The 112,093-nt window shown below is 38.2% G+C and overlaps 1 protein-coding gene across 1 annotated transcript; it reads right to left on the reverse strand.

Moving 5' to 3' along the window:
• Positions 1 to 25,910: 25,910 nt before the first annotated feature.
• Positions 25,911 to 87,921, reverse strand: LOC121874627 (valine--tRNA ligase-like). The gene is made up of 5 exons (XM_042378855.1): positions 87,695 to 87,921; positions 86,109 to 86,226; positions 67,734 to 67,900; positions 51,933 to 52,043; positions 25,911 to 26,287 (listed from the first exon to the last, which is right to left on the reverse strand). The coding sequence occupies exons 1-5, from the start codon at positions 87,881 to 87,883 to the stop codon at positions 26,177 to 26,179; spliced, it is 696 nt and encodes a 231-aa protein (XP_042234789.1). The 5' UTR covers positions 87,884 to 87,921; the 3' UTR covers positions 25,911 to 26,176.
• Between the last annotated feature and the right edge of the window lie 24,172 nt (positions 87,922 to 112,093).

Consider the following 112,093-nt stretch of genomic DNA (forward strand, 5'->3'; position numbering starts at 1 on the left):
TATATATATATATATATATATATATATATATATATATATATATATATATATATATATATATATATATATATATATATATATATATATATATATATATATATATATATATGTACTAGTCTGTACTCACCCCTGAAGATGTGAATTACAGGAGCTTTAGATGCTGAGGTACATATATATACTTCATAGTCCCATATAACCCGGACTTTGAACATATAATCAACGACCTCACCAGCAAGAATCGAACCCTCGATGAACAGAGCTTTTGTGTGAAATATAACAGAGTCTAGAACTGCTTTTAGTGTCGCCTGGCCTGGCGTGCAAAGCGTTCCTAGTCACCCAGTAGGTGGGGTTCGATTCCTTGCTGGTGGTCGTTGATTATATGTTCAAAATCCAGCGTGTTATGGACTAAAATGGTATATATATGTACCTCGCGTTCATCCAGCTGGATTGGGTAAAATGCTACTGACACCACATAGAGCGGGCAGTTTCCCAATGAGGTTCACAGCCATCAGCTCGATGAACAGGCTTTGTGTGAAATATAACGAGTCTAGAACTGCTTTTAGTGTCCTTGTGGCCTGCCGTAAGCGTTCCCTAGTACACCCAGTAGGTCGAGGTTCGATTCCTTGCTGGTGAGGTCGTTGATTATATGTTCAAAGTCGCGTGTTATATGGACTAAAAATAAAGTATATATATGTACCTCGCGTTTCATACCAGCTGGATTGGTGAAATGCTACTGACACACATAAGAAACGGGCAGTTTTCAATGAGGTTCGCGGCCATCAGCTCGATGAACAGGCTTTGTGTGAAATATACAGAGTCTAGAACTGCTTTTAGTGTCCTTGTGGCCCTAGCGATGGCGTTCCTAGTCACATCCAGTAGGTCGAGGTTGATTCCTTGCTGGTGAATTAGATTGATTTTATATATATATATATATATATATATATATATATATATATATATATATATATATATATATATATATATATATACATGACCCTGTTTAAGAACACCTCGGTTAACGTAATTTCGATTAACGAACTGCCTTCCATAAGATCTTCAATTGGTTGCGAAAAAAATTAATAACGAACTTCTTACGAACCGACCCTCAACATGTTTCGCTTACTGACGGGCAACCAGCTTTAGTATCAGTCCGCCAATACATTAATGCGGTTCTAGAGCCTAAATTCCTTACTATTTTTGTAAATATCAAAGTTTATACTATTCATAATTTTAAAGTTTAATATTCAATTTTTTAGTCATTTTAACAATTATTGAACAAAATAGAAATAAGTGACTAGTTTTAATGGCGGCATCCAGCCTCTTAACACAGCAAACAATCAGTCTCTCTGTTTTCACTGGAGTAACATCTTGCTTGAGACTCTCTTCAACTAAACGCTTTTTTCTGTGTTTCCAAGCAAATTATTGGTCATTTTGAAATATATTTTATATATTGACAATATATAATGCAGTACAGTGTTGATTAAAAATAATCTTGAATTAAACAGAGAGCTAAAATTTTATGGTGAAATGGCACCATGGGTGACTTCTCTTCCACCCCAATACCTTCTCTTCTTCCTTCTCCTCACCCATTCTAAATCCATCATCATCATCATCATCCAGGAGCCTTCTACATACACACCTCAAAGTAAGTGAACTTTCTACCATTTTGTTGAATTTAAAATTTTAGGTGAGCTGGAACCAATTACCCAAAAACCCATTGAAACAATGGTTTAGGTTAACGAACGTTTGATTCTGAGCGACCCAGCTAAGGCAGTTGAGTTAGATTAACGAGAATACTAACTATATATATATATATATATATATATATATATATATATATATATATTATATATATATATATATATATATATATATATATATATATATATATATATATATATATATATATATATATATATATATATATATATATATATATATATATATATATATATATATATATATATATATATATATATATATATATATATATATATATATATATATATATATATATATATATATATATATATATATATATATATATATATATATATATATATATATATATATATATATATATATATATATATATATATATATATATATATATATATGTATATGTGCTATATATATATATATATATATATATATACAGTTTACGCACTTTCAAAGCTGAACTTTCATAGCAGGATTTTTTCCCATATCTGGCAGTGAGTGTCGAGGAGCATATTTTAGATTTGCCCCTGCACACTGACTATTTAGCTCATAAAATTCATACAAATTACCAGGCAGAATATAATTTACATTGCTGGAATTCTTATAAATTGGTGATCATTTGAATATAAACATCATATATTTTGCTTTAAACTTACAATTTTTAGATAAAATTTTTCTCTAGGTAACTATATTTATCTTTTGTGCAAAATATATGACATTTATATTCAAAATATTCCTGGTCTTACAAGAATCCAGCAATGTCAATTATATTTTCTAACTTTAGTTTGAGGTTATCACATCTCCTTGGGGCCGGTTGGTGGTGTGGGGGAGAGGAGGAGGACCGACCGACCATCTGTTCAACTGGCTGTGTAGTGTGAGAGAGAGGAGTTGAGTCCATTATTTGAATGGACATTAACTTGGCGACATGTTCTCTATTTTCCAAGTATTAATTGTGTGCATGTACCATCATAAAATTAAGATGTTATTTTACTACAACATAGGTATGTGCCTTCAAAAGTGGAGTTTGGGGTCGGGCGGTTTCTATTGGAATTAATCCCATATGTTCTGTTGTTCATAACAGCGGATTTCATAGCAGGACCTCTGGAGTTCAATTGACCGCGTTAAAGTGAAATCCTTATATATATATATATATATATATATATACAGTCCTCCCCAATTAATGTAACCCGGAGGGTCCAGTAAAGTGGCAGCGTAAAAGTGAATAACATAACATATGGGATTAATGAAATAGATGGGCCGATCCCAAACTCCACAACACCAACTATGTTGTAGTAAAATATCTTAACTTTATGATGGTATGCAATATAATTAAAAGAAATATCAATAATATTAGGTTTTTAACATTTACATTAGTAGAAAAATATTGGCCCTCACCTGTGTCACTTGTATCAATTGTATCACTATCCACCACAGAGGCTTGCAGGGCTCTTGTCAAACTCCCCAAAGTCCATATAAGTCCATATCCTCACCATAATTATCACTATCACTGACTTGGGCCTGCTGTGGGTATGCTGAAGAACTGGTAATGTTCTGATGACTGGGCGACCTTATGCGCACCATGTTCGCGCTTGCTTACACAACATGGCGGATGCAGAGGTTTCGATCCAAAGGCGCGGCTCACCAGCCTCCGTAGGAAGGTTACACGACCGTGAATGTGAGCATCCTGGGTTCGGCAGGGCACCGCCAGAACGTGAATGTGGGACCGTTAATTGTATATATATATATATATATATATATATATATATATATATATATATATATATATATATATTCCTAGACTGTCTGATACAGAATAGGTAACACTTTTAAGTTCAGTATTTATAGAAAACCAACTAATGTGTGTTCATACATTCATTATTATTCTGCCCACCATAATAAAGTCAAACAGTCAGTATTTCAACAATGTTTTACGTGCCTTGAGAATTTGCAGTCCGAATTCAACGATTAGGAATACAAATATATATATAATATTGGCTCAAACCTTAATACCTAGATCTTTCATAGACAAATGCTTAAACATTACTAAGAAAACTTTTTATAGAACTGATCCCAAGCCCACCCATGACCATAAGAATATCTTAATATTACCATTTCACAAAAATTTCACACATTCCTGCACAGCTAAAAACCTGAACGCCAATGTGGCATTTAAAACTCATGCACTGTTAAACAAATGTTAATCAAGAACTCCCCAACAACACAATTGGTTGCATTTATAAAGTTCCTTGCAAAGAATGTAATATGTTTTACTTAGGCCAGACAGGTAAAGATCTTGCAACTAGAATTAAACAACACAAATACAGTGTTAGGACAGGCCAGGAATCCAATGCTCTGTTTGTTCATTTGAGGGATAACAAGCATTGCATTGACTGGGATAATGCCTCCTCAATATTACCATGTAATTCAATTGATAGTAGGAACATCATAGAATCTAGTCTTATTAAACATACCGAAGCATTCAACATGAATTTGAGAACGGCATGTACAAGCTGGACAATTTTGTAATTAAGAAGATTTGTGATCAGGTGAGAAGGCCGGGTCACTTGACCATCTGACCTGACCACCAACCGTTGTGTGCTATTTAAAGATTAGTAGGGTCATTACCTAATACCTGACCATGTGGACCTGGTCTCACCCTCCTCTGTATATATACACCTTGATTTGTATTACCTCTAGTCTGTACTCACCCCTGAAGATGTGAATTACACCTAAAGCGCATGGGAACTGTTTTCTTTCTTTCCTTGTGGTTATCAGCATATACCTAGATCACGCACCTACAGTGATTTACTTGCATATATATATATATATATATATATATATATATATATATATATATATATATATATATATATATATATATATATATATATATATATATATATATATATATATATATATATATATATCCTCGACACTTACGACGGGGTTAGGGACCCAAATCCAGGTCGTAAGTCCCATATTCGTGAAGACCACATAGATAAAAAAAAAAAAATTTTTTTTTTAAATAAATAATCTACAATGAAATACAGTACAGTAAAAGTAATGAATAATGAGGAATGGATACAGTACACTGAAAGTAATAAATAATAAGGAATGGTTACAGTGTGACTGAGCACTTACTTTAATGTAGTCAGCTGAATGCACATGGGGCCCCATAATTTTCTAATTATACATGGAGACCACATTAACTGGAAACGTTTCTGTATAGAAAATGCGCGTATTTGAAGGGGAAAAAAAAAAAAAAAATTAATAAAAATCTGAGAGTGTCGTAAGTCCCGACGGTCGTAGTCAAGCGTAGTCAGAAAGTTTTCTGTGTGTGTGTATATATATATATACACACACAGAATATAATATATATATATATATATATATATATATATATATATATATATATATATATATATATATATATATATATATATATATATATATATATATATATATATATATATATATATATTTACTTATTTATTTATATATACAGTATTACCCCGCTTTATGCGGTTTCACTTTCCGCGATTTCTCATTTACGCGGTGCCTCGCCAGAACCGAACTTTCACTTTCCGCGGTGCATCTACCAATATACGCGCAGTGTGTCTGGCTTGACTCGACCCTCCCGCCTGCTCCCGCTTGGGCAAGCCGTGCGGTAAGGTTGCGCAGTGCATGTCTCTGTTGCGTTATCAGTGACGTCATGACGTATCGGACTGTGATTGGCCATGCATCCTTACCTCCCTCCGCTGCTAGCTGTGATTGGTTTAAAGTAATATGACGTGTCCACCCGCGGGAGGGAGGGAGGAAAGACGACGCTTGACCTAACCGCGGCAGTTTCATCCCTCCAGGCCACACCGAGTATACATGCATCCATTGTTCTGTGAAATGGCTTCCGCCGGACCACCGCCACCAGAGAGAAACCTTTTCTTACCTGGACCCAGCCGCCCTAAGCCAAAGAAGATACGAAGTTCCCGAAGCTACGAAGTGAAATACCAGATAATTCAATTTTTGGAGAAAGGAACACGTCAAGCTGATCTCGCGCGCCAGCATGGAGTCAACAAATCTACGATTCGTACTATTAAGAAGGATGCAGCCAAGATCAAAGAGCACATGAGAATCACAAAGTCTGCAGGTGCTTCAATGATCAAGTATTGCCAGAACAAGGTGCTGCTAAAGGTTGAAAATTTGCTGGCGAGTTACTTGATTCGTCAGGCGCGACGCAACATGGCGGTGGATTCGCGATCCGTTCAAGAGTACGCACGTGAACTGTAAGCAGCAGTGTCATGTAAGATGGGAATTGCAGAGCCCAAACCCTTCAATGCTTCCTCTGGTTGGCTGCATAGGTTTAAGAAGCGAAACAATATCACCAACATCAACATTGGTGGTGAAGAAGCGAGTGCTGACCGTGTGGCGGCTAGAGATTTTCCTCCGTTCTTACGTGAGGTTATGGAGGAAGGGCAGTACACTGACGACCAGGTGTTCAACATGGACGAATCCGGCCTATTTTGGAAAAAGCTGCCTACCAAGACCTTTGTTGTCCAGTCTGCCAGCAAGATTCGGGGTCGGAAGTTGCAAAAGGAGCGCATCACCGTCCTCTTTGCCACCAATGCCTCCGGTACCTGTAAACCAAAGTTATCGGTGATTCACACAGCCCGCAAGCCGCACGCCTACAAGAACGTGGGCATGAGCAAGATCAATGTCCACTGGCTGACCGCACGCAAGGCGTGGATGTTCTCTGTGTGGTGGGATGTAATCCGAGACAATGTTCTTCAAACTCCAGAGCACGAGGAGTAGATATATTCCATAAGTAGTACAAGACTTGGCAGGATAACCAACCGGTACAAAACAGGGACAAGCACAAGGAACTCCTCGTCGTAACCAGGCCTGGGCTGATCCGAGAGAAGTTAGCTAGCTAGGCAGGGAGAGTTGCTAGACATTACTAGGACAATAACTGAGATCTTCTAGTTACTTGACAAGTGCAGTACAGACATAGTACATCGGGACATAGTAAGTAGACATAGACATTAGACATAAGCATAGATATCAGACATGCTATAATAATATATAGTAATACAGACATGTGAATAAATGGTACAATGAATGGTAACAGAGTCTTGCCGTCAGGCGTGTTCACATATCTTGGTATTTACATATCTTTACATCTCCCCCCCCCCTTTACGCTCGTAGTGCAATCTCGAGCAGCTACGGACTCATTTTACATGAGCCGGGGGGAGCAGCGAGGGACAATGGGAGGATCAACTGACGACCTTCGTTCCTGGTCTGGGCAAGGGGACACAGGGGACGGGGAGGAAGGTTCGTTACTAGAGGATGGCACTGGGCGGAGATGGCGTCTGTTTTGCCACCACACACGACCACTGGGGAGGCGGACTTGGTACGAACGGGACTCGCCACGGCCCATGACGACCCCGACCTTGTCCCAGCGGTGTGACGTCGGGTCCTGGATTCGTACTTGCTGGCCGACAGTCAACCTGGGAAGGGGGCGGGCGTGGGCGTCATAGTGGCGTGTCACTTGGGCCATCCGGGCAGCCTCACGGCGGTCACACTCGTCCGCCTTGATCTGCCATTCATCTAAGAAGGACTGGGGGTGGGCAGGCACACAAGTACGAAGGTGGCGGCCATACAACACCTGGGCAGGAGAGCGTCCGGCAGGGGTAGGGGTGTTACGGAGTTCCAGTAGGCCCCTGTCGAACTCCTCGCAGTCCAGGTTCCCCGTCGGTGCTGTCTTGAGGATGAGGTATTTTGCGGACTTCACCGCTGCCTCGGCGTGGCCATTCGCCTGCGGGTAATGAGGTGAGGTGACGATGTGGTGGACACCCCAGCGTTCGGCGAAGCTCTTGAACTCGTGGCTATTGAACGGGGGCCCAGCGTCTGTTCGGAGGCGGAGAGGCACTCCGACTTCCCGGAAGAAGCAACAGAACATCCAGATGACCCTGGAAGAGGTGGTGTCCCGATCACAGGGAACCACCACGGGCCATCCAGAGAGCCTGTCGGCGACCACCAGGAAAAACTTTCCAGCCACATGAAAGAAGTCGGCGGATACGGACTCAAAGGGCCGCTTCGGGAGGTCATTGCACAGGTACGGCTCTTGTTGCTGGCTGGGCTGGAGTTGCTGGCAAGGCTCACAGGCCTCCACCGTGCTCTTAATATCGGCGTCAATACCAGGCCAGAAGATGGTCTGACGGGCTCTGCGCCTGGTGGCTTCAACACCGCGGTGGCTGTCATGGAGGCGGGATAAGGTGCGCCAGCGGAGGGCAGCGGGAACGACGATCCTGGGGCCGTACAACACCAGCTCTCCGTCCGCATAGAGGCTATCCCTTAGCTTCCAGAAGGGGAGGGCGAAGGCATGAATATTGCAGCGGTTGGTGGGGAATCCAGCAGAGACGTAGTCGAGGAGTTGGACGTATGCCGGGTCTTGAGCGGCGGCGATGCGAAGCTTCTGGAGAGTCCTATCGTCTTCGGTGGAGGGCGTCGTCGTCGTCTTGTCAGCAAGAGAAATGGCTGTGTGTGTCACTAAAGACCGAACATGAGCCGCAGCCGTGGTACAGTCGACTTCATCTTCAGGTGTGGGGCGACTAACAGGGGCTCGGGAGAGGGCGTCTGGTATTCACAGAAGCTTACCGGCGCGCCACACAGCTGTAAAGACGTAGGGGGCGGTCTTCTCTTTGAGACGTTGGAGGCGAGGATTTTCAATGGCGTCCAACATGTAGTGATTGAGGATGGGTATGAGCGGGCGATGGTCCGTCATGAGGGTGAAATGCTCAAGGCCGAACAGGTAAAGGCGGCACTTGGCCATAGCCCAGGCGACTGCCAGCATCTCTAGTTCGATGGTGGCGTATCTGGTCTCCGTGTCGGTCAAAAACCTGGAGCCACACTGAACTAAGCGCAGTCTACCCTGGCCGTGATCTTGAAGGAGGGCATATCCGAGGCCGTATAGACGGGAGGCGTCGGTCTGGAGGACCACTGGTAAGGACGGGTCGAAGGGTGCCAAGACTGGTGGTGACAGCAACGCCTTCTTGACATTCCTGAATGCTAGGTCGTGGTCAGGAGTCCAGAGGAAAGAGCGCTTGGGGCTCATGAGGGGGAGTAGAGGTTGGGCTGATGTGGCGATTTTAGGGGAGAAGTCGGCCAGCTGATTTACCAGGCCCATAAACGAGCGAAGGTCGGTCAGGTTCGCTGGAGTAGGGAAGTCCCTGATGGCCCTGACCTTCTCCTCATCAGCTGAGATCCCCTCTGGCGAGATGTTGTAGCCGCAGTAGTTAACTTGGGAGGCGGCGACCACAAATTTATCTTTGTTCAGGGTGATACCATGGGCACGACATCTTGTGAGCATCAGATGAACTCGGTTCAAGTGGGCCGGGAGATCATCGTCGAAGAGCAGGATGTCATCTACGACCTTCACGCAGTTGGTGACACACTGCAGAGCCATATCCCCACGGAGGCAGTACGCATCCCCCGTTGCTGCGAAGCCCATGGGTCCGCGGCAGTGTTGGAAGCGGCTGTGGGGCGTGATGAATGTAGTGAGGTGGCGATCTTCTTCCGCCAGGTCGACTTGCCAGTACCCATGTAGTGCATCTGCCGTGGTAAAGAACTTTGCGGACGGGGTGACGCTGCGGACTGCTTGAATGGGCGTAGGCGATGGGTGGGCGGGACGGGAGACCTGCGAGTTGAGATGGGTGAGGTCCACTGTGATGCGAACACCTACAGGCTTGGGTGCCAAGACCATAGGGTGGCACCACTCGGAGGGCTCCTCACCGGCGTGTCTGATGATCCCCTGCTGCACCAGAGAATCGAGCTCCGCCTTCACCTTGTCCCGTAGGGCAAAGGGGATAGGTCTGGGTGTGTGGATGGCGAAAGGCGTCGCGCCAGGCTTGAGGTGGATTCTCATCGGGGGTCCTGTCATCTTCTTGAGTGGCGTCTTCTGGAGGTCGGACTTGGAGACAAGGACGTCACTGAACTGACGAAGAAAAAAGTCCCGGGCGGCAGCAGGTGTGGTTATGGCTGAAACAGGTATCTCTGCACACCTGTTGAGGTGTGTCACGGCGAGGATGGGCTTTGGGAACTCGGATGAGACGATGGCCAAGTCCTGACAATGGCCACATGACAAGAGAGGGATTTGGATGCCCTCATGGACGTGGAGTGTGGCAAGGCAAGACTTGGGACCGAGCTGTAATGTTGCCTTGAAGCAACCCAAAGCTGGAGACATCGGGGACCCGTCCGCTGTGAGCACGTCTTTCATGGCTGTGGGTGACAGGATACTCCTGGGAATGTTGAGGGCGTCCAGGTGTGTTGGTCCAATTACCGTGATGTCCGCGCCCGTGTCAGGTATCATCAGGAGGTTGGAAGAGTTGGCACCGTAGGACAGACGAACATTGACGGGCTTGGGGGACCTGTCACTCGAGGCATCATCCACGTGTCGGCATCCTTTGTTGTTCTTGGGAGACGGTGGTGTGGACGTTCTGTCGGGCTGTGAAGAGACATTTTGACCTGGAGATGGACGCTTCTTAGTGGACTTGCAACACTTGGCGAAGTGTCCTTGCTTGTTGCAGGCGTTGCATGAGTCCTTGTTGGCAGGACATCGAGTTGTGCGGGGCCAATGGCCTCGAAACCCGCAGTTTCGACATTTACTATCAGCCGCAGGGTACTTTCCTGGACCGTGCTGGCGCTGACAGTTTCTGCAGGATTTGGGAGAAGAAACTGGCGACTGTGACGGGGGCTGAGGAGAGGACGCCGTCTGCATCTGGCGTTGATTCCCCTTGTAGGTGGAGACGGTGTAAACTTGAGACGGCGATGAGTGTATAGCTGAGGCAGCCTCTCTTGTGGCCTCATACGACCTGCAACGGGTGACGAAGTCGGTGAGGGAAGAGACGGCGTCGAGGGTGAGGAGTTTCTGAAGCAGGTCATCGTCACGTACACCCATCAGCAAGATCATCTTGAGCTGGATCTCAGCACAGGTTACAGGATCGCCTGTACATAGGTCCACCTCGGCTGCTAGGTCCTTAAGTCGTGCGTAGAAGTCTGAGAATGATTCCCCAGAAGCTTGTTTGCAGGATAGCAGTTCCCTACGACGCAAAGCTTCATTGCGGAGGCCTCGGAAATGACTCTGCAAGGCGTTTAAAACCTCTGTCACTGACATGGGGGAGTCAGGGGGAATGGCTAGCGTGTGCTCTAGGAGGCGTTGAACATCGAGGGAAATGCACGATCTTAATTGGATGAGTTGTTTATGAAGGGGCATTCGGTTGAGGTCAGACATGACAGCAGTCTTTGAAACGACGTCGCCATTGACGGTATACTTGATATGTTGCAGCAGATTGGAGAAGTGGGGGGCTGGGAACTGAAGACTTGCTGTGCAGGGGTGTACTCGAGACAGCAGGTAATGGAGGAGGCACGGAGAGGTCGACAAGAGTTGAGACTGGAGCAGGTGGTTGAGAAGGCACTGAGGCATACCCAAGAGGGATAGGTGACGTGTGAGGAGGCGTTGTCTGAAGAGTAGATGGAGAGGCTGAAGCTGGCGAATTGGTTGTGGCAGCTGGTGAAGTAGTCCTCGTTGCCAGCAATTCAAATAGTTCCAGGAGTTTGCGGTTATCAGCTTGGTGTTGTTGTTGGAGTTGAAGACGGTAAGCTGATTCCTCTGACTGTCTTGACAATCCCTCTTGACGTCGTTTTTCCTCCTCTAATTGACGTCTTTGGGCTTTCTTCTCTTGGGAAACTTGTAGAAAGTAAATTAACTGACATATATCCTGGCTCCCATCCTTTGAATTCGGCGCGCCCGGCGTGTGAGGCGTCGTCTTCCTCATAATCCTCATTTGAATTCCCCAGCAAATCGTCGTAGTCAGACATCTCGTGTTTGGTATGGTTGAGATGGGAAAGACAAGGAGAATAAGGTGAAGTGCTATGTTTTCATCAATGTACTTGTCTAAGTGTAGGAAGTGGCGGGCAAGTAAAAGAGTTTTGACTGTAATATTTGTAAAGTTGAGTGGAGGAGGCTGGTGGCGGTGTTACTGGGCTCTGTATTCCTCCGCGCGCCCGGGCGAGATGTCGGTGATGACTCAGTCGAGGAGAGCAGTGGCTTGCGGGCCGGCGTAAACGGAGGATCTATGCCTGAAGTACTCTCTTGAAAACTGGGCTAAAAGGGTCTCTGCTACCTGTAGGGCCCCAGAAACATAGCAAAACAGACATGAAAGGCACTGAACTTCACTTAGGGCACTTCACAAGGTCACAAAGCACTTTAAATACCAGGGGCACTGCAGAATACATCTTCTGGGTGGAAAACAGAGGAGGAGCGGGGAAACAGACGAGGCCGGCTCTTGCAACTTGTAAACTGTCGTGTTGGAGCTACTCACACTGCGCCACGTGGTGGGATGTAATCCGAGACAAGGTTCTTCAAACGCCAGAGCACGAGCAGTAGATATATTCCATAAGTAGTACAAGACTTGGCAGGATAACCAACCGGTACAAAACAGGGACAAGCACAAGGAACTCCTCTTCGTAACCAGGCCTGGGCTGATCTGAGAGAAGTTAGCTAGCTCGGCAGGGAGAGTTGCTAGACATTACTAGGACAATAACTGAGATCTTCTAGTTACTTGACAAGCGCGGTACAGACATAGTACATCGGGATATAGTAAGTAGACATAGGCATTAGACATAAGCATAGATATCAGACATGTTATAATAATATATAGTAATACAGACATGTGAATAAATGGTACAATGAATGGTAACAGAGTCGTGCCGTCAGGCATGTTCACATATTTTGGTATTTACATATCTATACACTCTGCTCTGTCACTCTCCTGGTTTGATGACTGTTTCATTCCCGACGTGAAGAAATTCTGCGAGCAACAAAATGTTCCATTCAAGATTTTGTTGCTCCTTGACAACGCACCAGGACACTCGCCCCTACTTATGGATCGTCACCCCAACATAAAAGTGGTCTTCCTTCCTCCCAACACTACGTCATTAATCCAGCCCATGGACCAGGAGTTGATCTGCAATGTGAAAGCTGCATACTCGGCAAAGAAATTCAAGCTCCTGAACGACTGTACCAACACCAAGGATGAGTTGCGTAAGCTGGGTGACACCGATAGCGAGAGCAAAAGCGACGAGGACAAGGAACAAGAGGTGGTGACTCAAGAGGTTCTCGTCAGACAGTTTTGGAAAAAATTTAATGTCAAACAAGCTGTAGACTTCTTGGTGGAGGCATGGGATCAGCTGTCTATAGCTACGATTCGTCACGCATGGAGGCATGTGTTGCATGGTATACCAGGTGAGAGGCGGAGTCAACCTGTGACTGGTGAGGTTCAGTCTGTGACAGTGGCATTGGACCTTGCAAGAGAAGCTGCGCACAGTATTACAGCTGAAGGTTTCTCCAAGACCACCAACGGAGACATCCTGGAGGTGATCAGAGATCCTGAAATGACTGCCGACGAGATGTTGGAAGATGATAACGTCAGTGAAGAGGAAGGTTGTGCGTCAATCCCAGAAGAACACAAATTAACGCATAGTAATATTAAGGGTGCCATCGAGTGTGCAGAGAAATTAAAGCTCTTCCTTTCCAACGACCCTGACGATGACCGCTATGAATTCTTCCATACCCGGCAGGTGCAGGCTATGGAGCCGTACATCAAGGTGTATCAAGACAACATCAACACTAGCTGTCAAAAAAGCATTACCGAGTTCTTCGCCCGCAACCCACCACAGCCAGCCAGAGCCAGTGATAGTGACAGTGAAAGTGACTTTGAGGGATTTATCAGGGAGGCCCTGACAACTATAACTGATAGTGATGGTGATTCACCTAGTAATGGTGATTCACCTGAGGGCCAGTAATCTGCCCTCTGCCTCGGAACCAGCCTCCACCCGCGTATGCCGACCCATCTCTTCTACTAATGTAAGTGGTACATCCAACCCTTAGTTTTCCTAACCTAACCTTTATTTTTCCTAACTTAACCTTTATTTTTCCTAACCTAACCTCTTCTATATTAATTGTGTGTGCATACCATCATAAAGTTAAGATAATATTTTTACTACAACATAGTTTTGTGTCGTCAAAAAGTGGAGTTTGGGGGTCGGGCCAGTCTCTATTTCAATTAATCCTATATGTTCTGTTGTTCACTTTACGCGGATTTCACTTTCCGAAGTACCCTGTGGGTTCAATTGACCGCGTAAATCGGGGTACTAATGTATACATATATATATACATATATATATATATACACATATATATATACACATATATATATATATATATGTATATATATTTATATGTATATATATATATATATATATATATATATATATATATATATATATATATATATATATATATATATATATATATATATATATATATATATATACACACACCCAGCATCTCTGACTTCATTTACTCACGCGGACTTACGACTGTCGACTTTCTTACGACCGCCCTGGCAGATATAGAAAAAAAAAAAAAAAAATTTAAATGACACACGCATTTTCTATACCGAAATGCTCTTACACGAAGTTCCATGTATAATTAGAAAATTATGGGATTCTATGTATCTTAGCTGACTACATTAAAGCAGCCATGCTCAGTCACACTGTATCCATTCCTTATTATTTATTACTTACTGTACTGTATCCATTCATCATTATTCATTACTTTACTGTAATTGCATTTGATTGTAGATTTGATAAAAAAAATTTTTTTTTTTTTTATCTATAAATGGACTTGGTTTAGAATCATGCCGACTTACGACCTGATTTATTCCTAACCCTGTCAAAAGTCGGGGTCTGTGTATGTATATATATATATATATATATATATATATATATATATATATATATATATATATATATATATATATATATATATATATATATATATATATATATATATATATATATATATATATATATATATATATATATATATATAAATATAAATATATATATATATATATATTAGGGTATCATATAGTTTGAATCATGTGATATCTTCAGATTTGAAAAGTTTTTCATTTTGCTAGGTAAATTTTTAGCAGAATCTTATAGCAAGAGAATTCGTGTTCCCACCCTTTTTACCAACACCACTAATAAACTTTATTTAAAGTAAAAGTAAATGTATCAGGTTAATTATTAGGATGAAAATGATCCAGAATAGTAAGCAGATATCTTGACACATTTATTAAATTTAATATTCCTTTAGAAAACAAATCATCAAATACAAAAGCCGGTTTACTACTTCACGACCGGGGTGTTGCTGCACCATAGAAGAACATCATCTTTCTTCTTCTGTTTCTGCCTCATCCTCCCTGCTGACCACCTGAGCTGGGATGTAGCCTTCCCTCTCTCTCCTGGCTGTACGTGACTGCTGGCCTCGCTCACTTGCTGTACACAGCGGCTCCTCACTCTGGGTGTCTGAGGGCCAAAAAGCAAGGGTTTGTCATGGGGTTGTCCAGGAAAGCTCTGACTTGAACGTGGTGAGGCTGCAGGTAAGAGGGGCTCCTGCCAGCCTGGATTTATCAGATCTATGAGATCAGTGAGGTCTTGGCACCTAATTGACTTCAGGAGTCTTCCTGACCTGAAGAATAAATCTCAACTGATTAAGTCCTTCCAGATATCCTCTCATAAATCTCATATCCAAAGATCTTTTTTGGCTGCCACTCTTCTCTCCTCCTCATCCCTTACTGCAGAGCATTGTCTGCAGGAACTGCCTCACGGGATGAGCATACCTGGAAGATCTCCTCACAGTCTGCTCCACAATCTGAACCTTCCTTGGCTGACTCCTCAGGAGCTCAAGCTGGAAGGGCAATACCTCCGGGACAACCCGGAGGAAACGATGGCTTGACCTTGGTGTTAGACCAATTTGGTAAGTAGACACTCACGCGATGAATTGGACAATAAGTCTCAGGTTGTGAAGCTGGTTCCCTTTCCAGTTTACCCCCATGATGGCGTATTTAAATTCTGCAGAACCTGGCATGGGTTGTGAGGCCACCCTAGAATGTGAGACTGGACCTATCTGCAGGTAAGCAAGTCCTATCAGGTATGACCCCAGTTTTGATGGCACCACACAAATCATGCCAACCATAGTACTGGTCAGTACTCAGGTAAAATCAACTGACAGTATGTGCAAACTCAACGAGTGGGAGGGCCAACTGCGATTTTTTCAGCTCGGATTTATTTCTATCAGTGGCAAGTCAACATCTTGCCAAGAGGCCAGACATCCTGTTGTTTGAAAGAGTCTTGCCATCTAGCTCCTGGATCGAATGTCTGGTGGCAGCTCGTTGGTGTGGAGGTCACAAAACAATCCAGACAGCTTCCTCCCCAATCTTCGCTCCTATCCACTGTATGACCCCCCTTGCCACCCTGTGTTCGTGTTGGTGCTGTCCCTCCAGCCTGCAGGGGTCTGGTCTCACGTTCACCTCTCTCTGGGCAATTCTGTCTGTTATCTGCCACTGTATCTCAGCTGGTTTCCTGATGTCATCTTTCTCTGGAGTGAAATGCCACAAATACTTCCCTCCTGAAGTTCACTGCAGCAGGAGTAGTGTTCTCCTTCACCTGGCGAGGAATTTCTTGTCCAAGAATCCTCAACTTTCATGAACACTTTAGTGTCATCCCTTCTCCCATCAAGAACAAATAATTGATTCCATTTCTCTTATCCCCTTATCAAGCTCCTCTTCTAGGTTACTGACAAGTTTCTCCTGAGAGCTCTCCTTGCTTTGTTATGATCTATCACCAGGTGAACATCATCGGGTGTTATCAAACCACAAATCAATCCAGGCAGCTGTTGCTATCTCTGCAGTTTCTCTACCAGAGACCAGTGTGGGGTGTATGGGCTTTGTGTTAGGCTATGCTCCAGGATATCTTTCCTATTTCGAATCTTATGCCTGGAAGGTTTGGGATCATTATTTTCTGGATTAGGGACAAAGTCACCATTCTCCTGGTGCCTCGGATCAGCCATGGAAGTCATTAAACTCTGAATCAGCTTGACTCCACTCATCGGCCTTTTTACCTCACCCTGGGCCTTCTCAAGTCTCTTTTCCTCGGCAACTCTTCTCTCTTCTGTCTCTCTGTGGCAGCCTCCTGTCTCTTAGACTCGGAACTCCATCTTGGCAAAATCATGAGAGCCCCTATACTACAGTCTTCTCTCTCTGCTTTGACAAATGCCAGTTCGTCCACAGGAATCTTCAGTTCCGCTTACCAAATACAAGTTAGGCACGCACAAGTAATTATGTCCAAATAACTGGTCAGTTGTACGGGAAAAGCTGTCCTTAACTTCTGCAAGTTTTCCTCTCCCAAGAGGGTATCTCTTGCCTTTTCCCAACTAGCTAGCAGTCTCTCACTAATCTTCTTCTGACTTGTTACTTGACTGGAAGCTTGATTTAGGCGTTAGCCAGGGGTGTACTATGCCAAGACAGCTTTGGTCATATCACTGGCAATGTCTTTGTTTGTGTAAAGTTCTTTGGTTCTTTTTGCACTGATTTGCCTGATTAAAACACTACCGTATCAAGCATCTCTCAATGTAGAGCAACTCTGACTTCAGGAGCTCTCTCCCCAGACCCAAGATAGTGACTGAGAGATGGCTGGATTTTTTGGTTCCTATTCTGACACAAGCAGCCATAAAATATTATCAACTTATAAATGCATCAAATCACAAAACAGAAAAAAAAATATTGTTAAAGTTGGGTTGTTAAGAATGAAGTCAGAAAGCAATGTTCCACTATTTAATTCATAATGCACTAAATACGCTGTACGTTGAATTTTCGATAAATTTCACGCTAAAAATTTACACCTAACAAAATATTAAAACTGAAATTATTTCTGTTATATACTAAAATCTACCAAAAAAGTGATGAGCCCATTAGTTTTAGCTGATCTTCCCTCTACATGACACCTAATATATATATATATATATATATATATATATATATATATATATATATATATATATATATATATATATATATATATATATATATATATATATATATATATATATATATATATATATATATATATATATATATATATATATATATATATATATATATATATATATATATATATATATATATATATATATATATATATATATATATATATATATATATATATATATATATATATATATATATATATATATATATATATATATATATATATATATATATTATAATTTCAATTTAACAATTGAACCCAGAGGGTCCTGCTATGAAATACATAAGTGAACAACAGAACATATGGGATTAATTCCAATAGAACCGCCCGAACCCCAAACTCCACTTTTTGAAGGCACATACTTATGTTGTAGTAAAATAACATCTTAATTTTATGATGTACATGCACACAATTAATACTTAAGAGAAATAGAGAAATACAGTCGCCAAGTTAATGTCCATTCAAATAATGGACTCAACTTCCTCTCACACTACACCGCTGGCTCTTCCTCTCTGAGAAATTTTGGGGAAACCACTAAATTTTAATAAATAATACCTCAAACTAAAGTTAGATAATACAATTGAATTGCTGGATTCCTTGTAAGATCAGGAATATTTTGAATATAAATGTCATATATTTTGCAAAAAGATAACATAGTTACCTAGAGAAAATTTCTTATCTAAAATTGTATGTTTAATGCAAAATATAGATGTTTATATTCAAAATGATCACCAAATTATAAGAATTCCAGCAATGTAAATTATATTCTGACCGAATTTGTATGAATTTATGAGCTAAAACAAATATCTTCAGTTAATAAAAAAAATTTTTCAGGACACTATCTGTCAATCAGCATTCCCACTCCCCTCTTCCAACCGCGCGGTCAGTCCCAACCTCCCAACCCCCACCATTCCCTTCCAGAGTTTTTAACATTTAGTATTAAATGATACCTCAGATATAAATGTCATATATTTGCACAAAAGATAACATAGTTACCTAAGAAAATTTATCTAAAAATTGTAATGTTTAATGCAAAATATATGATGTTTATATTCAAAATAATCACCAAATTATAAGAATTCCAGCAATGTAAATTATATTCTGACCGGTAATTTGTATGAATTTTATGAGCTAAAACAAATATCTTCAGTTAATAAAAAAAAAAAAAAATTCTTTTCACTGGGTAACAGATGGTCGGTCGGTCCCTCCTCCCACCCCCCACCAACCGTCCCATGAGTGGTGATAACCACTAAATTTTAATAAATAATACCAAACTAAAGTAGATATAATTGACATTGCTGGATTCCTAAGACCAGGAATATTTTGAATAAATGTCATATATTTTTCACAAAAGATAACATAGTTACCTAGAGAAAAATTTTATCTAAAATTGTATGTCTAATGCAAAATATATGATGTTTATATTCAAAATGATCACCAAATTATAAAATTCCAGCAATGTAAATTATAATATTCTGGCAGGCAATTATGATGAATTTTATGAGCTAAAACAGGCAGTCAGGCAGGGTGGCGGTGGGCAAATCTAAAATATGCTCGGCCGACAATTACAGCGATAGGAAAAAAAATCGTTAAGTGAAAGTTCACTCAGGCACCGCATATATGATAAAACGCAGCGAAACCCGCTAGCGGGTAATACTGTATGTATATATATATATATATATATATATATATATATATATATATATATATATATATATATATATATATATATATATATATATATATATCATCTTAATTTTATGATGGTATGCACACACAATTAATATTTAAGAGAAATACAGTCACCGGTTAATGTCCATTCAAATAATGGACTCAACTCTCCCCCCTCTTCCCATGCTCGCTGGCTCCTCCCTCTGAGAAATGTTTGGGTGAAAACAGAAAGCTTACATTTTTAGGAATAAATAATACCTCAGACTAAAGTCAGGATTATATAATTGACATTGATGGATTCCTTGCAAGACCAGGAATATTTTGAATATAAATGTCATATATTTTCCACAAAAGATAAAATGTTGTCTCTTTCTAATCAAAATTCTTACATTAGATCTACAATTTGTATGTCTAATGCAAATTCCATGATATTTATATTTAAAGTAATCACAATCTTATAAGAATTCCAGCAATGTAAATTATATTCTGGCCAGGTAATTTGTGTGAATTTTATGAGCTAAAATAAATATCTTCAGTAAATAAACAAATTATACTTCACCCAGACACCTATCTGTCAATCAAAATACCCCCCTCCGCTCCCCTATTCCCATGCTCGCTGGGTCCCTCCCTCCCTACCAGAGAAATGTTTGGGTGAAAACACTAGGCTTACATTTTAGTTATAAATAACCCTCAGACTAAAGTTAGGATAATATAATTGACATTGCTGGGTTCCTTGAGGACCAGGAATATTTGAATATAGCGATCATATATTTGCACAAAAAATTTTTTTGGCTCTTTCTAATCAAAATGCTTACATTAGATCTAAAATTTGTATGTCTAATGCAAAATCTATGATGTTTATATTCAAAATGATCATCAAATTGTAAGAATTCCAGCAATGTAAATTATATTCTGGCGGGTAATTTAGAATTTATAAATAAAACAAATATCTTCAGTTAATAAAAAAAAAAATATTCTTCACGACACTGTCAATCAAAGTACCCCACCTTGCCTTCTCTCCTCTTCCAACCCAGATGGTCAGTCGGTCCTCCCTCCCCCACCCCCCACCAACCCTCCCTACCAGATAAATGTTTGGGAGAAACCAGAATATTTACCTTTTAGCAATAAATAATACCTCAGACTAAAGTTAGGATAATATAATTGACATTGCTGGATTTCTTGCAAGACCAGGAATATTTTGAATATACACTTCATATATTTTGCACAAAAGATAACATATTTGCTCTAGAAAACAAAATACTTACATTAGATCTAAAATTTGTATGTCTAATGCAAAATGGAAGCCTGAACACCAGTTAACGTAATTCGATTCTCGAACTAAGGATCTTCAATTAGCTTAACGAAAAATTTAAGCTTAACGAACTTCTACGAACCGACCTCAACATGTTTTACGCTTGCACTGACCCGGCAACCAGCTTTAGTATCAGTCCGCCAATACATTAATCGGTTCTAAGGCTTAAATTCGGGCTTAAATTCCTTTACTATTTTGTAAATATCAAAAGTTTATACTATTCAAAAAATTTTAAAAGTTTAATATTCAATTTTTTAGTCATTTTAACAATTATTAGACATAATTGAAGGTAAAAGTGACTAGTTTAATCTTGTGACATCCAACCTCTTAACACAGCAAACAGGCGTCAGTCTCTCTCTGTTTTCACTGGAGGTAACATCTTGCTTGAGACTCTCTTCAACTTCGCGCTTTTTTTTCTGTGTTTCCAAGCAAATTATTGGTCATTGAAAATTATTTTACATATTGACAATATATAGTCTGATGCAGTATACTTTAAAGAAAATATTATTCTTTATTTACAGCTAGTTTAACTTTTAGAAAAATACGTGTTGCATTGTTTAGCAGATCAGCATGGGGCCTAGAGATCAAGAAAAGTGATTTCAATCAAATAAAGCAGGAAATAATAAAAACACGAACAAGGTATTAAATCCGTCGCTATGCAAAGAATATGGCATGTAAACATCAGCACAATATGCGACAATTCTTCACTGCTCTAAATTTAAGGGAAGTGAACGTGAGAACAAATCTACAAAGTGTTTAAAGTGAATCCTAATCGTAGAAACTGAGAGGTTACTTATCATCTGGATTAAGGAAAACAGATGAAAAGGTGATTCAGTTTCTGGTGATTTCATTTGTGAAGAAAGAGCCAAGGGGAGATTTATGAACACATTTAAAACCAGATCAACCCCCTGTGGTTCTTCAGGAACAGAATTTGAAGATTACAGACTGTAAAGGCTAGTTCGAAAAAATTTAAAAGAAAAAAGTGACATTTTAAGTGTTGTTAGGCATGGTGAAGCTGCTAGTGCTGATAAAGAAGGGGCAACCAAAGTTTTTAATTAATTTAAAAAACTGATGGAAGAAGAAAATTATCTTCCACAGCAAGTGTTCAATGTTAATGAAACTGGACTGTTCTGGAAAAAAGATGCCCAAAAGAACATTCATCACCAAGGATGGAAAGCCTCTTTACCTGGGCATAAACCCGCGAACCGTCTCCTCTGTTGGCAATTGCCAATGCTTCAGGGGATTTCCGACTGAAGCCTATCTTCTGTCTACCACTCTGAAAACCCCAGGGTGTTCAGAAAGCAACAGAAAGTGGTAAGAACAATGGCAGGTTTGTGGAGATCAACCGTAGGCATGGGTGACAAGACAGTTCTTTAATGAATGGGCTGTTGATGTGTTTTGCCCCTCTGTCAAGAAATACCTAACCACCAATAAGCTTCCTTTGAGCTCTTCTCCTCATGGATAATATGCAAGTCATACCCTGACCTTACCCAGAAATTTGGTATAAATTTGACTTTGTGAAAGTGTTGTTTTTTGCCTCCAAACACTACATCCTCATACAATAATGGACCAGAATGTGATGAGCAACTTCAAGAGATTGTACATAAGAAGAAAAATGTTTAGGAGAAGTGTCATCAGGCAACTTCCATTGATCCTGAACTAACACTGAAACAGTTCTGGAAGACACAATTCAACGTCCTGGGAGAACATAAAACAGTTGTGTCATCATGGCAAAGTCTCCAATAGAACCCTCAATTCTTCATGGAAAGCACTGCTTATTGCATCAGTAGTCCATGATTTTGAGGATTTGAGGATGACTTACAGAGTTGAATGAGGAGATTGTGTCCATTGGTCAGTCATTGGGTCTTAAGAAGTGGAGGAGAAGGATGTGGAAGAGCTTGTGATGTCTCATGAGGAGAACTTTCTCCTAATGACTTGAAGGAACTGGATGAGGTGTACGGGTAGGGGCTGACAGTGGTGAGAGGAAATTGAAAGTGATGACCATATGTCAGCTAAACAGTTGAAAGTGCGGTACACTGGGAAGTTCAGGGGAACTGGCTAGCTTACCCAAGTGGAAAAAAACTGAACCCAACTTTGTGTCATGTTGAGGACTCAGTGGTCTCCTTCTTTAAACATAAGTTAATGGTGAAGGAGAGATGCCCCACAGACCTAATTGACACTTTCTTCAGTAAAGGCAGAGGGAACAAGATGCTAGCCCTCAGCCTTACCACTTCAAGGAGAGGATGTTCATGTGGTGGAGAATCTGTCAGTCAGAGGTTCCTGACATTTTCATGGAAGGTGACTCACCTTCAAGAAGCAGTAAATGCTTCTCCTCCACCTCCACTTCCTTCTCTTCTCCTTCCTCCCTGCACCTCCCACTTCAAATGCATGTCACCATCATCCAGGAGCCTTCTCATACACCTCAAAGTAAGTAATTTTCCGCCATTTTGTTGAAGTTAAGTACTGGAAGAGCTGGAACCAGTGCAAAACCCATTGAAACAATGGTTTCGGTTAACGAACGTTTCGGTTAACGAACGACCTTTTGGAACGGATTGAGTTCGTTAACCGAGGGGCCACTGTATTCAAAATGATCATCAAATTGTAAGAATTCCAGCAACGTAAATTATATTCTGGCCGGATAATTTGTATGAATTTTATGAGCTAAATAAAAAAATTATACTTCACCCGCGTATATGAGTAGATGCACCGCGTAAAATGGGAATTCCGGTTCTGGCAGGGTACCGCGTAAATGTAGAAACGCGTAAAGTGAAACCACGTAAAGCAAGGATTCACTGTATATATATAAATAATAATAATAATAAATTTTAATTTCCTGATCTGTTGACTGGTAAGGTTATAATATACTCATGGAGAGACCTAATCATACAAGAATTAATAGACAGAACAGAGAGCCAGGCATGAAGGATGAGGTACTATGGAGAAAGACAGTCTGTCAACATGGAAAAGACCTTTACCTTTGACCCATGTGACCATAGCCCATGAACCCACTTGGTCTTACCCAATCTTAATTAATTCCCAAGTGACCCACTGTCACATAGTAGCTAACGCATACCGCGTCAAACTTGGCCCATAAACTTACACAGGTTAAAATGTTTATATTGTTGACTATGTATACAGTACTGTACTTATTTTGCTGTTACATTTTCGTAGGTACTTACTCTTAGGTGATGAAACAGTAATGAATTGTGTGTGAGGATTATTCTTTTAATAAATATTGTTTTACTCACCATAAATTGGCTGCATCTACCTGAACTGCAAGCCACATTTTATAAATACCATTTCTCAATTACTCTGCAGGCTGCATGAAGACATGCAGCCCATGGGCCATCTATGCCTGCTTTGCATTATCAAAATAAATAGTGAAGAACTTTAGTGATTCTTTGGGTGTCCATCTGCCAGCCAATGATGCTTTGCTACAAACTGACCCTTAGCTAGGCCTTAGTTGCAAGCTTTGAGCAATAAAATAATTTTTTTAACCCTTCCTCACTTAACGAGGTCAAAATTCGGCTTGACTCACTGGGAAGGAAAAAAACTGGGGATCAGGTGGCCTGAGAGATGGCATGTTGCCATTGCTGCATGTAATGAAACTATAAAAGGTGTGGAAAATCCTTACAATATTCTAATGTGACTTGGAAGTATAGAAAATATAAATATAAAACTATGAAATAAGAAAAATGAAAAGCATAGGTATATATGTGTATGAAGTGAACGTGTGTGGAGGCAATGGGCTGTAACTGCAGTGTCGACTCGCCACCCAGGCACGCTCTTTCTCCCTAATGCGACATCACAGCAGACACATTGCGCAGTGCGGCAGTAGTTGAACTGTGTAATGTCACCCAGAAGATGGTTTGAGTGTGGACGGAACTATTTTTTGTACATAAAATATATGTTACTGTATTTATTGATATACTATGTATCAATTTTATTGTTTATCATAGCAATTATTGTTAATTTTTGACTTATGCAATTGAAATTTGTTTGAATTAAGTTACCCTTATGCTCACTAAATCATTTAATTCTGCACCATATCTTTTATATAGAAGTTTGGAATTAATAAATCAATCATTTAACTTCAAAACTGTTTATAACATAATTTTATTTTTATTAGTTGGGAGTACTGTACTCAGTGTTTACCACCCTGCCATTTGAACCTGTTGTTCGCCATCCGTGCTTTGCTGTTACCCTTTATTTAGTGATATTTAGATTGTTAGGTTTTCTGGGCGCAATCCCATTGTTGAACGAGGAATATTTACACAGGGGGTCCCTGACTTACGAACACTCGCCGATACGAACGGGATTAAACTAGAAATTTACAGTATTTTATTCAAGCGATGAATTATTTTTTACTTTCATTTACAATATTTTGTCATTATTTCTTCTTTTCTCTTAAATTAAGTGATTTTAGATGTATATAAGGACTTAGGCTATGATATACAGTCAGTTCTGCTATAACGCGATAGTTGTGTTCTTGTAAAATATCGTGTTATAGAAAATCGCGTAATAGAAATAACAGGGCTTATGGAGAAAATAGGGTTAGGTGCAGATTACTCGAAATCGAAAAAAATTAGTAGTTAACCTAACACAAAGGATAGCACAGTCTAAATAAGTGTTACATTCATATCTAATAATGAAATCATACAGTAAATGTAACACTTTACCTTGAAAAAATATGAATATAACTTGATGGGGGAGAAGGGTGATTTTGAGGTTGATAACATCGAGCTTCTCTTCAAGTGTTATATCCTTTCTTTTATGATCATCACCGGAATGCGATCACAAGAACGCTTCTTGGAGATATTTTTCTTTACCATATTCACAGTTAATACCACAAGATTGGAGAAATAGTAAGCAAAAATCGCGTTACAGCAAACAAGCGTTCGCGTTATACAAATATTGTTCCTCTATTCATAAATTGCGTTCGAGCCAATTCGCGTTGTCAAAACACGCGTTATAGCAGAACTCACTGTAGTGAGATTTAAAACATTGTTCTTTAAGTACAGTAAGCACATAGCATGTGTTCCAACTTATGTAGAAATCTGACTTATGGTATAAATGTCCTAAGGAACGGAACCCATTCGTAACCTGGGGACCCCTGTACGAGTATACTTCTTGATATGATAAATAACTTCATTTAACAGATAAGACACTCTACTCAAAAATTCACCATTACTTCATACCTATAAATCTGCCACTTTTAGTACACTCCAAAGAGATCAAGGGAAAAAAAAAGGATCCCATAAATTTTTACTCAGATAATCTCTACACATTTTTATTAAATATTGAAAAATATACACCACACACTGGAAATTGGAAACTTTACATCCTTGATTACTGAGAAAGAAAAGTGAAAACAACAGAAACAAAGCTTCCATGGTTTTATAAATCATAGATAAACATTAGTATATAAAACCTAGATAAACATTATTTGGTCAAACAACTGATAAATTTTACCAACTTTCATGAGTACTATTGCAATAATATTTCAAATCAATATAATATGAGCTTTCACTCAGTCTCCATGGCTTCTAGTTGTTTTATAGCATCCTTACTCTGCTCTAATTCAGCTAGTAAGTCCAACTTCTTGGTGTCATTTCTAGCACGAACATCTTCTGGTACCTGCAAAAATGATATCCCTTAGTGTATTTGCTGTATTGACTATTACAATGAATGACAGGTGATAATAGGAAAATGTGTTTGCCCTTGATTCATGCTGGGATAAACTTACACACTACAGTAAACCCTTTCAATACCAGACTATCTCATACAAGCCTTGTCCATTAGTGTGAGAGTTTCCTTTTCCCCCATTCAGAGCCATCAAAAAGCACTTCATATAAGGTATTGAAGGTTGTACACTACAGTATATAGAAATTCAACTTACCTTACCTTAGAACTTGCACTTCTTTCTTTATGCTACCTGGCATAAAGATGGCAATGTAATACCGAAAATTTTGAATATATGGGGGGGGGGGAGATAACACTGCTTATATGAACTGTTTAAAGAAAAGAATTTTTTTAAAATGTTTTTACTGCACTTCAACAACTAAGGTCTGTACAGTATGTGTATAACAAGATAATTAAAAGAATTTTATTAACAATAAAAAAATAAGAAACAGAACTCTCTGGGTTGAAAATAAGACCCAAGTCTGGTTATCAACAACTGTTTTCACCAAGATGATTGTTATTTGCTGTACTGTATACAGTAAAAGTCCAAAAATCCGGATGCCAGAAATCTGGACCACCCGAGAATCTGGACTTTTCGAAAACTTTAAAACTTTTTAAATTTAGCGGGCTTTTGTGGGTTACGTGAATGAATGGCGTTCCTTTAAAAAAATTAATTTACATAATTCTAATAATAAAAGTAATTGTAAATTATAGGTAGCTAATTTTGTTAGTTTTGTAATTAGCTTGTCCTCAAATGTAAAATTTGTGGCACTATAAATCTTTTGTGTGTATGTGTGCATGCCTGAACGCCACAGCGACAACAAGCAACCACGCAATCGCCACTTTAAAACAAGCAATCAAACTGTGACAACGTATGTAATTTTGAGTCCTACTCTTTTCATTTACAGAGTACAAGCCCATAATAATGGCTCCTGAAGTAGATGAACTTCGTTGTGTGAAGAGAAAGAAGAACACATTGAAATTGAGTGACAAACTTGAAATAATTAAGAAACTAGAACGTGATGTGAGCAATACTGATCTAATGGAAACATATGACATTGGAAAGTCTTCAATTTATGATATAAAAAAGGCAAAGAATAAAATTCTAGAATTCACAGCTTCTTCTGAGCCTTACAATAAAATTGCTGAAAGAAAAAGTTTACATTGGCCCAAATTATAAAATCTTGCTAAAGCGTTGCATAAATGGTTTTTGTTAAAACGATCAGAAGGTATGGCAATTTATGGGCTGATGCTTATTGCCAAAGCAAAGTCTTTTAAGGAGCAAATAAACATTGAATCAGAGTGAGCATTTAGCGATGGCTGGCTCAGGAATTTCAAGACTCATCATGGTATTAGACAGTTTGTTTACATTTTTGTCAAGTGTTGACTTTATTTTTCTTTAAAACTGCTCGTTTTGATAAATGAAGCATGCTTTACTTGCTTATGAATAAACTCTCAAAATGTACCTGTTCATCTCTTCTTTATTCCTCCTTAAATTTGAATTTTAAAAGTACTGCCTGAGAATCCGGAAAATCCGAAAATCCGGACCGACCCAATCCCCAAGCAGTCCGGATTTTTGGACTTCTACTGTAGTGTTATATGTAAGTAGCCACAGAATTTGTCTATGAATAAAGAGAAAACAGTACACTGTGCAGTACTATAAAGATAAAATAAGAACAAATAAGTAGGGGTATATTGTATGTGGAAAACGAGCGTATATCTGGGAGCTACAAGCAGAGGGGATGGGTTGGGGGGGACCGTGGGTGGGTGGCCCCCCTCTCTCCCCCAAGATCCATTTAACATGCCTTTATGCAATTTTGCCATAACTCTCATATAATTAAGGTTCATTTGGTGCCAGGGTGGAAACTATTATCTTAAAAGAATCACATTTCCTGAAAACAAAGGCCAAACTGTTTGGCTCAGACAGCTGATAGTCTTAGCTGCTTACCACAATGTCTATCTTCAACATTAAGTAATTAGTACAGTTCAGTTGTGTATTCATTATCACTTAATAAATACTATTGTAGTGTATAGTCTCTCCTCGACTTATGACAGGGTTCCGTCCCGACGACCAGGTTGTAAGTCAAATTGGTCGTAAGTCGAAAAGGTGAAAATAATACATATAAATTCTAAAATCGGTGTCTCTTTTTCTTCTCAGCACCACGAGAACTCTCACTTTTATGCTTACCAGCCATTTTAAAAGGAATTACAAAAGAAAATTTTGTCAGTACACAGCGCGAACACTAACGTCGGTACTAGGAAATACGTACATGCAATTTGAAAAATATTTTATACGATCACGGCGGTCATATGTCTGGGTTGTCGTAAGTCAAGGAGTAACTGTATTTATCATGACTTAATAAATACCATTGTTGTGTATTTATCACCACTAAATAAATACTTATGTAGTGTATTTATCATCACTTAATAAGAAATATTGTAGTGTACACTTCAATTAACCATGCTTGAACGATGATGCCTGGGTGAGCATCAAGTCACCCAGAAGGGTTGACAGTGCTGAGCTGCTACCATAGAATTCCATTGGCTAACGTCGTTCACCATTACTCTAGCGAGATGTATTAGGTTGAGAATTCCACCCCGAATGGTTCTCATTTAACCCATACTTAGGATACAAGGTTCATCCCAACATTACTCTAGATTGCTTGTAAGACCAGAAGGATCACTAAGACTAGCAGCCTCGCTAAAGTTCTTCTGGAAAAGCTGAACCCGCTACTGAGGACATGACCAAAATAGAGTTATGAAGAGAAAAACTTAACTCTGGCCTTCATGTTGAGAGTAATCAAAAAACCCAGGCCGGAAGCCTGAAAAGTTTCGTGAACGAACATAAGAAGAGGGAGAGGGATGGCCACATATATCATGGTATTCAGTACTTGCACGTGTATAATTGGAGAGAGAAAAAAAAAAAAAAAAACCGCGTTAAGTGAATAACAGAACATATGGGATTAATTCCAATAGAACCCAGCCCGACCCCCAAACTCCACTTTTTGAGGACAAATAACTATGTTGTAGTAAAAATTCTATCTTAACTTTATGGTGGCATGAAAAACAAGTACAGTATTACCCCGCTTAACGCGCTTTCACTTAACGCGTTTTCGCATATACGCGGTGCCTTGCCAAAGCTGAACTTTCACTTAACGCGGCATTTTTCATCATATACACGGTGAGTGTCCGGCTCGAGAGCTATTTTTAGATTCGCACCACCCCCCCACCCGCCACCCTGCCTGACTGCCTGTTTTAGCTCATAAAATTCATACAAATTACCCAGCCAGAATATAATTTACATTGCTGGAATTCTTATAATTTGGTGATCATTTTGAATATAAACAACATATATTTTGCATTAAACATACAATTTTTAGATAAAAATTGTTCTCTAGGTAATTATGTTATCTTTTGTCCAAAATATATGACATTTATATTCAAAATATTCCTGGTCTTACAAGGAATCCAGCAATGTCAATTATATTATCCTAACTTTAATCTGAGGTATTATTTAATACTAAATGTTAAAAACTCTTGAATGGAGGATTGGTGGGGGGTGGGGGGAGGGTTGGGACTGACCACGCGGTTGGAAGAGGGGGGGAAAGCAAGGTGGGGTACTTTGATTGACAGATAGTGTCGTGAAGAATATTTTTTTTTTTTTATTAACTGAAGATATTTGTTTTAGCTCATAAAATTCATACAAATTATCCGGCCAGAATATAATTTACATTGCTGGAATTCTTACAATTTGCTGATCATTTTAAATATAAACATCATAGATTTTGCATTAGACATACAAATTTTAGATGTAAAGTTTAATCTGAGTAAATATGTTATCTTTTGTGAAAAATATATGACATTTATATTCAAAATATTCCTGGTCTTACAAGGAATCCAGCAATGTCAATTATATTATCCTAACTTTAGTTTGAGGAATTATTTATTACTATACCTGGTTTTCCCCCAAAAATTTCTCAGAGGGAAGAGCCAGTGAGTGTAGTGTGAGAAGAGGGGGAGGGAGTTGAGTCCATTATTTGAATGGACATTAACTTGGCGACTGTATTTCTCTATTTCTCTTAAGTATTAATTGTGTGCATGTACCATCATAAAATTAAGATGTTATTTTTACTACAACATAGTTATTTGTCGTCAAAAAGTGGAGTTTGGGGGTCGGGCTGGGTTCTATTGGAATTAATCCCATATGTTCTGTTATTCACTTAACGCGGTTTTCACTTAACGCGGGACCCTCTGGGTTCAATTGACCGCGTTAAGTGGGGTACAACTGTAATATAGAAGAGGTTAGGTTAGGAAAGATAAAGGTTAACATAGGAAAAATAAAGAATAGGTTAAAAAACGAAAATTTTTGAGGAACACTCACGGTAGTAGAAGAGATGGGTCGGCATACGGGGATGGAGGCTGGTTCCGAGGCAGAGGGCAGATTACTGCCCCTCAGGTGAATCACCATTACTAGGTGAATCACCATTACTAGGTGAATCAATATCACTGTCACTTACAGTTGTTATGGCTTCCCTGACAAATCCCTCAAAATCAACTTCACTATCACTGGCTTGGGCTGGCTGTGGTGGGTTGCGGGCGAAGAACTCGGTTATGCTTTGCTGACGGCTGGCTTTGATGTTGTCATGATACACCGTGATGTACGGCTCCATAGCCTGCACCAGTCGGGTATGGAAGACGTCATGGCGTTCATCGTCAGTGTCGCGGGAAACGATGGACTTAATTTTTTCTGTTAACTCTATGAGACACTTAATATCACTATGACTTAAACTAGGTTCTTCGGAGAATGACGCACCTTCTTCCTCCTCTTCACTGGCGGGTTCTTCTTCCAACATCTCGTCGGCAGTTTTGGTTTAGTGCCGCTGGGTCCAGGTAAGGAAAGGTTTCTCTCTGGGGGTGGTGGTCCGGCGGAAGCCATTTTACGGAACAATGGATGCGCGTTAACCCGGCGTGGCCTTGAGGGATGAAACTGCCGCGGCTAGGTCAAGCGTCGTCTCTCCTCCCTCCCTCCCTCCCCGGGGTAGTCACGTCATAATACTTTAAGCCAATTACAGCTAGCAGCAGAGGGGGGTAGGGCTGCATGGCCAATCACAGTCCGAGACGTCATATGACGTCAGTGATAACGCAACAAAGACACACACTGCGCAACCTTACCGCGCCGCTTACCCAAGCGGAGGGAGGAGGAGGGAGAGGCAGGCAGGCAGGCGGGCGGGTGGGTGGCGCGTGGGCAAAATCTAAAAATAGCATCCGAGCCGGACACTCACCGCAAGAGAAAAACCCGCTATAAAAGCCAGCTAAGGGCGCACCGCGAAGAAGGTAAAACGCCAATGAAAGCGCCGCTAAGCGGGTAAAACTGTATATATGCAAGTAATCACCGTAAAGATCCAGAGTATGTTGATAATCATAGCAAAGAAGATTACGCCAGACCATTCACCCTGAAGATGTGAATTACACGAAAGCGCGGAACTCTGTGTTTTCTTCTTTGTGGTTATCAGCATATATATATATATATATATATATCCAGAAATTTCAGAGTAATTTCAAATGCCCCGCCATGAGTGATACTGAGCGTTCAAGGTCATCTGAGGGGAGGGAGCGCTGCCTGCTCGTAGCGAGAGACTGCGGAACTCGGCCTATATGATATTAAATGTAATTTACCGAATTAATAATGATGCGATTCATGAAGTTAAGGGACTATTATTGAATTTGAAATTATTATAGATCGTTTAGCAGTCTGAATAATGTTACGGGTGTCCCAAGGAGTTATTAGTTAGGCGGTAAATATATCACGTAGACCTAAGCTAACGCCTTGAGGAGACGCGACGCTGGCTAGGCCCAGTCCCGGAGAGCATTCACACAGACAAGACGTTCCGCGCGTCCATCAGAAATAGTCACGTGGCCTAGTCACCTGTGCTGCGCTATTGCAGTATAACAAGTAAGTCTCATTCGATCTCAGACAGGGTTAGATAGGGCAGTGATAAAGTAAACTAGAGCTAACAGTGAGTTCATTTCAGGGTTTCCGTCAGAACCCACGGAGTTGATTGGAGTTGACCGGAGTTGATTGGAGTTGACCGGAGTTGACTGCGAGAGATTGACTGCCGTTGATGATTGAGGGTGGCGATTGTCGCCATTGGACCGATCAGTGTAGGCCTGTCACTGTTTAGCGGGGTAGCAAAGGATCTCTTGAGTGAACGAGTGCTCCCGACAACTAAAACGACACGGGACCAGCATCGGCAGTGGGTGATCAGTTCTTACCACTCCGGTGCACAACACCACGTGTCCCGAGCAGCTAGTGAAACCCTCTTGCTAACGGGAAGCTAAAGTTTCTCTCAACTGCACAAGGTCTGATTGGCTCACTCTCGTCCTGCCCATGGACGCACTGGGAGTACACTGAGGCTATCTGAGTATATTAATGGTCACACACTGAGACCGTGAGTCTAGGACTCTAGGAGATACCTAGAGGAACATTTTATCTTCATTATTACGGGTGTAGTTAACACCACTCCTCAGACTGATATTATCTTGACGTGTGTAGTTAATATTTCTTAAATAATTTTGATAATATTGTTTTGAATGTTTGTGCCATTAAGTGGAACCAGAGTGATACTGTGATTGATTCTTTTAATGCATCTGATTGTTCTTCATAATTCTGATCTCAGGTATAACCTTGTTCCCCAGAGTAGTGGTTAAGTTAGGTTAGGAAGTGTGCATCTGTTGGGGTGCTATAATTTTGTTGAGTGCCCTTAAGGCCTATTCATTGTAGAGTATTTAATTTCTCAAATTTTATTACCATTTCCTCAGTGACTGATACTATCTTGTTGAGTGTCCTTAAGGCCTATTCATTGTAGAGTATTTAATTTCTTAAATTTTATTACCATTCCTCAGTGACTGATATTATTTTGTTGAAGACCCTTAAGGCCTATTCATTGTGGAGTATTTAATTTCTTATTTTTTAGTACCATTTCCTAAGTGACTGATATTATTTTGTGAAAGCCTTAAGGCCTGTTCATGTGGGCGAGCAACATTTCTTAATACTTCAAATTTATTGTTGCCTGTGTTTCTAATAATTTCTATGTCATGTATAACTTTTATTCCCCAGAGTAGTGTTTAAAGTTTAAGTTAAGAGGTGCGCATATTGGTGTACCATTATTTGATTGTGTTTGTAGTGTTGGAGGGAATATAAGTGTCTAAATTTTACAGTGTGTCTCATTCATCCCAGTCACAGACGCTATCCTTCCACGGGTCACGGACAGTTCATTTTGTGTAGTAGATTTAAGTGTTCTTGTGCTGGTTCGGGATTTTTCTCAAAGGGGCGCTTCCACTGCCTTTACCATCTATTAAATTTTAATAAACCCCAAGTCAAGTGAGAAATTAAAGTCCAGCAAATTCCGACCGGTTACATATATATATATATATATATATATACATATATATATATATATATATATATATATATATATATATATATATATATATATATATATATATATATATATATATATATATATATACAGTAAAAGTCCAAAAATCCGGATGCCAGGAATCCGGACCACCCGAGAATCCGGACTTTTCGAAAACTCAAACTTTTTAAATTTAGCGGGGGCTTTTGTGGGTTATGTGAATGAATGGAGTTGCTTTTAAAAATTAATTTACATAATTCTAATAGTAAAAGTAATTGTAAATTATAGGTAGCTAATTTTGTTAGTTTTGTAATTAGCTTGAACTGAAATATAAAATTTGAGGCACTATAAATCTTTTCTGTGTATGTGTGCATGCGTGAATGCCACAGCTGCACAGCGACAACAAACGACCACACGATCGCCACTTTAAACAAGCAATCAAACTGTGACAACGTATGTAATTTTGAGTCCTACTCTTTCCATGTACAGAGTACAAGCCCATAATAATGGCCCCTAAACTAGATAAACTTTGTTGTGTGAAGAGAAAGAAGAACACATTGAAATTGAGTGACAAACTTGAAATAATTAAGAAACTAGAATGTAATGTGAGCAATGCTGTTCTAATGGAAACATACAACATTGGAAAGTCTACAATTTATGATATAAAAAAGGCAAAGAATAAAATTCTAGAATTCACAGCTTCTTCTGAGCCTTACATTAAAATTGCTGAAAGAAAAAGTTTACATTGGCCCAAATTAGAAAATCTTGATAAAGTGTTGCACGAATGGTTTTTGTTAAAACGATCAGAAGGTATGGCAATTTCTGGGCCGATACTTATTGCCAAAGCAAAGTCTTTTAAGGAGCAAATGAACATTGAATCAGAGTGCGCATTTAGTGATGGATGGCTTAGGAATTTCAAGACTCGTCATGGTATTAGACAGTTTGTTTACATTTTTGTAAAGTGTTGACTTAATATTTCTTTAAAACTGCTCGTTTTGATAAATGAAGCATGCTTTATTTGCTAATGAATAAACTATCAAAATGTACCTGTTCATCTCTTCTTTATTCCTCCTTAAATTTTAATTTTAAAAGTACAGTTGTACCCCACTTAACGCGGTCAATTGAACCCAGAGGGTCCCGCGTTAAGTGAAAACCGTGTTAAGTGAATAACAGAACATATGGGATTAATTCCAATAGAACCCAGCCCGACCCCCAAACTCCACTTTTTGACGACAAATAACTATGTTGTAGTAAAAATAACATCTTAATTTTATGATGGTACATGCACACAATTAATACTTAAGAGAAATAGAGAAATACAGTCGCCAAGTTAATGTCCATTCAAATAATGGACTCAACTCCCTCCCCCTCTTCTCACACTACACTCACTGGCTCTTCCCTCTGAGAAATTTTTGGGGGAAAACCAGGTATAGTAATAAATAATTCCTCAAACTAAAGTTAGGATAATATAATTGACATTGCTGGATTCCTTGTAAGACCAGGAATATTTTGAATATAAATGTCATATATTTTTCACAAAAGATAACATATTTACTCAGAATAAACTTTACATCTAAAATTTGTATGTCTAATGCAAAATCTATGATGTTTATATTAAAAATGATCAGCAAATTGTAAGAATTCCAGCAATGTAAATTATATTCTGGCCGGATAATTTGTATGAATTTTATGAGCTAAAACAAATATCTTCAGTTAATAAAAAAAAAAAAATATTCTTCGACACTATCTGTCAATCAAAGTACCCCACCTTGCCTTCCCCCCCTCTTCCAACCGCGTGGTCAGTCCCAACCCTCCCCCCACCCCCCACCAATCCTCCATTCAAGAGTTTTTAACATTTAGTATTAAATAATACCTCAGATTAAAGTTAGGATAATATAATTGACATTGCTGGATTCCTTGTAAGACCAGGAATATTTTGAATATAAATGTCATATATTTTGGACAAAAGATAACATAATTACCTAGAGAACAATTTTTATCTAAAAATTGTATGTTTAATGCAAAATATATGTTGTTTATATTCAAAATGATCACCAAATTATAAGAATTCCAGCAATGTAAATTATATTCTGACCGGGTAATTTGTATGAATTTTATGAGCTAAAACAAATATCTTCAGTTAATAAAAAAAAAAATAATTCTTCACGGGTAACAGATGGTCGGTCGGTCGGTCCCTCCCTCCCCCCCACCCCCCACCAACCGTCCCAAGGAGATGTGTGGGATAACCACTAAATTTTAATAAATAATACCTCAAACTAAAGTTAGGATAATATAATTGACATTGCTGGATTCCTTGTAAGAACAGGAATATTTTGAATATAAATGTCATATATTTTGGACAAAAGATAACATAATTACCTAGAGAACAATTTTTATCTAAAAATTGTATGTTTAATGCAAAATATATGTTGTTTATATTCAAAATGATCACCAAATTATAAGAATTCCAGCAATGTAAATTATATTCTGGCTGGGTAATTTGTATGAATTTTATGAGCTAAAACAGGCAGTCAGGCAGAATTGGCGGAGTGGTCGCCCGAATCTAAAAATAGCTCTCGAGCGGACACTCACCGCTAATATGATGATGAAAAAATGCGCGTTAAGTGAAGATTCAGCTTTGGCAAGGCACAAAAAGCGTATATCTTGACAACGTTAAAGTGAAAGCGTTAATGAGGCCAATACTGTACTGCTTGCTGAAAATCAGGAAAAATCGAAAAATCAGGACCAAACCCAATCCCCAAAGCAGTCGGTTTATAGATTCTACAATATATATATATATATATATATATATATATATATATATATATATATATATATATATATATATATATATATATATATATATATATATATATATATATATATATATATATACACACAATCGCCAGTTAATATCCGACGAACAACGTCCATGCCAGCCGTCCGTAGCCCCCCAAAAGTAGCGCCTGCTGGGCCACCTCCGGCCCCCTACTTGAGAACATGATGATCCTCCCCGTACTGGTCAGATATTATGTGTTAAGAATATGCTTCCTTAGAAGCTTTTAAGCATTTGCCTGAGGTGAAATGTTAACCTTACATCAAAGGATAAAATCTTTCACCTACAATTGACAATAACACCCACATTGCTGTAATCAGATATGTCTAATTGCCTCAACGTTGCAACCCCAGTTGCAGTGAAATTTAATTTCAAATTCTGTGGCATTACTAAAAATAGTAAAGTTTTGCAAATTGCACTCTAAGATTAAGAGAGAAAAGCGGAGGAGGACTCAGGCGTCCTGATGATGTGAGAGAGAAAAGCGGACTCGTGTGACGGGGACCAAATAAAAAGCATAGCTCGTGTTTTGTGGACTACAGTGATAGCGTATCCTTTTTTCATCACTGCTTAATAAACCTAGCCATGCCTGTATGTGTTTATGATGTTACCAGAAACATTATATATATATTTAATGGGTATAAATGGTTGTATGCAAATGGGAAGTTTGGGGTTGGAGTCTTGGGTGCCTGGAACCAATAGAATAAATCCAAGTTCTATACTTCCGTTATCGTGAGGTCCCAATTAGGCGTATTAAGCAAGGATGACTATATATACTTGTGACACTGGCCAGTTAGCTTCTGGTGTTATGGTACAGGGTACCAAGTGACAGCACTAGGATCCGCTTCACTCTATCAAGGAATAAGCAATTAAAATTTAAATTGAAAAAAAAACAAAAAACATTGAATAAATTATCTTACAAGAATCCCTCAATGTAAGTTATATTCTTGGAGTCGTTTTGGGTGGAAAATTATAAAGAAGAGCTTAGTCCTTAATGTGTGATAAAGAGAGAAACACGCGAGGCAGGCCTTCAGCGCCAACTTTAATAAAATCTTATCTCCAAATAAATAAACAAACAAGCATGACCTTCTGTCACCTCACCTCCACGCCCCTCCCCTCCTCCCACCACCCTCGTGTTCAAGATAAAGATTGAAGTGATTTCTTTATATTTTTATTTTATATAATATCTCAGACTAAGTTACGATAATATAATTGCAAATCCTTTAAGGGCCAGAATTAATTTGAATATAAGCGTCATATATTTTGTCAAGATATAAAAAATGTAGTACATTAGTGTACAGTACTATGGTACATTTTATAAAAAAAGTTTTCAACGCTGTATTTTTTGGAGATTTACATAAATTTCTTCATTTATTTCACCCATTTACATTCCACACCATACTAAAGCGTAAAATAAATTAGTGCAAAGCTGGACTGCATGTACTAATTTGATTCTGATACTAAAAGTATTATGTCTAGTATGAATTATGTTTATATTCAAATAAATCAGCATCTTACAAGAATCAGCAATGTTGAATTATATTCTCCTAGGTCATATCACTGGCATTTTAAAATGAGAGAAAGCTTAAATAGGACATTAAATAAACACTGAACACCTTCCTCAAACTTATCACCTCAACCCCCTAGCCCCTGCGTTGGGTGGCAGGCAAATCAGTCCCCCAGCCAGCCGGCTTTTGAGCAGTTTTTATCTTATATAATATCTCAGACTAAAGTTAGGGGTATAATTTACATTTACTGGAATCATACAGAACCAGCCAATAATTTGAATATAAATGTCTTATATTTATTAAGAGATAAAATTTTGTGCATTGAGTGTGCAATACTGTAATACATTTTTATAAAAAGTTTTTCAGCACCATATTTTTTGGTGAATTTACATAGATTTCTTAGTGCAAAGCTGGGAATGCACATGTACTAGTTGATTACAGTACTAAAATTGTTTTGTCTAGAGCAAATTATAGCATGTTATATTCAAATTAATCAGTATGTTACAAGAATCCCAGCAATGTTAATTATTTTCACCCAGGTCATTTTCACTATTTTTTATAAGAAAGCTTAGTCACCTAAGAACTGATAAATATACATCTTTTGCGTTAGACCTGGGCCTGTGCCAACTGTCCAAAGCGTCACTACCTCCCTCCCCGCCCCCTCGCACCCTCTCTCTCCCCACTATCTGCCCGGCGTTGCTGGAATCCTTATAAAACAGTGAATAATTTTAATATAAACGTCATGTATTTTTGCACAAGAGATAAATTAATCACCTGTATCATATTACACAGTAATCTGAAAACCGATTTAGAGTGAAAATGTATATACTGCGTATATAGTATTCCACCACATACACATTTGGTTAATGTCGCGTTTCCAACAATATATCTAGGACGTTAACGGCATGACTGTATGTATATATATATATATACAGTAATTACCCGCTTACGCGTCAATTGAACCCACAGGGTACGCGTTAAGAACAACAGAACATATGGGATTAATTCAATAGAGACTGGCCCGACCCCCAAACTCCCTTTTTGACTGACACACAACTATGTTGTAGTAAAAATTTTATCTTAACTTTATGATGGTATGCACACACAATTAATAATTAAGAGAAATATCAATAATATTAGGTTTTTTAACACTTGCATTAGTAGAAAAAGATGGCGCTGCGGATGGGGGGTTGGTTCGGCAGAGGCAGATTATTGGCCCTCACCTGTATCCTTGTATCACTATCCACCACAGGGCTTGCAGGGCCTCTTTGTCAAACCTCAAAGGCCATATAAGTCCATATCCTCACTATAATTATCACTATCACTGACTTGGGCCGGCTGTGGGTGGGTGGCGGGTGAAGAACCGGTAATTTTTGATGACTGGGCGACCTTGTGCGCATCGTACTTGCCGCTTTCCGAATATGATGAAAAATTCGATTAAATGAAAGTTCAGCTCTGGCGAGGCACGCATTATATGATAAAACAGCGTTAAGTGAAACCCGGCGTTAGGCGGATAATACTGTTGTGTATGTATATATATATATATGTATATATGGTATATATATATATAAATAAATGTGGAATTGTTATCTAGGTATATGTTGATAACCGCAAGGAAAAGAAACATGAAAGCACTTGGGGAACTTGTGAATATATATATATATATATATATATATATATATATATATATATATATATATATATATATATATATATATATACATATACAGATCACATTACACTCTGATTATGCCTCCTTACTTGAGTCAATAGGACCAGGGTCGTGTTAAGTGATCCAGCTAAGTGAACAACAGAACATATGGGATTAATTCAATAAAAACCAGCCCGACCCCCAAACTCCCACTTTTGAAGACACATAACTATGTTGTAGTAAAAATAACATCTTAATTTTATGATGGTACATGCACACAATTAATACTTAAGAGAAATAAATACAGTCGCCAAGTTAATGTCCATTCAATAATGGACTCAACTCCCTCCCCTCTTCTCACACTACACTGCTGGCTCTTCCCTCTCTGAGAAATTTTGGGGAAAACCACTAAATTTTAATAAATAATACCTCAAACTAAAGTTAGGATAATACAATTGACATTGCTGGATTCTTGTAAGACCAGGATATTTTGAATATAAATGTCATATATTTTGCACAAAAGATAACATATTTACTAGAAAACATTTTATCTAAAATTTGTATGTCTAATGCAAAATATATGATGTTTATATTCAAAATGATCATCAAATTATAAGAATTCCAGCAATGTAAATTATATTCTGACGGGTAATTTGTATGAATTTTATGAGCAAAACAAATATCTTCAGTTAATAAAAAAAATATTCTTACAGGGTAACTGATGGTCGGTGCTCTCCCTCACCCCCACCAACCGTCCCAAGGAGATGTGTGGAAAACCACTAAATTTTAATAAAAAATACCTCAAACTAAAGTTAGGATAATATAATTGACATTGCTGGATTCCTTGTAAGACCAAGGAATATTTTGAATATAAATGTCATATATTTTGCCAAAAGATAACATATTTACTAGAGAAAACATTTTATCTAAAATTTGTATGTCTAATGCAAAATATATGATGTTTATATTCAAAATAATCCTCAAATTATAAGAATTCCAGCAATGTAAATTATATTCTGCGCAATTTGTATGAATTTTATGAGTTAAAACAGGCAGTCAGGCAGGGTGGCGGGTAGGGCAAATCTAAAATAAGCGTCTCGAGCGGACACTCACACGTATATGTGGAAAAAATCCGTGTTAAGTGAAAGTTCAGCTCTGGCGAAGGCACGTATATATGCATAGTTAGAATAATACTGTATATATATATATATATATATATATATATATATATATATATATATATATATATATATATATATATATATATATATATATATATATATATATATATATATATATATATATATATATATATATATATATATATATATATATATATATATATATATATATATATATATATATATATATATATATATATATATATATATATATATATATACACAGTAGTACCCGCTTGATCAGCATCAAACACAGGGTGCCGTGTTATGAAAAAACCGGCTAAGTGAACAACAGAACATGGATTAATTCAATAGAAACTGGCCCGACCCCCAAACTCCACTTTTTTCGACACAATACTATGTTCTGAGTAAAAATAACATCTTAATTTTATGATGGTACATGCACACAATTAATACTTAAGAGAAATGAGAAATACAGTCCTGAAGTTAATGTCCATTCAAATAATGTCAACCCACTCCCCTCTTTCTCACTACACTGCTGGCTCTTCCCTCTATGAAAATTTGGGGGAAAACCACTAAATTTTAATAAATAATACCTCAAACTAAAGTTAGGATAATAGCCTACAACTGACATTGCTGATTCATTGAAGAGAATATTTTGAATATAAATGTCATATATTTTGCACAAAAGATATATACCTCAGAGTAAACATTATATCTAAAATTTGTATGTCGAATGCAAAATGCGTGTTTATATTCAAAATGATCAAAATTGTAAGAACAGCAATGTAAATTATATTCTGGCGGGTAATTTATGAATTTTATGAGTTAAAACAGGCAGTCAGGCAAAGTGGTAATTGGGAGCGAATCTAAAAAATAACTTTGAGCGGACACTCACAGCGTATCATTAGAAAAAACCAGATTGGTAAGTTAAACCTGGCGAGGCACCTGAATCTTGGTAAAAACAGCGCTAAAACCGCGTTAAGCAGGTATACTATATATGTATATATATATACAGTCAACCCTCACTTTACGCGGTTAATGTAACTCACAGGGTACCGCGGAAAGTGAGAAACGCGTAAAGTGAATAACATAACATATGGGATTAAATGAAATAGAGACCAGCTGACCCCCAAACTCCACTTTTTCCAACACAATACCTATGTTCTAGTAAAAATAACATCTTAATTTTATGATGGTACATGCACACAATTAATACTTAAGAGAAATAGAGAAATACAGTCGCCAAGTTAATGTCCATTCAAATAATGGACTCAACTCCCTCCCCCTCTTCTCACACTACACTGCTGGCTCTTCCCTCTGAGAAATTTTGGGGGGAAAACCAGGTATAGTAATAAATAATACCTCAAACTAAAGTTAGGATAATATAATTGACATTGCTGGATTCCTTGTAAGACCAGGAATATTTTGAATATAAATGTCATATATTTTTCACAAAAGATAACATATTTACTCAGATTAAACATTTTATCTAAAATTTGTATGTCTAATGCAAAATATATGATGTTTATATTCAAAATGATCACCAAATTGTAAGAATTCCAGCAATGTAAATTATATTCTGGCCGGGTAATTTGTATGAATTTTATGAGCTAAAACAAAAATCTTCAGTTAATAAAAAAAAAATATTCTTCACGACACTATCTGTCAATCAAAGTACCCCACCTTGCCTCCCCCCTCTTCCAACCGTGCGGTCAGTCCCAACCCTCCCCCCCACCCCCCACCAATCCTCCCTTCAAGAGAAAGAGTGGGTGAAAAAAATAAATTTTAACATTTTGTATTAAATAATACCTCAGATTAAAGTTAGGATTATATAATTGACATTGCTGGATTCCTTGTAAGACCAGGAATATTTTGAATATAAACGTCATATATTTTGCACAAGAGATAAAATACTTACTCAGAGTGAACATTTTATCAAAAATTTTTATGTCTAATGCAAAATATATGATGTTTATATTCAAAATGATCATCAAATTGTAAGAATTCCAGCAATGTAAATTATATTCTGGCCGGGTAATTTGTATGAATTTTATGAGCTAAAATAAAAATCTTCAGTTAATAAAAAAAAAATATTCTTCACACGGTAACAGATGGTCGGTCGCCGGTCCCTCCCTCCCTCCCTCCCCCCCACCCCCCACCAACGTCCCTACTAGATAAATGTGTGGGAATACCAGACTGTTTACCTTTTTAGTAATAAATAATAAATCAGACTAAAGTTAGGATAATATAATTGACATTGCTGGATTCCTTGTAAGACCAGGAATATTTTGAATATAAATATCATATATTTTGCACAAAAGATAACATATTTACTCAAGAGTAAACATTATATCTAAAATTTGTATGTCTAATGCAAAATCTATGATGTTTATATTCAAAATGATCATCAAATTGTAAGAATTCCAGCAATGTAAATTATATTCTGGCCGGATAATTTGTATGAATTTTATGAGCTAAATTAAAAAAAATTATACTTCACCGTGTAAAGGGGTACACCCACCGCGGAATGTGAGCATCCTGGGTTCTGGCAGGGCACCGCGTAAACGTGGAAACGCGGAATGTGGGACCGCGTAAAGTGAGGGTTGTATGTATGTGTATATATATATATATATATATATATATATATATATATATATATATATATATATATATATATATATATATATATATATATATATATATATATATATATATATATATATATATACTGTATATATATACTCATTTCTACATTTACGTGGTATCCTGCCAGAACAAGAATTCCCACTTTACGCACTGCATCTACTCATATACGCTGGTGAAGTATAATTTTTTTATTTAGTTCATAAAATTCATACAAATTACCCGGCCAAATTATAACTTCCATTGCTGGAATTCTTACAATATGATGATCATTTTGAATATAAACATAACAGATTTTGCATTAGACACAAATTTTAGATCTAATGTAAGAATGTTGTTTACTCAGAGCAAATATGTTATCTTTTGTGCAAAATATACGACTTGTATATTCAAAATATTCCTGGTCTTGCAAGGAATCCAGCAATGTTAATTATATTATCCTAAATTTAGTCTGAGGTATTATTTATTACAAAAAATATAAATATGCTGTTTTAACCCAAACATTTCTCTAGTAGGGAGGGAGGGACCCAGCAAGCGTGGGAAGAAGGGGGGGGGAGCCGTAGGTGGGGTATTTTGATTGACAGATAGTGTTTGGGTGAAGGATATTTTTTTTATTTACTGAAGATAATTCTTTTAGCTCATAAAACTCATACAAGTTACCCGCCAGAATATAATTTACATTGCTGGAATTCTTGCAATATGATGATCATTTTGAATATAAACATCATAGATTTTGCATTAGACATAGAAATTTTAGATCTAATGTAAGAATTTTGTTTACTGTAAGAATTTTGTTTACTCAGAGCAAATATGTTAGCATAATGTTATCTATTTGGTGCAAGGAAAAGTTTGAGGTATTATTTCTTACTATACCTTAAAACCTAGTGTTTTCACCCAAATATTTCTCAGAGAGGGAGGAGCCAGCAAGCGTGGGAAGAGGAGGGGGGGGGTGGGGGGGGGGAGTTGAGTCCATTATTTAAATGGACATTAACCTGGGACTGTATTTCTCTTAAATATTAATTGTGTGTGCATACCATCATAAAATTAAGATGTTATTTTTACTACAACATAGGTATTGTGTCGGAAAAAGTGGAGTTTGGGAGTCGGCCCAGTCTCTATTTCAATTAATCCAATATGTTCTGTTATTCCATTTACTCGTTTCTCGTTTTACGCGGACCTCTGCGGGTTCAATTGACTGCGTATATCGGGGTATTACTGTACAGTAGAGGAGGGCGAGATCAAGTCCACAATGGTCCGGTCATTAGGTAGTGACCCTACTAATCTTCAAAAGCACTGCAGCAGTTGGTAGTCAGGTCAGAGGGTGAGAAGGTTGGGTCAGCTTACCCTCTGACCTGACTACCGACTGCTGCAGTGCTTTTGAAGATTAGTAGGGTCTCTACCTAGTGACCGGACCATTGTGGACTTGATCTCGCCCTCCTCTACTGTATATATAAGCCTTGTTATGTATTTCTCCTTAGTCTGTACTCACCCCTGAAGATGTGATTTACACGAAAGCGCTTGGAAACTTCGTGTTTTCTTTTTTCCTTGTGGTTATCAGCATATACCTGGATCACGCGCACCTACAGTGAGCTTACATGTGGCTCAATGACCGACCCTCCGCCGACGATGGACATAGGGGATTCCCTTTGTCTCCCTGCCCCGTTGCGCCTTCGTCATCTCGCCTTTCCTCGGGACTTGCCTCTGAGCACACAGACAACCTGGTTCTTCCGTCACTGCTCTCCACTTCGCCTCCACCGAGGTCCTACAGCCGTAATAGTCACCACACAAATGGACGAGACGGTACGCCTGCTCACTCAGGTGGGCTTTCCTGCTCCCCGGGGGGAGGTGATGCTGAAGTTCACCACCATCACCCCAGAAACTCGTCGTAACAAGGTAATGGTTTGCCACGTACCCTGGGAGATCCCTATCGATGATCTTCGCCCTCTTCACCCACAACTACTGGACATGGAATGCAGCATCAACCTGGTCTCCAAATGTCCATCCAATTCACAACTGTCCTCTCGACCGATTTATCGGAACCCCAAAAATCTGTGGTCGTTGCCAAGCGTGGAAACGCCGCACCTGGGAGTGCACGAGGATGGTCGCCTGCGGTTTCTGTGCAGGTCCTCACGACACAGTGGAATGCAAATCGAAAATTCAGAACAAAATCCCAGTTATTCCACGGTGTGTCAATTGCCATGGCAGTCACCACACCTGGAATGCCAATTGCCCAAAGCGTCTCTGGGACTCGCCCGGGGAAAACTTACGTTGTACCACTGCCCTCGTCTCTGACGAAGCCCCTGTCAACCAAACCTCACTCCTTCCTATCCACCACCGCCTCTTCCATCCACCAAGGATTTCCCATTGATCTCCTCTCCTCTACCATCACCCCGACCACCCTTCCTTTCTCCCCTCCCTCCCTCTCCCTACCGTTCTTGGAACAAGGTCGTTGCCGGCCCTGCCACAGTCACCACCACCTCCTGCCCACCTGGACCCCAGCTGTCCTTCACCAGCACCACCACCTCTTGCTCACCTGAGCCCTCACCTTTCCTCCCCGTCACCACCACCTCCTGCCCACCCGAACCTCCGCTGTCTCCCACCAGCACCACCACCTCTTGCTCACCTGAACCCTCACTGTCCCTCTCCATCGCTACTACCACCACCACCTGCCCAGTCGGGCCCTCGGCAATCCTCGCCGCCACCTCCAGCTCCTGCACAGGTACACCAAGTTGGTTCTATGGAAACAATCACTCTCCGTCTGGATCGCCACTCCAAGCAAATCAACCTTCTCTCTGCCCAACTCGACTCGTTTGTGAAAAAAATTTCGACATTGCAGAGGCAACAACAACTCATTCTGGACACCCTGACCCAACAGGGGCGCACTTTGCAAGCCCTGGTGACCCGCCTCCTTCCATCTCCCGAGATGGAGGATCCATCCCTCGCTCTCCCACTCCTCCCTCTCCATTTTTCTCAATAGAATTTGGTACCTCCCCCAGATCCCTGTCTAGCCCCACTGACTCATCTCACACCGGAGGCCGTTCCCTCCTCTTCTTACAATGGAACATCCAGGGACTTAGACCTCGCCCAGTTTGTGCTCTCCCATCATTTAGATGTTGCTCTACTTCAGGAAACCATCACAGATGATGTTACTCCACTCCGCCTCTCTGGCTATACTGTTTACACCCTGCCTCGGTACCGTGGGCAGGCTCGTGGCCTCCTCACCCTTGTGCGTAACACCATTCCATCTGTTTGTCTCCCTTCACCTGATTCACATGGACCCCCGTCTGAATTACTTTCTGTCTCCCTTACTCTTGGTGACCGGACCCTTCGTGTAGTCAATGTTCATTTCAAGAGCAATTCTCTGGACCCCCAGGTTCTTCATGACCTCCATGATGGGGTTCCCACTATTGTTTTTGGCAACTTTAATGCCTGCCATCCCACTCTTACTCCGGATCATCCCACGCCATGTACCCTAAACGGATCACATCTCTCACAGTTTCTTAATGGGGATGATGATTTTCGCTTTCTTTGTCCTAACAATCCTACTCGTCTCCCCCATAGTTTCCTTGATGTTGGCTTACTATTGAACGGTCATACCTCCTTTCATCCTACCATCTGCACCGAGCCTGCTCTGTATAGTGACCATCTTGCGGTTACTACCCATCTCAGGCTCTCCTTCTCTGCCTCGACATCAGCTCCTTATCGATCCCCTCGCCTTCGTCTCACACAAGATGCTGTTCCTTCCTTTGCCCAATACCTTTCTACCTGGGCGGATTCCTATTTTGTCCCCCAGTCCCTTGACTCTTACAGTGCTGATTTTGTTGATGCCGTGTATGACTCTGTCAATCGCGCTACCCCTCCACGCCCTCCCCGTCACCCCAGAAGTGCCACCAACTACTGGTATCGTATCCCTGCCATGAGACATCTCCGGCAGGTAACCCGTGATCTCCACTCTGCCATACGGAGGTCTCGCTCTCCAGAGGACTGGGAAGACTTAAAAAATTGGTGCTCCTTTGCAACTCAGGAGCATCGTTGGATTCGTGAGGCGGACTGGCTATCTTTCACGGGGTCTCTATCGTTCCAGTTGTCACCCTCTTATGTATGGAATCCGATTAATGCTATACGGGGTACTCGACGGAGGCCTCCTCCCCACCCTGACCCCACCTCCCTTGCCTGCTCTTTAATGGAGGACTGGGCACGAGCTTCCTCCCCTGAGGCACTTCCAGATCCAATACAGGAGGCAGTGCAGGCTCGCATCGATGCGTCTGAGCCTGTTGTTCGTGCTGCTCTTACCTCCCCTGCCCCCACTCATCATCCCATCACACAGTTCGAGCTTGACAGTGCTCGTCGCTCTAGAAAAAGACACCTCTCCTGGGGATGATCAGATAACCTACTCTGTCCTCAACGCCTGTACTAATATTCCTAACAGCCCCTTGCTTGCTCTCTACAATATGTCTTATGAACATGGGGTTCTCCTGTCTAACTGGAAAAATGCCACTATTATCCCCATCCATAAGCCGGGAGATCCTGGGAAATATCGACACATTAGTCTTACCTCCTGTGTTTGCAAGATGATGGAGAGGATACTCCATCGTCGCCTTCTTCACACCATAGGCGGCTTCCACAACTCCCTCAATGGTTTCATACAACATTGCAGCACAGCACACTCCATTGCTTCCTTTTATTGCAACCAGACTACCAGTGTCTCCGTCTTCCTTGATATCAAGGGAGCCTTTGATACGGCTCATACTGCCCTCAGTTCAGCTGAACTTGAGCGGCTAGGGGTTAAAGGTTGACTTCTTCAATGGATCGCCTCTTACCTCACTGGACGTCAGGCCCGGGTTCGCATTGAAGGCTCTATATCTCCTGATCATGAAATGAGCCTCGGCACCCCTCAAGGTGGAGTCTTGAGTCCCACCTTGTTTAGCACTCTCATGCACTCCATTGCACCTCTCCCGTGGCCGACAGAAGTTGTCCACTCAGGATATGCCGACGATGTCCTCCTCCAAGCCCCAGACTACCTCAGCATACAGGTGTCCAGAGTGTGATTCACTTGGTTTCCTTCTTTCAACTGCGAAAACAAAAGCCATGTGGCACGGTCGTGTTGTACCTCCACCCCTTCTCTTATCAGGAACGCCCTTGGACTGGGTTAATGAGACAAAATACCTGGGTGTGTATGTAACTCGCACACGTTGTCAAATCCCTGAAGTCAGCTATCTTCAAGACATATGCTTTCGGGGTCTTGCTCCTCTCTCTACCATGTGCAGGGGTTCCCTTGGTGCCACCATCCCTGTACTTCTCACCATGTACAAGTCCTTTGTCCGTTCCTGTGTTGACTATGCCGCTCTTGCCCTCGTCAACATTAGTCGGACTGCTGTCAACCGTCTCGAAGTTATCCAGAGGAAAGCTGCTCGTATCATCCTTGGGGCTCTTCAGTGGACACGCTCTACTTCCCTATATACCGAACTTGGTCTTTCCCCCTTACAGGATCGTGTCCAGGAATTATACCTAAAAACTACCGTTTCCATTCTACGGGATCCTCGGGGCAACTATGTCCAAGCCAACTTGACTCTTGCTGTCCGAGGCCGACCTCCATCTAGAAGACAGTGGCGAGGGTCACTCATCCGAGCCCTTCAGGAATACGACCTCCTGCCTGATATTGTTGTCACCCCTGCTGTTGGTTCGTCTCCTTCTCCCTGGCTGGATTTTCAACCTGAAGTGATTGCCCTTGGTGAACCGCTCCCAAAATCCCACATGAACCCTGTTATTCTCTGCAAATACCACCTCTCCAGGATCGCCCACTGGTCCCCAGGTAGGGTCGTCCTCTACACTAATGGTTCTGTTGACCCCGCTACCGGTCGGGCAGGGGGCTGGTGTCTACATCTCCCGTCCTGATGCCCCTGAGCCTATCAAACTGTCTCTCAGAGTTTCTGACAGGGCATCCTCCACTCAGGCTGAACTAATAGCCCTCCTTGCTGCCCTTCTCGCTGAGGAAGCAGATGATTTTTGCCCCTTCCTTGTCTGCTGCGATTCCAGGTCTGCTCTCGACGGGATCGCATTTGGATCAGGGGAAAATAAGGACCTCATCCTCCGAATACGAGGGTTAACATCCACACTTGAGGATGCAGGCCGTCCTGTGACATTCCTATGGATACCCAGTCATGTCGGTATCTTGGGGAATGAGGCAGCAAATGGCCTTGCCAAGACTGGCTGCAACAAGGCCACACCTGACTATGATGTTCCTCGAACACTTTTACAGCTTAGGACCTAAATTCGCCGCAAACAGAGAGAAGCTAGGGAAGCAACCATCCCCCTGGACTCCCCGCCCACCTGGTATGATGTCCTCTGTAAACTTCCTGACCTCTTGTATGTCTATGGGAAAGGGTTGCGGAAAAGGGACGTGATTGCTGCCCGTATCATCATTGGGTATGACTTTGCTTGGGAGATTGGTATCCCCGCATCCCTTGAGCAACGCTCTTGCGCATTATGCAGAAGACCCGACATCCGCACCCTTATCCACCACCTACTAAGATGTCCCCACACACAACGCTTCCGTGACGCCTGCTGGACCACCACCCCCTGACGGAGACACGATGATCCTCCCCATACTGGCCAGATACTATGTAAATAACATTGATTATGTGTTAAAGGAATATCCTTCCTTCCTTAGGCTTTAGTAAGCCCCTTTATAATATTTATACTGTATATACTTGTCACACTTGCCAGATGCTTCTGGCGTTATTGTACAGGGGTACCTAGTAGCAGCACTAGGATCCTGCTTCCTCTATCAAAGAATAAACAATTGAAATTGAAAATGAAATTGATTCTGGGACCCTTCAAGATACACACCATGAATCCAAAACTGGTCTTTCAAAGCACTTAGCTATATAAAGTGAAAAATATAACAGAAGGAAGCCCTTAAATAAGAAGAATAAACACTGTCTTGTCATTGTTCAACCAGTCTCTTATCTCCTTGTGTGCCAGGGTCATCCACTTCACTCTTCTGCCTGGCTGGGCAGGTGCTGGAGACTCAACAGCAGTAGGTGGGGTAGCCATGGTAGCTGCAGCAGTCAAAAACACCTAAAAAATACAGGAAAAAGCAAGCCCCAGTAGTGCCTTGAGGAAAGGAGGACTGGGACTGACCTCTGCGTCGTTGGTGATGTCACAGCCAGGAAGTGACATCCTTGTCTCTTATTGGTTGGTAGTGGTCACTCAGCCAATCAACAGCCAGCTCTTCTGCTCACTACCTCTCATCCTCCCTCACTCACTCACTTGGCCATGCCACACGGAAATTTACGCCTGTGTACTTGGGACCCCTGTGTACTTTGGAATTTGGATTGCATGGCATTGATGCGAGTAGTTGGGTTCCGCGCGTTTAAAATCCGCGTACTTGGGGGGAGCACTGTACAGTAATTATAAACAGACCCAGGCAGAAACTTCACAGCATTACCCAAGTGGTCTTGCCACCCATGAGGGTTGCTAAGCCCACCCGGGCAGAGGTCATCGACCCACAACGGGGCCTATGGTGCAATAAAATAAGAGTAAAAAGAAATTAAAAATAGAAAAGAAAAAGAATATATTAAGCTACACCATGAAGATGCCAGAAAACCATCTTTTTGAAGTAAGACAGGTTGCATGAGTATGGAAACACAGAAGAAGGCAAAGCATTCCACAGTTTGGTTGTGAGAGGAAAGAAGGATGTACTATAATGTGACTGACATCCACAGAGAAATGGTGGGCACAGCGGGCAATACGAGTGTTACGAGCCCACGGCCTTACCAGCGGTATACAGGATGCCAGATCCACCTAACACTATCTGTTAAAGTACAGTACCTGTAAAAGAGAGACAGTGAAGCAACATTGCAGCGAAGAGAAAGAGAAGAAAGATTATCAACTAAAGTCAATAAGATGAAATGCCTTTGATTCCACCCTATCTAATAGTTGGACAGAAGACGAGCCACCCTATATATGAGAGCAGTACTCCAAGTTGGGAATAATTTTCTAAGCAAATTTAAATTCCGGCTATCAGAGATTTCCGGGTTTGAGGGATTCCGGCTAACGGAGATACAGTATTACTGTATCACCTGAGCAAACCCTGATTTACTTTCAGCCCAACACTTCTTTCACTCCCACATCTCTTTGTTTGTGTATTCCTTATATTCATCCCACATGCTGTTCTCAAGCATGTCACTTCTATCACTCTTAATTTACTCCTTCTTTTACATGCAGAGTTCATGAACCATATTATAATGTTGGGTAAATACTTCCCAGTACAAACCCCTTATTTTACCTCTAATTGTTGAAAACAAGACCATGAGTTCTTTGCAGTTTTTGGTGACCAACACAAGAAATACTTTTTGTACATTTCCCAGGAACTGCTAAAGATGAGTAAAGTTTTGTACCTTATCATAACTTGGTTTTGCCATTTCACTCTCAAGAGTTTTCAGTCTATCTTCTGCATCTGCAATCCTCTTTTGAATTTTTTCTTGACATTTGCCTAAGTTCACCAGACCCTGAAATAAAAGTAATAATTATCAGTAATTATACTAACCTTCATATCTTGGAATTATGAATACAGTTTAAATATACACTGATGAACGTCAAGAATATTACATCTTACACTTCCAACATGGCCATAAAAAAGACAGTGTTCAAAAGCAGGGTTATATGAGAGATTAATGATGGCATCATCTGCAACAGTTAGAAGTTTTTGGCTAATAAGACAACTAAAAGAAAAGAATAGTTAAAGAGAAATGACAAGATTAATTGTTTTTAATATATAAATAGCACAGGGAGATATCAGACCAGTGTTGTCAAATCTATCCACAATGGTAAACCCGTCAAATAATAAATATATTTGAAAAAAGACATTTGGAATTGCTGGAGGTTGTAGTACAGGAAAGCCTTTGATAATGACTGTTCTACTAACGACGATTCTTATTTAAGACCCTGATTAATTTAGGACCCAATTCAATTCACGCCATTATTTTCTTCATATTTACGACGAAAATAGAATAGAAAAAATTTCATATACAGTGGAGTCTGCATTTACGCGGCTTCTGTTTACGCGGTGCCTTGCCAGAATGAAATGCTTTAATTACGCGGTAAATTTGATCACTTACGTGGGTGAAGTATAATTTGTTTACTGTATTTTCTGAAGATATTTGCTTTAGCTCATAAAATTCATACAAATTACCCGGCCAGAATATAATTTACATTGCTGAAATTCTTATAAGATTGTGATTATTTTAAATATAAACATCATGGAATTTGCATTAGACATACAAATTTTAGATCTAATGTAAGAATTTTGATTAGAAAGAGCAAAAATTTTATCTTTTGTGCAAAATATATGACGTTTATATTCAAAATATTCCTGGTCTTGAAAGGAATCCAGCAATGTCAATTATGTTATCCTAACTTTAGTCTGAGGTATTATTTATTACTAAAAATGTAAGCCTACTGTTTTCACCCAAACATTTCTCAGAGAGGGAGGAGCCAGCAAGCGTGGGAAGAATGGGGAGGAGGAGTTGAGTCCATTATTTGAATGGACATTAACCGGGCGACTGTATTTCTCTTAAATATTGTGTGCATACCATCATAAAATTAGAATGTTATTTTTACTACAACGTACGTATCGTCGGAAAAAGTGGAGTTTGGGGGTCGGCCCAGTCTCTATTTTAATTAATCCCATATATTGTTATTTCATTTACTCGTTTCTCGTTTTACACGGTTCTCCACGGGTTCAATTGACAGCGTAAATGCAGACTCCACTGTACAGTAGAATGTTGATATAACACGAGATACGTTCCAAGAGAGGTTGCTTTAAACCGAATTCGCACTAAATCAGAGTGTTGTTTCAATGGAATAATTTAGTTTGGTACTTGAGAGAAACACAAAATACTAAAAAGACTGACAGTCTACCCAGATGCACCTCAGCCCATCTCCTAGAATAAACAAAATATTGTTTTTTGTAGTATTATGTTAAAAGAAACACTCATAAATTAGCACAGCTAAAATTAGGGGATGTGAAATGGTTTGTTTACTGGCTGGGAAGATGGGGGGAGGGGAGGGGAGGTGATATGTTTGACAGATGATGCCAAGGTTTAGTGCTTTTTTATTTAACTGTCCTTATGAGTGACTAAGTTTTTCTCCTATAAAATGTCACTGAACTGACCTGGGAGAATATAATTAACATTGCTGGAAATCTTATAATATAGTAATTAGTTTGAATATATACATGCTATAGTTCGCATTAGACATACAAATTTTAGTTTTTATTATTTTTATTACAAAGGGCTAAAATTTTTATCTCGTACAAAATATATGACGTATACAGTATTACCCCGCTTTACACGGTTTCACTTTCCGCGATTTCTCATTTACGCGGTACCTTGCCAGAACCGGACTTTCACTTTCCGTGGTGCATCTACTCATATATGAGCGGTGAAGTATAATTTTTATTTTATTTTTTTATATTTTTTTTATTTAGCTCATAAAATTCATACAAATTACCCTGCCAGAATATAATTTACATTGTTGGAATTCTTACAATATGATGATCATTTTGAATATAAACATCATGGATTTTGCATTAGACATACAAATTTTAGATCTAATGTAATAATTTGGTTTACACAAAGCAAATATTTTATCGTTTGTGCAAAATATATAAAGTTTACATTCAAAATATTCCCTGACCTGCAAGGAATCCAGAAATGTCAATTATATTATCCTAACTTTAGCCTGAGGTATTATTTATTACAAAAAGTTAAAATTTAGTTTTTTCACCCAAACATTTCTCTGGTAGGGAGGGAAGGTGGGGGGGGAGGGTTGGGACCGACCGACCCAGCTGGTGTGAGTGTGAGGTGGGGGGGAGGCAAGCTGGGATACTTTGATTGACAGATAGTGTCGTGAAGAATATTTTTTTTTATTACCTGAAGATATTTGTTTTAGCTCATAAAATTCATACAAATTACTCGGCCAGAATATAATTTACATTGCTGGAATTCTTACACTATGATGATCATTTTGAATATAAACATCATGGATTTTGCATTAGACATACAAATTATAGATCTAATGTAATAATTTGGTTTACACAAAGGGAATATTTTATCTTTTGTGCAAAATATATGAAGTTTACATTCAAAATATTCCCTGACCTGCAAGGAATCCAGAAATGTCAATTATATTATCCTAACTTTAGTCTGAGGTATTATTTATTACCAAACGTTAAAATCTAGTGTTTTCACCCAAACATTTCTCACAGAGGTAGGAGCTAGTGAGCTGGGAAGAGGGGGGGAGGGGAGATTTGAGTCCATTATTTGAATGGACATTAACCTGGCGACTGTATTTCTGTTAAATATTAATTGTGTGAGCATACCATCATAAAATTTAGATGTTATTTTTACTACAACATAGGTATTGTGTCGGAAAAAGTGGAGTTTGGCGGTCGGGCCAGTCTCTATTGGAATTAATCCCATATGTTCTCTTGTTCACTTTACACGGTTTTCACTTTCCGCGGTACCCTGTGTGTTCAAGTGACCGCTTAAATCGGGGTACTACTGATATTCAAATTATCCGCTGTCTTGCAAGGACTCTAGCAATGTATATAATATTCTCCTAAGTTTAGTCTGTGATATTATATAAGATAAAAACTGTAAGCCTATAACCACCCAACCCTGGCTGGGAAGATGGGGGGAGGGTGAAGGAGGGAGGTGACAGTGGCACGTTTAACAGTTGGGGCCGAAGGTCTAGTGAAGTATTTATTTGTTTATTTATTTCCTTTAGATTTTTTTTTTTTTTATAAAATGTAACAAAAGTGACCGGGGAGAATATAATTTACATTGCTGGAATTCTTATAAGATAGTGATTAATTTGAATATAATGATGCTACAGTTTGCACTAGACAAAAATTTTAGTAATGATTTAGTACATTATTATGAGTACAGTCGGCCCTTAACATTCGCGGGGGTTAGGTAACAGAGATACCCGTGAATGTTAAAAATCCGTGTAATATTGCTGCCCCCCCCCCCAAAAAAAAATCCCTGGCACCCCATGTCCTTATTTACCATATATACCTGTGTGTAGTTCGAGTTTTTAAGACTAAATTATTTGGCAAAAATTGGGGGTCGACCTCTAAACGGGTAATAGTTTCGTTAGGTTGAAAAATATTTACCAGTAACTACCAGTAAACAATGGAAACGATGCACCAACACACCACCAGCTGTGAGTGTCGGTACAGATGCCAGGGCAGATCTCTTGCGAGCCCAAAGTAGCCAAATCCATGGTATGGTAGCACAGGACGATGAAAACAAAGTATTCATTTATTAAAGTTAATTTATAGATACTGGACATAAATTTTTGTTCATTACATTTGAAACATCAATCTTTGTTAATTAAATTTGAAACAAGAGAAAACTATGATACTGGATTTTCATTAAAATATTACATCACAAGTATATTTTACCTTAACTGTGACTGAATGAATATATTCTCGGAAATAAATATGGAAATGTAATATTTTTGCTGGAATGACGTACATATTATAGTGGGAAGTGGGATAAAATCATGACGAAAGACTTTCGCTTTCTTTCGTTGTTCAAAATATTTTACCATAATCGCTTTTCGAATGGTTTTCAGTTAAAAAACTGTTGTACTCGTACTGTATTACAATAATATTCTATCCTATCATTAGCCTTATAATCCCACAACTGAAAACCATTCGAAAAGCGATTGCGGTAACATCTTTTGAACGAAAGAAAGCGAAAGTCATTGCTTTCGTCACTTTCCACTGTAATACGTACATCATTTCAGGAAAAATATTACATTTCCATGTTCTCAGAAATAAATGGTAGTTTTGTTGAAACGTAATGTACAGTATTTAACATTAAAATGCAAAAATAGCTATAAAAACAATTAATACACCCGTAATGTACTGGCTGGCATCTCCACTCGTCCCTGCTCCCGCCAGTCACCTCCTCCCCGCTCTATCCCTCCGCCTCCTCCACATCGTCACTACTGTTGTATTACAATAATATTCTATCCTAATTGACTTGAATAAATACTACGATACCATATTTCTGAATATTTTCATTAAAATCCATCCAAATCATTTTCCTTGCCATCGTCTGCAGCACCAAACAGCTTCTCCCAGTCCTCTCCTTGAACAGGGCTAGAGGGTACGTGTTTTTCGAATCGTTTTCAATTAAAAAAATGTTACATCACACGTATATTTTACCTAAACTGCGCGTGAATGAATATATTCTTGGAAATAAATAGTAATTTTGCTGAAACGTGATGTATTTCAATGTAAAATAGGATAAAATACATGACGAAAACAAAAGACTTCACTTAACCTTCCAATGTTCAAGAGATGTTACTCGTTTTTTTAATAGTTTTCGGTTAAAATACTGTTATATTACAATGATATTATATTCATACTGTGCTTGATATACTACATTCACAGAAATTAAATATTTTTGCTGAAATGACGTAAGTATTACAGTGGAATGTGGGACAAAATCGTGACGAAAACAATGACTTTCGCTTTCTTTCGTTCAAAAGATGTTACCGTAATCGCTTTTCGAATGGTTTTCAGTTAAAACACCGTTGCATCACAAGTGAATTAGGATAGCATATTATTGTAATACAACAGTTTTTTAACTGAAAACCATTTGAAAAGCGATTACGGTAACATCTTTTGAGCGAAAGAAAGCGAGTCATTGCTTTCGTCACTTTCCACTGTAATACGTACGTCATTTCAGCAAAATATTACATTTCCATATTCTCAGAAATAAATAGTACTTTTGCTGAAACGTGATGTATTTCAATGTAAATTAGAATAAAATACATGACGAAAACAAGAGAATTTACCTAACCTTCCAATGTTCAAGAGATGTTACTCGTTTTTTCAGTAGTTTTCGGTTAAAATACTCTTATATTAGTGATATTCTATTCATACTGTGTTTGATATAATACATTCACGGAAATGTAATATTTTTGTAACTACAATGCTGATGTCAACACAAGTGTGGTTACAGCGAGACTGACTGAGTGAGGGAGAGCTATGGGTGTGTGTGTGTGAGGTTGCGGGAGCGGGCGGTGTCCCGTGTTGGGTGCCGCGCGCGAGTTGAATGGCGCGCGATTTGAATGTACTTCAATTACTTCAATGTACAGAATATTCCTCTGGCGGGGCAATCCGCGTATTTGCGAATCCGTGAATGCTAAACCCGCGTATGTGAAGGGCCGACTGTACATGTACAGTACAGCTTTGCCCTTAGGACAGTGTAGCGTGCCCAGAGAAACATTAGGCGCGAATTTTAAAATATGATGCGTCAGATTGACTCGCGCAAAATAGGAAAGATTCACTTTAAATTAAAACATTGTCCTTAATTGTGGGTGTTGCTTTAAATCAATAATCTTAAATTGAATCGCTTTAAATCAACGTTCTACTGTAAACAATAACTAAATCCCAATATGTATTATAAAAATAAAATAAATAATACACGCCTTGCGCACGGAGGCTGCCGGGCTTGTGAGTGGTGGTGCCAGCATCACTAGTGTAAATAGTCGCAGCTAGCGGGCCCTTTGTTTTCATGCATTTGAACAGGAAAAGGTGAAAAACTTTCTCTGATTTCTTACGGCCTTTTTGCGTCCCTATTCAACAAGAGTAAGAGAGCAAGGGATGGTAGTGCTGGTTCAAAAGCTAAGAGAAAGTATATAAGCTTATCCAAAAAACTAGATGTGTTAAAATGATATGAAAAAGGTGAGAGGTCTGTGGATATTATATGGAGCAAGCAATGAACATATTTTCTGAAGTTGATCCATTAACAGAACGAAGCATTAAAATGAACAGGGACATTAAAAAAGCAAATGACCTCTATATAACGATGTATAATGAGAAAAGAAAGCAGCTGTGCTAGGTTCTTTCGACAGCTTTATTATTTGAAGGCCTAAAACATCAACTTTAGCTACACCATCAAGTTAAGCATCATAAGCAGCTTCAACAACAACTTCAGGTTCAGTAACAGTTTCAGCAACAGCTTTATGGAAAGCTACAGTTTCAGCCAGAGTTGAACCTGATGACTTCGTCATCTGAGTAAAAACTCACACATCATCATTGGCTGTCCTTATGTTTTAGACTTTACCACCACTGGTGAGTAGAATTTTTGTTTTACATTCATAATTATTATTTAAAACATATATGAATGCTAATAAGTGTTGCTTTCATATTCTTATGTAGAGAAATGACGATATGTTTTCACATGTACACAATTACATACGTTGGCATTCCCAATCAGTCTTGCTTTTTTTTCTTTACCTTTAGTGGTTAGCTACTTCTAGTGTACCATTTATTATCATTAAATAACAATACTTAAAACATACATACAGGTATTCATTTTTTTTACATTAAGTTCACTACGGCTACAACCTGGGTCATATTTTCATCAGTTTGTTATGTAGAACCATCTTACCCACGAAAACAATGCCAAATCGTCTCATCTTGTGTGTTTTAATATTCTACGTATTATTAATGAATTACATTGTTTATTTCGTATATATAAACATTAATTCAATCAAATACATATTCAGTAATAAACAATTATGAATCTTTTGTAGATATTCTTAATAAGATAAATGACACTCTGTTTCCTTGAGTGTGCACATGTACATTGGTGTTCCTCTAACAGTGTCTCACCTTTTTCTTTACCATCAGTGGTTACTTCCACTGTAAATTAAATAAGATTAATTAAAACGTACATATTTTATACATAAATTTTACAACAACAACAACCAGTCTTATTTTCTTCAGTTTCAGGTGGATAACTGACATTATATGTGTAAACACCGACAACAACAATGCCGTCTCTTATCCTCTTGTGTGTTTTAATAATCTACAGAGTATTAATGAATTGTATTGTTCATTTCACATATATAAAGATTAATTCAATCAATTACATATTCAGTAATAAACAATAGTGAATCTTTTGTACATATTCTTAATAAAATAAATGACACTTTGTTTCCTTGAATGCACACATATATGCTGGCGTTCCTAATACATCTCGCCTTTTTTCTTTGCCATTAGTGGTTAGTTACTTCTATTGTTCCATTTATTAACATTAAATAACATTACCTAAAGCATATACAGTCGGCCCTTCACATACGCGGGTTTAGCATGCACGGATTCGCAAATACGTGGATTGCCCCGCCGGAGGAATATTCTGTACATTGAAGTAATTGAAGTACAGTATTACCCCGCCTAACGCGGTTTCACTTAACACGTTTTATCATATACGCGGTGCCTCGCCAGAGCTGAACTTTCACTTAACACGGATTTTTTCCACATATACGCGGTGAGTGTCCGGCTCGAGACGCTATTTTTAGATTTGCCCCACCCTGCCTGACTGCCTGTTTTAGCTCATAAAAATCATACAAATTACCCGGCCAGAATATATTTTACATTGCTGGAATTCTTATAATTTGGTGATCATTTTGAATATAAACATCATATTTTTGCATTAGACATACAAATTTTAGATAAAAATTTTTCTCAAATTAACTATGTTATCTTTTGTGCAAAATATATGACATTTATATTCAAAATATTCCTGGTCTTACAAGGAATCCAGCAATGTCAATTATATTATCCTAACTTTAGTTTGAGGTATTATTTATTAAAATTTAGTGGTTATCCCACACATCTCCTTGGGACGGTTGGTGGGGGGTGGGGGGGAGGGAGGGACCGACCGACCATCTGTTACCCTGTGAAGAATTATTTTTTTTTTTATTAACTGAAGATATTTGTTTTAGCTCATAAAATTCATACAAATTACCCGGTCTGAATATAATTTACATTGCTGGAATTCTTATAATTTGATGATCATTTTGAATATAAACATCATATTTTTGCATTAGACATACAAATTTTAGATAAAAATTTTTCTCAAATTAACTATGTTATCTTTTGTGCAAAATATATGACATTTATATTCAAAATATTCCTGGTCTTACAAGGAATCCAGCAATGTCAATTATATTATCCTAACTTTAATCTGAGGTATTATTTAATACTAAATGTTAAAAACCCTGGAAGGGAGGATTGGTGGGGGGTGGGGGGGAGGGTTGGGACTGACCGCGGTTGGAAGAGGGGGGGAGGCAAGGTGGGGTACTTTGATTGACAGATAGTGTTGTGAAGATTATTTTTTTTTTTATTAACTGAAGATATTTGTTTTAGCTCATAAAATTCATACAAATTACCCGGTCAGAATATAATTTACATTGCTGGAATTCTTATAATTTGGTGATCATTTTGAATATAAACATCATATATTTTTCATTAAACATACAAATTTTAGATAAAATTTTTTCTCTAGGTAACTATGTTATCTTTTGTGCAAAATATATGACATTTATATTCAAAATATTCCTGGTCTTACAAGGAATCCAGCAATGTCAATTGTATTATCCTAACTTTAGTTTGAGGTATTATTTATTAAAATTTAGTGGTTTTCCCCCAAAAATTTCTCTGAGAGGGAAGAGCCAGCGAGTGTAGTGTGAGAGAGGGAGGGAGTTGAGTCCATTATTTGAATGGACATTAACTTGGCGACTGTATTTCTCTTAAGTATTAATTGTGTGCATGTACCATCATAAAATTAAGATGTTATTTTTACTACAACATAGGTATGTGCCTTCAAAAAGTGGAGTTTGGGGGTCGGGCCGGTTTCTATTGGAATTAATCCCATATGTTCTGTTGTTCACTTAACGCGGGACCCTCTGGGTTCAATTGACCGCGTTAAGTGGGGTACAACTGTACAGTAGAAGTCCAAAAATCCGGACTGCTTGGGGATTGGGTAGGTCCGGATTTTCGGATTTTCCGGATTCTCAGGCAGTACTTTTAAAATTCAAATTTAAAGAGGAATAAAGAAGATATGAACAGGTACATTTTGATAGTTTATTCACTAGCAAATATAGCATGCCTCATTTATCAAAATGAGCAGTTTTAAAAAAAAGCTGTGAATTCTAGAATTTTATTCTTTGCCTTTTTTATATCATAATTTGTAGACTTTCCAATGTCGTATGTTTCCATTAGAACAGTATTGCTCACACCACGTTCTAGTTTCTTAATTATTTCAAGTTTGTCACTCAATTTCAATGTGCTCTTCTTTCTCTTCACACAACGAAGTTTATCTACTTTATGTTGTCACAGTTTGATTGCTCGTTTTAAAGTGGCGACCACGTGGTCGCTGTGCATCTGTGGCGCTCATGCATGAGCACATACCCACAAAACCCTGCTAAAAAAAAAAAAAAAAGTTTGAGTTTTCGAAAAGTCTGGATTCTCGGGTGGTCCGGATTTCTGGCATCCGGATTTTTGGACCTTTACTGTACATTCAAATCGCGCGCCATTCAACTCGCGCGCGGCACCGAACACGGGACACCGCCCGCTCCCGCAACCTCACACACACGCATAGTTCTCCCTCACTCAGTCAGTCTCGCTGTAACCACGCTTGTGTTGACATCTGCATTGCAGTTGCAAAAATATTACATTTCCGTGAATGTATTATATCAGCACAGTATGAATAGAATATCACTAATATAAGAGTATTTTAACTGAAAACTACTAAAAAAACGAGTAACATATCTTGAACATCGGAAGGCTAGGTAAAGTCTTTTGTTTTCATGTAGTTTATCCTAATTTACATTGAAATGCATTACGTTTCAGCAAAACTACTATTTATTTCTGAGAATATGGAAATGTAATATTTTGCTGAAATGACGTACGTATTACAGTGGAAAGTGACGAAAGCAATGACTCGCTTTCTTTCGTTCAAAAGATGTTACCGTAATCGCTTTTCGAATGGTTTTCAGTTAAAAAACTGTTGTATTACAATAATATTCTATCCTAATTCACTTGTGATGCAACAGTTTTTTTAACTGAAAACCATTCGAAAAGCGATTACGGTAACATCTTTTGAACGAAAGAAAGCGAAAGTCATTGTTTTCGTCACTTTCCACTGTAATACGTACGTCATTTCAGGAAAAATATTACATTTCCGTGAATGTAGTATATCAAGCACAGTATGAATATAATATCATTGTAATATAACAGTATTTTAACCGAAAACTATTAAAAAAACGAGTAACATCTCTTGAACATTGGAAGGTTAGCTAAAGTCTTTTGTTTTCGTCATGTATTTTATCCTATTTTACATTGAAATACATCATGTTTCAGCAAAACTACTATTTATTTCTGAGAATATATTCATTCAGGCACAGTTTAGGTAAAATATACATGTGCTGTAACATTTTTTTAATTGAAAACGATTAAAAAAACGCGTACCCTCTAGCCCTGTTCAAGGAGAAGACTGGGAGGAGCTGTTTGGTGCTTAAGACGATGACAAGGAAAATGATTTTGATGGATTTTAATGAAAATATTCAGAAAGACCCTGGCACTGTCAAGGAAAGTGGCTGCTGAAGGCTTCCGGGACATGGCAGAGGACGAGATTAGGGAGCTAATTGAAGAGCACGACACTGAGCTGACCGAGGAGGATCTACAGGAGTTAGTAGACTCAGGCAAGGAAGAGGAAGCGAAAGGGAAAGAGGATGAGGAAGAGCACCAAGAAATAACGTTGGAGAAGTTGGGGGAGATGACCAGGAAGATTGAGGCACTGAAAAACCTGGCCTATAGTATGGACCCCTCCGTGGTGCGTGCCCTGAAATTCATGCGAGGGATGGATGACGTTTTCGCTCCATACAAAAACATCATGGAAGAAATGAAAGAAAGAGACAACTCCCCATCACCATGTTCTTTGATCACCGAAGGAGAGATTTAACACCATCAATCACTGGCGACAGTGAGGAAGCAGCTGAATCCAGAGTCGCCCCCACTTCACCACCTGTTATGGAATTGAGTGACGATGAGCCCGATGACCCCCGCCCTGTCGCCGAGGAGAGGTACGGTACAGTAAAGTGAAATTCTTATCTCTTTTTTTTTAATAGCTTTTCTTGCCATGTTTATTGTTTGTAAAAATGCACAGCACAGTACAGTTCAGTACAAGTACTGTACATAGGAAGTGGAGGTGCAGTTATTCACAAAACATTTGTGTTTGTTGTCGGCAGTAGTGACGGTGCGGAGGGAGCGAGTTGGGAGGAGTGGTGAGGTGACCTTGGACGCAGGAGCAGGGACGAGTGGAGATGCCAGCCAGTATATTTCGGGTGTATTAATTGTTTTTATAGCTATTTTTGCATTTTAATATTAAATACTGTACATTACGTTTCAACAAAACTGCCATTTATTTCTGAGAACATAGAAATGTAATATTTTTGCTGAAATGATGTACGTATTACAGTGGAACGTGGGATAAAATTGTGACGAAGGCAATGACTCTTCTCTTTTTTTCGTTCAAAAGATGTTGCCATAATCGCTTTTCGAATGGTTTTCAGTTGTGGGATTATAAGGCTAATGATAGGATAGAATATTATTGTAATACAGTACGAGTACAGTACAACAGTTTTTTAACTGAAAACCATTCGAAAACCGATTACGGTAAAATCTTTTGAACAACGAAAGAAAGCGAAAGTCATTGTTTTCATAATTTTATCCCACTTTCCACTGTACAGTAATATGTACGTCATTTCAGCCAAAATATTACATTTCCATATTTATTTCTGAGAATATATTCATTCAGTCACAGTTAAGGTAAAATATACTTGTGATGTAATATTTTAATGAAAATACGGTATCGTAGTTTTCTTTTGTATCAAATTTAATTAACAAAGATTGATGTTTCAAATGTAATGAACAAAAATTTATGCACAGTATCTGTAAATAAAATTTAACAAATGAATACTTTGTTTTACATCGTCCTGTGTATACCATACCATGCATTTGGCTACTTTGGGCTAGCTATGATGACGCAAAAGATCTGTCTTGGCGACTATACCGACACTCACAGCTGGTGGTGCGTCGGTGCGTCGTTTCCATTGTTTACTGGTAGTTACTGGTAAATATTTTTCAACCTAATGAAACTATTACCCTTTTAGAGGTCGACCCCCAATTTTTTGCAAAATAATTTGGTCTTAAAAACTCGAACTACACACAGGTATATACGGTAAATAAGGACATGGGGGGGCCCAGGGATTTTTTAAGGGGGGGGGGGCAGCAATAGTACACGGATTTTTAACATTCACGGGTATCTCTGTTACCTAACCCCCGCGTATGTTAAGGGCCAACTGTATATTACTTTTTTACATTTATTTTACTACAGCTACAACCAGGGTCTTATTTTCTTTATTTTCGTATGTAGAACCATCGTCTCAGACTCCCGGGTGTAAACACTAAAGAAAACAATGGCATCCCATCTCCTCTTGTGTGACCATATTATTATTAATTTATATTGTATAAGGTGCATTCATACACATTATTTAAAGAAAATAGTTTGCAATTTTCATTAATTTTATTGCTTGGGAGAAAAGAGGGTAAAAAGCCACACAAAAGATATGAAAAGGTCACACTTGGGAATGCATCTCATTATTATTGCTGTATTTTAATGGCAATTAATGATTCACGATACGATGATTCACCTTATATTGCAATATTGGAGGACACATAACTGTCGTTACTCGAGGCTTTACTGTATATAGGAAAAACACTGTAATGAGTATACAGTAAATAAATTTTGGTTCTGCAAGTTGGAATATTGAAAGAAAAGATAAGTGCCCTCCTGCAGTAGATGTTCTTCCAAGCCAATTGCAGGAGGGGGGGGGGGTGTAAGATGATGGCACTATCACTTTTAGTATGCTAGAATAGTGACTAGAAGTATCTATCCAGTAGGGATATGAATGTGGAAACTGTAGGAATCTGAAATAGCTACAGTAGATCAGGTTATGAAAGCAGAGAGCATGTATCATTATATGAGAGAAACAAAACATGTGAGAATAAACAGAGAGGAAAGTGAGGATTCTGAGGTAAAAGTAAGGGTCTGTCTTGGGCCCCCTTCTTTTTATCATGGTGCTAGTAAGTAATATTATGGGACTTTAGGATGGGTCTGCCCTAGAAGTTGTTGTATGCTGAGGATTTAATGCTCATAGCAGGTGGTATTGAATAGGCAGTGAAGAAATTTAAGAAATAAAAGTTTCAATAGTCAAAGAGCCTGAGAGAGTGCGGCAAAAATAAAAGCGCTGACTATTAGTGTGGGTGAGGGGCCCATGGTGGAAAATAAAAATTGGCCATGTGCCATCTGCAAAAAAGGTGTTGGCAGCAGCTCAGTAAAGTGCAATGTGGGTGAAAGGTGGATATACAAGAGATGCAGTGGAGTAGATTGCAGACTGCAGGGTGTTGCTGACTTTAACTATTCTGTATGTGCAAGGCTGGAGAAAATCAACATTGGGGATATGTTCCTGTACTGTATCAATGAGCTCTGTTACCTGGGTGACATGATCAGCGTCAAAGCTTGCTCAGTTGCAAGAGTCAGAAGTGGCTCGAGAAAGTTTAGGGAGTTGCTGCTTTTATTGATGGCATAAGGAATTTCCCTCCTAGTGAAAGGAGGAATGTAAATGGTTGGCCAGAGAAGCGTGATGTTGTCTAGCAGTGAGAGACGGTTGTTAAAGAGGATGAAATAAGTAAGCTTAAGTGAGCAAAAATGAGATTGACAAGGTGGGTGTATAATGTGACACTGAATGGTTTGGGTATGTGGAGAGAATGGATGAGATTAATTGGGTCAAGAGGTGCATGAGCCTAAATATGGAGAGACGAGAGCCAGGGACAAGCCAAGAATGACATGGGGAGTGGTTGTACAAAATGATATAAAAACTAAGAGACTGCAGGAGACTGCAGCATAGAGAGCTGCCATCACTTAATAGTAGCTAACCCATACAAACGTGGAAAGTGGCCATAAATCGATGACGATGATGATGAAGTAAACACTGACATTGATTTTTTTTTACCCAATTTAACTAAACCTCTTCAATGTCTTCTCACAACATGTGCAATTTTTGTATTACATGTAATGTTGGATACAAGTGCAAAATTACCATTGACTTTTGACTCTGATCTTAAGAGGTCAGTGGAGTGAGGTGGCTGAGATTAGATTGGTCACTAGAAAAGGATGATAAGTGTGGAAATTTTGTAGCAATCAGTTAATAAATTATAGATCAACTCAAGTTCAGTAGGGTTGGGATATATCGAGACTTTATATAACGATTTTTTTTTATATCGCGGCTACCAAAATTATTGAAATTTTCCTATATATAGCGATAATTATTTTTACTTCGTGAGGGAAATCAGGCAGGAAATACTTCACATGTACGGCCATGACAAACAAATGTGTTATTTGCTCACCAGAGGAGCCACCGTGGCTGCTCACTCACGCATTCAAGCTCGCCCGCTCAGACTTTCTGAGTGAGTGGCAAGAAAGAAGCCGACTCTGCTGCAGATTACGACTTCTAAGGTGAGTGTAAATGGGTTACTAGTGACCTGAAAAGTGAAGTGAAGATAATAGAAAGCTTAATGAAAAAGATTTAAAACTGTAACTAATATTTTTGGTGTTCATTTATGTAGGTGTGGGATTGTCAAGTGAGGGTGGCAGTGTGGCGTCCGCTGCCGAGTCTGGTGTTCCCGGGATGGTGCGTCAGCTGCTGAATCTAGTGTTTCTGAGTCTGGTGTTCATTGATATTGAAACAGTCTGTTGTTCCCGAGTCTAGTGTTCATTGGTGCTTTAGTTAGTAAGAAAATGAACTCGTAAAGCCAAGTTTAGTCACTTTTATTGGCCTCCAGAACCTAATCCTATTTTCCCCATTGATTACATGTAATTATATATCGCGATTTAGTATAGAGTGAACATCGTTGGACCCTATCTTGTGATATATCCCGACCCTACTGTGTAGGTAATCTTCATTGATTAACAATTGCTGACATATGTCTGACAATAACAATCATTGAACTTAATTTGTACTGTCATACTAAGATATGGAAAGGACACCAAAATAAAGTATTGACAAGATTAGGCAGATAAAACAATTGTTGCCCTTTCATAATTGTACTGGCAAAGAAGATATAATATTTATCAAATATAGATTCATACATAAATTAAACAAATTTGTTATAGGATGCATTATATATCACATAAATTAAACAAATTTGTTATAGTATGCATTATATATCACATAAATTTTCACATGAATAACAAATAATCCCTCACCTGCAGCTTCATCCAAGCCACAGTATCAGCATTAACAGGGGTTGGGACAGAGCCTTTTGGATTCTCTGTAGACACTTTGATGTTTGAGGCAATTGATAAAGTGGCAATATCTTGTATGAGAGACTCAAGGGTGGCCCTAGTGTCGGCACTTTCTGACTGAAGGGTCACTGTAAATAGTAATAACATATTAAAAAAAAAAAAAAAATAAATAAATCATAGAGATCACATATACTGTAATTCTGCCCATCATCAAAGACTCTGGAATACAGGTTAACCTCTATTAGAAATGGGGATAGGTTCATTTTAACAATTATTTAACATAATTGAAGTACAGGGAAACTAGTTTTTAGCATGCCAAACAGCCACTCAACACACCAAACAGGCGTCAGTCTCTGTCTCTTTTCAGTGGAGGTAACATCTTGCTTCAGACTCTCTTCAACATAAACTATTTTTTCCATTTTTACAGTGAAAGTATTGGTCATTTGGAATTTATTTTACATATTGATGATATATAGCGCAGTGCAGTGTTGATTTAAAGAAAATATTCTTTATCTACAGCAATTAAACTTAAAATTTTAGTGTTGAAATTGTTTTTGAATCCAGCATGGGTCCCAAGAAATCCAGAAAAGCGATTTCAATCCAGGTGAAACAGGAAATTATTAAGAAACATGAAGAAGGCATTAGAACAAATATGCTAAGCAAAGAGTATGGCATGTCGACATTAACTGTGTCGACAATTCTTTCACAGAAAGACAAGTTCAAGGAGTGAAAGTGAGAGACAAATCTACCAGAGTGTTTAAAGGTAGATCCCTAATACCAGAAACAGAGAGGTTACTTCTCATTTGGATTAGGGAAAAACAAATGAAAGGTGATTCAGTTTCGACCGAATTTAATTGTGAAAGAGCCAGGGAGATTTACGAACATCTAAAGGCAGATCAACCTGGTTCTTCAGGCACAGAGTTTGAAGAGTTTAGGGCCAGCAAAGGCTGGTTCGAAAAATTTAAGAAAAGAAGTGACATTTTTAGTGTTGTTAGGCATGGTGAGACTGCCAGTGCTAATAAGGAAGCAACAGCAAAATTTTTTGTAAAATGCTTCTCCTCCACCCCCACTTCCTTCTCTTCTCTCTTCTCCTCCACCTCCCACTTCAAATTCACATCAGCATCATCATCCAGGAGCCTTCTACATACACACCTCACAGTAAGTGTACTTTACTACCTTTTTTGTTGACTTTATGCAATTTTCGGTGAGCTGGAACAAATTACCCAAAAACCCATTGAAACAATGGTTTTGGTTAACGAATTTTTCGGTTAACGAGCAACCTTCTGGATCGAATTGTGCTCGTTAACTGAGGGACCACTTTGTGTGAATATATATATATATATATATATATATATATATATATATATATATATATATATATATATATATATATATATATATATATATATATATATATACAGTTTACCCCGCTTAACCGCTTTCACTTAACGTTGCTGTGATATACGCGTGCCTTGCCAAAGCTGAACTTTCATAACGCGGGTTTTTTCCACATATACGCGTGTGAATCTCCGAGACGCTATTTTATTTAGTTCCACCACCCTGCCTGACTGCCTGTTTTAGCTCATAAAATTCATACAAATTACCAGGCCAGAATATAATTTACATTGCTGGAATTCTTATAATTTGGTGATCATTTTGAACATAAACATCATATATTTTGCTTAAACTTACAATTTTTAGATAAAATTTTTCTCTAGGTAACTATGGTATCTTTTTGTCCAAAATATATGACATTTATATTCAAAATATTCCTGGTCTTACAAGGAATCAGCAATAATGATTATATTATCCTAACTTTAGTTTGAGGTATTATTTATTAAAATTTAGTGGTTATCCCACACATCTCCTTGGGACGGTTGGTGGGGGGTGGGGAGGGAGACCAACCGACCATCTGTTACCGCGTGAAAGAATTATTATTTTTTTATTAACTGAAGATATTTGTTTTAGCCTTAAAATTCATACAAATTACCCGGTCAGAATATAATTTACATTGTTGAATTCTTATAATTTGGTGATCTTTTGAATATAAACATCACATATTTTGCTTTAAACTTACAATTTTTAGATAAAAATTTTTCTAAGTAACTATGGTATCTTTTGTCCAAAATATATGACATTTATTCAAAATATTCCTGGTCTTACAAGAACCAGCAATGTCAATTATATTATCCTAACTTTAATCTGAGGTATTATTTAATACTAAATGTTAAAACTCTGGAAGGAGGATTGGTGGGGGGTGGGGGAGGGTTGGACTGACCGCGTTGGAAGAGGGGAGGCAAGGTGGGGTACTTTGATTGACAGATAGTGTCGAAGATTATTTTTTTTATTAACTGAAGATATTTGTTTTAGCTCATAAAATTCATACAAATTACCCGGTCAGAATATAATTTACATTGCTGAATTCTTATAATTTGGATCATTTTGAATATAAACATCATATATTTTTTAAACTTACAATTTTAGATAAAAATTTTTCTCTAGGTAACTATGTTATCTATTGTCCAAAATATATGACATTTATATTCAAAATATTCCTGGTCTTAAGGCGAATCCAGCAATGTCAATTATATTTTCCTAACTTAGTTTGAGGTTATCCCACACATCTCCTTGGGACCGTTGGTGGGGGTGGGGGGAGAGGGACCCAACCGACCATCTGTTAGCCGGCTTGTAGTGTGAGAGGGAGGAGTTGAGTCCATTATTTGAATGGACATTAACTTATGCATCAGAGCTTATTTCTTCTAAGTATTAAGTGTGTAAGTACCATATAAAATTAGATGTTATTTTACTACAACATAGGTATGTGCCTTCAAAAAGGGAGTTTGGGGGTCGGGCCGGTTTCTATTGGAATTAATCCCATATGTTCTGTTGTTCACTTAACGCGATTTCACTTAACGCGACCCTCTGGGTTCAATTGACTAAGTATGGGTATAACTGTATATATATATATATATATATATATATATATATATATATATATATATATATATATATATATATATATATGTGTGTGTGTGTGTGTGTGTATGTACAGAGAACCCTCGCTTACGCGGTCAATTGAACCCACGGAGGCCCGGGTAGTGAGAACCGTAAAGTGAACAACATAACATATGGGATTAATTGAAATAGAGACCGGCCGAATTCCCAAACCCACTTTTCCAACACAATACCTATGTTGTAGTAAAATAACATATTAATTTTATGATGGTACACGACACAATTAATATTTAAGAGAATTACAGTCGCCAACTTAATGTCCATTCAAATAATGGACTCAATTTCCCTCTTCCCAGCTCACTGGCTCCTACCTCTGTGAGAAATGTTGGGTGAAAACACTAGATTTTAACGTATAGTAATAAATAATACCTCAGACTAAAGTTAGGATAATATATGGATTCCTTGCAGGTCAGGAATATTTTGAATGTAAACTCATATATTCTGCACAAAAGATAAAATATTTGCTTTGTGTAAACCAAATTATTACATTAGATCTAAATTTTTATGTCTAATGCAAAACCATGATGTTTATATTCAAAATGATCATCATATTGTAAGAATTCCAGTAATATAAATTATATTCTGGCAGGGTAATTTGTATGAATTTTATGAGCTAAACAAAAATAATATACTCACTTCAAGCGCATATGAGTAGATGCAATCAAGAAATGAAATTCGGTTCTGGCTAGGTAACATTAAAATGTAGAACGCAGAAAGTGAAACCGGCGAATCAGGCATTAGTGTATGTATGTATATATATATATATATATATATATATATATATATATATATATATATATATATATATATATATATATATATATATATATATATATATATATATATATATATATATATATATATATATATATATATATATATATATATGTATGTATGTATGTATGTATGTATGTATGTATGCATAATAATAATAATAATAATTATAATAATAATAATAATAATTAACGGTTTATTGAAAGAGCTAAGTCAGAAGGCTGAAAATATACAGTTACATATTTGGGGAATGTATGTATGTATGTATGTATGTATGTATGTATGTATGTATGTATGTATGTATATATGTATATATATATATATATATATATATATATATATATGTATATATATATATATGTATATATATATATATATATATATATATATATATATATATATATATGTAATATATATATATATATATTAATATATATATATATATATTATTATTATATATATATAATATATTATATATATATATATATATTATATATATATATATATATATATATATATATATATATATATATGTATATATATATATATATATATATATATATATATATATATATATATATATATATATATATATATATATATATATATATATATATATATATATATATATATATATATATATATATATATATATATAGTATTTCCCCGCTACGGTTTCACTTTCTATTTCTCATTTACGTACCGCCAGAACCGACTTTCACTTTCCACGTGCATCTACTTATATAAGCTGGTGAAGTATAATTTGTTTTTATTTAGCCTATAAAATTCATACAAATTACTCCAGCTAGAATATATTTACATTGCTGGAATTTAATAAGGATGATCATTTTGAATATAAACATCAAGGATTTTGCATTAGACAATAATTTAGATTCAGTAATAATTTATTTACAAAAGCAAATATTTTATCGCTTAGGTAAAAATATATGAAGTTTACATTCAAATATTCCCTGACCTGCAAGGAATCCAGAAATGTCAATACTATATTATCCTAATCCTTTAGTCTGAGTTAGTTATCAGTATCTTGGGTTTATAAGACTGAATTTGAACATTAAAAAATTCCGCCCAAAGTTAGGGGTCGTCTAATCACCAGGTATAAAATTTACCTCTTAAATATTGTGGTTTAGTGTGTGAAGAGATGATGGAAAGATCAGAAGCCACTCACAAGGTCCTACCAATAATTATTTTTCGTACTGAAACTTACGCTTATGCTGGATTCAAATTAAGATTACCGTATACAGTCAACCTCACTTTACGTCCCACATTCACAAGTTTCATCGCCATGCTGGTGCCTGCCAGAACCCAGGATGCTTCACATTCATGTGGTGTACCCTGCAGGTGAAGATAATTTTATATAGCCTATAAAATTCATACAATTATCTGCCGGAAGTCATAATTCTACATTGCTGGAATTCTACAATGAAGGATTTATTTGAATATAAACATCAAGTAGATTTGCATTAGACATAACAAATTTAGATATAATGTTTACTCTTGAGTAAATATGTTATCTTGTGCAAAATGTATGATATTTATATTCAAAATATTCCTGGTCTTTCAAGGAATCCAGCAATGTCAATTATATTATCCTAACTTCAGTCTGATTTATTTATTGCTAAAAAGATAAAGTCTGGTATTCCCACACATTTATCTAGTAGGGACGTTGGTAAGGGGGGAGGGAGGGAGGGAGGGACCGCGACCTAATCATCCAGCCACTGTGAAGAATATTTTTTTTTATTAACTGAAGATTTTCTTTATTTACTCATAAAATTATGACAAATTACCTGTCCAGAATATAATTTACATTGCTGGAATTTTACAATTGATGATCATTTTGAATATAAACACTGTTTTGTAATAGACATAAAATTTTAGATAAAAATGTTCACTTGAGTAAGTAGGTTATGTTATCTTTCAGTGCAAAATATATGATGTTTATATTCAAAATATTCCGGTCTTACAAGGAATCCAGCAATGTCAATTATATTATCCTAACTTTAATCTGAGGTATTATTTAATACAAATGTTGTAATTTATTTTTTCACCCACTCCTTTCTCTCTTGAAGGGAGGATTGGGGGGTGGGGGTGGTTGGGATTGACCGCGCGTTAAGAGGGGGGGAGGCAAGGTGGGGTACTTGATTGACAGATAGTGTCGTGAAGAATATTTTTTTTTTTAACTGAAAGATATTTGTTTTAGCTCATAAAATCTAAGGCCAGCCTTACCGGCCAGAATATATTTACATTGCTGGAATTTTACACTTATATTTTTGAATATAAACAAACATCATATATTTTGCATTAGACATAAATTTTAGATAAAATGTTTAATCTGAGTAAATATAAAGCCTTTTAGAAAATATATGACATTTATATTAAAATATTCCTGGTCTTTACAAGGAATCCGGTGCTAATGTCAATTATATCCTAACTTTAGTTTGAGGTATTATTACTAAAAAAGGTAAATATTCTGGTTTTCCACCACATCTGGTAAGGAAGGACCGACCAAAATTCATCTGTTACCGCAGGAAGAATATTTTTTTTTTATTAACTGAAGATATTTGTTTTAGCTCATAAAATTCATACAATTACCAGGTCAGAATACAATTTACATTGATGAATTCCCTACAATATGATGATTTATTTTGAATATAAACATCATAGATTCTTGCATAAGACATACAAATTTTAGATATATTTACTCTGTGTAAATATAGTTATTTTTGTGCAAAAAATATATGACATTTATATTCAAAATATTCCCTGGTCTTACAAGGAATCCAGCAATGTCAATTATATTATCCTAACTTCTTAATCTGAGGTATTATTTAATACTAAATGTTAAAATTTAGTTTTTCAATGCTAAATACCTCTTGAAGGGAGGATTGGTGGAGGGTGGGGGGTTGGGACTGACCGACCACCTGGCATGGTTGGAAGAGGGGGGAGGCAAGGTGGGGTACTTTGATTGACAGATAGTTTAGTGAAGAATATTTTTTTTATTAACTGAAGATATTTGTTTTAGCTCATAAAATTCATACAAATTACTGCCAGAATATAATTTACATTGCTGGAATTCTACAAATTGGTGATCATTTTGAATATAAACATCATAGATTTTGCATTAGACATACAAATTCTAGATATAGTGTTTACTCTGAGTAAATATGTTATCTTTTGTGTATGACATTTATATTCAAAATATTCCTGTCTTCAAAGGAATCCAGCAATGTCAATTGTATTATCCTAACTTTAGTTTGAGGTATTATTTATTAAAATTTAGTGGTTTTCCCCAAAATTTCTCAAAAGGAAGAGCCAGTGAGTGTAGTTTGAGAAGAGGGAGTTGAGTCCATTATTTGAATGGACATTAACTTCAAACTGTATTTCTCTATTTCTCTTAAGTATTAATTGTGTGCATGTACCATCATAAAATTAAGATGTTATTTTTACTAGAACATAGGTATTGTGTCAGAAAAAGTAGAGTTTGGGGGTCCGGCCAGTCTCTATTGGAATTAATCCCATATGTTCTGTTGTTCACTTAATGCGGTGCTATTTAAAGATTAGTAGGATCATTACCTAATACCTGACCATTGTGGACCTGATCTCACCCTCCTCTGTATATATACACCTTGTTTTGTACTTCTCCTTAGTCTGTACTCACTCCTGAAGATGTGAATTACAAAAAGCAGGAGCAAGTATTTTTCTTCTTCCTTGTAGTTATCAGCATATACACAGAACCTACAGTGATTTGCATATATATACACACACATATATATATATATATATATATATATATATATATATATATATATATACTTGAACACCTGGGATTACTGTAATTTAGATTAACGAACTGCCTTCACCATGAGTCATTTCAAATTGGTTAAAAAAATTTAGCTCTTAACATACGAACCGACCTCAACATCATTACAGACACAGCCAGGCAACCAGCTTAGTATCAGTCCGCCAATACATTAATCGGTTCTAGGGCTTAAATTCCTTACTATTTTAGTAAATATCAAAGAAGTTTATACTATTTAATAATTTTAAAAGTTTAATATTCAATTTTTAATATTTAACATTAATAAATTGAAGTAAAAGTGACTAGTTTAATACGTGGCATCAGCCTCTTAATTAAATTCCTTACTATTTTAGTAAATATCAAGAAGTTTATACTATTCAATAATTTTAAAAGTTTAATATTCAATTTTTTAGTCATTTTAACAATTATTGAGCAAAATTGAAGGTAAAGTGACTAGTTTAATGCGCGGCATCCAGCCTCTTAACACAGCAAACAGGCGTCAGTCTCTCTCTGTTTTCACTGGAGGTAACATCTTGCTTGAGACTCTCTTCAACTAAACACTTTTTTTCTGTGTTTCCAAGCAAATTATTGGCCATTTTGAAAATTATTTTACATATTGACAATATATAGTGCAGTGCAGTGTTATTTTAAAGAAAATATTCTTTAATTACAGCTAGTTTAACTTTGAAAAATACGTGTTGCCATTGTTTGAATCCAGCATGGGGCCTAAGAGATCAAGAAAAGCGATTTCAATCCAAATAAAGCAGGAAATAATAAAAAAACACGAACAAGGTATTAAATCAAATGCGCTATGCAAAGAATATGGCATGTCGGCATCAACTGTGTCGACAATTCTTGCACAAAAAGACAAATTTAAGGAAGTGAACGTGAGAGACAAATCTACAAGAGTGTTTAAAAGTAGATCCCTAATCGTATAAACTGAGAGGTTACTTATCATCTGGATAAGGGAAAAACAGATGAAAGGTGATTCAGTTTCTGGTGATTTCATTTGTGAAAGAGCCAGGGAGATTTATGAACATTTAAAGGCAGATCAACCTGGTTCTTCAGGAACAGAATTTGAAGATTTTCCGGCTAGCAAAGGCTGGTTTGAAAAATTTAAGAAAAGAAGTGACATTTTAAGTGTTGTTAGGCATGGTGAAGCTGCTAGTGCTGATAACGAAGGGGCAGCAAAGTTTTTAGTTGAATTTAAAAAACTGATGGAAGAAGAAAATTATCTTCCACAGCAAGTGTTCAATGTGGACGAAACTGGGCTGTTCTGGAAAAAGATGCCCAAAAGAACATTCATCACCAAAGATGAAGCCTCTTTACCTGGGCATAAACCCATGAAAGACCGTCTCACTCTACTGCTTGGTGCCAATGCTTCAGGGGATTTCCGACTGAAGCCTATGCTTGTCTACCACTCTGAAAACCCCAGGGTGTTCAAGCAACAGAAAGTGGTAAGAACAATGCTTGGAGTTTATTGGAAGTCCAACCGTAAGGCATGGGTGACAAGACAGTTCTTTAATGAATGGGCTGTTGATGTGTTTTGCCCCTCTGTCAAGAGCTACCTAACCACCAATAAACTTCCTTTAAAGGCTCTTCTCCTCATGGATAATGCTCCTGGTCATGACCCTGACCTTGCCAGCAATTTGGAGTATCAATTTGACTTTGTGAAAGTGTTGTTTTTGCCTCCAAACACTACATCACTCATACAGCCAATGGACCAGAATGTAATCAGCAACTTCAAGAAGTTGTACATGAAGAAAATGTTTAGGAGGTGTCATCAGGCAACTTCCACTGATCCTGAACTAACACTGAAACAGTTCTGGAAGACACAATTCAACGTCCTGGAGGCTGTAAAATTGATTGTGTCATCATGGCAAGAAGTCTCCAATAGAACCCTCAATTCTTCATGGAAAGCACTGTGGCCATCAGTAGTCCATGATTTTGAGGGATTTGAGGATGACACAGAGTTGGACCAGGAGATTGTGTCCATTGGTCAGTCATTGGGCCTTGAAGTGGAGGAGAAGGATGTGGAAGAGCTTGTGATGTCTCATGAGGAGGAACTTACTCCTGATGACTTGAAGGAACTGGATGAGATGTTACGGGTAGAGGCTGACAGTGGTGAGGAGGAAATTGAAAGTGATGACCATATGTCAGCTAAACAGTTGAAAGATGTGATTTACCACTGGGAGAAGTTCAGGGAACTGGCTTCAAAGCACCCAGAAGTGGAAAAAACTGAACTAACTTTGTGTCATGTTGAGGACTCAGTGGTCTCCTTCTTTAAACATAAGTTAATGGTGAGGAGGACAGATGCCCCACAGACCACAATTGACACTTTCATCAGTAAAAGGCAGAGGGAACAAGATGCTAGCCCTCAGCCTTCCACTTCAAGAAGGAGAGAGGATGTTCATGGTGGAGAATCTGTCAGTCCAGAGGTTCCTGACATTTTCATGGAAGGTGACTCACCTTCCAAGAAGCAGTAAAATGCTTCTCCTCCACCTCCACTTCCTTCTCTTCTCCCTTCTCCTCCTGCACCTCCCACTTCAAATGCACATCATCACCATCACCCAGGAGCCTTCTACATACACACCTCAAAGTAAGTAAATTTTTCCGCCATTTTTGTTGAAGTTAGGAAATTTTCGGTGAGCTGGAACCAATTACCCAAAAACCCATTGAAACAATGGTTTCGGTTAACGAACGTTTCGGTTAACGAACGACCTTCTGGAACGGATTGAGTTCGTTAATGGAGGGGCCACTGTATATATATTTATATTTGTGTAATAAATGTATGTAGTAAGTACGTAATCTTTTTCACTCAAATCCTAATGAAACACCACAATTAGAATACGGTGGTAGCTGTTGTATAAACAGTCGGAACACAGTCCCACCACCGAGACGAGGGAACACTCCCACCACCGATCGTCTCATGCGAAGCAAGCGTATAAATTAAAGAAAATACTTGCAGTGTGGTTAATATGTTACAGTATATTATAAATAAATAAACAAATAAATCGGTAAATCCATTTCAAGTAAATGGAAAAATTTTACTCGACACCGACATTAGTTCCAGTTACCGGTAAATAGCAGACTCTTAAGTGACGTCACTAGTGTTTACACTACACCAGCGGGTAACATTTGATGACATTACTTGAAGTGAATTGGCCTTATTTTAAAAAACCAAGGATGGTTGGTAAATGTCAGTGGGTAAATGTCACATTGGGGTACCGGTCTTATACAGCGAATAGAGCTCAAAAGCTACTTTTTAAATGGAAATTTGGGGGGTGGGGGGCCGTCTTATGCACCCTGCCGCCTTATAGGCCGAGATATACGGTATTTATTACTAAAAATGTAAATACAGTTTTACCCCGCCTAACGCGGTTTCACTTAACGCGTTTTCGCATATACGCGGTGCCTTGCCAAAGCTGAACTTTCACTTAACGCGGATTTTTTCCACATATACGCGGTGAGTGTCCGAGACGCTATTTTTAGCTCATAAAATTCATACAAATTACCAGGCCAGAATTTAATTTACATTGCTGGAATTCTTATAATTTGGTGATCATTTTGAATATAAACATCATATATTTTGCTTTAAACTTACAATTTTTAGATAAAAATTTTTCTCTAGGTAACTATGGTATCTTTTGTGCAAAATATATGACATTTATATTCAAAATATTCCTGGTCTTACAAGGAATCCAGCAATGTCAATTATATTATCCTAACTTTAGTTTGAGGTATTATTTATTAAAATTTAGTGGTTATCCCACACATCTCCTTGGGACGGTTGGTGGGGGGTGGGGGGGAGGGAGGGACCAACCGACCATCTGTTACCCTGTGAAGAATTATTATTTTTTTTTATTAACTGAAGATATTTGTTTTAGCTCATAAAATTCATACAAATTACCCGGTCAGAATATAATTTACATTGCTGGAATTCTTATAATTTGGTGATCATTTTGAATATAAACATCATAGATTTTGCTTTAAACTTACAATTTTTAGATAAAAATTTTTCTCTAGGTAACTATGGTATCTTTTGTGCAAAATATATGACATTTATATTCAAAATATTCCTGGTCTTACAAGGAATCCAGCAATGTCAATTATATTATCCTAACTTTAATCTGAGGTATTATTTAATACTAAATGTTAAAAACTCTGGAAGGGAGGATTGGTGGGGGGTGGGGGGGAGGGTTGGGACTGACCGCGCGGTTGGAAGAGGGGGGGAGGCAAGGTGGGGTACTTTGATTGACAGATAGTGTCGTGAAGATTTTTTTTTTTTATTAACTGAAGATATTTGTTTTAGCTCATAAAATTCATACAAATTACCCGGTCAGAATATAATTTACATTGCTGGAATTCTTATAATTTGGTGATCATTTTGAATATAAACATCATATATTTTGCTTTAAACTTACAATTTTTAGATAAAAATTTTTCTCTAGGTAACTATGTTATCTTTTGTGCAAAATATATGACATTTATATTCAAAATATTCCTGGTCTTACAAGGAATCCAGCAATGTCAATTATATTTTCCTAACTTTAGTTTGAGGTTATCCCACACATCTCCTTGGGACGGTTGGTGGGGGGTGGGGGGGGGAGGGAGGGACCGACCGACCATCTGTTAGCCGGCTGTGTAGTGTGAGAGGGGGAGGGAGTTGAGTCCATTATTTGAATGGACATTAACTTGGCGACTGTATTTCTCTATTTCTCTTAAGTATTAATTGTGTGCATGTACCATCATAAAATTAAGATGTTATTTTTACTACAACATAGGTATGTGCCTTCAAAAAGTGGAGTTTGGGGGTCGGGCCGGTTTCTATTGGAATTAATCCCATATGTTCTGTTGTTCACTTAACGCGGATTTCACTTAACTGGGACCCTCTGGGTTCAATTGACCTCGTTAAGTGGGGTAAACTAACTATACTGTTTTCTCCCAAACATTACTCTGGTAGGGAGGGAAGGTGGGGGTAGGGAGGGAGGAGGGAGGGAGGGAGGGAGGGAGGGAGGAGGAGGAGGAGGAGGGAGGGAGGGAGGGAGGGAGGGAGGGAGGGTATTTTGATTGACAGATAGTGTCCTTGAAGAATATTTTTTGTTTATTTACTGAAGATATTTGTTTTAGCTCATAAAATTCATACAAATTACCCGGCCAGAATATAATTTACATTGCTGGAATTCTTTCAATATGATGATCATTTTGAATATAAACATCATGGATTTTGCATTAGATATACAAATTTTAGATGTAATGTAATAATTTGGTTTACACAAAGCAAATATTTTATCCTTTGTGCAGAATATATGAAGTTTACATTCAAAATATTACCTGACCTGCAAGGAATCCAGAAATGATAATTATATTATCCTAACTTTAGTCTGAGGTATTATTTATTTCTATACATTAAAATCTAGTGTTTTCACCCAAACATTTCTCAGAGAGGTAGGAGCCAGTGAGCTGGGAAGAGGGGGGAGGGAGTCGAGTCCATTATTTGAATGGACATTAACCTGGCGAATGTATTTCTCTTAAATATTAATTGTGTGTGCATACCATTATAAAATTAAGATGTTATTTTTACTACAACATAGGTATTGTGTCGGAAAAAGTGGAGTTTGGGGGTCGGGCCAGTCTCTATTGGAATTAATCTCATATGTTCTGTTGTTCACTTTACGCGGTTTTCACTTTCCGCGATACCCCGTGGGTTCAATTGACCGCGTAAATCAGGGTACTACTGTGTATATATACATATATATATACAGTCGGCCCTTAACATTCGCGGGGGTTAGGTAACAGAGATACCCGTGAATGTTAAAAATCCGTGTACTATTGCTGCCCTCCCCCCCCTAAAAAATCCCTGGCCCCCCATGTCCTTATTTACCGTATATACCAGTGTGTAGTTCGAGTTTTTAAGACCAAATTATTTGGCAAAAATTGGGGGTCGACCTCTAAACGGGTAATAGTTTCATTAGGTTGAAAAATATTTACCAGTAACTACCAGTAAACAATGGAAACGATGCACCAACACACCACCAGCTGTGAGTGTCGGTACAGTTGCCAGGGCAGATCTCTTGCGAGCCCAAAGTAGCCAAATCCATGGTATGGCAGCACAGGACGATGTAAAACAAAGTATTCATTTATTAAAGTTAATTTATAGATACTGGACATAAATTTTTGTTCATTTCATTTGAAACATCAATCTTTGTTAATTAAATTTGAAACAAGAGAAAACTACGATACTGGATTTTCATTAAAATATTACATCATTACATCACAAGTATATTTTACCTTAACTGTGACTGAATGAATATATTCTCGGAAATAAATATGGAAATGTAATATTTTTGCTGGAATGACGTACATATTATAGTGGGAAGTGGGATAAAATCATGACGAAAGACTTTCACTTTCTTTCGTTGTTCAAAATATTTTACCATAATCGCTTTTCGAATGGTTTTCAGTTAAAAAACTGTTGTACTCGTACTGTATTACAATAATATTCTATCCTATCATTAGCCTTATAATCCCACAACTGAACACCATTCGAAAAGCGATTACGGTAACATCTTTTGAACGAAAGAAAGTGAAAGTCATTGCTTTCGCCACTTTCCACTGTAATACGTACATCATTTCAGCAAAAATAATACATTTCCATGTTCTCAGAAATAAATGGTAGCTTTGTTGAAACGTAATGTACAGTATTTAACATTAAAATGCAAAAATAGCTATAAAAACAATTAATACACCCGTAATGTACTGGCTGGCATCTCCACTCGTCCCTGCTCCCGCCAGTCACCTCCTTCCCGCTCTATCCCTCCGCCTCCTCCACATCGTCACTACTGTTGTATTACAATAATATTCTATCCTAATTGACTTGAATAAATACTACGATACCATATTTCTGAATATTTTCATTAAAATCCATCCAAATCATTTTCCTTACCATCGTCTGCAGCACCAAACAGCTTCTCCCAGTCTTCTCCTTGAACAGGGCTAGAGGGTAACACTTTACTTGATGGGGGAGAAGGGTGATTTTGAGGTTGATAAAATCGAGCTTCTCTTCAAGTGTTATATCCTTTCTTTTACGATCATCACCGGGAATTCCATCACCAGAACGCTTCTTGTTGATATTCTTCTTTACTATATTCACAGTTAATATACCACAAAATTGGAGAAAGAGTAAGCAAAAATCGCGTTATAGCAAACAAGCGTTCGCGTTATACAAATATCGTTCCTAATTCATAAATCGCGTTAGAGCAAATTCGCGTTATCAAAACACGCGTTATAGCAGAACTCACTGTACAGTAGTTTCATAACCAGGTAAATGAACTGAACATTAGAAAATACTGTGACATTGACATATATAACACTGTTGTGATCTTTTCCTAATATCATACTGTATTACTGGGTACTACATAAAAGACTTGCACATCCTTTTACTTCACAAACTCATTATTAATTAGTTTTACCAAATCAATGTTCCAATATTAATCTTACATGTTCAGAATGTAAAGGTTGCTGGATGCTAACACAGGCTATAATAGTCTGTATCAAAACTACCTACAGTACAGTAGTACCCCGATTTACGCCTGTCAATTGAACCCACAGGGTACCGCGGAAAGTGAAAACCGTGTAAAGTGAACAAGAGAACATATGGGATTAATTCCAATAGAGACTGGCCCGACCCCCAAACTCCACTTTTTCCGACACAATACCTGTTGTAGTAAAAATAACATCTAAATTTTATGAAGGTATGCTCACTAGCTCCTACCTCTCTGATTGATGATTGGGTGAAAACTCTAGATTTTAACGTTTAGTAATAAATAATACCTCAGACTAAAGTTAGGATAATATAATTGACATTTCTGGATTCCTTGCAGGTCAGGGAATATTTTGAATGTAAACTTCATATATTTTGCACAAAAGATAAAATATTTGCTTTGTGTAAACCAAATTATTACTTTAGATCTAAAATTTGTATGTCTAATGCAAAATCCATGATGTTTATATTCAAAATGATCGTCATATTGTAAGAATTCCAGCAATGGAAATTATATTCTGGTTGAGTAATTTGTATGAATTTTATGAGCTAAAACAAATATCTTGTTAATAAAAAAAAAATATTCTTCACGACACTATCTGTCAATCAAAGTACCCCACCTTGCCTCCCCCCCTCCTCACACTCACGCCAGCTGGGTCGGTCGGTCCCAACCCTCCCCCCCACCTTCCCTCCCTACCAGATAAATGTGTGGGTGAAAAAACTAGATTTTAACGTTTAGTAATAAATAATACCTCAGACTAAAGTTAGGATAATATAATTGACATTTCTGGAGTCCTTGCAGGTCAGGGAATATTTTGAATGTAAACTTCATATATTTTGCACAAACGATAAAATATTTGCTTTGTGTAAACCAAATTATTACTTTAGATCTAAATTTTGTATGTCTAATGCAAAATCCATGATGTTTAAATTCAAAATGATCATCATATTGTAAGAATTCCAGCAATGTAAATTATATTCTAGCCGGGTAATTTGTTTGAATTTTATGAGCTTAAACATATATCTTCAGTAAATAAACAAAGAAATATTCTTCAAGGACACTATCTGTCAATCAAAATACTCCGCCCTAGCTGGGTGGTCCCTCCCTCCCTACCAGAGAAGCGATTGGGAGAAAATAGTATATTTACATTTTTAGGAACAAATAATAACTCAGACTAAAGTTAGGATAATATAATTGACATTTCTGGATTCCTTGCAGGTCAGGGAATATTTTGAATGTAAACTTCATATATTCTGCACAAAGGATAAAATATTTGCTTTGTGTAAACCAAATTATTACATTAGATCTAAAATTTGTATGTCGAATGCAAAATCCATGATGTTTATATTCAAAATGATCATCATATTGTAAGAATTCCAGCAATGTAAATTATATTCTGGCCAGGTAATTTGTATGAATTTTATGAGCTAAATAAAAAAAAAAAAAAAAATTATACTTCACTGCGTATATGAGTAGATGCACCGCGGAAAGTGAAAGTCTGGTTCTGGCTAGGTACCGCGGAAATGAGAAATCGCGGAAAGTGAAACCGTGTAAAGCGGGGTAATACTGTATATCATAATACAGGTTGTACCTCTCTAGTCCGGCAACCTCGGGACCTGACCGGTGCCGGACCATGGAAATTCACCCTTTTCCTGGATAGATAATGACTTGTGCTTATGCCTGGAAGCACTAGCACCACTTTCTCTGCGTCATGGTCTCTTTGAAGACATATTGAAGGGTTAAATGTCGTATAGTAGCTTCTCAAATTTTGCGAGTTTTTAATTCTTAATGTATTTTATTGGAACACACAAAAAAATAAATAAATAAAAATTTTGACGGCGGAAACTTGAATTTCGACGGGCTTGAACGGCCCGCCAACGTGCAGACGACGTGCATAATCGTGTAAACAGCGTCATTTCTCTTATGTACAAAAGATTCATTATTGTTTATTACTGAATGTCTTTTTTATTGAATTAATGTTTATGTGTGCAAAATGAGCAATACAATTCATTAATAATACGTAGAAAATTAAAACACATGAGGAAATGACACAGCATTGTTTTCGTTGATTACAAAACCAGTGACTGACTGGTTCTACATATAAAACTGAAGAAAATAAGACCTTGGTTGTAGCTGTAGTAAAATTAATATGGTTGTTTTAAGTAATGTTATTTAATGTTAATAAATGGAACAATAGAAGTAGCTAACGATAATGGTAAAGAAAAAGAGAGATCGCATATGTAAGTGCGCATGCGCACACGTGAAAACATATCGTCATTACTTTACATAAGAATATGAAAGCAACACTTATTTACTGTTCATATATATTTTAATTAATGTTTCTGAATTTGTTTTTATTGAATTAATGTACGTGTGTGCAAAATTAACAATACAATTTATTAATAATACGTGGAATATTAGAGGAGACGAGACCGCTGCCGGCATTGTTTATGTTAAAGCTTACGAAACCAGTGACTGATTGGTTCTACATATAAAACTGAAGAAAATAAGACCCTGAGTTTCGCTGTAGTAAAATTAATTTAAAAAATGAATATGGTTGCTTGAAGTACCTGTAATGTTATTTAATGTTAATAAATGGAACAATATACTGTAAGTAGCTAACCATTAATGGTAAAAAAAAAAAGTGAGACTGCTCGTATGTAAGTGCGCACATGTGAAAATATATCATCATTACTCTACATAAGAATATGAAAGCAACACTTATTTACTGCTCATATATATTGAAGGGTTAAATGTTGTACTCTGTATAGACAAGCAAAGAGAGAGAGCAGCCGAACTGCCGGATGTAAACAAACCTTAATTTCCCGCGGCTTTTTTTTTTTTAAGGGGATTAGCCCACCCGGGCATAGGTCACTGACCCACATTGGGGCCTGAGGGGCAAAAATTTAATACTCCTGTAATAATAATAATAATTCAAAAAAAAAAAAAAAAAAAAAAGCTGCCTATCTACCTATTGGACAAACTAAAATCGTTCCGGACCACAGAATGCCAGACTAGAGAGGTACAACCTGTATACCAATTCCATATTGACAGTACAATTTTCATTCTCAAATATGTACAACCAATTTGTTTTTACTGAAATTAACTATCCAGTTTTCTATCTTCCACAAATGATAATTTCTCAATATTCTAAGTTTCTAAAAGACATTAAATGAAACAACTTACAATCAATTTTGACTTTGTGGGGAATGTCATACTTGGCCTTGGCTGACCTCACCTCACTGATCACCTTCTGGCCAAACTTGAACTTCTCATCAACTTCCTCATCTAGGAACACATCATACTGAAAGGAGAGCACAGTGTGTATAATAAAGTAGTCCCTTGCCAATGATGGGGGTTGCTCTCTTAGGATTCTCCCACAATTGGCAAAACCATGGATGGCAGGGGCTCAGTCTAATGGGAAATAAGGGGTTTGAGGAAGTGACCCCTGAGAGACATATCTAAAGGTTTATAATGTTCTTATAAAAGCTTAAAATAAGTACTGTGAGCATGCTAAACTTAAGTTTTTTATTATACCATATAAAAATACAACATGCCCTTCAAATTTGCGGATATTTAATTCGTGGACCTCGAATATTCGTGGATGACACCCTGGATGTACCCAAGAATGTCTGAGGGTAGTTTTAAAGTTGCTGGCATTTTTGCAGCCAGGACAGGGGAGCCATTCATTTGAGAGACAATAATTTACTTTACCTGTATTGTTTGTGTGTGTGTGTAGGCACACACACACACACAAAACACATACAAATAAGTAATAATGGGAAAATCCTCTCACAAATAATCAGAAACAAATGTATTAAAAACGTGAGTCTACCATGAAGTAAATTGCGTGCTTTGTTACTAATAACAAAGCACGGAGTGGACTTGAGGGTAGACTCACAAAATTTTAATACATTTGTTTCTGATTGTATATTTACAATACAGGTAAAAGAAATAATTGTCTTAAGGGAAAACACATAAAGGGAATACAGGTATACAAATTGCCACTCTGGGAGCAGCAGTACTGCAACATTCTTTGTAAGTAATTAATAAATCTGCATCATTTATACAGCCTGTATTTCATTTAATCATTTAATTTACATCAAATATTTGTTTAAGTTTCTAGCAGCCATGGTGTTTTAAAGATACTGGGATGTGTATAGCTAGTGGGTCAGAGGTATATTGCTTAATTATTATATATGACAAACTAAACCACCTGTGGTCCTGACAGTTTGGGATAAAAGAGGTCCAGCTGAATATAAAGCATCATCCTCAGCACTTACATCAATAAAATTATCATCCCAGATTTAATTTTCAGAGTTACCAGGTGCAGAAGGACATTCAAATATTGAAACACACAAGCACATAAGTTTCCTCACTTGTTTGCTCCCTCCCTCCTTTGCTCACTCACTCTGTCTCTCTCTCTCTTCAATACATGCTACCCTCAAAAATGAGCCAGTTCAATTCAAGGCTTGGAGTTACACTTTTTACATTAAGAGCATCTATGCACACTCGGGTAAAGTGGAGAATGTGGTAATGTCCCACTAATGGGTATTTTAATGCTGGAATGGCAGAGGGTTGCTTCTGCATCCTTGTAACCTATAGTCAGTATTCAGACCCTCAGTATAATGAATCAAACTTAATTTTAATTATCATGAATTAATCATAACTATGGCAAATGAGGATCCAATGTGGGTCATCTAATGAAGCCCAACTAAATATTTAAAGGGAAATTATTAATAAGCATTGTTCTAAAGACAAATGAAACCTACCTCTTCAGGCTCTGGATATGGTGTGACACATATTGATGGTGGCTGATTGGTCGTACGTGGCGGGAGACGCTGGAACAACTCCTCAGACAGGTAAGGCATGAAGGGGGAAATTAGGGTTAAACCCACATACAAGGCAATGTACAAAACATTGCGACTCACTGCTTTTTCTTCTTCATTGTCTGAATACATTACAGGTTTTAGGCACTCCTGAAATAAAATGGAAAATATAATAATAGATTAATTCCACACTTCTATAGGTTGCATTTCATATAAAAACTCTTTAATACACAGATTCCCCTGGACTGAGACCATACTGGATTTTCAAGAAGTGCCAGTTTATTGAATGTTGCTCAAATTGCCAATTTTGACACCCTCTTAATTTGAACTCGATCTTTCCTATAAAACTAACATTTACATATTTCCAGGCAGTCCCGAGGTTACAAACGAGTTCCATTCCTATGGACACCTTACTGTATGTCGAAAATGTACTTAAGTCGAATCACATAGCGTATTTACAGAACAATGTTTAAAACCCCAAGTCCTTATATGCAATTAAAATTACTTAATTTAAGAGAAAAGAAATACATTACACAATACAGTAAATTAAAGTAAAAATTAAGTCATCAGGTAAATAAAATACTGTACAGGTGTACCTCGATAACAGACACATATGGAGACAGAAAAAAATCGTTGGTTAGTGAATCAATGATAATTATCAAAGCATTTAATCCCATCAGAATATAACAAATTCAGGGGGTTAGGGACTGGCCACCCTACAAAAATTCCCAACTACCCTTGATACATCTCAGTTGTCCATACTGACAAGCAAGAAAATGTACCAGACATACACCGTTGAATAAATTCATGATAAATATCACTAATTATTGTACGGTAACTACAGTGAACTCTCGAAGATACAGACTAAAAGGGGGACCACCTGTCCGAATCTTCAAGCAAATGTACTAAATACATAAAAACAATAAATAATGATATAAAAAACACCTGACTACTGGGGTTAGTTATACACACTTTTACCCGTGAAAAAGCCATAATTTTGAACAACGTATTACTGTACAGTAATACAGTGGTCCCTCGGTTAACAAACACAATTCGTTCCAGAAGGTCGTTCGTTAACCGAAAATTTCGTAAACCGAAACCATTGCTTCAATGGGATTTTGGGTAATTGGTTCCAGCTCACCGAAAATTACATACAAAGTACAAATAAATGCAGTAAAGTACACTTACTTTGAGGTGTGTATGTAGAAGGCTCCTGGTTGTTGATGATGATGATGATGATGATGATGGGAATTAGAAGTGCGGGTGGAGGAGAAGAGAAGGAAGTGGTGGTGGAAGAGAAATCACCCCATGCTTCATGCCGTCATTTCACCCATAAAATTTTAAGTTCACTTGGTGTAATTCAAGATTATTTTCTTTAAATCAACACTGCACTACACTATATATTGTCAATATGTAAAATAAATTTCAGAATGACCAATAATTGTACTGTAAAAACGTAAAAATAGTTTAAGTTCATGAGAGGCAACAAGCAAGATGTTACCTCCACTGACCAGAGATACAAACTGATGCCTGTTGGGTGAGTTGAGTGGCTGATTGGCGTATCAAAAACAAGTTCCCTGTACTGCAATTATGTTAAATATGTGTTAAAATGACTAAAAATTTTATATAAAACTTGGAAAATTATTGAATAGTACAACCTTCTTGATATATACTCAAATTTTAACGAATTTAAGCCCTAAAACCGATTACTGTATTGGCGAACTAATATTCCAGCTGGTGAACAAACGAAAACACGTTGACACAATTTCGTAAAAATTTCGTTAACCAAATTTTTTTTCATTAACCAAATTTAATTTTCTTATGGAAAGTAATTTGTTAACTGAAATTTCGTTAACCGAGGCATTCGTTAACCGAGGGATCACTGTATGTCCATTAGCCGGAATCCCTCAAACCCGGAACTCTGATAGCTGGAATTAGAATTTTCTCGGAAAATCGTTCCCAAAGCGGGAATTTTCTGGAAAATTCCGGCTTTGGGAACGATTTTCCGAAGAACACATTTTCTGGAAAATTCTGATAAAATTTTCCCGATACCCGGAAAATTCTGGGGACGGGGGGAGTTTTTTCTGGGTTTGAGAGACGAAAATCAGGCGGATTTTCTGGAAATTCCAAGAAGAATTTTCCGGTATCCGGAAAATTCTGGAAAATTCCGGGGATGAGAATATTTTTCTGGGTTTGAAATATGATGTAGTGGGCAATTTCTGGAACTTCTGAGGATTTTTCCCGTCACCCGGAAAATTTCAGGAATGAGGGATTTTTTCCGGCTTTGAGAGAGTCGTCTCGTTACCTGGAAGTCTCTTATTCCCGGAAGTGCTCTACACCAACTGTTCCAGCTAATGGAGATATCACTGTACTCACTTTGTACTCAAATGTACTACACTAAAGGACAAAAATTTTTATCTCTTGTGCAAACTATGTGATGTCTATACTCAAATTCTTCATTATCTTGCAAGGATTCCAGCAATGCAAGTTATATCTGCTAAGTTTAGTCTGTGACATTTTATAAGATAAAAACTTTTAAGCCTTCACCCTGTTTTGGGAATGCTTCTGAGCCCAGAACACCCAAACGTTTTGTCTGAATCTTCCGGATTTACCGAGTCCGGATCTTCAAGGGTTTACTGTACAGTAAGTCCTCGTTTAACATTGCCCCCGACAAAGTTGTTTCGTTATAACATCGCTACGCTTTAGATACCCATGATTCCGACAACGTCCCGACTGATTCGTTATAACGTCGTCACGGACTACTTTATATGGTGCATCGCTTTCTCCCATCTTGGCGTGCTACGCTCTCCCGTGGAGCGCCACAGCGTCCCCAGTCTTTGTTAGGCTTCCACAGCGTACGTGTGTGTTAAAGTGTTTTTGCTCTAATTACTGTACAGGTACTGTAACCATTCGAAATGGCTTTCAAGCGCCCATTAAGTGTTAGTGATGCTAGTGTTGTAAAGAAGTAATGCAAGACCATTAGCCTTGCTTCGAAAATGGAGGTTTTAAACCCTCCAGGTCTCAGTGACTCGCCACCCTCCTCCTCTCCACTACCCACCACACACTCACTCCACCTCCGCCCATCAATGAGCACGATACAAAATGATTTAATTTATTTATCTTTTTGGATGTATAATATATACTATTTTCTATAAAAATCCCATTGAATTTATGTACAGCTCCTCCCCGACTTACGACGGGGTTAGGGACCCAAATCCAGGTCGTAAGTCGAAAATGCTTAAATAATACATAGAAAATCTAAAATGGGTGTCTCTTTTTCTTCTCAGCACCACAAAACTCTCCCTTTTAAGCTTGCCAGGCACTTTAAAGTGAATTACAAACGAAAATTTTCTCTGTGTACTGGCGTTGGGACTCGAAAATACGTAATTTGACAAAATTTTGGTACGACTGAGGCAGATCGTAAGTGCGAGTGGTTATAAGTTGAGTAGGTCATAAGTCGGGGTGGAGCTGTATATGTAATGTATTTTATGGGGCAAAGGGAGGCTGGGGAATGTATCTACCTTATTGTATCTATTTCTTATGGGGAAAATTGATTCCGTTAATGTTGTTTCTGTTAAAGTTGTGTTTCTCAAGAACGTAACTGCGACGTTAAGTGAGGACTTACTGTATTGTGTTCAGCTGTGTTGAACATTGAGTCAGCATTCATCCCCAAAGCTGGGAGAACATGTTGGCCGGGGTAAAAATTACTGGATGAATGGTGTAGGGTTGTCAGGGTCCTCAAACCCAATGAATGCAGGTGGAGACTTTGGCAGAGGGGCTGACTGATGCTTTTTCTTCATAAAAAAATGACCAGACGACAGAAATTGATTGTTGAGGCTCATCTGGCCGAGACTTAATGATAGGCTTCAAGAAATCCGTGACCTTGGCCTGCTTTGCCTGTTCTTTCTTCTGACGGTGAAGCTCCTTGTAGCAGTTGGACAAATCCTCGAGGCCATTCCTAAACTTGAAACTACAGTCACCATCAGGGTCAAGGTCAAAAACAGTCTAGCTCGTGGTCCTATGCTTCCTGCACTTTCTTCTGCTCCTCCAGCTCCAGCAGGTCCTCACTGCTGAGCTCCTCCTCATTAGAGACAAGGAGCTCAGTGATGTCCTCTCTTCTGTGACCCCATCGAAGCCAGCTTGCTGGGCCAGAGAGACAATTGTCTTGGTGACCTCAGGGACATCTGGTTCATGGTTGAAGCCCCTGAAGCTAGGAACAGCCTCAGGCCAAGGCCGTCGCTACACACCATTCATCATAGCAGGTGACAATTCCTACCAGGACTGTGCGAAGTTGTCAAGGTCTTTCTTGATGTTGTAGGCTTTTCAGACATCTCTTACAGACAACCCACCACTGTCTGTTTCTGTCACCACCTGCACTATCACACCTTGATCAAGGGGCTGCAGCAGCACAGTGGTGTTCGGTGGTAAAACATCACCTTGATGTTGTCAAACCAGTCAACCATAGTGGCAAGGGGCATTGTACTATACAGTGAACGGTGAAATATATTTATACAGTATAGTACAGTTAACCCTCACTTTACGCGGTTAATGTAACCCGGAGGGTACCGCGGAAAGCGAGAAACGCATAAAGTGAATAACATAACATATGGGATTAATTGAAATGGAGTCCAGGCCGATCCCCAAACTCCACTTTTTGACGACACATAACTATGTTGTAGTAAAAATAACATCTTAATTTTATGATGGTACATGCACACAATTAATACTTAAGAGAAATAGAGAAATACAGTCGCCAAGTTAATGTCCATTCAAATAATGGACACGACTCCCTCCCCTCTTCTCACACTACACTGCTGGCTCTTCCCTCTGAGAAATTTTGGGGGGAAAACCAGGTATAGTAATAAATAATACCTCAAACTAAAGTTAGGATAATATAATTGACATTGCTGGATTCCTTGTAAGACCAGGAATATTTTGAATATAAATGTCATATATTTTTCACAAAAGATAACATATTTACTCAGATTAAACATTACATCTAAAATTTGTATGTCTAATGCAAAATCTATGATGTTTATATTCAAAATGATCATCAAATTGTAAGAATTCCAGCAATGTAAATTATATTCTGGCCGGGTAATTTGTATGAATTTTATGAGCTAAAACAAATATCTTCAGTAAATAAAAAAAAAAAATATTCTTCACGACACTATCTGTCAATCAAAGTACCCCACCTTGCCTCCCCCCCTCTTCCAACGGCACGGTCAGTCCCAACCCTCCCCCCCACCCCCCACTACTCCTCCCTTCAAGAGATGTTGGGTGAAAAAATTAGATTTTAACATTTTGTATTAAATAATACCTCAGATTAAAGTTAGGATAATATAATTCACATTGCTGGATTCCTTGTAAGACCAGGAATATTTTGAATATAAACGTCATATATTTTGCACAAAAGATAACATACTTACTCAGATTAAACATTTTATCTAAAAATTTTGTCTAATGCAAAATATATGATGTTTATATTCAAAATGATCATCAAATTGTAAGAATTCCAGCAATGTAAATTATATTCTGACCGGGTAATTTGTATGAATTTTATGAGCTAAAATAAAAATCTTCAGTTAATAAAAAAAAAAAAAAAATTCTTCACACGGTAACAGATGGTTGGTCGCCGGTCCCTCCCTCCCTCCCCCCACCAACGTCCCTACTAGATAAATGTGTGGGAATACCAGACTGTTTACCTTTTAAGTAATAAATAATAAATCAGACTAAAGTTAGGATAATATAATTGACATTGCTGGATTCCTTGTAAGACCAGGAATATTTTGAATATAAATATCATATATTTTGCACAAAAGATAACATATTTACTCAAGAGTAAACATTATATCTAAAATTTGTATGTCTAATGCAAAATCTATAATGTTTATATTCAAAATGATCATCAAATTGTAAGAATTCCAGCAATGTAAATTATATTCTGGCCGGATAATTTGTATGAATTTTATGAGCTAAATTAAAAAAAATTATACTTCACCCGTGTAAAGGGGTACACCCACCGCGGAATGTGAGCATCCTGGGTTCTGGCAGGGCACCGCGTAAACGTGGAAACGCGGAATGTGGGACCGCGTAAAGTGAGGGTTGACTGTATATATAATCATAGAAGATGGTGATAATCAACCAGGCATTAGGTATGGGCTTCCAATAGACTGGAAGGCTAGATTTGTGAATGTTTTTCAGAGTCTTGGGATTTTCTGAATGATACACGAGGAGCGGCTTGAGTTTAATATCCCCCTCAGCATTGCCCAGAAGAGGCAGAGTAAGCCTGTCCCCAGCAGCCTTGAAGCCTGGAGTTGTTTTCTCTTCATGGGACAAATAAGTTCTCGAACGACCCATTACCCAGAACAATTGGTGTGGAGTACTTCCAGGTATTAGAGATTTCCGAATAACTAGACGACTTTCTCAAAAGCAGAAATATTCCTTTCCCCCGGAATCTTTTCTGGTTATTGGGAAAAGTTTCCAAGCGGCTAAACTGCATATCTTGTACAGACAGACACTAGCCCACTGTAGTAGGCAATTGTTTATTGTAGTAGGCCCATAAGAGAAACAAAATTCAACTTAGGCTTTATTCTACAAGAATTCAAACATCCTGCAACAAAAATATATGAAACAAATATTAACATAAGCAGATAAATAGACATCAACAAAATGAAACAAAACAGGTACAATATCATCACAACAGAGTAGAAAAATATACAGGGTACCTATGTATATATAACATTCACCCTCTTCCAAAATATTATGATAAATGGGATTATTTACTGAATTATCAACAGCCGGATCATCGCTTTGGTGGTTTATCTTTGTATCTGGACACACCTCGGCTGTAGTATCACCATTATAAGAATCCTGATTATAAAGCACACCATCACAAGAATCATTCACTGCATGCTGAAAATCTCCATAGGGAGCCAGGTCCCGCAGTGAAATGGTATTTTCTTTTTCATCACGGATACGAATAAGGACAAAAGAAGGATTAGTATCCAGGAGATCCACTTCTTCAACTAAAGGATCATACTTAGTTTGACGAACATGGCAACATAGCAAGACAGGACCAGGACAAGACAACCATGAAGGAATTGATGAACCAGTCATGGATCGGCGTTGAAAATTAAAAAGGCGCTCATGAGGCGTAGTGTTAGTAACGGTCGAAAGCAATGAGTGTATTGAATGAAGCACATCCTGTAGAACAACTTCCCATCTAGACATAGGAAGATCCTCGATTTAAGTGCCAACGAAATAGTCTTCCATATCACTCTATTCAAATGCTCGCACTGGCTATTTCCTTGAGTATTACAGTGGTTCCTCGGTTAACGAGCGCCTCGGTTAACGAGATTTCAGTTAACGAGTTACCTTCCATAAGATTCTTAACTTCGGTTAACGAGCAATCCCTCGATTTATGAGTTTCTTACGAGCCGACCTCAACATGTTTTAGCTTGCATTTGGCGATCCACCAGCTGTAGTATTTGTCCGCCAATACAGTAATCGGTTCTAGGGCTTAAATTCCTTACCCTTTTAGTAAATATCAAGAAGCTTATACTATTCAATCATTTTAAAAGTTTAATATTAAATTTTTTAGTCATTTTAACAATTATTGAACATAATTGAAGGTAGGGTCACTAGTTTGTGGCACACCATCCAGCCTGCCAACACAGCATACAGGCATCAGTCTTTGTGTCTTTTCAGTGGAGGTAACATCTTGCTTGAGACTCTCTTCAACTAAATGCTTTTTTTCTGTGTTTGCAAGCAAATTATTGGTCATTTTGAAATTTATTTTACATATTGACAATATATAATGCAGTGCAGTGTTGATTTAAAGAAAATAATCTTGAATTACACAAAGAGAACTAAAATTTTATGGGTGAAATGGCACCATGGGGTGACTTCTCTTCCACCCCAATGCCTTCTCTTCTCCCTTCTCCTCCAGTCCCATTCTAATTCCCATCATAATCATCATCATCCAGGAGCCTTCTACATACACACCTCAAAATAAGTGTACTTTTCTACCCTTTTTGTTGAATTTAGGCAATTTTCGGTGAGCTGGAACCAATTATCCAAAAACCCATTGAAACAATGGTTTCGGTTAACAAGCTACCTTCTAGAACGGATTGTGCTCGTTAACCGAGGGACCACTGTATATGGTGTTGTTCAACTAGTTGAAATACAACATTCATTCAAAAACTGCTTCAGCTCAGAAGACATATCAGCAGACCCGTGATCTGAGTGGATAAAGGCTGGCATGCCAAAAATAGCAAACAATTGAGTCAAAACATCTGATCACAGTTATAGCAGATATATCAGGACATGGGAATACAAAAGGGAACCTAGAGAATTCATCCACCACAGTAAGCAGATAGCGATTAGCTGTAACACTTGGGAAAGGACCCTTAAAATCTATACTAAGTCTTTGAAAAGGTCGAGTTGACTTTATCAACTGAGACAGCTGTGGATGATAAAACCTGGGCTTGCATTCAATACATACTTGACAAGAAGAAGAAACTCTCTTGATATCATCAACAGAATAGGGGAGATTACGGGTTCTCAAAAAATGAGCCATTCTTGTCACTCCGAGATAGCAGAGAGAATTGTGCAATTCAGCCAGTCTGTCAGAACCCAATGGATGGACAAAAGGTCCTAGAAAAGATAACAGGAGCTACAATCTCTTTTCCAAGTCTATACACAATGTCAAAATCGTAACATGCCAGTTTGATCCTCCAATGCTGAATTTTATAATTTTTTATTTTACCAGCAGACCTATAATCAAATAAAAAAAAACTGATTTCTGACCTGTCGCCAATGTAAAGTGGCGCCCACTCAGATAACGCCTCCATTAACGCAAGGCCTCCACTCTGGAATATGCCTCCTTTTCCACTGATGAGTGGTTCTACTCACTGGCATTCAAGGTCCTGGAATAAAATGCAACAAGTCGCCCAGCCTGATTTAAAACTGCAGCAATTGCACAGTCTGAAGTGTCCGATTCAACCACAAAAGGTATAGATTCATCAATACAATAAACCACAGCTTCTTCTACCTCCTTCCTCTGAGTCTCAAAAGCATCTTTAGCTTCACATGGCAAGGGGAAGAGTTGAATTGAATGAGTGGCCTCACTTTACATGAATAGTTAACAGTCCACTGTGAATAATATAAAAACATACCCAGAGCTCATTGTAACGACTTTGTGTCATGTGGAACAGGAAGATCCCTGAGAGGTTTAAGACATTCAGGATCAGGTTTAATTTCTCCATTAGAAATTGAATATCCAGCAAGTTGACAGATTCAGTAGAAAAGGTGCATTTATCATTAATGAATGTGAGGGTACTATTTTTGGAAGGCTTCAAGAAACTTGTGCACATATATATCATGTTCTCTCATAATATGCTGAAAACAAGCCACACCATTGGTAACACCAAAAGGCAATCTGCAAAACTGATACAATTTTCAACTTGCCTCAAAAGCAGTATAAGGCCTAGCCTCCTCACACAAAGGAATCTGATGATAGGCAGAATTCAAATCAGTGGTTGTAAAGAACCGGTACTGTGCTACCTTATTGACTAAGTCATCTATACGAGGCAGTGGATAAGCATTAAGTTGAGTAAAACAGTTCACTGTCTGAAAATAGTCTATGACCATCCTTCTCTTATGTCGTTCATTAGAAGTAACAAGAGCCGGTGCCTGCCAAGAAGATGAGCTAGGTTCAAAAATAAAATCTAACAGTAGTCAACTTACTTCACACTTTTGTAGGTTTGCAGCGGGAACAGCTGCAACTTGAGAATCAATATCTGACCGTTCTAGAGTACTGCTATCACACCCATCCACTCCAGAAGTAGAGGCAGAATGTATAGCCATAGGAGGTGCAAAATACAATTCAGAACTTTTCTGAGCAAGGCCCAGAGTCCTTGCTGGTCAAACGCAGATTGTAGGTCCGAGGTTGTATTCTCAAGGAGACGTTGCCGAATGATATTAGAATGGAGTCCACATATGAATGCATTCCATATAGATTCTTCTTTTTACTTCTCAGCTGACACTGCTTTATAGTTACAGTCGGCACTAAGCAGCTCTAAAGAAAGGAGAAACTCATCCAGTGTCTCGCCTGGATGTTGACGACGGCTTGCCAAAAGATGCCTAGCAACCACCTCATTTTTAGGTTTCACATTCCTACAGGGCTCCAAAAAGACCCCAATGGCAGTACAAGTGGAAAACGTAACCAACATGGGAACCCAATGACTACATTGGTGGATGAAGGCAAAACCCAACAAACTGGGCTATCAGCATCCATTGCAACTATCCCTCTCCCAAATCGTCGCAACACTTGCACCACTGGATCAGGAAAAGGGAGAGCCAAGATATGTGATTGCAGCCTGCACTCCAGCCTCACCACATAAATCAACTCATGTGCAGCCATCATCCAGCTCATACCACCTCTCATCATCATCAAAACCCCTCTACCCCAAAAAGAGATGAATACCTAGAGTCTCTAGTCACAACTCTGCACATGGGTGGGATAGATAAGATGGTTGTTTATGCACTGGGATCTAGGAAATAGTGCAATCCAGTCCTGTCTATACAACTGAGCAGCCCTCTCGATGAGCCACACTGCTCACCCTCACATGGGGAGGGGGCTAGAAAAGGTGCCCTAAACATAGCCTGCCTAAAAACCCAACCTGACTGGGCAACCGCACCCAGTACGGTCATCCTTATGCGGTCGCAAACACAACCAAAACCACAGATCCGCAAACACAACCAAAACCACAGATCCAAACAAAAACAAACCATACAACCTCTTATGGTCGCTGCTTGGAATGTCAGGACCCTCCTGGATACTGGCACAAATGAGCATGCTGAAAGAAGAACTGCCCTTGTGGCAAAAGAGCTGGCTAGGTATAACATCGACATAGCAGCCATTAGTGAGTCCCGGCTCTCAGACGAGGGTCGACTCACAGAACGGGGTCTTGCTGTACCTTCTTCTAGAAGGGTTAGCCAGTTGCCGAGAGAAACCGCATTTATTTGTGAAGTTGGCTTTGCCATCCACCAATACATCCTACACAGACTAACTGAAATGACTGTTGGGATCAACAAGTGCCTCATGACGCTGCGAGTCCCTCTGAATCACTCACGTCATGCCTTTATCATCAGTGTATACGCCCCAAGACTGGATGAAGAGGATGACATCAAGGAGGCCTTTTACGCTGACCTCGACAGAGTGCTAACCTCTATCCCCAGAGAAGAGAAGGTTGTGCTCTTTGGCAACTTCAAAGCCAGAGTTGGCAGAGATGCTAACATTTGGCAGGGAACCATAGGGAGATATGGACTAGGCAAGTGTAATCCCAATGGCCTGCTCCTCCTCAGCAAGTGTGCTGCACACAAACTCAATATCACCAATACCTTGTTTAGGCAGGCCGACAAGTTCGAGGGTTTGTGGCAACACCCACAATCCAAACACTGGCATCTCATTGACTACATCATTGTCAGAGAAAGAGATCGCCGAGATGTCCTCATCACCCGTGCCATGCGTGGCTCAGACCACTATGACACTGATCATCGACTTGTCAGTTCCAAGCTCTCACATCAAGTCGCCCCAAAACGGTGAAGGCAGCAAGCCTCCAGAAGAGGTTTTAATACTAAGCATCTGGAGGATCCAGCGGTCTGCACACGTTTTTAAAAAGCAGCTTGAATGTGGGATTACAAACAACCCAACAGCAAATAATGTGAATCCCAGTGCCAATTGGGATACAGTGAGTTCTGCTATAACGCGTGTTTTGACAACGCGAATTTGCTCTAACGCGATTTATGAATTGAGGAACGATATTTGTAAAACGCGAACTCGTTTGCTCTAACGCGATTCCACTCGAACGGTTGTTATGGCTTCAGTTCACGTTCGACACCACATGTTCAATTGAGTTATGTGTTTTGTTTGTGAACAATTGCAGAAATAATGTATGTAATATTTATGTATACAGTATACCTATACAGTTGTACCCCACTTAACGCGGTCAATTGAACCCAGAGGGTCCCGTGTTAAGTGAAATCCGCGTTAAGTGAACAACAGAACATATGGGATTAATTCCAATAGAAACCGGCCCGACCCCCAAACTCCACTTTTTGAAGGCACATACCTATGTTGTAGTAAAAATAACATCTTAATTTTATGATGGTACATGCACACAATTAATACTTAAGAGAAATAGAGAAATACAGTCGCCAAGTTAATGTCCATTCAAATAATGGACTCAACTCCCTCCCCCTCTCACACTACACAGCCGGCTAACAGATGGTCGGTCGGTCCCTCCCTCCCCCCCCCACCCCCCACCAACCGTCCCAAGGAGATGTGTGGGATAACCTCAAACTAAAGTTAGGAAAATATAATTGACATTGCTGGATTCCTTGTAAGACCAGGAATATTTTGAATATAAATGTCATATATTTTGGACAAAAGATAACATAGTTACCTAGAGAAAAATTTTTATCTAAAAATTGTAAGTTTAAAGCAAAATATATGATGTTTATATTCAAAATGATCACCAAATTATAAGAATTCCAGCAATGTAAATTATATTCTGACCGGGTAATTTGTATGAATTTTATGAGCTAAAACAAATATCTTCAGTTAATAAAAAAAAAATAATCTTCACGACACTATCTGTCAATCAAAGTACCCCACCTTGCCTCCCCCCCTCTTCCAACCGCGCGGTCAGTCCCAATCCTCCCTTCCAGAGATTTTAACATTTAGTATTAAATAATACCTCAGATTAAAGTTAGGATAATATAATTGACATTGCTGGATTCCTTGTAAGACCAGGAATATTTTGAATATAAATGTCATATATTTTGCACAAAAGATACCATAGTTACCTAGAGAAAAATTTTTATCTAAAAATTGTAAGTTTAAAGCAAAATCTATGATGTTTATATTCAAAATGATCACCAAATTATAAGAATTCCAGCAATGTAAATTATATTCTGACCGGGTAATTTGTATGAATTTTATGAGCTAAAACAAATATCTTCAGTTAATAAAAAAAAATAATTCTTCACAGGGTAACAGATGGTCGGTTGGTCCCTCCCTCCCCCCACACCCCCCACCAACCGTCCCAAGGAGATGTGTGGGATAACCACTAAATTTTAATAAATAATACCTCAAACTAAAGTTAGGATAATATAATTGACATTGCTGGATTCCTTGTAAGACCAGGAATATTTTGAATATAAATGTCATATATTTTGCACAAAAGATACCATAGTTACCTAGAGAAAAATTTTTATCTAAAAATTGTAAGTTTAAAGCAAAATATATGATGTTTATATTCAAAATGATCACCAAATTATAAGAATTCCAGCAATGTAAATTATATTCTGGCCTGGTAATTTGTATGAATTTTATGAGCTAAAACAGGCAGTCAGGCAGGGTGGCGGGTGGGGCAAATCTAAAAATAGCGTCTCGGACACTCACCGCGTATATGTGGAAAAAATCCGCGTTAAGTGAAAGTTCAGCTTTGGCAAGGCACCGCGTATATGCGAAAACGCGTTAAGTGAAACCGCGTTAGGCGGGGTAAAACTGTATATTATAAGTAAATTGTAAAATTTTAAATAAAAGAGAAAATCAAATTACATAGCGTTTTACACCCGCGCTCTCTTTACATCACACACAGTGTTTACAGTTCACGTTCGACATCACATATTCAATTGATTTATGTGTTTTGTTTGTGAAGAATTGCAGAAATAATTTATGTAATATTTATGTATACAGTAAACCACTCACAAGGTCCTACAGTACCACTAATTATTTTATACTGAAACTTACGTTTGGGAAGCTGGATTAAAATGAAGATTACCGGTATATCAAAATAATAAAAATGTATTATAAACCAGTCTAACATACCGTAAAAGAACAATATTCCCCGGTAATAAACACAGCTGCTATCATCACCACCCTCCCCCCATTTGCCAGTGACAAGAAAGGGAAAGTGACCTTGACTGTGACCGCCTGTGGCTATTTTTAGCCGTCCTTGTGTTCGGAGGTGGTCAGTAATGCATATCTGTATATTTACTGATCATAATACTTATCTCCTATAAATAATTCATTTGAAATTTATTTTTTTGCAAAGAATATTCAGTAAATGACTGCGTTAATTCTTGAAACTACCTACAGTGGTAAATTTAGGATATAAATGATGAACAGAAGTCACGTCATGGATTCGGAGTTTGGTCCTTAACGATCACCATAAATGTACATTACCAGGTATAATGGTAGCCTCCCTTTTTCGAGAAAAAAGTATATAAATTGAAGAAAATACTTGCAGTATATTTAATATATTACAGTATATTATAAATAAATAAATAAACAAATAAATTCAAATTCCCTTATCATCCTGTGTTATATACAGAAATACTTGAGTCCCTGAGCGAGTACACAAAAAGAAAACGGAGGACTAAGACATCCTGAAGTGGGTAGAGAACGGACATCTCTACTGGGGGACTCAAACGTTTCTTATGTTTTGTGGGCGCTCTAGCATAATATGAATAATATGTAAATTACAATTTATTTATATATATATATATATGTAAATTGTAAAAATTTAAATAAAAGAAAAACTAAATACGTAGCGCTTAAAGTGTACCGTACAGTGCTGTGGCTTGGCGCGGGGTTATGCAGTGTTTACAGTTCACGTTCGACATCACATATTCAATTGATTTATGTGTTTTGTTTGTGAAGAATTGCAGAAATAATTTATGTAATATTTATGTGTGTGTGATGTAAACAGAGAGTCTCTCTCTCTCTCTCTCTCTCTCTCTCTCTCTCTCTCTCTCTCTCTCTCTCTCTCTCTCTCTCTCTCTCTCTCTCTCTCTCTCTCTCTCTCTCTCTCTCTCTCTCTCTCTCTCTCTCTCTCTCTCTCTCTCTCTCTCTCTCTCTCTCTCTCTCTCTCTCTCTCTCTCTCCTCTCTCTCTCTCTCTCTCTCTCTCTCTCTCTCTCTCTCTCTCTCTCTCTCCTCTCTCTCTCTCTCTCTCTCTCTCTCTCTCTCTCTCTCTCTCTCTCTCTCTCTCTCTCTCCCTCTCTCTCTCTCTCTCTCTCTCTCTCTCTCTCTCTCTCTCTCTCTCTCTCTCTCTCTCTCTCTCTCTCTCTCTCTCTCTCTCTCTCTCTCTCTCTCTCTCTCTCTCTCTCTCTCTCTCTCTCTCTCTCTCTCTCTCTCTCTCTCTCTCTCTCTCTCTCTCTCTCTCTCTCTCTCTCTCTCTCCTATCTCTCTCTCTCTCTCTCTCTCTCTCTCTCTCTCTCTCTCTCTCTCTCTCTCTCTCTCTCTCTCTCTCTCTCTCTCTCTCTCTCTCTCTCTCTCTCTCTCTCTCTCTCTCTCTCTCTCTCTCTCTCTCTCTCTCTCTCTCTCTCTCTCTCTCTCTCTCTCTCTCTCTCTCTCTCTCTCTCTCTCTCTCTCTCTCTCTCTCTCTCTCTCTCTCTCTCTCTCTCTCTCTCTCTCTCTGTATGAATGGAATTCGTGGTTTAGAGTGAGTGAATACTACTACTTAAACACATCAATACTATGTTAATTGATCACTGTATAATAAATTCATTCACTCATAATTTCAAATTCCCTTATCATCCTGTGTTATATACAGAAATACTTGAGTCCCTGAGCGAGTACACAAAAAGAAAACGGAGGACTAAGACATCCTGGAGTGGATAGAGAACGGACATCTCTACTGGGGGACTCAAACGTTTCTTATGTTTTGTGGGTGCTGTAGCACAATATGAATATGTAAATTACAATTTACATATATATATATATATATATATATATATATATATATATATATATATATATATATATATATATATATATATATATATATATATATATATATATATATATAGTCAACCCTCACTTTACGCGGTCCCACATTCAGCGTTTCCACGTTTACGCGGTGCCCTGCCAGAACCCAGGATGCTCACATTCCGCGGTGGGTGTACCCCTTTACACGGGTGAAGTATAATTTTTTTTAATTTAGCTCATAAAATTCATACAAATTATCCGGCCAGAATATAATTTACATTGCTGGAATTCTTACAATTTGATGATCATTTTGAATATAAACATCATAGATTTTGCATTAGACATACAAATTTTAGATATAATGTTTACTCTTGAGTAAATATGTTATCTTTTGTGCAAAATATATGATATTTATATTCAAAATATTCCTGGTCTTACAAGGAATCCAGCAATGTCAATTATATTATCCTAACTTTAGTCTGATTTATTATTTATTACTAAAAAGGTAAACAGTCTGGTATTCCCACACATTTATCTAGTAGGGACGTTGGTGGGGGTGGGGGGGGAGGGAGGGAGGGACCGGCGACCGACCATCTGTTACCGTGTGAAGAATATTTTTTTTTTTATTAACTGAAGATTTTTATTTTAGCTCATAAAATTCATACAAATTACCCGGCCAGAATATAATTTACATTGCTGGAATTCTTACAATTTGGTGATCATTTTGAATATAAACATCATATATTTTGCATTAGACATAAAATTTTTAGATAAAATGTTTAATCTGAGTAAGTATGTTATCTTTTGTGCAAAATATATGACGTTTATATTCAAAATATTCCTGGTCTTACAAGGAATCCAGCAATGTCAATTATATTATCCTAACTTTAATCTGAGGTATTATTTAATACAAAATGTTAAAATCTAAATTTTTCACCCAACATCTCTTGAAGGGAGGATTGGTGGGGGGTGGGGGGGAGGGTTGGGACTGACCACAAGGTTGGAAGAGGGGGGAGGCAAGGTGGGGTACTTTGATTGACAGATAGTGTCGTGAAGAATAATTTTTTTTTTTTATTAACTGAAGATATTTGTTTTAGCTCATAAAATTCATACAAATTACCCGGCCAGAATATAATTTACATTGCTGGAATTCTTACAATTTGGTGATCATTTTGAATATAAACATCATATATTTTGCATTAGACATAAAATTTTTAGATAAAATGTTTAATCTGAGTAAGTATGTTATCTTTTGTGAAAAATATATGACATTTATATTCAAAATATTCCTGGTCTTACAAGGAATCCAGCAATGTCAATTATATTATCCTAACTTTAGTTTGAGGTATTATTTATTACTATACCTGGTTTTCCCCCCAAAATTTCTCAGAGAGGGAAGAGCCGGCAGTGTAGTGTGAGAGGGGGAGGGAGTTGTGTCCATTATTTGAATGGACATTAACTTGGCGACTGTATTTCTCTATTTCTCTTAAGTATTAATTGTGTGCATGTACCATCATAAAATTAAGATGTTATTTTTACTACAACATAGTTATGTGTCGTCAAAAAGTGGAGTTTGGGGATCGGCCTGGACTCCATTTCAATTAATCCCATATGTTATGTTATTCACTTTACGCGTTTCTCGCTTTCCGCGGTACCCTCCGGGTTACATTAACCGCGTAAAGTGAGGGTTAACTGTATATATGTAAATTGTAAAAATTTAAATAAAAGAGAACAATAAATACGTAGCGTTTAAAGTGTTAAAATGTACTGTACAGTGTTGTGGCTTGGCTCAATGTTTACAGTTCACGTTCGACATCACATGTTCAATTGATTTATGTGTTTTGTTTGTGAAGAATTGCAGAAATAATTTATGTAATATTTATGTATACAGTATACCTGTACAGTATATGTGAAATGTAAAATTTTAAATAAGAGAGAAAACAAAATACATAGCGTTTTAGACCCGAGCGCTCTGTTTACTCCACACTTTGTTTGAAACACGTGTGAAGTTTTTAAGTGTCCTCAGTGAATTCTGATTACTGTTTCTCCAATTTTGTGACTATGGAAAAGAAGAATATCTCTGGGAAGCACTCTGGTGATCGCATTTCCGGTGGTGATCGTAAAAGAAAGGCTATAACACTTGAAGAAAAGCTTGATGTTTCATGACTCCTCAGCCTCAACATCAACCTTCTCCCCCATCAAGTTATATTCATAGTTTTTCAAGGTAAATTGTAACATTTACTGTATGATTTCATTATTAGATATGAATGTAACATTTATTTAGACTGTGCTATCCTTTGTGTTAGGCTAACTACGAAATTTTTTTCGATTTGGAGTAATCTGCACCTAACCCTATTTTCTCCATAAGCCCTGTTATTTCTATTACACGAATTTCTATAACACGATGTTTTACAAGAACACAACTATAGCGTTATAGCAGAACTACCTGTACTCTTAATACTGTTATGACAAAAACCTGCAAAAAGACCATCAGCAAGATCAAAAGAATACACCAGGACGGGTTTGATGAAAATGACCCGGCAATCAAAGTACTCATCGATAATAAACGTACTACTTTTACTGACTGGCAGAACAACCCTCAGTCTTGAACCAAAGCTGATACCTTCTGCAAGAAGAAAGCGGCAGCCCAGCAGGAACTTTGCAATTTAAAGAACGAATGGCTTAAAAATAAAGCATGTGAAGACCAAAAACTTGCAGATCAGCACAAAATGCGTGAATTTTTAATTTCCACTAAAACATTTATGGGGCAGTCACTTGTGGTGCAGTCCCCCTCCGCTCGATGGTAACCTCATAACTAAAGCCGATGAAGGCCTCCTTCAGTGCTGGAAAGAGCACTACCATTCATTGCTCAACTGAAACACCGATGTGGATGTCCTGACTACCCAGCAGGTCCCTCAGCATCCAGAGCTGACCCACCTCAGCTATCCTTCATCCATGGATGAGGTAGCTACTGCCACCAAACAGATGAAAAATAAAAAAGCCTCAGGACCTGATGGAATCCCAGCCGAGGTGTATAAAGCAAGAGAACCTCTACTTACCAGCAGTCTCCACTGTCTCCTGGAGAATAGATGGGAAAAGGAGGAAATCCCCCAAGCTCTTAAAGACGCCTTCATTGTCAATATTTATAAGAACAAGGGATACCGGTCAGATTGTGGCAACCACCGTGGGACCTCGCTACTCTCCATAGCTGGATAGATTATCGCCCGAGTCCTTCTAAACAGACTTCTTCCTGAGACAACTCCACGATGACATGAACAGCAGTGTCCTGCCCAACGGCACCCAGTCAGAGTACTTCCTCATCCAAACAGGGGTTAAACAAGGGTGTGTACTGGCACCAACTCTCTTTTCATCTTCTTGGTTGCTTTCCTTACTCGTGCCAGTGCCAATTTAGGCAGCGGGGAGAACATCGAGTTGAAGGGGGGTCTTTTCAACATAAGACGACTCCAGTCAAAACAAAGGTGTCGACAGCTTAAATTACTGACCTTCAGTATGCAGACGACTTCACCTTTGTTGCTCACACTGAACACGGCCTACTGGAGATCCTGAACACCTACGCAGACTCGTATGCACACTTCAGCCTTGAGGTGAATGTATTAAGACTCAGATTCTCTTTCAACCTGACCCTGGTTCAGACACACCTCCACCAACCATCCAGCTTAACGGTACTACCCTCTGTAATGTTACCCACTTTCGTTATCTCGGCTCTCACCTGTCCACCAGCGCAGACATCGATGAAGAGATTCAGCATCGGATCAGATGTGTATCTCAAGCCTTTGGCAGACTCCGAAATCGTGTCTTCAGCTGTAGGGAGCTTAAATTATCTACAAAGCTGCACGTATATCGAACAGTGGTCCTCCACCACCCTGCTATATGGCAGTGAGACATGCCAGCGTTTCTGCTGACACCAACTGTAGGAGCATCGAGGCTACCATTATCCATGAACAACTACGTTGAACTGGCCATGTTACCTGCATGGACAACAGTAGACTGCCAAAGCAGCTATTTTACATTCACCTAACGAATAGTAAACGTAATGCAGGCGGGCAATTGAAAAGGTATAAGGATTGTCTAAAGACAAACCTAAAAAAGTGCCAAATCGACCCCCTCACCTGGGAGTCGATTACTCCAAATCGTAACGCTTGGCGTAGCACCACACAAGAAGGTGTCAATACTTTCGAGTTAGCCCGACTGCAAACTAGCAGACAAGCGCCAACGCCGGAAAGACACTGCCACCGCCCCTCTCGTAGTAGATAGAGCCCTCCACATGTGCAACGAATGTGAACGATGCAGCAGGTCCCGTATTGGCCTCTTTAGTCACTTCAAAACTCACCAACCTAGGTGACATCCCTAATAACTCATATCATTGTATCATGGCTGGATGATCGTCATACTCGATTCTGAGTGACTGCAAAGTAGTAGTAGAGTGTGTGTGTGGCTACACATATTTATGTAATATTTTTTGTTGTTGCTCCAGAACTTAATTGTCCCGTGAGGAGAAAACAGCTCCAGGCTTCCCGTTCTTTGTTATTAAATTTAACTTTAATAACAAAGCACAGAGATGACTTGAGGTGGAGACTCACAATTCGAATACATTTTGTTGTCTTCTTTCTGATTATTTGTGAGAAGATTTTCCCATTATTACTTATACGTATGTGTGTGTGTCTACACACATACACAAACACATATACAATACAGGTAAAAAGAGATCATTGTCTCTAGAATGAATGGCTCCCTGTCCTGTCTCTAGAATGAATGACTACGTGTCATTCTTGTGTACATCCAGGGAGTCACCCGTGAATTGTCAGGGCATGCTGAATATCTCATCAGTCCATATAGCAAGTGGACTTCCATATTCAAATAATACCTCGCTAGTCGGGAATCAAATCCTGGTCCTCTGCGTGTGAACAGTGATGTTCTAGCCGGTTAACTGCTGATTCTGTCTAGGTTAATGAGGCCGGAACATTTATATTATACTGGGTTTTAGTAGCGAAAACCATTTGTCTGTTATCCATTTATTGAGGAACTATCTAGGATACAGTTCCAAAGTGTAGATCACCGTAACTTATCACTGTCACTATGAGTGTAAAGAGAAGGACGAAGGCTATTTTTAATAGACCTTTTAATATACGTCTGGTCTGTGTGAGGCGTTGAGTAACAATGCCTATGAGTAGGAACCCATCAAGGGAGAACGGAAATAAACCGCCATCCTCCCTCGAGGGAAGACGGAACCATCCACGATGGCTCTCAAATAACGTCTTCCTCTAGTCAAGGATATCAAATTACTGCCCGCTTTAGGTGGCCAGGGAGCTGGCTACTTAATGCCTTAACTCAGCACAATATGATGTGGCTTCCCGTGGGCACACCTTATCACGTGCTCTGAACATGTCACCTCATAGCTAGTGGAAAGTTACATGGGATGATGGAGTATATAAATCAAATGTAATTAACCCATTTATATAATACTTCTGCCTATTCGACAGGGGCAATTACAGTGATCGCTACCACCGTGTCACAAAGACAACAAAAGCAAATCTAGGCTTTGCTTTATTTCACAAAAAGCCTGTCCACTCATCTTTCTTAAGCAACATGAAATTCCATCGGGGAGTGCTAGTACGACCACAGAGATGGCACACAATCACCGATGGAGGTTCAAGGCGCTTAGTAAGCACGATGAACAGGCTTTGTGTGGAATAAAACAAAGCCTAGGATTGCTTTTGTTGTCCCTGTGGCGCGGTGGTAGCGATCCCTGTTCAGAAAGAGGTCCAGGGTTCAATTCCCGGCGAGTGGTGTGTATATATACAGTCATGCGCTGGTTAACGTCCTAGATACGTTCTTGGAAACGTGACGTTAATCGAAATGGACGTTGTCCGATCATCACATAAACTGTGTATTTATACTTACGTGTATGTGGAATACTATATACGTACATATACACTTTTACTCTTAAATCACTACTGTAATGTGATACAGGTGATTAATTTTTATCTCTTGTGCAAAATACATGACGTTTCTATTAAAATTATTCACTGTTTTACAAGGATTCCAGCAACGCCGGGCAGATGGGGGAAGAGGGAGGGAGCGAGCGAGCGAGGGTGGAGGGAAGGTAGTACGTCTGACAGTTGGCACAGGCCCAGGTCTAACGCGTATATATTTATCAATTTTTAAGTGACTAAGCTTCTCTCTTATAAAAAGCCAGTGAAATGACCTGGATGAATATAATTAACATTGCTGGTATTCTTGTAACATACTGATTAATTTGAATATAAACATGCTACAATTTGAACTAGACAAAACAATTTTAGTGCCGTAATCAAATTAGTACATGTGCACTCCAGCTTTGCACTAAGGTCATTTATTTCTTTTATGTTTCTTTTAGTATGGTGTGTGCATGTAAATGGATGAAAATAAATGAAGAAATTATGTAAATCTACCCAAAAATACAGTTGAAAAACTTTTTATAAAATGTACTACAGTACTGTACACTAATGTACAAATTTTTTTATCTCTTGAGCAAAATATATGATGTTTATATTCAAATTATTGGCTGTCTTGCAAGGATTCCAGCAATGCAAATTATAATCTCCTAAATTTAGTCTGAGATATTATATAAGATAAAAACTGTAAGCCTAAAACCCTGGCTGGGGGAGAGGGACGGAGCCAGCCAGCCAGCGAGGGGTGGGGGGGTGGGGGGTTGAGGTGATAAGTTTGAGCCAAAGGTCTGTGTGTGTTTATTTAACAGTCCTACTAAGCTTCTCTCATTTTAAAATGCCAGTGATATGACCTCGAATATAATTAACATAGCTGGGATTCTTGTAAGATACTGACTTATTTGAATATAAACATGTTGTAATTCGCACCAGACATAAGAATTTTAGTACCGTAATCAAATTAGTACATGTACACTCCAGCTTTGCCCTAAGGTCATTTATTTATTTTACATTTCTTTTAGTATAGTGTGTGCATGTAAATGGATGAAAATAAATGAAGAAATTTATGTAAATCTTCCCAAAAATACAGTTGAAAAACTTTTTATAAAATGTACTACAGTATTGTACACTAATGTACTACATTTTTTATATCTTGAGCAAAATATATGATGTTTATATTTAAATTAATCTCTGTCTTGCAAGGATTTCAGCAATGCAAATTATATTATCCTAACTTTAGTCTGAGATATTATATAAAATAAACAAAGAAATCACCAATCTTTTGTCTGGGAACACAAGGGGGGATGTAGCCAGCCGATCGTGGGAGGAGGGGGAGGAACAGGGGGGGGGGAGGAGAGGTGACAGAGTGTCTTTATTTATTTGAGATAAGATTTGACAGTTGGAACTGAAGGCCTGGGTGTTTATTTATCATTACTTAAGAGTGACTAAGCTCTTCTCATAATTTGCCACTCAAACGACCTGGGTGAATATAACTTACATTGCTGGGATTCTTGTAAGATAGTAATTTATTTGAATACCTGTATAAACAAGCTATATTTGCAATTCAATTTCAATTGTTTATTCCTTGATAGAGGAAGAGGGATCCTAGTGCTGTCACTTGGTACCCATGTACCATAACACCAGAAGCAACTGGCCAGTGTCACAAGTATATACAGTACAGTACAGTCATCCCTTGGTTATTACGCCTAATTGGGACCCCGTCGATAACGAAAGTACAGAACCTATGGGATTTATTCTAATTGGTTCCAGGCACCCAAGACCCAACCCCAAGTTTCCCATTTTACGACCATTTAGACCCACTAAATATATATATAATGTTATGGTAAATATCATAAACACACATAGGCATGGCTAGGTTTATTACAAAGTGATGAAAAGGGTATGCTTAATACTGTAGTCCACAAAACATGTAGCTATGCTTTTTTATTTGGTCCCCCATCATACGAGTCCGTTTTCTCTCACATCAGGACGCCTGAGTCCTCCGTTTTCTCTCTTAATCTTAGAGTGCACCAGAGACTTCGTTATTCTTAGTAATGCCACAGAATTTGAAATTGCAACCCCAATTGCAACTGGGGTTGCAATTCTTGAGGCAACTAGATATGTCTGATTACAGCAAATGTGTTATTGTCAATTTGTAGGTGAAAGATTTTATCCTCAATAGATGTAGGTTTAAAAACTAAGTAGGAAGTAAATTCCTTTAACACATAATATCTGACCAGTATGGGAGGATCACCATATTTCCGTCAGGAGTCGTAGAGTGGTGGTCCAGCAGGTGTGAGTTTTTGGGGCGCGAGACGTATATGCGATCGGACGTTGTTGATCGGGTAACAGCATGACTGTGTGTGTGTGTGTGTTGTATATATATATATATATATATATATATATATATATATATATATATATATATATATATATATATATATATATATATATATATATATATATATATATATATATATATATATATATATATATATATATATATATATATATATATATACTTTAGTTGCCCACTTACGCGTCCAATGACAGAGGGGTCCGGTGTTAAGTGAAATCATGAAGACAACAGAACATAGGATTAATTCCAATAG

The sequence above is a fragment of the Homarus americanus genome, unplaced genomic scaffold (assembly GCF_018991925.1).
Source record: "Homarus americanus isolate GMGI-L3 unplaced genomic scaffold, GMGI_Hamer_2.0 scaffold34360, whole genome shotgun sequence".
In the NCBI taxonomy this organism is placed as follows: Eukaryota; Metazoa; Arthropoda; class Malacostraca; order Decapoda; family Nephropidae; genus Homarus; species Homarus americanus.

Coding starts and splice junctions, on each gene's coding strand:
- LOC121874627 (XM_042378855.1), bottom strand. CDS start 87,883: ATGTATTCAGACAATGAAGAAGAAAAAGCAGTGAGTCGCAATGTTTTG. Junction 67,901..86,108: donor CCACAAAGTCAAAATTGATT/GTAAGTTGTTTC, acceptor TACTATTTACAG/TGACCCTTCAGTCAGAAAGT. Junction 52,044..67,733: donor TGGCTTGGATGAAGCTGCAG/GTGAGGGATTAT, acceptor CTTTTATTTCAG/GGTCTGGTGAACTTAGGCAA.